The sequence below is a fragment of the Mastigoproctus giganteus genome, chromosome 10 (genome assembly GCF_048544385.1).
Source record: "Mastigoproctus giganteus isolate SK-2022 chromosome 10, ASM4854438v1, whole genome shotgun sequence".
In the NCBI taxonomy this organism is placed as follows: Eukaryota; Metazoa; Arthropoda; class Arachnida; order Uropygi; family Thelyphonidae; genus Mastigoproctus; species Mastigoproctus giganteus.
The window spans coordinates 223,223,970-223,368,148 of record NC_143584.1 but is presented as its reverse complement, the minus strand read 5'-3'; the positions used below and the strand labels follow the sequence as shown (position 1 = coordinate 223,368,148).

The 144,179-nt window shown below is 38.5% G+C and overlaps 1 protein-coding gene across 1 annotated transcript; it reads left to right on the top strand.

Annotated features, from left to right (window-relative positions):
- The first annotated feature begins 29,700 nt into the window (after positions 1 to 29,700).
- On the top strand, positions 29,701 to 134,131 carry LOC150079973 (uncharacterized). The gene is made up of 12 exons (XM_090383299.1): positions 29,701 to 29,923; positions 39,647 to 39,805; positions 50,961 to 51,020; positions 58,010 to 58,105; positions 61,061 to 61,341; positions 66,233 to 66,333; positions 78,727 to 79,184; positions 116,426 to 116,551; positions 123,802 to 123,852; positions 125,059 to 125,154; positions 132,947 to 133,284; positions 134,014 to 134,131. Exons 1-12 carry the CDS (start codon positions 29,771 to 29,773, stop codon positions 134,129 to 134,131), a joined length of 2,037 nt encoding a protein of 678 aa, XP_090239425.1. The 5' UTR covers positions 29,701 to 29,770.
- Positions 134,132 to 144,179: the final 10,048 nt, after the last annotated feature.

The following is a 144,179-nucleotide window of genomic DNA, read 5'->3' as shown; positions in this document are numbered from 1 at the left end:
TAACCAAATATCAGCGGAGTGATTTCTGGATGTTAATGGTGGTTCTGTGTCTATATACACACACGCACACACTTGGAACGACGAATTTATTTACGTTGAAAAAAATTCATCGACTAAGTCCTATCGCATAAGGCATTATCGCATCCTAGTCCTATCTGAAAAGGAATTCTATACCTCTTATACCTGTTAAAAAAGGTTATTAGTTTTCAGCCATTCGTGGATCATAGACCAATGGAGAGCTGTGCTTTGGAGTGACGAATCAAGGTCCATGACTACCAGTCTGTTGGTCGTGTCTGGGTGTGGCGGACACCCCTAAAAAGCTACCTGCCGGACTATGTTCTCTCGATAATGAAGTTTGGGGTGATAGTCTTTGGGCTGCTTTTCATGGTTTTTCCCGGGACCATTGGTTGTTTTAGCAGACATCAACAATCAAAACTATGATCGTTGATGTCTGTCCAGACGTAGTGGATAATAATTATTGCGTTACCTACGTTGTGGAAGCACGGCGTGGAAGGCCCATAACCTCTCATCAGAGAACCTTCCATGTTATACCACTCGCGCTGTGATGGAGAACGATTCGATCGATAGCAGGACTGCGCCACTCAAAATGAAATTTTGGAATCGTACGTCATTTATTCCAAACCAGATAAATCACCATTAATCGACCGAGCATATCAACATTTGAAAGGAAGAGTGACAAGAAATGATCAAGACACATTTATTTAATGAGGGTACCGAAGTTGACAGGCTTGGGATAAGTGTAGAACCAACAAAAACACCTCACAGAACGAGTTACCATCATTGCAGCTACTCGCCATCTCCCCGCCCCTGAGTTTATCGGTGTAGATTTAGGCCGTGAGGACCCCGTGGTACAAAATCAATATATGGGTAAGATCACAAGCATTTTCCCAATGGAAACCTCTTAGAATCATTTCTTGGATTTAACCTTTAATGGCGAACTACCGAACTTCGCTGCTAATGGAGTACATTTTGGACGAAGCCTTTCTTTGCACATACGCTACACTCAGGTGCTTCCATCTGATGTAATTAAATCCCCATGAGCTTTAACTGCTTAAGATGCAAGCAACTGAGCGTGTGCTCATGAACATTAATTACTTCACTTAAACGATACTAAAAATGTTTTTTCTAACCAGATTTTTTTTCATTTAATGCCTATCATTTTAAAGTAACTGATTACATAATTTAAAATTGTTATTATATTTCTTTCTTCTAGAACCACGTTGAGTTCTGTGGGCACGATATAGTTAAAAATCCAGAGTGCAAGATAATCAAAAAGGAGGACGATGAGCACCTAATGAAGTGTAGCATGAAGCACATGAAATGTCCACATTGTACTCTCCCCTTCCCTAGGAAGGAAATTGTGGTAAGTTGTAAGTAGATCTAGTTCATCATTGCTGTCAGTTTACGGTGACAACCACACAGTGATGTTCTTTCAACCAGTTCGCGCCAGTTCTGCCGAAGCCATTGGTAAAAGTGCTCTAAATTTCCCTTATAACGAACGATTTTTTTGAATTCTTGCATGTCAGGATTTTCGTCGACATTGTATCTTCCACCATTATTGGTCAAGTACAGTGTGCAAGAACTGTAGATATATTGCTATGACCCAGGAACAAAGTCCAGTCCTCTCAGTGGAAGACGTCATGATTCCCCGTTCCTCCAAAAAACCAAGACAATCCTGATCAAAGGGGAAGTCATACATATGCATCGTATTTCTTGACTCAGAGTACTGCTGAACCAGGAACTAGTTCAGCAGTACTCTACTACCAAACAGTTCTAGCGACTGTGCGATGCTGTTCAATGAATTGGCGCTTGCATCATGACATCTCCCATTCCCACTCGGCGCTTTCAATTAAAGAAAACTTTAAAAATCGCCTTTGTTTTTTAATTTCATACGCTTCATGGTGGATATCATTTGGTTAACTGTATTATCAAACTACTCTATGTTAGGTTCGGCACAATGATATTCGGTACCCTTCTAGTAAATTTTGATAAGCTCATGTAGGAGTGAAATCTTTTTATTTTAATAAAACTTTCTCTCCATAATTTTTTTTACATAAATATTATCAGTCCTATCCATTTCTCCTTTCATTAAGGTTACTTTTCATATTTTTACTTAAATATTAGGTAACTTCATCTTTCTTCAGAATTTGTGATGCCCTCAAAGGTTGGCTCTCTGGGTGGTCGCGTAGTTTATCCAACCCTTGCTGTATGCAAATTAGCTGTAGCCTCTTCGCTTTTCACCTAATGAATTTGGCATTTTAGATACTAGAGAAATCTGGCTTAAATTTTTAAAGAACTATAATTTACTGGGGACTGAATTGGATGGTAGATATTTCGAGATGATTGGATAAAAAGACACTATGATGTATGTTAATCCTACTAGTTTTTTGAATTTTTCTTGCCATAACCATAAGCTTCAGCTGGTCAGAGAATGAAAACAAGTAGTCGCAAGATCAGTTTTAAAAGGGTTTTAAATCTTCAAGTGCTTTTAGATCTTCCATTCCAGTATAATGGAGTCACCACTCGTTTGAAGAATTCGAATTATACCAAAGCTGAAAGAATTCTTAAAGGCCTCTTCAATTGCGGCTGTAGTTAGCCAATGAAGTAGGGCATTTCACCTCGCGAATCCTAAAAACACGTGTACAGACGTGTTTTTAATAGCGGTAATAATAAAAATCATACAAAATGATGTATTATTCGAAGATAATACAAGATGTTGTACTATCTGAACAACAATTCAGAAGCTTAGACGGTGTACTCACAGATCATATATCTTGCATTGATTTTCTTTTTATCCCGAAAACTGGGACCAAATAAACTAACCATACATGACATCGAGGCAACTAAGTTATTAGTTGCCTCGATACAAAATCTATGCAACTGTAGCCTCTGCTATTGGATTGCCGAGTGGTTTCTAAACTTGTATTACGTTTCATCCATGATTGCGCTTTTTGATTGAAGTATACTTTAAGATAATGGCATTTTTTCCAGTTACCATCATCAAAATTAACTTCAACCTGAAAATGGCATCTTTTCCAAAAGTTGGAGAAAACCCACAGTGAACTTCGTTTTATAATCGACAATAGAACGAAAAAAATTATGGAATAAGTTCATTTAAAACAGAAATACAAGCTACTGGAGAAAACGAGTAGACATCAGGAGGTTTTTGTTGGGTCGTGATGTTCTCGACAAGTTGAAAAAATGTTTTCCTTGGTACAGAAGATTGATAGTTTGGTGAATTTTTTAGGAGCAGATGGCTTGGTACCTCCTAGCCTGGTATGGATCTCACTGTTCCTCTCCCCCCCCCTCCTTCTGGAATTTGTATCCATGTGTCAATTGGCCTTTGCTAATACGATGCATAATTACTTTTTAATGTTAAAGCTTTTAAAAATAATAATAAAATTACCTATTATTTACTCAAATTGCAGAAATTTCTGATAATTATAAAATTTTAGGGGCAACTGTTTTTTTTCCCCCTTCAAATAAAAGTTAGAAAACATGCTTCGTTTTTCAATCTCTTTGTAGTCTTTCTTCAGGAAACACTACAAAGTCGGACATTCTAAACAACCTCTGTGCAAAAATTAATGTTGGGTTGTTTGGAGCTTCTGGCCGCGACTTTGGAACCCACCTATTCAGTCGTGAGGAGAGGTCAGAAATACATTGTACTCGCTGCATCCTTCTTTGAATTGGACCTGACTTCTGTAATGCGATTACCAAGAAATATTTTTGAAAAGTGCAAAAAATATGGCGAGTGTGTGTGTGTGTGTGTTTTCTTGGAAGCTATTTAATACGATTGCGTAAAACTTTCTTCTTTCGTTTCCCAACAGAATCATGTAGGAATATGTGGCCACGTGCTCATCAAGTGTCCAGAATGTCATATTGAAGTGAAACGCATGAATCTGGATGTCCACGAAGCCTCCGGATGTAATGTGAGGAAAGATGCCAAGGACGATATGCTGGTAAGGGTTTTAGGTTTCACGACTCTGCATGCTTGTTAAAAATCTAACTTTTAATGTCCCACCCGTTGCTCGCTGCTACATTGCAGCTTTCCTTCCTGACCTTCCTCTGTAATGTTCCTCAGTCCCCTTAACTACACTGAAATGACAGAATTCATTAGATACCTGGTTCCTGGGCAACGCGACACTGTCGCCCCCTCTCCTTAGTGGACGAACCCACCGCTTGCCAGGTATATAGTTACACTGCATTCACATAGACGGTTATTCGATGATAGTAGGTGCCCAATGCATGGGTCACTCTATTGCGGAGGTGGTACAAAAATTGCACTATCCCCGTTTGACAGTATCAAGAGTGTATCAGAAATACGCCATTTCCGGAATAACATCTCATCATGGACAGCGCTGTGGGCGGAGAAAGGTGGTGGATGAACGTGGCCGTCGACGTCTGTCTCGCATCGTTTCAGCCAACCGGAGAGTGACAGTGGCACAAATCGCCAATTTCAGCAAGGGAAGTGCCAGAAACGTCTCCACCAAGACCATCAGGTGATCATAAACCGCAATAGGTTATGGGAGCCACCGACCCGCCAGAATCCCATTGCTAACACCATGACACAGGGTTCTGCGCCTCAACTAGGCGAAAGAACATCGCCACTGGACCTTGGATGATTGGAGGTGGGACTCCTGGTCCGATGAGTTCCGTTTCCAGTTATTTCGAGCGGACGGGAGGGTGTGTATCTGGCGGAAACCGCACGAAAGCTATGCACCAGTCATGTCAACAAGGAACTGTTCAAGTAGGTGGATGGTCGGTAATAGTATGGAGCGTTTTCAACTGGCTCACGTTGGAACCTCTGGTACTTCAAACGCATCTCTCAATGGTCCAGGTTGCGTGTCTATCCTTACAGACCATCTGCATCCCTTCATGGTCACATGTACCACAGGGCAATGAACTTTTCCAGCAGGACAATGCGCCTCCCCACAGAACCGTGGTGACTAGGACATGGTTCGAAGAACATTCCGCAGATTTTACCAACGTGGAATGGCCTCCCTGTTCACCGGACCTGAATTCGGTGCAGCATCTTTGGGAGGCACCACATCTTTAGATCCTCCACCCAGGAATGCGACGGAATTATGGACAGCGGTGCAGCAAGCATGGATGTAAATACCTATGGAACGCTTTCGTGAACTAGTGGACTCAATTCCTCGCCGTGTGACTGCCCTTATCCGGGCGAAAGGTGGGCCTACCCGTTACTAGTAGGTATTCCATGGTTTCTGTCCACTTTACGTTCTTTCACACAGTCGATCAGATGAAAGCCTCTGGTAACGGATGTTGGATTTTTTTTTTTTTTTTGACTAATTCTATTTAATATTGTCACCATAGTGTGTCTACCAAATATGAACGCTTTGGATCCATTAGTTTTATTTGGAGATGCATTGGCACCGGAAAATCTTGCTATTGTCACAATTTCTAAACATCATAAAACTTATATATTGCTTAAAATAAAAATGAATAAATTAAAGGCATATTTTAATTTTATCCCATTTTCAGGTAGCAGAAGAAATTGAACAGCTGAAAAGTAAACTGAGCAACGCCAAAGATGCCGTAGAGGTTCGTTCATTTTTAACTAATATCAGGATAGTCTTTCAGAATATCCCGACTTGGTGTTCATTTAAGCATAATCGTATAGAACTCTAAATGTTCATAATAGTTGATAAGATCGGTTTCGTAGTTGTATATAATATGGAATAAGTTTACTTTCTTAATCCCTTAAACATTTTGCTTTTCTCTCAAGTTAATAGTTAATACTCTGATTAATGTATTCACTTTTGAGGGATGATGCTGTATTTTACGGGAGCAGTTATAGTTAAGCAGCTCTCACTTTTTTGAAGGCCTGTAGACAGAACACGGCTCGAAAACGTATAATGGAAAATAGTCATGCAGAACTTAATTGGCCATATTATACTCTAATGACGTGTACCTGGAAGCTAAAATTAAGGTAACCTGAATGGACACAAATTAACATATAACTTCTATTGAAGGATCGTGTTTTGTTGATTAAGTTCTATGACCAAAACAATCCTTGCAGGCAGCAGCACACCGGGTACGCTCTGAGTCCTTCCACACCATGTGAAAAGGCCAAGATGGGAGAAATTATGGGCTTTATTCATCCATTGCCGAGTATTCAGGGGAGGGTTGACGGTTCCCTTCTGGAAACTCGAGGAAATCATCAACCCTGCTGGATTTAAAAAAATACAATTAACGAGTTTTTCATCTAGTAAAAGAGGCCAACCTACCGAAAAATACAGGCAGTTAACAAAATACGCTGACACCTTAGTTTCTTTGGTGTCAAAAACTGAGAATAACAACAGTAATTCCTAATCTGCCATAGAACTCTTTGAGACGCGAGTCTTTGTCACAAAATGGACTATGCAATATGATACAGGAGTTTGAGGAGTCGGGTAGTTTATCTGCAACGACAGGAAAACATACTACAAAACATCCATTCGATGTTTTGTAGTATGTTTATTTGCAATTAATCTTGCGTTGAAGTTGTGAGATTGATTGCAAATTACAACGAAGTTGTAAGGTTAATTGCAAATCAGATTGCAGTTGAATTGCAATTCGGTGATTCTACGTTTCTATCATATTTTTTATTTCAGTATGCATCGCAATGAACAGTTTGATGAACATTAATTTTCGATCTGAAGAAACTGTGTTGGGCAGCTGTTCACAGCTTCACATTGGTGGATATAGCTTATCGGAACTTGGATTGTTGTTGTAACTAGATGGACTCTTTATTTTGGTAATTGTCGAAGATAAACTCAAGCTCCAATAACAGTATAGACGGCCACAGGGGAATAGATGGCATCCACCCGTTTCTTCCTCATCTCCAGTGACTCCTTACAGAACTCTTTTTTTTTTCGTGCATTCGCATTTCCAAACCGCCTTCAAATTTAGCTGTGCCATTAGCGAATTTCAGCCTACACGCTTACCACATTACGCAGTTTAATTATACCCATCCTGTACAAAGATGCATCTTTTTCTTTACTTAAAAATGACTTTATTAGTTACTTTCTCCAAAATACTGCTTGAGGAGTTTTGTGGTACTTATTTATAGAAATTCTGTTTAATTTTAGAAACTACAAATGGAGAATGAAAGTTTAAAGAGCGAAACTGAAGCCAATGAAAGCAAGATCCAAAATTCGTTGAGCAACATTGCAGCCTATCTTCAGGTAAGTTTTTCGCGCTGATTGGAAATGGCGTTTTCATGAATATTTATTTGAGTGGTAAAGTTGGAATATTAGTATAATGGAAAAGACCTCTTAATTTATATGGACAAACTTTTGGAGCGAATGGATGGATGAAATGGGAAGTTTTTTTTTTTTTTTGGCTGATGCTGTATAAGCTTGTTTTCTTGCATCATATGCCTCTGCTAATGCTAATATCTCTACAGTTTAAAAAAAAAAAAGAAGTAAAAACAGGCTTGCGATTCCCGGCTTACCCGAGCCTCACCTTGCGTAGAACTTTGAATTATCCTGTACCCTTCGTTCTTATTTCTCCGAAATTATTAGGGCAATCCGAGGATGTAGAAGAAACTACTTCTAAACATAGTAATATAATCTCGCTTCGTGGAGTTCAGTTACTGTTACTCCTACTCCAATAACCATCTTTTTCACCTCTCTATCGCCTTAGTTTTGCTTGAAACTTAAATATAACTAAATAATTTGCTATTTATTGGCTTTTTAACACATATTTACCACGTCCAAACACACAGGGCTACACACTATCATTTCATTTTTGAATACAGTATGGGCTACACGTGGTTCGCCTGCTTGGATAAAATAAATATGCTTTATTCTTACTCTTTATTACAGTAGACTTTCGAAATAACGGCACCTTCGGTTATTTCGATTTTTCCGTGATATCCGTGATTATGCCGTTATTTCGATTTTTCCGTGATATCGACTAAAATATTCTCCACTGATGAAGTGTTAATTATTCAAGGCAGTACAATACCATGGCAACTCGTTGTGAAGGCATTCACAATATGAGATATAACCAAAACGATGCCAATTAATTTAACTACTTTGGTAGATGGCTACGTTAAAATGATGCTTTTGCACTAATCTATATGTTCGATTTTTTCGTTATCTAGAAAGTTTTATTTTTAATGTATTTAATGCAGAAATAATGAGGCCAAATAAGAAATAGAGAGATTAAGATGCAATTTTATGAACTGCACATAAAAAAAAACAAACGTGTTGACGATCCAGTGTTATATTCTGCCATTAATAGTCATGGTATGATAATCATATCTAATATGATTATAAAATGATTAATAATATGATTATCATACTACGACCTTCCTCACAATATATTAATACAATATATATATATATATCTATAGCATTAGATAGTATGAATCAGAGCTGTAATACTCAATATGTTCTACGTTGATAATAATATTAGTAAATTAATAAGAGGAGTTTACCTCAATATAGTACGTGGAACACTTCCGTATGATACCCTCCAGAAATTAAAACGGAAAAAACGAAAAAATCGACAACTTACCGGTACATTAAAGTAAAATATAAATAATTAAAGTAAAATATAATAATTAAATAATCAATTAACACAATTCAAAATCAATTCAAAACAATTTAAAATTCAAATTAACGCAATTAGAAGAATCTAACGAAATATTCAAAACGATTTTCCTTCCTTACTTAAAGGAAGGAAAATCGTTTTGAATATTTTCGTTAGATTCTTCTAATTGCGTTAATTTGAATTTTAATTGTTTTGAATTGATTTTGAATTGTGTTAAATTGATTATTTAATTATTTATATTTTACTTTAATTATTTATATTTTACTTAATGTACCGGTAAGTTGTCGATTTTTTCGTTTTTTCCGTTTTAATTTCTGGAGGGTATCATACGGAAGTGTTCCACGTACTATATTGAGGTAAACTCCTCTTATTAATTTACTAATATCTATAGCATGTATATATAGACAAACGCTGACGAAACCGGAAGTCGAAACTGTGGAAAAATCCGTAGATACCTGAAAAATAAAAATAATACATTGAAAGAATACTTTGTGCTGCAAATCCGATGATTTTTAGCGTCTTCTTCAAGAGTCAACTATCAAAACCAATGGAAAGAGCAAGAAGTAAGGCCTATGTTTCTGAGATGAAATATACGTAGTAACAATGAAAACACGTTGAAATTTGAATTAGGAACATACAGAAGCCGGGTGAAAAGTAGAGGTAAGTAAGTGAAATTTTGACATATATTTCATGACTGACCCGACAGAAGCGGAGACAGAAAAAAGAAAGGAAAAGGAATTATAAGCAAGAGGAAAATAAAAATAGAATGAAATGAAATAAAAAGCAAGAAGGAATTACAAGGACAAAGAAGCAACTTGCTGTAGTACCAAGCAGGAGTCAGCGTGTGCCTTGGGGAGAGACCCATCCTGCTGCAGTGCAACAGGGTAAAAGGCTAGCCTGATGTCATCTAGGAATATTTAAAGTATGTCATAGTGACCCCAAGCGTTGGACAGAGGAGGCAGTAAGTCGGTAGAAATTAAGATTACTAGGTGTGATGGGGAGATCGGCATTAAACAAATGAAGTAGTAGTAAATCCCAGGATAGAGGAGAAATGAAAGGCTGTCAAAGTAGCGTAAAGTAATCGCTGAACTTTGTGTGCAAGGCGAAAAAAAGTGAGTTATAGTTAAAAAAAATATATCATCTCAATATTGCGTTCGGTAAACTAATGGCTCACGAGAAATAAAAATGTAAGGTACTAGGACAGTGGAAAGAGATCGGAAGTAGAGGGGAAAATAGGTGTGCTAAGGCAGTCCAGGGTTGCGACTCCCATTCTTATAGGACCCTGAACATAGCTCTGGGAATGTACTTCATGTTTTAAAGCCAGTAATGTTAAAATACATTAAAGATAAATTAAAAAGAAATAGAAATAAAATAATTCTAATATCCCCTTGGTAGCCAATCGGTGGGCACAAGTTTTCCAGACTGTGATACACCAAAGAAGCTAGGGGGCATTATCTGTACAATATATACAAGCCTGAAAGAAGAGGATATCAGCTGGCTATTATACTGTTAATATTAGTTCGGTTGTTAAGCATTTTTTATGTTTGATGATATGGAGTGCTTTATTGAAATGATAATAAAGGTATGCTGGAGAACACTTTTATCCAGAAGTTATTGTAGAGATTTTGATATTGTGCATAATCAAACTATTGCTGTTGCATATGGTGGCTATCCTGAGCATTGAGAAAGAATGATAGGAGATGAACCTTTTTTGAAATTTCGCGTGAAAGTGTGTGAAGTTAACTATGTTAAAGTTAAAGACATCTCGTTTGTTGCATATATTTATAGTAGTATGCGAGCTATTGATATCAATGTCCAAATCCAAGTAATTGACAGTAAGGTTATTGCTGTTAGTTCTTTCAATTGGTGCAAAAAAAAAAAACTATTATATTTCAGCCACCCGAATAATTAAATTCATCTGCCGTGCTGTGTCCTATGTCTGTTAATTGTGTGTGTTCTATGGTCGATTTGTCTGTTTGCTGGACGAAAAACCTCCAGTTTCTGGGGAAAAACCTTTGCTATCTACTCCTCAGACCGACTAACTCAGCCCCGGAGTGAAAAAAGCCATTAAAGTTCCTCGCGTCATTGATGGGATTCGAACCCGGACCTTTTCCACCCAGTGTGAGGAGAACGGTGACGATACCACTGTGCTACCCCGCGCAGACTCAATTAGTGCTCTCAGTTCATTACAAAACTTGTAAAAGGTTGCCCCAACGTATTGAATTATGACCGCCTACCTAATACCGCGCTGGGCCACTGTTCGCATGGATAACAGTCACAATTTGCGTAGGCATTGACTCAACTACATGTCTGAAAAGCTCCGTAGGGATCTGCAGCCATTCTATCTATAAGGTTTCCCATAGTGTCAGAATAGATAGCGGTTTCGTGTCCATACGCTTCGCTTCCCATTCCAAAACATTTCATAGATGTTCAATTAGATTGAATTAAGGCAAATTTGGAGGCAAATCAAGATGGGTTGCCCTCGTGGCTAGTACAGTTGGTAGATCACCGTCTTCTGCACACCGGGTGGAAAAGACTTGAGTTTGAGTCCCGTCGATGACGTGTGGAATTTTTATGGGCTTTCTCACAACGTGGCTGAGTTTAAACCATGCTACCTCTCAGGCGAGGTAGCATGGTTTTACCTCCCCAAAAACTCGGGTTTTTCGTCCAGCAAACAGAAAATCGACCTCAGAACACACGCAATGTACAGACAATACACATGGAGCAATATGAATTTAGTCACTGATGCTCCTAAAACCCTACAACAACAACAACAACAACAAGAAGATGGGTTTTATCTTGAATGTGTTTCTTGAACCACTCATGCACAAAGCAGCTCAATGACACGGTGCATTATCGTCTTGGAAGATTATTTTTTGGAAAAAAAATGCAACATGGCAGAGTGCAATGTTGTCCTAAGAGCTGCCGGTGGACCTCATCAGTGCAATGTTGGTTCATACGCACCAGGGGTCCTAGTTCTTGCCAGCAAAACATGCACCATATTAAGCAAACAGCGCCACATGTCCAACCAGCTTGTTGTTGATACCACGGTATTCGCAAAACTGGAAGAATATGCGAACCTGGCCTTGGAGCTACTGCAGAACTGGGCAAAACAGAATCACCTGAGAATATCAGAAAAAAACAACTCAGCCTTGCTGAAAGAGAACATGGACCTACGACGGCCTCCTCAAATTAAGATAAACCAGACGACAATAATTCTCCAAACAACTCAAGTAACTAGGGGTCATCCTAGACCACAACCTATCCTTCAAAGACCACCTACAAAACATCCGAACCAAGGCCTGTATTTCTAGATTCAATTTAGATCGAATTTTACCTTAGACAGTATTCTCAATATTGAAGCAAAGAGTATACAAAATATTAACATCATAGCCTTCTATTTTCTCACTTCCATCGTCTTTAGTCTCATGTCCACAGGCGGCATGAACGTTTCTGTGACAGTTTCTGCACGTATGGGCACCACTGGTTTCCTTCAAACAGACGCAGCAGGTAGCAGAACCAGAAGCCTCTTCGGTAGATATGTATTCATCACCACTTTCGTTTCTTCCATCGTTGATTACAGTCTTGTCCGTGTTTTGTGCAATGGACTCTTTCTCTTGGATAGGGTGATCTGTTTCTTCTTGTATTGTTTGAACGTTTTCCATCATTTTTTTCAGTTGCTCCTCAGTCTGTATGTCTTGTAAAACACCTTGGGGTAAGGAAGACGTTGTGAGACCCACTTTAGCTTTGCAGCCAAAGAGAGCGTCATATGGTGTTCTCTTAATCCCAGAATGAAATGCCCTGTTCTTCATAAGTTGCACGAAACGTAGTCCCTCACTCCATCGGTCAATTTTTTCATCTTGCATCATCGTACACGGCATATTTTCAATGTCCTGATTTGCTCTTTCGACACTTCCTTGGCTTTGTGAGTGGCGAGGCTTGCCATGGACGATCTTGAAAGTCGACCAGTACTCCTTTAGACTTCTCACCACATTATTAGCAAATTCTCTGCTATTGTCGGATTCGATGGTGTAGAATCGATGGTGCTCCAAGCAACGTGAATATGTCCACGAGGTTATGTGCCACTACTTCCACTGTCTTTGATGTCAGAGCCTTGAGAACCACAAACTTAGTGAGATGATCTTGGTATATCATTATAAACTTGTATTCCCTACTACTAAAAAAGAAACCACGTGGCTATTAAAAAGAAACCACGTGACTTTTGGCTGCTGAATCGCTATGATGTGATGGTCGTAAAAAACAAAAGTCGATTTATCCTATTAAAGAAGGCGTCAATGAAATCCAGTTTTACGTCACAGATTCTGAGTTATTTAATGTACTTCATGAAGCTCATTTGGCCATTGGCCATGGAGGACGTGACAGAATGTTGAAAGAAATCTCACACAAGTACAAGAACATTACTCGTCATGACATTGAACTGTACATTCACCATTGTGAGCCGTGCCAGAAAAAAACAAAAAGGTGTTAAAAAGGATGTTGTAGTGAAGCCTATGATTTTTTCTTGAGTTCAATTCCCGTTGTCGGATCGATCTCATCGATTTTCAGTCACATCCTGACAAGGAATACAAGTTTATAATGGTATACCAAGATCATCTCACTAAGTTTGTGGTTTTCAAGGCTCCGATATCAAAGACAGCGGAAGAAGTGGCATATAACCTCGTGGACATATTTACGTTGCTTGGAGCACCATCGATTCTACAATCCGAGAATGGCAGAGAATTTGCTAATAATGTGGTGAGAAGTCTAAAGGAGTACTGGTCGACTTTCAAGATCGTCCATGGCAAGCCTCGCCACTCACAAAGCCAAGGAAGTGTCGAAAGAGCTAATCAGGACATTGAAAATATGCTGTGTATGATGATGCAAGATGAAAAAACTGACCGATGGAAGTTTCCCAGATATTGAACTTCTCAATATCTGGGAAATGAAAACCCTCCATAATAAGACAATCTGATTTACTGGCCCACTATTTATCTGTTCAGTTGTTCTCTATACTCATCAGAGTCATTATAGCACATTATAGGCCTATAGCACACTCCTACTCTCAATTTAGCTTTCCCGGTGTTTATGTCACACCAAACTGACTCAACACTGCATTGTCCACTCATGTTGACTGGCTGCACTTCCTTATGTTTCTTAACTAAAAGCGTAACCTCTCCTCCCTTCCTGTCCTCTCTATCCTTTCTGTACACATTGTACTCCACAATTTCCAATTCTGCATTCCTCATATCTGTGTGACTCCACTTCTCTGATATCCCAGTAATATCTGCCAACACCTCAAATTCATAAAATTTATTTATTTTTTAGCATTGGTGTACATGCAGGTATACATGCACCTGTTCTTGTTCTAACACAGCCCATGTATTTACTTGTTCCATGATGACTCCCAGTAGCTCTTGAAATCTCCAGCAACTTGCTCTCTAGGCTGCTGCGCATTCCGATAGAAGCAGTACAAGAATCACTTTCACCTCTGCCAGCGGCTGCTGTTAATCTATTAGTCTGTATGTTCCCTCCAAGCCAGCGATTTTCCGTCCAACCTAATACTGGTTCGATAGCATCAGCAAATATTCTTGCACCCTTTCTATTTAAGTGTATCCCATCCCTGTAAAAGCAGTCTCTCTTGTCAACAAGCACAGAACAGGCTGAAAAAAATTCTACCCCTTCAGCCTTGCACAATCTCTCGAGGGCCGAATTGATTGACAAGGCTCTTATCGTATACTCTCTCCTATCGTGTCTGGGCGGAATTGCAGCCACTTTCAAATTCAACCCTAACTCGCGGCTTTTTTTTTCAACAATATATTCCTGGCGAGCAGTGGATCCGTCCTCTAGCGTTGCGCTGCCCAGGAACCAGCTATCCCATAAATTCTGTCCTTTCAGTGTACTATGTGCTCCAGAATTTCAACGCATATATTAACCATCTTGTTTAAGAATTAGCTTTCACAACATGTAAGGTATTTGAAACGAAATGCCACAGAAAACTTTTTTTTTTTTTGGTCACAAGATTTTCCAGGATATTTAGTTACTGCATCCCACCCAGAAAAAACAGTTACACTGACCTTTAAAACGCGCAATTTATGAACATAATATAGAGAGGCATGGCGGACTTTGACAACTCACTGCCCTTTTTGTATTTCCAGAAACAAGGATTCCTGCCCAATGAACCAGATGCATCTAAATCTCTGTTAGCCTTCCTGCAAGAGCGAAGATTTCCGTCGCAGGCATTGGTTCAGGTTCGCAGCAGCTGTCAGCATCTGAGACCTACGGCCAACAGAGCACCAGTAGGTGGATATCCACTTCATTTGTGTCGAAGGATCAGAAACCTACTAACCCACATAAGTGCCTGTAATGTTGGTAAGACCTGTCGAGTCCCTCATTGCTCATCGTACCATGAAATGGTTGTTCACTGGAACAACTGTACCATCACCAACTGTGTAATGTGCAGCAAGAGATATTTGAAACCCCCCGAGTTTGAGAAAATCTGCATGCCCCTCCGAGATCTGTCTATATGAGTCATCTTTTATGAACGTGGCATTGAGATAACAAACTATGGTTTGGTATCTCAAAAATTATTGATATTTCAATAATTTTTATTGGTTTTACTTTGAACACAGATCAGTGTCTCCAAAGGCATCCTATGTAATATTTAACCATTTAACCTTTAAGAGTATAACTGTAGTTAACTTTCTTATTTTATTTGTTTTCATTTACGTTTTAAGTTCATATTAAAGCACATTTTAACTTGCAAAATATTAGAAACTGCAGTGAGGTGCTTGTTTTTTTTTTGTTTGTTTGTTTATAAAAATAAACTGATTATAATTTTATCTGGAGTTGCTTCACATCAAAGCTCAGGCTCAACTTTCCCAATTTAAAAAAAATAATAAAAATAAGAACAACTTGTTTTTAAATAAATGCATTTTCTTAAGTTTTATATCCATTATTTTAACGCTGTGTTTTATTATATCCTAACGAATTTTCTTTCATATATATTATAAATTGTTTAGGTTTCCAAGCTGCCTTCTGTATTATTTGTTTTTAAATAAATATATTTTAAACTGCCTCTTAAATTTTTAATAAAGACTTGAGAACTGTATTTCTGAAAGCTTAAATGGTAGTAGTAGTAGTAATGGCAATGACGCAAGAAAGCAAGCTTATATAGCATTAACCAAAAAAAAAAAAAAAATCTACACAATTCACCCAAACGTAGCCTCCAAGAATTTGTCTAGTTCTTCCTTGAATTTATTCAACCCATCTACTTCCACAACAACGAATGGAAGCCTGTTCCAACTATCAACGACCCTCTAGCTGAAGGCAAACTTGCAACCATCCTTCCTCAACTTTAATTTACGCCCCCTCATGTGTGTAATCTCAACAAGTGGAAGAATACCATTGACATTCGGCTACTGGATCCACTGAAGGCTTTAAACACCCACCTCAATCAAATCTCCCCTAATCTCAAGACGCTGCAATTTGCAGAACTGAAGCTTTCTAGGTAAGAGCACCTTTACCTAGAAATGCTTCACATGTTCCCTTCTCTGTACCTTCCAGCAGATCTACATCCTTCCTGAAGTGATTCCTGACCTCTGTACAGGACTCAAGACGTAGCTTAACCATGGCCTTATACAAAGGGATAATCTCGCCCTATCCCTGCTAGCAAAGTTGGTGTATATCATTGACAGAACCCCCATAAGCTGCCCTGGCAGCATGTCTCCACTGCTCAGAGAATTTAATGCCTTACTGCACAGATACCCCCAGGTCTCTTTCATTGTCCACTAACCTGAGTGTACTATCACACTGTTAATAAGTTACTCCGAGATTACTGCTACCCATGTGCAGTGCCTTGCATTTGTCAATGTTAAATTTCAACTGCTATTTCTCATCCCCATCAACCCAATTTTCCTTGATCCTGTTGCAGTAGCTCTACTCTAGTCCAGAACACTTCTTGTTCCTCATATATTAAATTTATTTGGCTGATGGAGAAATGCAGAAAGGAAATGGATAAATTCAGCTGGCCTCACATTATCCTACCAAAAGTCACATTAATATAATTTTTATGGCCAAAAAAAAATTATTTATGAGGGTCACCCGTAAATTGATCACATCTACCAATGTGTTTTTATATCTGTAAATTGCGTGTGTTCTCTGATCGATTTGCCTGTTTTGCTGGTCGAAAAACTCCAGTTTTTTTTTTTCTGGGGAAAAACCTTGCTATCTACGCCTGAGACCGACTAACTCAGCACGGAGTAAAAAAAGCCCATTAAAGTTCCTCGTGTCATCGACGGGATTCGAACCCGGGCCTTTTCCATACGGTGTTTGGAGGACGGTGACGATACCACTGTTGCATACGTAGACAATTTTTATGGCCATAGTGGCATAGTGTTTTGTGAAAGGCGCCACCTGTGGTTTCCCACATCTGCACCATGGTACTTTGTGAAGAAGTACAGAATCTCTGTAAAAGCCAGAAAAAGTGTAACGTCTGGTTTCTGTCAGAGTAGTGTTATGTTTTGTTGTTGTGTCTCTGGCTGCTTGGCCACAGAGCCCCTAGTGGGACCCCACGTTGCCCGCTACCACCACTGGGAAGTGAGCCAGGCTGCCCATTATACTCTGGCTGGCCTTTGCCAGGGTTGCCTAAGCTTCCTGACAAAGGTCAAGTGAAAAAAAAAAAATAATAAATAAATAATAATAATAATAAATAAATAAATAAAAAAAATTTTAAAAAAATAATAATAATAAAAAAAAAGTGGGTGGGGGGGGGAGAAAACAGAGCAGGAGTACGAGTTAGAAGGAACAGAAAGAGGGAAAGGAGGACGGACTGAAGTTAAGGAGCAGTCCACTCTTTGTGATGTGAAAATAGGGGTCTGGGGGTGGGAGGTAAAGTAGCAGGGGAAAGGTGCCCCTGCATGATCACCAGAGGCCAATGGGCTCTGTATCCAGCACTCAGAAGTTCTCCAGAGTGCCACCAATCCCGCACCAGAACGGTGCCGGCTGATCCTACCCTATAAGGGGTTTGCAGCAGTATCCCGCACTCGATGAGTGCCAGCAGTCCCGCTCCAGAATGGTACCAGCAGTGTTCCTACCCTTAAAGGATTAGCAAGTTGTCAAGGCAGTGTCCTCTAGCGGAGAAGGAGCTAACCCACGCCAGTCTGATTCAGGCCTTGGGCAGCATGATCCAATGTTGTTCTCATTTCAGCAATCTTGGCTAGCCTCAGTGCGAAGATTTCCTGCGCATACACAGTTTGTGCCCTGTATGTGTTTTCATCGAGCAGCAGCGAGGACTCTTGGTTTCGTGGATTCCTTTGAATTGCGGTAGCAAACTTGATTCTACTGTTGTCATAGGCAGGGCACTCGTACATGAGATGCCCCCAGGACTCTTCTTCTCCACAATGGCACCGCGGGTCTCTTTCAATCCCCATAGCTGTGAGTTTCTGACGGAAGGGGCCGTGTCCAGTGATAATAAACGTCATGTGCAGACCAAGCGAGAACCAGGGAGGGGGCTCTGGATGAGTATGGTTTATAGTTGGGAGGAATCGCCTCGTGATGTCTCCTTTCTGCGTGGTTTCCCAGCTCTGTTGCCATATCGCTTGTAGGTGTTGGGTGATTCTCCTCTTCTCTATCCTGGGGTCATTTGCAAGATCCAGCTGGAGATTTACTATTTCAGCTGATGTTCCTTTCCTAAAGTGGTAATATAGGCCTCGCCTGACTACTAGGTAGAGTGGCTGACAACATGTTAGAACTTGCAAGGCAGGGGTGCTAACAGTGACGCACACCCTACTAATTGATAGCAGCTGAACCTTTGAATTGTATCCAGCTTCTGTTTGTTTTTTGTTAGTGGAGCTTGTCTATACCAGGTGGAGGCACCATAGCAAACAATCGGGACATATACTGCTTTGTATATGAGGGTCAGAGCTTTGTGCTTCAGGCCCCAGTCTGCTCTGCTCACCCTCCTGATCATGGCGGCATACTTCCGGATTTTGGTGGCTAGATATTTCAGGTGGTTATGGAAAGTAAGACCCGAGTCAATGTAAATACCTAAGTATTTAACCTCTGTGTACAGTCGGATGGGGGTGAAGTTTAATTTCATCGTAGGTGGTCTTCTAATTTGTAGTCTGCCCTTGAGGAGAATGGATTTTGTTTTTTCTGCCGAGATGGTAAGGTTGTGCAAAGCTGCCCAGTTCTGGAGCTTCACAAATTTTTATGGCCAGCTGAAATTGTCTATTTTCTATGAACAAATCAAATAAGAAAATATGTTGGCCCATCTTTGGCTGTAAGGACTACTTCAGTATGTCGCAGAAGTATTTCTGCTAATTTTTGAAAGAAAGCTGATTTACTGTGCTCCACTTCTCTTTAGGCATTCGTGAACTCTATAAATGTAAAGACTCGTCTTCGTCTTTTCCTAATTCTGTGCTACGGTTCATTACAAAGATATTCAATTGGGTTTAGGTCTGCACTCTATGCTGACGAGTGTAATGTTCCAGTGTCATTGTCTTCAAACCACTTGCCCACAATCTATATTACAACATGGGGCATTGTCATAACGGAAGTTTTAAGGACTGCTTTCATAAAAATTTTAAGAATGTGGGGTACACAGAAATAATCAGAATGTCAACGCAGGACAACACTCACAGTTATACGTGGTCTAGTCTATGCTATATGGATCACCTACAGACTATGGTACCCCCGAACTCCGGTCTACAACTGGGGCACACTCAGGCAGTAAGCATTATCCAGGTATCCGGCGGTACATAGTTTGGAAAAGCTGGTTTTTCCACTCGTTTGGAAAAGCTGGGCCCGCTTCCTTCCGACAACTGAAAGAATATCTAAAGCCCTCGTCATTCGACTGTAATATGCTAGGTACAGGAGTCAGAAAGCGACTGATCTGATGTTCGTCAATTCCTGGCCACTAAGACGCCAGTTGCTGGTCGTCAACACATGCAACTCTGCCCGCAAACACATACAACAATACACTTACGATTAAGAGCGCACGTTCGGGTGGTTAACACCAATGCCATTCTCCAGGCATCCTCCACAGCCAAACATGTTTAACAGACTGGAAGAGTACATATGTAGCCGACTTTTTGCTCCGAAAGACTCATTTCTCGTTTGGCTTGCCTATCATGATGCCAATTGGATACCCGTGCATTTGTTTTTTGTTATCTGTGGCTTGTGGACTGCAGCATTTTCTTTATAATTAATAACATGGAGCATCGTACATGAGGTGGAAACACAGGTTTGACTATCGCCACTCACAGCCCCAAATTCATATTCTAGAGGGCTTGATGGTGAGAAGATGTAGGCAGGCTTCTGAAGGTGTATCCACTTTTGCTAGTATGTTACGTTTACGTGGTGCTTACGCGGTTGATTGTCACCTTTGGATTCAATTTACTTAACACATTGCTGTCTAAGTTTGATAACTGTAATAGTTTTAAATCCAATTAAATAACTAATCTAATTTTTAAAGCGGAAAGAAGTTCCAGTTTTGCTCTTCCTTTACTTTATACATGGGACTTTATTTTTTTAAATGTTTTCTTACACTGTGCTGCCACTTTATTAGTACTAGCTTTATTAGTATTAGCTACTACTACCTACCTAGTAGCGTGTTGAGCCTCCTTTAGCCTTCAAAGCAGCCCGAATTCTTTTAGGGATGAATTGAACAAGATGCTGAAAACATTGTAGGAATGGAGTGCCATGCAGAAATGAGTGTGTCACGCAGTTCCTTGAGATTCGACGGAGGTGTAGGCCTGCAGCGAATAGCCCTTTCCAGCTCATCCCAAAGATGTTCAATAGGATTCAGATCCAGGGAACTGAGCGGGCCACTGCAGCAAAGAAAAGTCATTGTCATGTTCCTGGAACCATTCCATAGTGATTCGGGCTTTGTGCACCGGCGAATTATCCTGCTGGAAGTTACCATCTGACTGAGGATAAACTCAACATGAACGGATGCATTTGGTCAACAACGATAGGTACAATGTGGCATTCACACGTGAATCTATGGGTATCAATGGACCCAACGTGTGCCAAGAAAACATTCCTCACACCATAACACTGTCCCCACCACTTTGCAAGATAGTCGTCAGACATGACGGGTCCATGGATTCATGTTGTTTTCGCCAAATTCTGAGCCTTCCATCAACATGATGCACCAGGAACTTCGACTAGTCAGACCAAGCAATTGTTTTCCAATCCTCGATAGTCCAGTGCTAGTGTTGCTGTGCCCACAAGAGGCGTGCTCTCTTGTTCTTCATTGATAACAAAGGTACGCGATGTGGCCGTCGGCTAGTGGTCCGTTGTGATATTTTGTTCTGCGGGCCAAGGTTGTATTCTGACGTGATATGCGGCATTGTGGCCCGTCTGTTTGCTTGCACAATTCTAGCCATCCTCCTCTGACCTCTCTCATCAACAAGCGATTTTCTTCCACAGGAGTGCCGTTGAGAGGATGTTTTCTGTTCGTTGCACCATTCTCGATACACCCTTGAAACTGTGGTGCGTGAAAAGTTCAAGAGAACTTGCTGTTTCAGAGATGCTTTGTCCAGCTTGTCTTGCACCTACTACCATGCCACGTTCGAAGTCCGTTAGAGCACTCCTTTTTCCCCATTCTTGCTACGATTTGTACGCTTAACTGATACTAGAAAGGTTGTTCTGCTGCATTTATAGCCACAACTGTGGTCATGTGACTTGCAACGTTGTGGGACAAACCATTTTTGTGCACAGCAGGGGTGTACCTAATAAAGTGGCAGCATAGTATATTTCCTTAAGTCAAATTGGGTAATATAGTGTCTCGGTTGACTTTTTCATGCGTTATTTCCAGTCAGCGAGATAGCAAGAATATCACGTTTTAGTACTGCATACAGGTCTGCAGGCCTCATTTTGCACAAGGAAAAATATAGAAAAAATATTGCGCACAACCAATTTTTTTTTACTGTCACATTTTTATGTAATTATCAGAGCGGCTCATAAGTTCATCAAAAAGTACTAAATAAAAAGGAGAGGGTATAAAAAAACTGAATTGATACTTTCTCAGACATGAATCGGTGAATACCACTTAAATTAACATGTGAAATTAGTGAATCCGGTGAGAAAGAAAGGGGACCTTCTCATGTTCATCGTGCACTTACACAAATTTACGTCACAGACATTCTCTCAGTTATGTCAAGCTTTACTTGCTACATGGGAGTCTAAAACGCTGTTAGAACTGATATTCAGGTGGTGCTCAAATCAAGTGGACCGAGTTTCGGCGAAGTCCAACCAGATACTCTGCTTACATCATGATGGCAGGACTGTTAGCAACCCTGTATATAACCCTCATGTGCAAGTCCTGAAATACAACAGACTATAATGAATATTTTCCTTATTGAGAAATCGCCATTTAAATAGCGTTTGTTATAACTGTATTTCTTCTAATATTACAAATAGCAATGTTCTTTATAAGTACCGTTCATAATCATTTAATCACACATGAAAGAAATATACTGAGTGGACAGAAATCATGGGATACCTACCAAGTACTGGTAGGCCCACCTTTTGCCCAGAAAAGAGCAGTCACACTGCGACTCATTGAGTCCGCTAGTTCACGAAAGCGTTCCACAGATATTTCCATACATCCATGCTTGCTGCACCGCTGTCCCTAATTCCGTCGCATTCCTGGGTGGAGGATCCAAAGCTCGAACGGACCTTTCCACAGCATCCGAAAGATTCTCCACAGGGTTCATCTCCGGTGAACAGGGAGGCCATTCCATGGTGGTAAAATCTGCGGAATGCTCTTCCAACCATGTTCTAGTCACAAAGGCTCTGGGCGAAAGTGCATTGTCCTGCTGCAAGAGTCAATTGCCCTGTGGGTGCACGATGACCATGAAGGGATGCAGATGGTCTGCAAGGTTAAACACATAACCTGGATCGTTCAGAGATGCGTTTAGACGTACCAGAGGTCCCAACGTGTGCCAGTTGAACACACCCCACACCATCACCGGCCGTCCATATGCCTGAACAGTTCCTTGTTGACATGACAGGTGCATAGCTTCGTGCGGTTTCCGCCAGATACGCATCCTCCCGAAATAACTGGAAACGGGACTCATCGTCTCCAATCATCCAAGGTCCAGTGCCAATGTTCTTTCACCCAGTTGAGGCTTAGAGTCCTGTGTCGTGGCGTTAGCAATGTGACTGGTGCGTCGGCGGCTCCCATAACCTATTGCGGCTAACGATCGCCTGATGGTCTTGGTAGAGACGTTTCTGGCACCTCCCTCGTTGAAGTCGGCGGTGATCTGTGCCACTGTCGCTCTCCGGTTGGCTGAAACAATGCGAGACAGACGTCGACGGTCACGTTCATCGATCACCCTTCTCCGCCCACAGCGCTGTCCGCAATGAAATGTTATTCCGGAAATGGCGTATTCCCGATGCACTCTTGATACTGTCGAACGGGGACAGTGCAATTTCTGTACCGCCTCCAAGATAGAGTAACCCGTGCGTTGGGCACCCACTATCATACACCTTTCACGACGTTTATCCATAGTGACATCGAATTACCGTCTACGTAAATGCAGTGTACCTATATACCTGGCAAGCGGTGGGTTCATCCACTAGCGAGAGGGGTGACAGCGTCGCTTTGCCAAGGAACCAGGTATCCGATGAATTCTATCCTTTCAGTGTCCATATACTACCCTGCACATTAAATAAATAAAGTGGAAAGCATATACTGTTCTTCATTATGTAGGACATGAAACCAAAACCTGGAGTTATGTTTATAGGTGTGGATGTGACATTGCACTTACTGATGTTATATGTGTACTTGATTATCACCTGATGAATTATTGCTCTTGCCATGTTTACTGATGTTAGACTTATACTTGGGAGACTTTGATTAAGTAAGTGAGCCACTCCTTATTATCTATTTATTATTGTACTGCACATTTCTGGTGAAGATGAAAAAGTTTTTATTTTAAAAGATGAGCAGAAATGTATATTTGCTTTAAAATACAGTATATGCAATGAATTGTTAATAAGTTTGTAAATATATTGCTATTAGCTCGTGTATTTATTACATAAATATTATCACAATATAATAAAGTTTTTATCTCATAAAAATTATTTTATTAAAACATCATTTGGTAATTTGTAATTGTGACAGGATTGACTGTTTTTGTTTTAGCCCATGTTTAATCGTTAGAAACCTGCTCTTAATCTCTTGAAGCTTGGGCCGTTACGCAGTTTGAACTTTATAATATTTATATGGCTAAAAATTCTCTCTACGTCAACATTTGAATGAGGAAAAATTAAAACTGTTATTGTTAATTGTGATAGATCTTGGAAAGGATTTTTTCCGGTGTCATCCCTATAAGATGCAATTTCAGTCCAAAGGGAAATTTTGTCTGAAACCTGAGTCCACTGTATATTATGAAGATTTTTCTATTGGAAATCAATGCGGGTCAGGCATTTATCCTTTATAAATATTTCTGCAAGTTCTAAAATGTCTGATTTTATTGGCTTTAGGCATTAATCTCCGCTAAAATAGTTTACTGATTGCAGCACGGAAATTATCTGGTGGACGCTGCCTCATTTGCTTATAAACTAAACAACAAAATTTGCAGCATACTCTGTCTTTCTCTTCAGGTGCAAAGTAATTGCTTTCTGATACATCTTTTTCAAATTCATAACCCTTAGGATTTATATAATCTTGAACTGAATCACTTTAATAAGCTTTTTTCCTGATATTAGAATGATTAAACTGAATGAATCAACAAGAGTAGATCATTCAATAACCTTAGTAGGGTCTTGCATTTCTGCCTCAAATTTCTTGTTTACTCTTTGCACATCACCAAGAATGTGCTTTAAAAATATTACAAAAACACGTGATTTTTCAGGTCATAAAACATTGAATAAGGAATTTCGGCTGTGTAGCATCTTTCTTCATTCCTTGCTACGTCAAAATGCATTTTTAACTCAATCCACTGCTATAGAATTCTTTTTTTTTACAACAAATTCAATTGACATCCATCTTGTGTTCACCTGTAGAAACTTCAAAGGAAGATTTTCTTCATTTATCCCAGCAAAAAATTCACTATATATCAAATCTTGACTAAAATATAGTCCAAGAACATTAATAATAATTGCACTACACATTGATCGTTTCAATTTCTGATTTTTCGATGCTTTGCTGTTGGCAAAGTAGTATTTACATAATTCGCTTAAAATTAAATGATCCACTACTCTTAATGAGCAGTGCTGAGCTATGAACATTAACAATCTTCGGTTTGTTTTACACTTAGGTCGTTGCTTACAAATGGCGACTGTGTTTGTCTCTGACTGATAAATGGTTCTTCGGCTTTTTTGTGGTTAATAGTATCATTATGTTGCTCTATATCACTTAATCTACATTTAACCTGAGTATAATCCAACTAGGTGGTACTACACTCAGCGTAGTGGAGAAGGAAAAGGACCTGGGGATAAGTGTGCAGTCAGATCTGAGCTGTGCAGACAGGCTGCAACAGTAGCTCATGGTACCTTGTCAATGATATACAGGAATTTTGCTAGCAGGGATAAGGAGGTGACTGTGCCCTTGTATAAGGCCATGGTCAGGCCACACCTTGAGTATTGCATACAAGTCTGGAGACCTCATTTTAGGAAGGATGTAGAGTTGCTGGAACGAGTACGGAGAAGTGCAACGAGATTGGTAGGTGAAACGAAGGGTGTAACTCACATCCTTCTTCTAGCCAATGGCTGTCCCAGGGGGTTATCCTCAACAGATAAAAAAATTGATAATAAGAATAACAAAGGTTTTCCGTTATCAAAAAGGCTTAAGTGCTGCAAATTGCAGCGTCTGGAGACTAGGCACCTGCGAGGTGATGTAATTGAAGTGTATAAGGCCTTGAATGGTTGGAGCAAGCTCAATGCTGATGGCATTCTTCCTCTTGCTCAGATTGCTCACCTGAAGGAACATAAATTCAAATTGAGGAAAAAATTGTAGATTAGATGTGCGCAGATTTGCCTTTAGCCAGCTGGTGGTTGATAGTTGGAACAAACTTCCATCTGTTGTAGTGAGTGGAGGTCAACAACTTAAATATTTAAGTTGTTGACTAGACAAACATTTGGAGTTAATGGATGCGTAAAAAGGGAAAGTCTTTCTTTTTTTTTTTTTTTTTTGGCTAATGCTATATAAGCTTGCTTTCTTGCATAATATGCCTCTACTAATGCTAATGCTAATCTAGCAACTAGAGAAGAGAACATTTGCAGTAAATACAAAAACATTTTGCATCATCTACTCTCCTAAGCCATTCACTTCTAAAATGATGAGTATATTTTTTTGCCCATTATTAACACTAAAAAGGGCAAAAATAACTGAAATCAAACTGTGAGCACGAAAACAGCAATGTTTACGATTCTTGATAAGTAAGAAACAACATGAGTCAGGACTGTTAGTAGTGTTGAATCCAGAGTTGTTGCACCAGTGGGGGGAGAATGTAAACTTCGGGGAGTACATGTAGTATATGTGTATATTTTTTATTATTATTTAATATTTACAACATCTGTATATGGCACAAAAAAAACATCTGTATATTTATAAATGTTATAATAAGAGAATATGAGAAAACAAGGGGGTAAGGGATGTGCAAGCAGAATACATGAACCCACCAACGGGTTCACCGAGCCTCTCCATCCCGATACCACTCTCACCTCCACGTGATGGCCCCTGGGACCCGAGCAACCTAGAGGAAGGTGGGGTTTCAACCCCAGCGGGAATCTAGGTCAGGTGCAGACAAGAGAAAGAAGGATATGCAGGGTTTTCCATTCAACATGCTATGAAGACAGGCCTACATATCTGGTTGCCAGTAGGTAGGCTGGTAATCCGAGTTTTGGTGGCTGAGTAACCTAAACAAGTCAACGGCAGCAAACGCAGCTTCAGTTGGAGGAAGCTACTACAAACAGGGAAAGCAACGGGAAACTACCATGTAAAATAAACATATCCCAAGAAATCCAGTGATGAGCGAGCAAGAGAAGACTGAACGAACTGGAAAATACACAGGTGGAGACAGCTGGTAATCCTTTTGAGGAAGTGACCAGTTCACAAGACTCAATTACTGGATGATGATGATGAGAAAACAAAATAGGAAGCAAAAGTAAATATTTATTATTTAACATCTAAATACTAATAGCGAGTTCACAAAAACCACATTACTGAAAATAATCACAGTTTAATAATATGAAAATCACCGATTAAAATTCTCAAAAAAAAAATCATACAAAAAATCATACATCAAACATGCAAGTATTATAACAATCTTATTATTCTTTACTTTTTCTTTGCACATGCATCAATCACTTCATTTATTAATTTTTTATATTACTCATTCGGGCCTTCTAAGCTTATCTTCATGCAATCTTACAATATTACAGTACAGATACATATATAATAAAAATATATATATATATTGTGTGTGCCGAGCACGCATACCAGAAGTTAAGTGAAACTTCTTTAGAATCTTTTGAAACGTTTACTAAAGGTTTATTATTTAAAAACCAAAATATTTCTTTCGTCATTCTCTACCGAACTTCATAAAAAAATTGGACGGAAAAAAATTTATAATGCAACATGCCGAAGACTAATAGTGAGCGTTGTAAGGCATATAGCTTCAGCATTAGCATTAGTAGAGGCATATGATGTAAGAAAGCAAGCTTATGCAGCATCAGCCAAAAAAAAAAAAAAAAAAAAAACACACTCCCATTTCACCCCTCCGTTCGTTCAAAATACCTGTCCACCTGAGCGTTAAATTTATTTAGGCTATTAACTTCCACAACAAAGGATGAAAGTCTGTTCCACCAACCAACAACCCGCTGGCTAAAGGCAAATTTCCGCACGTCTATCTTACATCGGTCTTTCCTCAATTTGAATTTGTGCCCTCTCAGGTGATTATTCTGAGTAAGAGGAACAATCCCATCAGCACTGAGCATGCTCAAACCATTCAAGGCTTTATACACCTCTATCAGATCACCTCGCCCGTGCCTAGTCTCCAGACACTGTAATTTGCAAAACTTAAGCTTTTCTTCGTAAGAGCAACGCTTTGTTCCATTCACTAATCTTGTTGCTCTTCTCTGTACTGGTTCCAGCAGCTCTACATCCTTCTTGAAATTAGGCCTCCAGACATGTATTCAGTACTCAAGGTGTGGCCTGACCATTGCCTTATACAAGGGAATAATCACCTCCTTATCCCTAGTAGAAAAATTCCTGTATATCATTGATAAGACACCATGAGCTACTCTTGCAGCCCGTCTGCATTGCTCAGAGAACTTCATATCTGCCTGCACAATTACCCCCAGGTCCTTTTCATTCTCTACCACTGTCAGTGTAGTACCACTGAGTTGATACGTTTCTCTGGGGTTACTGTTTCCCATATGTAGTACTTTACATTTGTTAATGTTTAACTTCATTTGCCACCTCTCAGCCCATCTGCTCAACCTTTCCAGATGCTGTTGCAGCAGCATAGCGTCAGTAGTGTCCTGAACAACCTTTGTATCGTATGCAAACTTGGACATTGAGCTTGATATACCATCATCAATATCATTTATAAATACTGAAAACAACAATGGACCCAACACTGAACCCTGAAGAACTCCACTAATAACATTAGTCCACGATGAGCAGTGTCCATTGATTACTACTCTGGCTTCTCCCCCTCAACCATCCCTTTATCCATAGCAGCAATTTGCCTCCAATGCCACACTGCTCCAATTTGTGCAGCAGTCTTCGATGTGCAACAGTATCAAAAGCCTTTCTAAGCTCCAAATATATAATATCAAAGTTATTTCCTGCATCCAGTTCTTTTGTGACTGCATCATAGTATCAAATCAATTGGTCGGGCAAGACTTTCCCTTAACAAAACCGTGCTGTTTCCGAGCTATAGCTGAAGTCTTGTCTAGATGATCCTGCAGTGCTTCTTTAACCAGTGCCTCCATTAATTTTCCTGGAACAGAAGTTAAACTCACAGGTCTATAATTACTTGTGTCAGCCTTTGATCCTTCTTTGTGAATTGGGATTACATTTGCACATCTCCAGTCTATGGGTACCTCCCCTGAGTCCAAAGAAGCTCTCATAATTATGGCTAAGGGTTCGCTTACTTCCTTTGCTGCCTCCTTTAATATAACTGGATAGATTCCATCCACCCCGGGTGCATTTTTTATTTTTATCCTCAACAATTTCTCCTCCACTTTCCCCTCAGCTATTACAAAATCATCTAGCTCACTGCCAGAGTTTACTTCGCCTAAATGTGTTGTGTTTATTTGACCTAAATTTATTGAATTCGTGTTTTATAATTATAACATTGTGTAAACTGATAATATGGCCCCTAAAGAGGTCAGTAAGAAGAAAATTTCAATTACAATTAAGCAAAAAATGTGGCGAAAATTTAACGCGTAGGTCTTTGAACTCATATTAAAATAAAAATATTTTTCCCCTGGGGAGGAATCTTATTCCACTGGTCACCCCCCAACTGGATTCAACACTGATTGTGGTTTTAGGTACCAACGTGGTTATGAAGTTATTATTATTATTATAATTAGTGTATGGTGAAAGGAAGCTGAGGCTTTTGCTGCACTGGCCAAAAAAAAAATAATAATAATTTCTGAGTTACCCCTGAGAGAGAGAGAAACAGAAGGGAATCACCAAGAAAGAGAAGAATGATGATATCCAGCTCAAGACTCTGGGTGTGCCAAGCCCATACTCACCAGATGTGAGCCCCTGGGGGTAAAGTAACAAAGTTGAGTTACTCTTGCTTTGAAATTCTTGGAAAAAAAATCTAAATTCTGATTTGCCCAGCGTTCACAGCTAAAGATATTGGTTCGCAATTTCAGGTTTGTACTCATTATGCTAAATTTTTATTCATTATATTTTTGTTGTTGTTACTTGTCAGTTTTTATATTTGCTGTATATTTAAAAAAAAAAGCATTAAATAAAGCCAAAAACAACAAAATAACGCCACGGCGTAATGCACAAAATGTATGCCCTGAAAACTATAAAAAACAACTAAACCACATGGCCACTTGATGGATTTGAAATAACTTTTTTAGAATAGAGGGCGCTGTGTTCTCGCATAGTTACCATGAGTTGTGAGTTATGTTCTCGCAGTATGTTTTGACATGTTAACTTTTCGTAATCACCAGGTGTCTTGTTCAATTCTTTTTCATTTTGACAATGATTTCGTATACCAAACAACAATTGCTAGCACTTAGAAGCAATGTTTTTCCACCACTACGAGTTCTGTGTGCTGTAAAAGTTATTGACATTATTTTGGATCGTGTCGAGGGCGGAGGCCTAGTGAAAAGAAGGCAGTGGCAACGTTTACTGGTAATCGAAATGTAGTATCTAAAATTATTTTAAATATTTAGTTTGCAGGTTAATCTGTGCAACATGCACAACGGTTACAAGTAGATGATTATTTATAATTTAACCCCACATCGAATTCTTGCTGATTAAGGAAACGTGGCAGTTTGCTTGAACAGGCTTCTGAGACATAATCCCAATTATCTTGTTAACTAGATTCATTATCTATTTCTGAAGACCTTTCTTTGGCAGGTTGATTATGAATTGCAGGTCTTTGTTTGGCACTTGAGCAATAGAAGATAGGCTTTGTACTGCAAAACTTGGCCACCAACTTGTTATGCTTCACTTGCTTTGGATCTATATAATCCTCACAAAAATAGCAGAATGACTCTAGATCAGGGTGTCCCTTCAGCTATAGAAAAAAGGAGTCCCCCCCCCCCCCAACGACACACACACAGGTTCAACATTCCCAGTTAATTTGACAGCTGATCATTCAGATTTGGGGCTGAACTCTGGCTAGCTAGGTGACAGTATTATCCATAGTGCAAGGGAGCCATATATTTTTACTGTGGAAGACCAGCAGCTGGCCTGGTGAAGTTGGCAAAAGGGCATTCTTCTGAGGAAAGATTTCGATTACATGAGCTACTGCTTTCTTGCATCGTATGCCTCTGCTAATGTTTTTGGGCCTTATAAAGAATTTTGTTGTCTTTTTGTAGGTGTGGCCTCTATTCCAAATGTGCTCTGTGCTCTCACAGAGCACATTTGAAATAGAGGAAGAAAGTGATTTGGGAGTTGCAGTATGAATAGATATGAAATTCTCCTCCAAGTGCAGACAAGTGTCAAGGAAGGCTCATGGTTTCCTATTGGATATTTATTGAACATTTGCTTGTAAAGATGGGGAGATCATAATTTTATTGTATATGCAATTATGAGTTCATTTGGCATGCTGTGTTCAAGTATAGAAATTGCTCCAAAAAAAATTAAAAAAAAAAAGATATTGAGCTATTGAAAGGTTCCAAAGACCAGCAGCTGGCCTGGTGAGGTTGGCAAAAGGGCATTCTTCTGAGGAAAGACTTCGATTACATGAGCTACAGCCGACCGGGCTAGCTGGGTGGGTAAAGTGCCTGCCTAGCAACCCAAAGGTCGCGGGTTCGATTCCCGCCTCGGGCTTGGATCAATGTACTGCAAAAACCTTGAGAGGTGCATTATGGCCACAGAATCCTATGCGCCAACAACTACAAAAAAAAAAAAAAAAAAAAACATGAGCTACAGAGCTTAGTAACTGGCACCTTAAAGACATTTTCGAAGTGTATAATTTCACACATATTCATTTTATTTTCTCCTCTTAGAGGAGAAAATAAAATGAATATGTGTGAAATTTTCAGTTATGAATGATTCCAGAACTAGGGATCATAAATTCAAATTATGAAGGGGGTCAAGTTTAGACTGGACTGCAGGAAGTTTTTGTTTAGCCAGCATGCAAATTACTGGAGCATAGATATTTTATATTTATTTATTTTTATTTTTTGGCTTCTTTGCACCATTCCTTACACATAATTATATTCTCCCTATCAATACAAGCAATTGCTGAATAAATCAGTGATGGGACACTATGGATCCTTGTTGCCTGTCTGCACAGCACATCTTGAATTGTTTGACTTCATTTTCCTGAAACTAGGGTTTATACACTGCTTGCTGTATGGAGTGGAGCATTATTGTCCTGGAAGGATCCATTTTCCATAGAAACTGGAGGGTGGGTAAAAGTAAACTGCAACCATTATCAATGGAAAGCCTCCTCAACAATTCATGTTGAGGGAAATGGACCATAATCTGCCATACTGGTCCAGTGTGGGTTGGCAGATCAACCATATTTAGCATTCAGAGGCGTGAACCCTGGTCTACTCAAAGTGTGTGTGTGTGCTACTTTATTTTATTTTCTCTAACTTACAATATTTGGTATTACATCTTTACATTAGCATTAGTTGAGGCATATGATGCAAGAAATCAAGCTTATAGAGCATCAGCCAAAAAAAAAACACTTCCCATTTCACCCATCGGGTAACTCCAAATATTTGTCTAGTTCAGCCTTAAAAAATAAATTTAAGGCTGAACTAGACAAACATTTAGACAACAACAACAGATGGAAGGCTGTTCCAGCAGTCAACTACCTGCTGGCTAAAGGCAAATTTCCGCACATCTATTCTACAACTATCTTTCCTCGATTTGAATCTGTGCCCCCTCAGGTTCTTAATCTCAGTAAGGGGAAGTATCCCATCAGCATTGAGCCTGCTCAAACCATTCAAGGCTTTGTACACCTCAATCAGATCACCTCGCAGGTGCTCAGTCTCCAGATGCTGCAGCTGACAGAATTTATCTATCTAACTTTTCTAGATCCTGTTGCGGTAGCATATTGTCTTTACTATCATTAACAACCCTGGAAATAGTGACAAATGGGCCTGGAGTACTGGGGTCCATAGTTTAACAAATAGATATTTATTTAAAGTATACCCAGTATAAAATAAAATAAAATAAAATATTTCAGTAGCTTTCGGAACTCGTGTCCCTTAGTTGACGAAGGGACACGAGTTCCGAAAGCTACTGAAATATTTTATTTTATTTTATTTTATACTGGGTATACTTTAAATAAATATCTATTTGTTAAACCCTGGAAATTGTATCATCTGCAAACTTGGACATTAAGCCTGCTCCTATCATGCACTTGGAAAATGGCAGAGCACTATAAAATTTGTTGAACATTACAGTGATCATTTCCATTCTTGGCATTTTTCTTGTATTTCTGTTCCCATATGTTACCTTCCAAAATGTCCACTTTTGGGTCCTTTAAATATTGATGCATTTGTCGGTTTTCACATGGTCATTTATGTAAGTTCATTTGAAACTGAAAGCAGTGAAAGTCAAATGTGTTGCACACAGTTACAATATAATGTTGATAAAATCATTTCTAGTAAAATAATAAAATTAATAATTACAATAGTTTTGGGTACAAATTACATTTCATTTACAAGGTGAGCTATTTTTTAGCATTATATTATAACAGTCTTTAATATTTATTGCCCAAAAAAATTTACGGACATAAAAAAAATGTCAGTAAATTTTGAATAAAGTCTCAATTTTTAAAATTTCTTTTCTGAAATTGATCTAATTTTATTATGCCAAAATGAATTCTCTACTATTCTCTACAGATCAGCAAATGCTTTGTCAGAATATCCCCCTCCCAAAAGTGCATACAACTTTGTATACCTGCAATTTAAATATCTGATATGTGGTGTGAACCAGTGGCAGATTTCCGCACAGGCGCATGCCTGGGGCCTCTTAAATAGAGGGGGGGCCTCAAATCTCATGTCTCAAAAAAAAAATAAAATTGTTTCATTTTTAATTTTTACACTCATCATTATTACCATTACTGAATAAAACTATAATTTAATATGAGAAGTTAGTAAACTCTTAAACAAATATCCCTACATATTATACGAAATATCTATGCGAACTAAGTGAATCTGAAGTAGAATACGTATTATCATTAATGCTTAGTTGTGCCATTTTTTTTCATTTAAACATTAGTTAAAATATGTATGAAAGAATTGTGCAACCAAAATGATTAAAACTGCAACACCAAATCTAGAGAGCGTGCTATAGTAAAAATGTGCGCGTAGAATGCACACTGTAGTGGTACCGAAAATATTTAGGGGGGGGCCTCAAAATTGAATTGCTGGGCCTCTCAAGTGCTAAATCTGCCACTGTGGTGAACCTCAATATTTATTTTAAGATATTCTTCAGTGGTGGCTTGTGGTATAAGAAAGTGGTAGTTACAACTTTAGTTTAAATTTAAAACTAAACTGTATTCATGAAGCTGCTATAATCATATAATTTTGCACTTGTCTTCTCCATGTGTAGGCACAACAGGATGCAAATATGTCTGACAAAGCATTTGCTGATCTAGAGTTGCAAGCATTCCGCAACCTAATGAAACTGTGTTCCTCTAGGGCAGGGGTGGCCAACGAGTGGATTGTGGATTTAATTTCAGTCGATCACGACGAATTTTAAATATACAGTCATCCCTCGATTTGTGCACCTTGTGCAATGAAATTTTTGAGATGGTAGATCACGGCACATTTTGAAGGAAAAAAGTAGATCACAACACAAATTAAGTTGGCCACTCATGCTCTAGGGCATCATGTGATGCAACCTCTTGCATGTACATGAAAATACCATTGAGCATGTTTCATTATATATGATATGATAAAAATCTCAATGTGTACTCTCATAACTTTAAGTGTATTATGTTTGTGGGCCAGTTTGCATGTTGTGAGGCTGAAAACTCAGAATGTCTTATGGAGAAAACCCTACACCCTCTGTTTGAGATAGGCTAATTATGGCATCAATGGAAATCCCTCCAGTTGCTGATGGGAATTAAACCCTGACTTTCCCAAATTTGGCTGACATCAATCTCGCAATATCATACCAATTAGCATTAGTAGAGGCATATGATGCAAGAAAGCAAGCTTATGCAGCATCAGCCAAAAAAAAAAAAAAAAAACCGCTCCCATTTCACCCCTCCCTTTCGTTCGAAATACCTGTCCAGCTGAGCCTTAAATTTATTTAGGCTATCAACTTCCACAACAAGGGATGGAAGTCTGTTCCACCAACCAACCAACTACCTGCTGGCTAAAGGCAAATTTCTGCACATCTATCCTACATCTGTCTTTCCTCGATTTGAATTTATGCCCTCTCAGGTGATTCTTCTGAGCAAGAGGAAGAATCCCATCGGCATTGAGCATGCTCAAACCATTCAAGGCTTTATACACCTCTATCAGATCACCTCGCCGGTGCCTAGTCTCCAGACATTGTAATTTGCAAAACTTAAGCCTTTCTTCGTAAGAGCAACCCTTTGTTCCATTCACTAATCTTGTTGCCCTTCTCTGTACTCGTTCCAGCAGCTCTATATCCTTCTTGAAATTAGGCCTCCAGACCTGTATACAGTACTCAAGGTGTGGCCTGACCATTGCCTTATACAAGGGATAATAACCTCCTTATCCCTGCTAGAAAATTTCCTGTATACCATTGCAAGACACCATGAGCTACTCTTGCAGCCCGTCTGCACTGCTCAGAGAATTTCATATCTGCCTGCACAATTACCCCCAGGTCCTTGTCATTCTCTACCACTGTCATTGTAGTACCACAGAGTTGATACGTTGCTCTGCATTTACTGTTTCCCATATGTAGTACTTTACATTTGTCAATGTTAAACTTCATTTGCCACCTCTCAGCCCATCTGCTCAACCTTTCCAGATCCTGTTGCAGCAGCATAATGTCAGTAGTGTCCTTAACAACCCTGCCAACCTTTGTATCGTCTGCAAATTTGGACATTGAGCTTGATATACCATCATCAATATCATTTATAAATACAGAAAACAACAATGGACCCAACACTAAACCCTTTTTTTTTTTTTTATGTAAACCCCAAACACGAGAGGTGTCAGAACCTATAGTACTTAGTACCGTGCTTGGGTTGGAGGTTGAGAAGACAAAAGAAAATATTTGTTGACATTCGACTTGAACTTCTGTAGACTAATTTTCAGGAAATACGTATGAAGGAAGGTTGTTCCAGAAAACAGCAGTTGAATGAATAAACGAGGAAGATGAAAAGTTGGTTCTGTGAGTTTGAAGTTGGACAGTAAATGGATGTTGGCTGGTGGCGGCGCGTGTTCGGACTGGTTTGAAAGAGAGAGCAGGAATTATAGAAGCTAATTCAGAAGAACAGTGCCCATGGAAGTATCTGTAGAAGAGGTATGCAGCAGAAACAGTACGTCTATGAGACAGGATAGACGTGCGGAAATTTGCCTTTAGCCAGCGGGTGGTTGGTTGGTGGAACAGACTTCCATCCCTTGTAGTGGAGGTTGATAGCCTAAATAAGTTTAAGGCTCAGCTGGACAGGTATTTTGAACGAACAGAGGGGTGAAGTGGAAGTGGGTTTTTTTTTTTTTTTTTTTTTGGCTGATGCTGCATAAGCTTGCTTTCTTGCATCAAATGCCTCTACTAATGCTAATGCTAACAGCGAATGCAGAGACTCTGTTAGAGATGAATCATTAATTAACCTAACTGCCCTCTTCTGAATGGAATCAAGAAGCCTGAGAGAGGTTTTGGGGGCACCACCCCAGATGTGAGAACAATATTCCATGGCAGGGTGGATTTGCGATTTATACAGAGTGAGCAGCTGTTTGGAAGAAAAGTAACGCCGAGAGTGAAAGAGAAAACCAAGTTTTTTAGATGCAGAAGAAGGAATATTTCTAATGTGCTTGTGCCAAGAGAGATTAGAAGTCAGGGTAATCCCCAAAAGAGATATATCATTTTGCCTAGAAATTGGAGTGTCACTAAAGATAAGCATAGAAGCAGAAGAATCCTTTTTGCCAGATATAAGACAAGACTGAGTTTTAGAAGGGTCGAAATCAACTAAGTTTTCTTTGCCCCACTGGAGAATTACCTGAAGATCCGCATTTAAGGAATTGGTAGCAGATCTTCGAGAAGTTGAAGCTGATTGAGCAGGACAAGGTTTCTCAAAATGGAAAGTGGAATGCAATGTGCTATCATCGGCAAAACTATGGATAGGATTTCCAGTCAATGGAAGAAGGTCATTAATGTACAAGAGGAAAAGAGTGGGGGAAAGAACTGAACCTTGTGGGACACCGGCATTAGTGGTGAAGTTAGAAGACAGAGAGCCATCTACCATCACCCTCAGTGAGCGGTCAGAGAGAAAACTGGATAACCAATTACTTAAAACAGTTGGCAAACCATAAGATGGAAGCCTTTGAGATGTCAAGAGCAACTACTTGTGTTTAACTGAACCCTTCCATTGAATTAGTTCATAAATGGGCGGGCGCCTCCATAGCCAGATGGGAAGGAGCAGCAGTGCGTAGCACACGCTTCTTGATTAGACCGGGGTTCGAGCCCGTCACCACCAAATACAGAGGAAGCGGAAAGGTCAGGGAATGACCACCGCATATCCAGGAGCAATATGGCCTTAGTTGCCAATGCTCCTAAAAAAAACCAAATAACAAACATAAATGGGTAACATAAGCCAGAATATCACCAGTGGATCGAACATGCACCTGTTCCTATTCTTAGCTACCCTAACACAACCCATGTGTTTACTTGTACTGCAATGACTCCCAGCAGTCTCTGAAATATCCTTCATCTTGTTTTCCTGGCTGCTGCTCATTCCAATAGAAGCAGTTCAAGAATCACTTTCACCTCTGCCAGTGGCTACTGTTAATCTGTTAGTCCTTGTATCCCCCCCCCCAAGCTAGCAGTTTTCCGACCCCCTAACACTGCCTCAATAGCATCAGTAAATATTCTTGCACCCTTTCTGTTTAAGTGTATCCCATCCCTGTAGAAGCAGTCTCTCCCATTAACAAGTACAGACTAGGCTGAAAAAATTCTACCCCTTGAGCCTTGCACAATCTTTCCAGGGCCGAATTGATCGTCTCTCTCTCTCTCTCTCTCTCTCTCTCTCTCTCTCTCTCTCTCTCTCTCTCTCTCTCTCTCTCTCTCTCTCTCTCTCTCTCTCTCTCTCTCAGGATAACACGGGAAATTTTTTTTTGGCAGGTGCAGCATAAGCCTCAGGCTTCCTTGCACCATATAGTTAATAATAATAACAACACAAATCAGGAAATTGTATATGTCCATCATGACCACATTGTAATTATGCGTAGGAGTAAATAATATTGCTTTATAGCAAATTTTAGTATAGTGCCAATTAGGTAAAATAATTTATAGTTAATAATTATATACACTGAGTGGACAGAAATCATGGGATACGTACCTAGTAATGTTGCGCCCACCTTTCGCCTGGATAAGGGCAGTCACACGGCAAGGCATTAAGTCCACTAGTTCAGAAAAGTATTCCATCCATTCTTAATTCTGTCGCATTCCTGGGTGGAAGATCCAAAGCTTGAATAGACCTTTCCACATCATCCCAAAGATTCCCCACAGGGTTCATATCAGGTAAAATCTGCAGAATGCTCTTTGAATGTTCTAGTCACCATGGCTCTGTGGGGAGGTACGTTGTCCTGCTGGAAGTGTCCATTGCCCTGTAGGTGAATGATGACCACTAAGGGATGCAGATGGTCTGCAAGGATGGACACGTAACCTGGACCATTGAGAGATGCGTCTAGATGTACCAGAGGTCCCAACATGTCCCAGTTGAACCATGCCCCAGACCATTACTGACCTTCCACCTGCCTGAACAGTTCCCTGTTGACATGACAAGTGCATAGCTTCATGTGGTTTCTGCCAGATACGCACCCTCCCGTCCACTCGAAATAACTGGGAACTGTACTCATCGAACCAGGAGACCCGTATCCAGTCATTCAAGGTCCAGTTCAGATGTTCTTTTGCCCAGTTGAGGCATAGAGTCCTGTGTTATGGTGTTAGCAATGGGACTCTGGTGGGTCAGCAGCAGCTCTCATAACCTATTGTGCTTAATGATCACCTGATGGTCTTGTTGGAGATGTTTGTGGCACCTCCCTCATTGAAGTCGCCGGTGATTTGTGCCACTGTCGCTCTCCGGTTTGCTGAAACAATGTTAGACAGGCTTTGACAGCAACATTCATCCACCACCTTTCTATACCCACAACGCTGTCCACAATGAAATGTTATTCTTGAAATGGCATATTCCCAATACACTCTTGATACTGTCAAATGGGTAGAGTGCAATTTCTGTACCACCTCTGCGATTGACCCTTTTGTCAGGCAACCACTATCATCCCTTTTTCAAAGTCTGTTAACACACGACGTTTATCCATACTGATATCAAATTACCATCTACGTGAGTGCAGTGGTACAGGGTACTTATATACCTGCTGCCAATCAGTGTGGTCGACCACTAGCGAGAGGGGTGACAGCGTCGTGTTGCCTAGGAACCAGGTACCCCATTAATTCTGTCCTTTCAGTGTACAAATTTCATTAATTTTAAAAAAACCTCTTTGTTGTGCAGCTGTTTTTTTTTTATATATATATTTTTTATTTTATATCATATGATATAAAAAATATATATATGATGCTAAAGTTACATGTGCATCATAGCACTCATTTTATTTGTTTTTTTTTTTTTTTTTTTTTGCACAATTATTGTATTGTACAAATAATCACCTAGAAAATCACCTATTCACCTAAAAAAATCCAGAGGGTATACAGTGTATACCTCCTTATACCCTCCACCACAGCTCTAGATATGTAGGTCACTCCGTAGCCAGGTGGGAAGGAGCAACAGTGCGTAGCACACGCTTCTTGATTAGACCGGGGTTCAAGCCCGTCACCACCAAATATGGAGGATGCGGAAAGGTCAGGGAATGACCACCGCATATCCCGGAGCAATATGGCCTTAGTTGCTAATGCTCCTAAAAACCAAATAACAAACAAACAATCTAGATATGTAGTATTGAATTTTAAATAATGTGTGAGCATGGACTTGGTCTAAATCTCATCCTGGGGACCTTTTCATATCACAAGACTCTTCTTTCTTTCTATTTTTTGCATGGACTCATAAGTGTGCAGGTAATTTCAAGTATTTAACAGAGATTTTTTAGACATGCATAGAATCTTTCATGTACAGAATTTTTTCTTTATAATGCTATTAATGTTAATGAATAAAATTTAATTAATTTCAAAAATATTTTAGTTAATCCAGTTGTTAATATTAACAAATAAATAAAAGTACTTATTTCATAGGAACATTGGAGGAACCTTGATTTAGCAGAAGTACGTTGTCCATACTGTAACGAATGGCTCTATCATCAAAACATGGAGTGTCACATACGTGATTGGTGTCTAGAAGCAAAAGTCAAGTGTTCTGCCTGTAACAAATCATTTCTGCGAAAGGAAATCCGAGTGAGTTTTTGCTTAAATAAACTGGTCATATAATTTGATGCTTGCATATTAAAATTTTCTGTATATTTTCCATTTTAATAACTGAATGCCATGCTAGTCATGTGATATTAATCCCACAGCTGTGTTGATATTTTTGTTCCTAATTCTTGCTTTTGTTATTAATTGCTACTGATCTGCAATTCACATAAAAAAAAAGCCTGGATTCAATTTCCCATTTGAATGGGAGAAACTTAGAGGCTTTTGACAATGTGATAAAGTTAGTTGGTCACAGGTAAAGGTTGTCTAGTTTTTTACTCACTGAAATTCTGGTTTATAATTCTTCATACAAGTAAACTGATCACTTAATACATGTACATGCCTGTCAAATTTTTCAAGTCTCCTGGAAATTTCTGAAAAAGTATCTTTTATGGGTTTATAAAAAATTGACTTTCTACTATATTTCAGCTAAGTTCATGTTTCTCAAATACATGCCTACAGAATTTATTAGTAAGGTTTAAGACCATTTTTAGGAGCTCTGCACATCTTTAGCACAAAAATGTGGTATATTTTAGGAACATGATCTACTATGTGATCTACTACTTTATCTTTTGTAGTCTGTAGAGCAGTGTCTTTCATGTTTATTGTGATTTGTGCCCTTAGGTATTTCTCTGATTTTCCTAAATTTTTTAGCTTAAATACCTCATTAGCAGAGGCATACGATGCGAGAAAGCAAGCTTATACAGTATCAGCCAAAAAAAAAAAAAAAACCGTCCTATTTCAAACATCCATTCATTTTAAATGCTTGTCTAATTCTGCCTTTAAATTATTTCCACAACGATAGATGGAAGTTTGTTGCAGCAATCCCAGGGGCTCACATCTGGTGATCTCTCTCTCTCTCTCTCTCTCTCTCTCTCTCTCTCTCTCTCTCTCTCTCTCTGGGTCCTAGGGTAAATCATTTTTTTTTTTTTTTTTTTTTTTGGCTGGTGCAGCATAAGCCTCAGGCTTCCTACCACCATATGGCTAATAATAATAATAAACTAGCCACGGGCTAAAGGAAAATTTCTGCACATCTATTCGACAACTGTCTTTCCTCAGTTTCAGTTTATGCCCCTCAGGTTTCTAATCTGAGCAAGAGGATGAATCTTATCAACATTGAGCCTGCTCAATCCATTCAAGGCCTTATACACCTCAATCAAATTGCCTTGCAGGCAGCCTAGTCTCCATATGCTGCAAGTTGCAGAACTGGAGCCTTTCTTCATAAGAGCATACCTTTGTTTTCCTCACCAGTCTTGTTGTCCTGGTCTGTATCAGGTCTTTGCATCAATATTGCCCTGGTCTTTGCATCAAAGGGAATCTTTTATTAGCATTAGCATTAGTAGAGGCATTTGATGCAAGAAAGCAAGCTTATGCAGCATCAGCCAAAAAAAAAAAAAAAAAAAAACCCACTTCCACTTCACCCCTCTGTTCATTCAAAATACCTGTCCAGCTGAGCCTTAAACTTATTTAGGCTATCAACCTCCACTACAAGGGATGGAAGTCTGTTCCACCAACCAACCACCCGCTGGCTAAAGGCAAATTTATGCACGTCTATCCTACATCTGTCTTTCCTCAATTTGAATTTATGCCCTCTCGGGTGATTATTCTGAGCTAGAGGAAGAATCCCATCAGCATTGAGCATGCTCAAACCATTCAAGGCTTTATACACCTCTATCAGATCACCTCGCTGGTGCCTAGTCTCCAGACACTGTAATTTGCAAAACTTAAGCCTTTCTTCGTAAGAGCACCCCTTTGTTCCATTCACTAATCTTGCTTGTTGCCCTTCTCTGTACTCGTTCCAGCAGCTCTACATCCTTCTTGAAATGAGGCCTCCAGACCTGTATACAGTACTCTAGGTGTGGCCTGACCATTGCCTTATACAAGGGAATAATCATCTCCTTATCCCTGCTGGAAAAATTCCTGTATATCATTGACAATACTCCATGAGCTACTCTTGCAGCCCGTCTGCACTGCTCAGAGAACTTCATATCTGCCTGCACAACCACCCCCAGGTCCCTTTCATTCTCTACCACTGTCAGTGTAGTACCACAGAGTTGATACATTGCTCTGGGGTTGCTGTTTCCCATGTGTAGTACTTTACATTTGTCAATGTTAAACTTCATTTGCCACCTCTCAGCCCATCTGCTCAACCTTTCCAGATCCTGTTGCAGCAGCATAGTGTCAGTAGTGTCCTTGACAACCCTGCCAACCTTTGTATCGTCTGCAAACTTGGACATTAAGCTTGATATACCATCATCAATATCATTTATAAATACAGAAAACAATAATGGACCCAACACTGAGCCCTGAGGGACTCCACTAATAACATTAGTCCACGATGAGCAGTGTCCATTGATTACCACTCTCTGTCTTCTCCCCCTCAACCACCCCTTTATCCATAGCAGCAATTTGCCTCCAATGTCACACTGCTCCAATTTGTGTAGCAGTCTTCCATGTGCAACAGTATCAAAAGCCTTTCTAAGATCCAAGTATATAATATCAAAGCTATTCCCTGCATCCAGTTCTTTTGTGACTGCATCATAGTATCCAATCAAATTGGTCAGGCAAGACTTCCCCTTAACAAAACCATGCTGTGTCCGAGCTATAACTGAAGTCTTGTCTAAATGATCCTGCAGTGCTTCTTTAACCAGTGCCTCCATTAATTTTCCTGGAACAGAAGTTAAGCTCACAGGTCTATAATTACTTGTGTCAGCCTTTGATCCGCCGTTGCTCCAACGATCAATATCGTTGCTCGTTCTAGCAACTCTACATCATTTCTAAAATGAGGCTTCCAGACCTGTACGCAGTACTCAAGATGTGGCCTGACCATTGCCTTATACAAGGACTAATCACCTTATCTCTTCTCAAAATTCCTGTATATCATTGTTAAAACCCCATGACCTACTCTGGAAGCCTGTCTGCACTGTTCAGAAAACTTCATATCTGACTGCACAATTACCCAAAGGTCTATTTCATTCCCCACTACCAACTGGGTGTTGAGTGTAGCACCACCCAGTTGGTATGTTACTCTAGTGTTACTGCTATCCATATGCCGTACTTTACATTTGTCAATGTTAAACTTCAGTTGACACCTCTCAGCCCATCTGCTCAACTTTTTCAGATCCTGTTGCAGTAGCGCACTATCATTACTGTTATTAACAACCCTGCCAACCTTCTTATCATCTGCAAACTTAGCCCTGATATATCTTCATCAATATCATTGATAAATATACAAAACAACAATGGGCCCAACACTGAACCCTGGGGTACACCACTAATAACATTAGTCCATGAAGAGCTGTGTCCATTGATTACCACTCTCTGTCTTCTCCCACTCAACCATCCTGTTATCTGTTGTAGCAACTTTCATTTAATGCCATACTGCTCTAGTTCGTACAGTAGGCTTCCATGTGCAACAGTATCAAAAGCTTTCCTGAAATCCAAGTATATGATATCAAAACTATTTCTTGCATCCAGTTCCTTTGTGACCATGTCATAGTATCCAATCAGATTGGTTAGACAAGACTTCCCCTCAACAAACCTCCTGTGTCTTGAATTATTACTGCAGTCTTGTCTAGATTAACTTGCAATGCTTCTTTAACCAGTGACTCCATTATTTTCCCTGGAACAGAAGTCAAACTAACAGGTCTGTAATTATTCATATCACCCTTTGATCTGCATTTGTGAATTGGAGATACATTTGCACATATCCAGTCCTTGGGGGACTTCCCCTGAGTCCAAGTATGCTCTAATGGTTTGCTTACTTCCTTTGGCACTTCCTTTAATATAACTGGATAGATCCCCTCCACCCCAGATACCTTTCTTATGTTTAACTTCAGCAATTTCTCCTCCACTTTGCTCTCAGTTATTACAAAATTTAACTCCCTGTTAGAGTTTGATAAACATCTGGCCTGCTCCTCCTTGAATAACTCCTCATGTGTGAATGTAGGTGCAGAATACTCATTTAATTTGTCATCTGTTTGAGAATGATCATCTACAGTCAAACCATTGATATCAAGTGGACCAATCTCATTCATCCCCTTCCTTTTATAGTTTATATAAGTAAAGAAATCTTTGCTGTTTTTCTTTGCATCCTTTGCCAAAGAATTCTCAAAATTTGCCTTCGCTTGCTTGTTATTTGTTTGTTATTTGGTTTTTAGGAGCATTAGCAACTAAGGCCATATTGCTCCGGGGATATGCGTTGGTCATTCCCTGACCTTTCCGCATCCTCCGTATTTGGTGGTCACGGGCTCAAACCCTGGTCTAATCAAGAAGTGTGTGCTACGCACTGCTGCTCCTGCCCACCTGGCTACGGAGGCGCCACCTTCGCTTGCCTAACCTCCTTTGTGACTTGATTACAGACTAGCTTATAACTACCAAAGGCTTCTGTGTCACCTGATAATTTATATGCATCCCATGCATTTTTCTTCTCTGCCATGAGTCTCATTAGTTCATCTGACATCCATTTGGGCCTAAACCTAGAACAGTATTTCTTAGTTGGAACAAAAAGCCTAGTAGCTTCCAAGATTACTTCCTTGAATGCTTCCCATTTAGAATTTGCTGTTGTTAACATCATCAGTTGGTCCCACTGTACAGAATTTAAAAAATCTCTGAGATCACTGTAGTTAGCTATAGTTAGCTGCATATTGTTCCTTCCCCCCCCCCACTGTAACAACAATCATGAAAAATCCTGTTAAAATTCAAAAAAATGGAACCTGCAAGAAGGAAAACTGCTACAACTCTTAGATACTTGTGTGGTCCTGCGATTGGAAAAATAGAACAGTTACTCTCATTGTGGGTCGATGAGTTAAACTAAAGAAACATTTCTCTCACACAGTCTTATTGTGATAAAGCTAAGAGTTTATTTGATGAGTTAAAAGAAAAGGAAGGCAGCGATGGATCTTTCATAGCAAGTTTATTAATTTCAAGCAACGAACTTAAATTTACAATATAGAACTAACAGGTGAGACTGCCAGTGTTGGTGAAGAAGAAGCAAGGGTGTATTCTAAACACTTCAAATGACTTGTAGAAGAAGGTAAATACCCACCTGATCTTGTTTTCAGTGTGGATGAGACTGGCTTTTATTGGAAGAAGATGCATTAACATATGATGCAAGAAAGCAAGCTTATACAGCATCAGCCAAAAAAAAAAAAAAAACCTTCCCATTCCACCCATCCATTTGCTCCAGAAGTTTGTGCAGTTTTTCCTTGAATTTATTTAAGCTATCAACTATGCTGGCTAAAGGCAAATTTCCACACATCTGTTCTACAACTTTCTATTTTAAAAGTTCTTGATGCCTTCAACAACTTTCCTCTTCCATGAAGAGAAACATGCTCCTGGATTTAAACCTGTCTAGGACCGTTTAACTTTTCTTCTGTGTGGAAATGCTTCAGAAACTGTAAAACTGAAGCCATTGCTCTTATATCACTCAGAAACACTAATGGTAATGAAGAGACTCACTAAATTAAATTTACCAATCATTTGTATTTTAAACAGAAGGTCAAATGATTGATAAAAAATTGTAATAAAAGATATCTTCACAAACTGATATATAAATAAATTTTATGCAACAATACATTGCTACTGTGACGAAAATAATTATCTAAGGAGGAAACTGCTGCTGTTTTTGGACACTGCTCCAGGACATCCACCAAACATTAGAGAAATAAGGACAACTGTGGATATAAAGGTTGAATATCTTTTGCCAGATAACACTTCCCTTTTACAACCAATGGATCAGGACATCATAGCAAATTTTAAAGCCTACTACCTTCAGCAGATATTTAGGGAGATGTTACGGGAAATGGACAACATGTCTGTCAAAGAATATTGGAGGTCCTATAATATCCTGAAGGGCATTAATAACATTAATGCTGCTTTGAAAGAGGTCACATCAACTTGAATGGAGTATGCTGGAAAGTGTGCCTAAGTGTGTACTAGATGATTTCCAGGGTATTTGAGGAAGTGCAACAGATTGCAAATGAAATCACTGCAATTGCTCAGGAGGTATGGCTTGACAACATTGAGCCTGGTGATGTGACTGAGATGTTGGAGAGCCATTCTCGGCCTCCTACAAATGAGGAACTCTAAGATTTGGCTGCACAGTTGACAGCAACAGCAAATGAGAAGAGCCAGTTTTACAATCTATAAAAACCCATGACTTGCAGAAAATTCTTGCTGGGATTAATAAGTACCTGCGGAGTTTAGGCGACACTAATCCTGACTGTAAATGAAGCGGTTCTATTAGAAGAGGAATCAATTTAGTATTGCAGCCTTACTATCATGTTCTGCAGGAGAGGAGGCATCAAGCAATGTGAAAAACTCTCCTTTCTTATTTTAAAAATAAATCTGAAGAACCTTCAACTGATTTAAGGATGGCAGAAGATGATCCAGTTGGACCTGATGATCCACAACCAGGGCCTTACTCTCGTCAGTAATACCTACTTATTTATGTTTTATTATGGAATAAATATGATTTAAATGCATGTATATAATGTTTATGCTAAATTAAATATTAAATTTTTGTATTATTTTACGAAAGAGAGTCTCAATTTATGTACAGCTGGAATGCATCCCATTGAAATACAGTGGATTCTGGTTAATCGGGGCAGCCATTTATTTGGGGAAAACCTTAAAAAAAACAGAAACCAATCGAGAAAATAGCCAGGGTTTACTTCGCTTAAATGGGACAGCATGCCATTTAATCGGGGCAGGAGACCGCAGCACTGGAGATTACCCTACGATTGTCTCCGATGGTACCATGTGGTTCGGTCGAAATTTTGTAGGTCACAACCATAAAACAATTAGCAGTCACCTGTTTATTGGGCTTTGCGTGTATCGTGTTACTTGCAATTTGTGTGTGCCGTGTTCTTTGTTATTGATTGCTTATCTTTTTACTGTTTTAAATTTTAACCCCCACCCACAAATGTCAGTGAACAGAAATGTCAACTAGTTCGTACGTACTTATTACAGTCAGAGGCGGATTTAACGGCTGGCGCACCGGGCGCGCGCCCTGGGCCCCGACTTCTGAAGGGCCCACGCAAAACCCCAACAAATTAGTTGAACATATTAGTTCAACTAATAGTTAAGCTAATATGTTTTAATTTCCCAGATATTGACTGGAATTTGGGGGCTGGTCACTCACACACTAGCAGGGCTTTTGTGGATTTATTGGATGATTGTTTTCTACATCAGCATGTTCGGGAGGCAACTAGAGGGAGTAATACTCTTGATTTGATTATCAGCAGTGATTCTTCATGCATTAAGAATCTGCAGATAAATGAACCACTAGGTGGCAGTGATCACAGTGTGCTGAAGCGGGATTTACTCAAAGAGGTAACTACCATTAGGGGTAAAGGGAAGGGTTATTGCTTTCGTAAAGGCGACTACGATGGACTGAGACAGTATTTAAATTCTATACAGTGGGACCAACTGATGATGTTACCAACAGCAAATTCAAAATGGGGAGCATTCAAAGAACTTATCTTGGAAGCTACTAGGCTTTACATACCAACTAAGAAATATTGTTCAAGGTTTAGGCCAAAATGGATGTTAGATGAACTAATGAGGCATATGGCAGAGAAGAAAAATGCATGGGATACTTACAAATTAACACATGACACAGAAACCTATGATAGATACAAGTTGATATGCAACCAAGTTACAAGGGAGGTTAGGCAGGCGAAGGCAGATTACGAGAAATCCTTGGCAAGGAATGCAAAGAAAAACAGCAAAGAGTTCTTTACTTATGTAAACTCTAGAAGGAAGGGGATGAATCAGATTGGTCCACTTGATATTGATGGGTCAACTGTTGATGATCCTGCCCAGGTAGCTAACAAACTAAATGAATATTTTGCATCGACATTCTCACATGAGGAGTGATTCAGCGAGGGGAATGCCAGAGGTGTTTTCAACTCTAGCAGTAAGCTACAGAATCTTGAAATAACTGAGAGTAAAGTGGAGGAGAAATTGTTGAAGATAAACACAAGAAAGGCACCTGGGGTGCATGGAATCTATCCAGTTATATTAAAGGAGGCAGCAAAGGAAGTAAGCAAACCCTTAGCCATAATTATTAGAGCTTCCTTGGACTCAGGGGAGGTACCCATAGACTGGAAATGTGCAAATGTGACCCCAATTCACAAAGGAGGATCAAAGGCTGACACAAGTAATTATAGACCTGTGAGCTTAACTACTGTTCCAGGAAAATTAATGGAGGCACGGGTTAAAGAAGCACTGCAGGATCATTTAGACAAGACTTCAGTTATAGCTCGGACACAGCATGGTTTTGTTAAGGGGACGTCTTGCCTGACCAATTTGATTGGATACTATGATGCAGTTACAAAAGAACTGGATGCAGGGAATAGCTTTGATATCATATACTTGGATCTTAGAAAGACTTTTGATACTGTTGCACATGGAAGACTGCTACACAAATTGGAGCAGTGTGACATTGGAGGCAAATTGCTGCTATGGATAAAAGGGTGGTTGAGGGGGAGAAGACAGAGAGTGGTAATCAATGGACCCTGCTGATCGTGGACTAATGTTATTAGTGGAGTTCCTCAGGGCTCAGTGTTGGGTCCATTATTGTTTTCTGTATTTATAAATGATATTGATGATGGTATATCAAGCTTAATGTCCAAGTTTGCAGACGATTCAAAGGTTGGCAGGGTTGTCAAGGACACTACTGACACTATGCTGCTGCAACAGGATCTGGAAAGGTTGAGCAGATGGGCTGAGAGGTGGAAAATGAAGTTTAACATTGACAAATGTAAAGTACTACACATGGGAAACAGCAACCCCAGAGCAACGTATCAACTCTGTGGTACTACACTGACAGTGGTAGAGAATGAAAGGGACTTGGGGGTGGTTGTGCAGGCAGATATGAAGTTCTCTGAGCAGTGCAGACGGGCTGCAAGAGTAGCTCATGGAGTATTGTCAATGATATACAGGAATTTTTCCAGCAGGGATAAGGAGGTGATTATTCCCGTGTATAAGGCAATGGTCAGGCCACACCTAGAGTACTGTATACAGGTCTGGAGGCCTCATTTCAAGAAGGATGTAGAGCTGCTGGAACGAGTACAGAGAAGAGCAACAAGATTAGTGAATGGAACAAAGGGGTGCTCTTACGAAGAAAGGCTTAAGTTTTGCAAATTACAGTGTCTGGAGACTAGGCACCAGCGAGGTGATCTGATAGAGGTGTATAAAGCCTTGAATGGTTTGAGCATGCTCAATGCTGATGGGATTCTTCCTCTAGCTCAGAATAATCACCTGAGAGGGCATAAATTCAAATTGAGGAAAGACAGATGTAGGATAGACGTGCGGAAATTTGCCTTTAGCCAGCGGGTGGTTGGTTGGTGGAACAGACTTCCATCCCTTGTAGTGGAGGTTGATAGCCTAAATAAGTTTAAGGCTCAGCTGGACAGGTATTTTGAACGAACAGAGGGGTGAAGTGGAAGTAGGGTTTTTTTTTTTTTTTTTGGCTGATGCTGCATGAGCTTGCTTTCTTGCATCAAATGCCTCTACTAATGCTAATGCTCAACTATTAGTTCAAAACTTTGTGATTATTATTATGCTATTATTAATTATATTATACATATATTATATTCAAATTTTATTGGAAATAAAACATTAATAGTACATAATATTTTTTACTTATTTAAAAAAAATGGTTAACATGTATTTTTATTTTCCCTGTCACTCTTTTTTTTAAGGGGCCCAATATTTTCTTCTGCGCCCGGGGCCTCAACCGACGTTAATCCGCTCCTGATTACAGTACGTATTTATTAATTATTCCGATTATCACGTATATTCTTCCAATTTTCACGTATCATTTCATTTTTTAATTGGTAAGGTAATAAAGGGTAAATTTGTGCTTAATATATCTTTACTTTTATAGCTTGTGGATAATATTCCTCCTATTTTCACTAATTAGAATCTCTGTTTAATAGAATTAAAATTCAATTCGCAAATGTGATCACAATGACCGGCGCTTACTGCACATCGTATAGTGAACGGTACTTTAGTATGCTACCTATCAAATCACGTTACGATGGTGACTCCATCGTAACGTGATTTGATCGTCCAGTGAACCAATTGCAAAGAGGGCGGGGGTACGTTGTATTTTTAACTATTTGCATGAAACTTCGGATAATTGGGGCAGCCGCTTAATCGGGCCAAAATGCACTAGTCCCGATGTGTCCCAAATAACCGGAATGGACTGTACATTATAATTTGGGTTTCATTTATGTCAATTCAATATATGCCAGCACCTCCAGGAATCCGACCCTGGCCTAAATCAATGGCTCCCTGTATATATATTCATTTGATTGATAACAAAACTGCTGTTACTCAACATATTAATTATTTGTTCATACTATCCTATATGTGTCAGAAGAAAGAATAAAATTTAAAAGTGCATCTTTTTAAACTGTTTGTTGCCTTTTTTCCTTAAATACGGATTAGTGACAAGTGCCCTCTATTGTCAATAAATGAATAGCTGAAAGAACAGGGTGCTTGTCACTGGTAATATTAGTTTCCAATTGTGAGAGGGAAAATTAATGTTCACATCCTTGAAAATAAATTGATTTGATGCAGGAATAAATCTGTCACTTGTTTTGATTGGCAAGCTGAAGTAATTAGCAGGCACCTTAAAAGACACACTACCTTAGAATGCCCAGGATATAAGGACCTGTGTCCTAACTGCAATAATAAATTTTCCAAATTGGAAATTGAGGCAAGTTAGATTTACTGAAAAATAAAACAATTCAGGTAATAAAGCTATTCAGATAATAGTACCTTTTTATTATTATATGGGATGTTAAACTTTCATTTGGTATTGTGTAAAGGATAGTTCGAATAAATTTAAAGGTAGATTAGACAATTTATTAGAAGTGATGTACATGTGAAGTGGATAGTATTTTTTTTTATTTTATATAAGATTGCTTCTTTCTATCATTTTGCCATTACTAATACTCTTCAGGTGCAATGTTATTCAGTGGATTGTAAGTGCTCTGTTTTACCTTCTTATTGTTATAATTGACTTTCTATCATTTTTTTTTTTTTTCACATTATATTTTACAGGTATAAAACAACATAAATTGTATTAATATGTGTGAATGGTAATGATTTGTGTACCCTCTAGGATCATATTGCTTCCTGTATTGAGTCAGTTGACTGTAAGCAAAGAAATACCAAGACAGCTGTAAGTTTGAAAAAATTTTATTCTATCCATACTTAAAATTATAGCAGTGAAGTTACTGATTGTTTCTCTAAAGCAGCATTACCCAACCTTTTTCGACCTAACGCCCCTTACAAAATCTTTTTCTGCCCAAGGCCCCCCCCCCTCAGATTAAGTATATGCCATTGTTTCCTATTCTTCCCTTAAAATATGAGTAATACATAAAAGGTATTTTCAGTGATTATTACGGATTGTTTTTATCATGCCTTTTTAGATTACACTTAGATTACACATTGAATTCTTAGTATGATTTATTAATATACGTACATAGTTATAGAAGAGTAAATAAAATGAGATTTATTATAAAATACTAGTGTGATCCTTGATCTTGATAAATTTTGGCTAATGTCACAATATCTGTAGTATACTTGGATAGTAATAGCCTTAAGTCACCACGACTAACAATGTCCAGTTTCGATTCTTCACTAGTATGCGATTCACTGCACTAAATCCTCATTTTACAAGATAAGATGATGGAAAGGCAATATAAAGTTTTGCTTTTCTCCATAGAGCAGGAAATTTCACATGATGTCCTCTGCTGTTGAAGATTTGCTTCGATTCTCCATCATTTTGAAGCTCAACAATTTCTTCTTGCAAACTAAGTTCTTGGTCTTCTGCTTTGCAAATGAATGGATTTGTTACCCAGACAGATATTTCCAAATCAATCAAATCTTTAAAGTAATTCTCAAAGTCACTTTTCACTGACTGCAGATGTGATGCCTTCCTATTTAGATTGCAAGTTGGACCACCAGTCCAACTTGCAATCTAAATAGGATGTTTTTATGCTGCTCATGGTAGGAAACTGTAAAAAAACTTTTCTGCCAATATTATGTTTAAACAACACCAACTTCATGATGAAAGTAGATATAGCAGTTTTTGCCTTAACTAAATTGAAATTATTATTCTGAAGCTGCATATTCAACATATTCGTTTTGTCATAAATTTTGGCCAAATATGCCACATCTCCATGCAAAATTTTTAACTTTCTCACATAATTCATGGTCAACAGACAGCAGAAATTCTGTAACGGTGTCAAATGAATTACAGAAATGCTTCAAGCATCAGCCTCTGGAGTGCCAGCGCACTTCAGTATGAAGAAGGCATTCAAACTCCTCATTGTTGTCTTCACATAACTGATGGAACAATTTGCTGTTTAATGAATGTGCTTTAATCTTATTCATCGCTGATATTACAATGGCCATAGTTGAATGAAACTGTTGGCTTAGCTTTTTGGCGACAAAATGTTGAGGATGAATAACATAGTGTATAGAAAATAGATTTGGAATTTCTTTTCTTAAAAATTCAACTAAACCTATGTGGCAACCTAGCATTGAAGAGCTTTGTAGCTCTTCAAACATTGACTCTCCCTTTGTGTTGGTCGTCATTGATTTGCAGAACAGCATTTCTTCCTATCCTTCTTCGTTTTTGATAAATCGTATGTAAGCCATTAGCAGTTCTTCATTGTCTTGCACCATTGTTTCATCCAATTGTATCCCAAATCAAATTCATAGTTGCACAGATGACTTTTGATGTCTTTGCTCATTTCCTCAATACAGCCCGATACAGTGTTGTTACTGGGAGGGATGGATTTCGAAATATTTGTTCCATTCATCTCGAGAACAGTAGCTAGAACTTCAGATATAAATGGCAGAACTAATGTTTCACCTACTGTGTTAGATAGTCCACATTTTGCTGTTATTTTGGAAATATTGTAAGAAGCCACCAGTCCATTATTGATATCGGTATTAGGTTTTTTTTGAAGGATGAAAGAACACAATGCTTTTTCAATGCTTCCTTCAGCTTATGAAAGACAGCCCGATGTCTCTTATGAAGATGATTTTGCAGTCTCAAAGGTTTCAAGGCCTCATTAGACAGTATTGATTCACAAATTGCACAAAATGGATGACGCTGATCTGTTGGTAGTAGAATGAAGTCATACTGCAGGTAACTTACATTATACTGTCTTACTTTCTCCTGTCTTGGTTTTTTTAGCAGAAATGGAAGTAGAGGGTTCACTGCCATCAGGCACTTCAGTATTACCCTTTAAGTATTTATCCATTGCTGAAATTAGGGAAATATAAGTTTAGATTTTTCTGTTAGAAATAATATAAATAAAGAAAATGTCAAAATATATGCTTATGATCCTGTTATCAATAATAATATGTCAATAGTAATAATAACTGAACTTTATAAGTTGTGCACTTACCTTTAACGTTCCAGGTAGGTCGATAAATCCATTAAATACATGCAAGAAACAAATTGCAAATATAGGAGTTGTTGCTTATTCCACAAATCCTAAAAACATAAGCAAAAACTAATTAAGTATGAACCAATAGAATACACTGTGTTGCTTAACAACAAACTCATCCAGTTTACCGGCTTTGTTTCGTTAAACAAGTTCATTTAAACATCACAGAAATAACAGGTAGCAGGTGTGTCCCATTCCTGAAGAAAACTAGCAAATAAATGACTGTCTGTGTCACCTGTTTGCACATGGTACTCATCCGTTGGAAGAATGCACCCTCCACCAATACACCGAACTTATCAAACACTCTCATGATTGATTCCAACTTCCCTCAAGATAGCATTGGAACATTACCTAGTGCTAGGGTGTGGCTGATATCCCCATTCCTTGATATGACACTGGCCACTATCAGAATTTCTTTACTAAAGAGCACACTATTTATAGTGTTATTTCCATGAATTGAGACTGTTAAATACATTCTAAATGGGGACAAATAGTTTAAAAATTAATGATTTGTATATTGTTATTTTATTTTATTTTTTTTTAGGAGCATTAGCAACTAAGGCCATATTGCTCCGGGGATATGCGGCGGCCTTATATGGTTCAACTGTCGCATGAAACCACCAAATGTCAATATACCCCCCCTCCCTAGAGGCGTGCTACTGCCCACGTTGGGAATCGAAGTTGAAGCTGATTGAGCAGGGCAAGGTTTCTCAAAATGGAAAGTGGAATGCAATGTGCTATCATCGGCAAAACTATGGATAGGATTTACAATCAATGGAAGCAGATCATTAATATACAAGAAGGAAAAGAGTGGGGAAAAGAACTGAACCTTGGGGGACACCAGCATAAGTGGAGAAATTAGAAGACAAGAGAGCTACCTGCCATCACCCTCAGTGAGCAATCAGAGAGAAAACTGGATAACCAATTACAAAAAACAGTTGGTAAACCATAAGATGGAAGCTTGTTTAGAAGACCTTTATGCCAAACACAATCAAAAGCCTTTGAGACGTCAAGAGCAACTGCTTGTGTTTCACCGAACTTTTTCGTGGAATTTGTCCATAAATGGGTAACATAACCCAGAATATCACCAGTGGATCGTCACTGATGGAATCCATACTGGTGATCATTGATCAGATGGAAAGCTTCTAAGTAGTTTAAGAGTTGGTGGTTAATTGATCTCTCCATTACTTTAGAAAGAGTAGAAGTAATTGCAATGGGACAATAATTGTATGGAAGGGATTTGTCACCCTTTTTAGGAACTGGCTGGATATGAGCAAATTTCCAAGCAGAAGGAAAAACACCTTTCGAATAAGAAAGTGAAAAAGGCGGCAAAGAACAGGAGTAGGTTCAGGTGTGCAGGTTTTGAGAACAAGTGGAGAAATACCATCAGGACCTGGATCTTTCTTAGCATCAAGATTCATCAAAATCCTTCTGACATCCTTTTGATGGAAGACCACAGGAAGCATTGAATGGAGCGTGTTGGGAATGGTGGGAGGTGTTTTACCAAGATCATTAATACATGAGTTGGAAGAGAAATGGGATGCTAGCAGGTCAGCTTTATCCTTGGCTGAAGTGACAACAGAACCATATGGTTTTGACAGAGGTGGGAGCAGAGATGGGCAAAAGTTGCAGCCAACAGCTTTGGCGAGAGACCAGAATGCTCAACTACGATTAGAGCAAGAAGCATGTTTTCTATTCTTAGCTTGTCAAAATCTAGTTTGGACTGATTAATGACTGATTTACAATTGTTGCGATCTTTGGTGTAGGCAGAAAATGAAACTGAAGAATTGGAAACAAGCCAATTATAATATGCAACATTCTTCTCTTGAACAGCCTTGACACATTTATTGGAAAACCAAGGTTTAGATAAAGGACGAGATTTTAATGAGGAGTGTAGAATAAAGGATTCCATTCCTACAAGAATAATTTCACTGACACGATCTAAGTAAACGATGACATCATCAGTTTTGAAACAGTAATCCAACCCAAGGAAAAGAAAAGAAATATCTCAGGTCATCCCCTTTTGCATTCTTGTAATGCCAAACAACACGAGGTTAGGAATAGCCATGAGATAAAGACTCCATTGGAGAAGAGACAGCCACTAAGTTGTGATCTAAGGTGCCTAAAGGACCACTCACTTTGACCTTGTACTTAGGATTGTTTGTGAAAAAAAGATCAAGTGTGTTGGCTGTATGGTTAGGATTGTCCTGTATTCTTTTGGTTAAATGATCAATCTGTGCAAGGTCATTAGTAATTGCAAAAACCTGAGCATCTTGACCTGCTGGGTCGGTGTGACTAGAAAACGGAAGCCAACTGGAGTTGTGAACATTAAAATCACCAAGGAAAATTACCTCACTGTTAGGAAAGTAGGACTGTAGAAAGTCAAATTGCATAGAAAGGAACTCAAAGAGAGCCAAGTGATTAGTTCAGTTGGGAGAACAATAGAGACAACAGATGAATTTCACAGAATGAGGTAGAGAGATTTTAAGCCAGAGAAGATCGAAAAGAGGAGATTTCAAAACAAAGTCTCTGACAGGGAATATCGGAATGGAGATATGCACAAGTACCACCTTTGAGGCGAAAGGAATCGTACAGTGAATAATTTGGGCAACTGAGATGAGTAGTAGTTGAATCAACTGATAACTGACATTCTCTCAGAAAAAGTACATGTGGTTTAGCAGACTGCAAGTGGAAATGGACATTGTTGAGATTAGAATTATCACGTATATTTATGAAATGAACTAGGAAGTGTTTGAGAGGTTTATATCTTTTTGCAGATAAGCTTACTCTATTACTTTGACAATTCGTGGTGTATTCAATAGTAAGAAAAATTGGAGGGGACATGCTGTATGAAGTAATGAAATTTTTAGATAGGGCCTACACATGATAAGAATATACCCAGATCCTTGACATAACATGGCCTGATGCTTCCGTGTGCAGGAGCAGGAGTGCGTAGCACACACTTCTTGATTAGACCAGGGTTCGAGCCCATGACCACCAAATACGGAGGATGCGGAAAGGTCAGGGAATGACCACTGAATATTCCCGGAGCAATATGGCCTTAGTTGCTAATGCTCCTAAAAACCAAATAACAACATAACGTGCCCTCGACAATGTTCCCCGCATACACACTACTCGGTCTCCCTCCAATCACTACCTGGCAGAGTAGAAGTAGCAAGATTATACAGGGTGTCTCAAAAATATTGGTACAAACGTTTAGGGGAGGTGGGTAACATCTAAAGGAATGTGAATCACATAGGAACCCATAACCGGAAACGCCACAGGAAAGTAGTAGCAGAGGCACAAGAAACAGAAATGACACAAGACAGTAATTAGTGGCAAACATTTATTTGACATAATATTAACAATGGAGTACGAGATGGATGCATTTCATGATGTTACAACAGATGCTCGAAAGTTCCACCCTGAGACGCGATGCATGCATGACACCGATGCAGCATGAATTGGCGGACACAGTCAAACACACCTGGAGTTTCTTTGACAGTAGCAGCAGCACAGACGATTCTCGCCACGAGATCCATTTCAGTCTCCACAGGCGATTCATACACGATAGATTTGAGGGCCCCCACAGAAAGAAATCAAGGCTCGATAAATCAGGTGAACGTGGGGGGTCAGGCAACAGGTCCACCACAGCCAATCCATCGACGCCCAAAATGCCTGTTCAAATGGTCGTGAACACACCTTCGATAATGGGCAGGCACCCCGTCATGTTGAAACCAAATGTTGCATCTCACATTTTCTGAAACATCGTCAAGTAACCCTGGTAGAACTTGTTCAAGAAAGATCCGATATTTAGTGGAGTTCATGCTGAATGGTAACAGGTATGGGCTGACTAAGCAGTCACTGACCATACCTGCCCACACATTTATTGCGAACCGACGTTGTGCCGCATGGACGACCGTGTGGGTTGTCATGAGCCCACATATGAGCATTGTGCTGATTGAATAAGCCTTGGAGATGGTAGGGGTGTGAGGAATCGTGGTGCCAGACACGCTGTACACAGCAACGAGACACTCCTAAGGCAGAGGCAACGGCACTTGTGCTGGTAGTAGGATTATTCTGGACGGCATTCAACACACTTTCTTCCATGGCGGGAGTTCGCGTCGAATGTGGTCTGCCTGCACTACTCCTGTTACCTCTAAATGACCTATAATTGCACAAATTTTGATGCACATGCGCAAACAAACGTGGTCCGGTACATGTCTGTCTGGGAAGCATTCTCCATAAATTCGTTGAGCGGCTTGTCCATTGCCCTCTGCTAATCCTTACATGTGGTGCATGTCTGCCAGCTTACAGTTTGTATATCAATGCATGCTCTTCGTGCGGCGACTACTGCTTGAATGAGTAAACTAGAAATTTTCCCTCTCGGGAACTGATAACAGCCAGTCTACCAACTTATGGTGACGTTTCCAGTTATGGGTTCCTATGCGATTCACATTCCTGTAGATGTTACCTACCTCCCCTAAACTTTTGTATCAATATTTTTGAGACACCCTGTCTAAATGTCCAGTTATGCTTGGGTTTACATTCTTTTTTTTAAATTAAAGATGATCTTGAAATGATTTGGTAGCATTATTCTCATATGCACTATTAATATATTTTTATTTTGTTATTAAAGTAGATCTGATGTGGATTTTGTTAAGAGAAAATGATTTTCTCATTTAATATTTTTGTTCTTTTCTAGGATCTACAAAAGGAAAATGAAAAACTGAAAAATGAACTGAAGCTTGCTAAAAACCGACTTAAGGGTGTTCTGCAGGATATCTCATTATATTTAGAGGTACACAGATCCCTTTATTTTATATAGAGCCGACCGGGCCAGTCAGGTGGGTAAAGTGCCTGCCCGGCAACCCACAGTCGCGGGTTCAGATCAAAGTACTGCAAAAACCTTGGGAGGTGCACTATGGCCACAGAAGCCGATGCACCAACAACTACCAGAAAAAAAAAAAAAAAAAAAATTTATATAGAATTTGAAAGTCAGGTGCAAAGCTGCTAGGGTTATTAAACAGAAATTCTCCATTGTTAATTTCTTTCTAACTTCATCCCAAGTCCCTCCTGGTAATATTAGAGATCAGTTTATGGCTAGATATCTGCAAAGTTAAAATTGCACATTGCAAGAAAGCAAGCTTATGTAGCATCAACCAGAAAAAAAAAAAACACCCTTTTCTTTTCGCCCATCCACTCGCTCCAAATGTTTATCTAGTTCTGCCTTGAATCTGTTTAAGCTATCAACTTCTACAGCGACAGATGGAAGTTTGTTTCAGCAATCAACCACACGCTGGCTAAAGGCAAACTTCCACACATCTATCCTACAACTGTCTTTCCTCAATTTGAATTTATGCCCTCTCAGATGATTATTCTGAGCAAGAGGAAGAATCCCATCAGCATTGAGCATGCTCAAACCATTCAAGACTTTATACAGCTCAATCAGATCACCTCTCAGGTGCCTAGTCTCCAAACGCTGTAATTTGCAAAACTGAAGCCTTTCTTTGTAAGAGCAACCCTTTGTTCCATTCACTAATCTTTTTACCCTTCTCTGTACTTGTTCCAACAGCTCTACGTCCTTCTTAAAATGAGGCCTCCAGACCTGTATACAGTACAATGTTAAACTTCACTTGACACCTCTCAGCCCATCTGCTCAACTTTTCTAGATCCTGTTGCATAAGCGTACTGTCATTAGCGTCATTAAAACTTTGCCGACCTTCGTATCATCTGCAAACTTGGACATTAAGTCTACTATACCATCATCAATATCGTTAGTGAATACAGAAACCAACAATGGACCCATCACTGAACCCTAGGGGACTCCACTAATAACATTACTCCACAGAGAGCAGTGATCGTTGATTATTCAACCATCCCTTTATCCATAGCAGCAATTTGCCTCCAATGCCATGCTGCTCCAATTTGTGCAGCAGTCTTCCATGTGCAACAGTATCAAAAGCTTTTCTAAGATCCAAAAGTATGATATCAAAATTATTCTTTGCATCGAGTTCCTTTGTGACTACATCATAGTATCCAATCAAATCAGTTAGACAAGACTTCCCCTTAACAAACCCATGCTGTGTCCCAGCTATAACTGACATTTTGTCTATATGATCTTGCAATGCTTCTTTAACCAGTGCCTCCATTAATTTTCTTGGAACAGAAGTCAAACTAACAGGTCCATAATTACCTGTGTCTCCCTTTGATCCTCCTTTATGGATTGGGGTCACATTTGCACATCTCCAGTCCATGGGTACCTCCCCTGAGTCCAAGGAAGCTCTCATAATTATGGCTAAGGGTTTGCTTACTTCCTTTTCTGCCTCCTTTAATGTAACTGGATAGATTCCATCCACCCCAGGTGCCTTTCTTATGTTTATCTTCAACAATTTCTCCTCCACTTTACTCTCAGTTATTACAAGATTATCTAGCTTACTACCAGAGTTTAATACACCTGTGGCATTCCCCTTCCTGAATAACTCCTCATTTGTTAAAGTAGATGCAAAATATTCATTTAGATTCTAGCTCCTAACACCATTCGTGTGTGTGTAGGAAATACTCTAAATGAGTCATTCAATAAATTTTATAAAAATCACGATTTCCAACTATTTTACAGCTGCTCTGATCTTTATGTATATCTAATTTTTCTACTAACTAATTGTCATGAGGATGAACTTATAGTGCCATATGGATATCTCTTTTTGATACTAAAAAGTTGCATTGAGCAGATGCTGTGATTATTTTTTACAGTTTCCTATAATTAATATATTAATTCTAGTTCATTCACACTAGACCTAGAATGGACATCTGCCCAAGGATCATTGCCCATCCATAGCTTTTTAGAGTTGCATTTAGTTTGTTATGCATTAATGAACATTGGTTCTTAAAACTAAAATAATTAGTTTTATAAACAAGTCTTTAGTATTCTGGCACAAGAATGTTTTATTTAATCACTATTTGCATTAAGAAAAATCACTTGTACCATTGCTTCACTCACCATCATATAGCCGTGGATAACTAGGGTTTCTGGACCTTTAATATATTCAAATTAGAAATTATTTTTCCTGACAAACATCAGGGTGTCAACCTGTGGACTAAAACAGCTAAAATGCTGAAGGTCTTGATTTATGTTGATTATTTTACTATGTAGTGGGCCACAAGAATGGTTTACCACTAATTATGCTATTTTTTAAAAATAAGAATTAATTTCTGTTGATCAGTGTTTATATTCACAGTTTAATAGTTTAATTTTTTATATTTAATAATTAAATACAAAAATCCAGTGCTATTATTACATGGCTTGTTAACATTTTTATTACACAGTCTTAAATAATATTGTTAAACGTTGAAGAAAATATCATAAGAAAGCAGTACAGAAAAATCTAATATTACTAAAAGCAGATATTTTCAAAAGTCAGCTTGGAGCTATATTTTATGATACGGTAGTTTTAAGATCAGGGATGAAGGAGAGCCATAACGCTTGGAGTTGCCTGCATGGCAACTGGCTAGACAAGGGCTGTGGGTTGGATGTGCCTGTTTTATGTTATTATGTATTGAAAAAATTAATTTTCAAATAAATTATGAAATGCTTTCTTATAAACAGCATTGAAGAATAGTTTTTATCTAAAATGCTGGTTAATTTCTCTCTCTCTTCCTCGATTTAAAAATATATAATGATAAAAGATTATGTAGCGAATTCATTACATGGCATTTACATTTTATTTCTTTATTTCTGTTAACTGCTTTTCTAAAGAGAGAAAATCAGATCAACTCTCAGCTGCCTATTTTACTACATGTTCACCAGTGCCAACAACTGCAGAAACCAGCAAACGACAAAAACCATTGCTGTCCTATACCTTTATGTCAAAGAATGAAAAATGTACTTAATCATGTGAGTTCCTGTAAAGCTGGAAGGACTTGTGCTGTTCCACATCATCTGTCTTCCTTTGAAATCATTAATCACTGGAATACTTGCACCAATGATGATTGTTTGGTGTGTAAAACAGGCTCATCTTTAGCTCAAGAGAAAGTCAGGTAATTGAAATAAGAATATATGCTGACATCCCAAAAAATTAGAGCAATCCTTTTTAATTTGGTCTAACCATAATGCTGCTGATAGCTCCAATATCTGAGATCCCATCTGTTGGATACTGACTGACTGGGCTAGTATTCTCCTGTGTGAAAAGCAGGTTGCAGTAATGTGATTCTGAAATGGTACGTTTTCTCTGAGACTCAGATTAAGATTGTGTTGATCTGTCTGTATCCTTATAAGATATGTCTAGTGCTCCTCTGTAGCTGCTACAACTCTAAAAAATATTGAAATATGATTTAACTGACAAGACCTTGTCTGCTTTCTAAATCTTCCATTCATGGCACCACTGTGCAGTAATATCCATAATAGAATTTGCAGTTGCTATTAAATGCTATTAACTTATGATGAAATAATGACTAATTTTACAGCTGAAAGCTTTGCTAAGAATCTTAACTTATTATGAAATCTAATTGCATATGCTTTACCTTGAGTTTTTTGCATAAAGTGTTTGGGCCAGATAACAGCCAGTATTGAATTTTGAACTAAGATGCTGCAGAGTAGAATTTTTTCTTGTATTCATTAATATTTGGCAGTTGTTTGCATCCAGAATTGTACTTATTTCTGGATGCTTCCACTCTTTCAGCTATTACCTAAATCCTACAAGTGACTTATATTGCCACATCGTTTGGTTTTATTGTTGACCCAAGAGTTGTATGCATGGTGTCTTTTATCACGTCACTGAAAACTGAACAAAATCTCAACTATGCGAAAAGCTGTCAACTCTTTTGTGAGCCTGAAGACTAACTTTCATAAGTATGTCTGTTTACTCTAATTTTTTGGGAAAGTTCACATAAAACAATAAACAATTTATTAATTGAATAAAATGAATTTATTTTAATTTATCTTCCTTTAAACTGCATTTTATATCCACTTCATAATAGGGAAACATTTCTGCATTTACTGAAGAAAATGATAGGAATATACTCTTGTTAGAACACTAAAAACAGACTGATTTTGTGGAATAATATTTTTAATGTTAACACATCATTGTGAATGGCCACTAACTGCATTCACCTAGCTTGTTGATGCTGGTTTATCATTAGTATTTAACAAAATGCTTTTTCTTGTTTCACTGCAGTAGCAGAAGAGAATATCTTTTTGCACCTCTTAATCTAAACAAACTACCAGTAAGAAAGCACACTATACTGTTATCTCAATAATTTCTTCATGGAAATGCCTGGCTTCCCCTACTGAAGTGTTAATTACCAAAGCAGCTGTCTGGAAAGTTGCTGAAATTTCAATAATCTGGTTAGTAGCCTTCTTTCAATAACCCGCATAGTTACTTGCTGTTCCTCTTGAATATTAAGAGGTTTCGAATATTTAGTTGTTAATCCATGTTCTTAAATAAAAACTGAAAATAATTATCATGGCACTCACTCGGTTTTAGGGCTGGAATCGAAAGTGTGCTCATCCACAGTGATTGTGTAGAGGTTTTTTTTTTTTTTTTGTAGTGCTTTAATGGTTAATTTAATCAAAGCTATAAAAATACCGCTTATAGTATACAGTCAAAGTTCCTTATAGTGATTCCCTCAAGAGAATGACAGAAATGGCTGTTGTATTAAGAGGTTTCATAAAATCAGAAAAAGAACAGAAAAGTTTGTAATTCTACTAATACACTATAGTATAATCTAATTCAGAATATGTACTGCGGTATCAAACAAGAAAATGAAGGTTGTACATTTTGCATATATCAAGGCCTAACCATAGACAGAGGTATAGCTTTCAGACTTTAAAATAATCTGTCAAAATGTGCTGTTTCAGTGGCAGAGCATCTTTTTAAAAAGAATTATGAAAGTACATGATATAGTTAATTCACTTTTGCAGTTTATAATCCTTGATAAGCTTCCTTCAACAAAACTTCTTGCTCAACCACAGTAGGTTCCTCATCTTCATCATTGCAAATTTCAGGTTCAGTTTGTACAATGCAATGAGTTTCTCTTTACAGTATTTGTGCATAGTGTTCAAAACACATTTCCTTCTAAGTTTAAGCAGTGATATACATCCTCAGAAATTTCTTTGGACTGCTCTTCATGATTAATAGAAATTGAAGACTCGTGAAGTTCATTTGTTGTCATTTAAGGCAGCATCCAGCATGCTTGAAGCAGTTTGTGATCACTTTTTTGTTAACCTTGTCCCATGCCAAAACATAAAAACATTGCATATGGCAGAGTGGTAAAGGTTGTAAACATTCCACCAAAGACTGGTAAAATTTAGCAAACTACATTCAAATTAAAAATTGTAAGATTAAATGTATAAGAGAAGATTTAAGAATTTTTTAATGTAATTGTTAATATAATTGATAGACTTCAATATCAATCAGGAACCTGCTAATAAGTCATCTGACTTAGAAGGACGAAAATGGACGTTCATTTATTATGTTTTGTAAGGATTTTTATTTCTCTTATTTTGAAAATTTTTTTTTTTTATTTATTTCTATTTGTATTGTATAATTGGAATTGAAGTTCAGCTAATTCAACTTCCTTAAGTATTTAATAAACCTATCTCAAAAAATACTTTATTCAATTAAATTTCATCAATACATGTCATAGAGGGTTTTGATCATATCAAAACTTCATTTGAGATTTAAGACAAGAAATAATTGGTTAATAATGTTTCAATAAAGTATATAAGCAATCTCTTTAAATTAAAAAAAAAAAAAGTTTCTACCATTCAATATGTTCTATCAAACTTATTGTATTGCTGTGTGCAAAGACACAGCAATACTGCTTACATCTTATGCTGCACCAGCCAATAAAAATAAATAAACAAAATAATAATAATAAGAAGAAAATTTTAAAAAAATAAATTACTAAGAGAAAAGGAAGTAGACAACCGATGCATTTCCCTCCTCCTGTGGGAAATTATCCAACTGACCTTTGAATTTTCCCAAACTGTCAGCCTCTACCACCCATGTAGGTAACTTATTCCAATAATTTATAACTCGCTGGCTAAAATAAAACTTTCTGCAATCCAGTCTAAACATTCCCTCCCCCCATAACTTTAAATTATGGCCACTAGTTCTAGAATCATTTATAACTGAAAATTTCATCCTCATTTGTTTTACTTATGCCTCTCAGAGCTTTAAAACACCTCAATCAAGTCTCCTCTAAGGTGCCTAGTTTCAATGCTCTGTAACCCACATATTCAAAGTCTTTCCTCATATGGGTGCCCTTGTGCCAATCTCACCAGGCGAGTTACCCGTCTTTGGACCCTTTCAAGAAGTACAATGTCTTTCTTTAGATGCAGGCTCCATACTCGAACACAGTATTCCAAGTGTGGTCTAACAATAGCCTTATATAATGGGGTTATGTCCTTATCTCTACTAGCAATTGTACGATAGTACACCATGAGCCTTCCTTGCAACCTGGATGTTGATTTCTTACTTAACATAAAAATAATTTATCTAGAAATTTTTCAACTTCAATGATGTGTATGCTAGCAGGGGCATCAAAACATAAAAATGAATTATTTAGACTTAATCTTTTATGTCAAATGTACTGTCGAAATTAAATATTTTTTATGCTTACTTAATCCAAGTCAAATTCCTTATGTCTGCAACAATTTCTTTTTCACTCTGATGGTTAAATATTTTCATGAAAGGTTGAAAATAACAATATGTAATTCTTGCCCACTTTTAGAAAGGATGTTTATCAAATATAACATCTAATATTAGTTGTTTGAATAGATCGCCATAAAACACTATTAATTTGCATCATAAAAAAAGCACAATACAAAACTGTGAAGTGTTCCTTCTGTAACAAATAAGACGAGTAGTAGAGGGTATGCAAAATACATTTTCTGTGACTGGTGATGAAAAAAAGTTATGGACAATAACCTCGAAAGTAAACATCACACTACAAAAATGCCTTTTTAATTATCGTGCCTGGCTAAGTGGCAAAAACAAACTGTTTTTAAAATAGATATGAACAAATAAAATGTTTGTAAAAAAATTTATCATTTAAAAATGTTGCCCCATCCTCTGAAATGCCAAGAAAAAAATGGTCACTTTACACTAAAGAGAGACAATTTTTGTGATAGGGCAGTTTTCTAGGATTCATTCACACTTGGGGGCAAGGGCACTCTGTCGTCATACAGCAAGAAAAGGGGTGAGGAAAATTACCTGAATACTACATGTTCATAAAAATTCAAGAGTTGGGGGCTTGCAAATACTGCAATAAAATGGCAAGAAATGAGAAAAGGGTGAAGGGCCATAGGACCTTTCTACATTTTGTTTTAAAGTACAGGACTTCAAGCGTCATAGAGCTTTACTTAAACTTTTCACAGGGTGTTGTAGACTGGACCGGCAAGTAATAGACCACGAACCAGAAGTTGAGAAACACTGGCATATAGCACATCAGTTTCACATTTTTTTTTGCTTTCAAGACACAGGACAAGTTTGTTGAATGGTTATATGGCTGTTAAAGATCATGGGGGCACTCAGCAAGCTAGCAAGGGGAAATCAACATTTATAGTTTTGCTACTGTGCCAGAACCTTTTATATAGTTGAGGTGGAGTGAGGAATTTCTTGTTTGCATTCTGCATCTCATTATAAATAAGCGATATTATACTTCTCTTTGAGGATGTGTAACTTTATTTGTAGAATAGCATTGAAGCAGGTAACTGTAATAGCCTCACAACTTGAGTGATCACTACCATACAAAAAGTGACAGAAAATCTTTTTGCTTTATCTTGTCTATAAGTGCACAAAAGTTATTAATTACTATGCCATGGAGGCTCCTTTCTTTACCACAAGAAGCCAACTGAATTTAAATATTTACAGTGTATTTATTGATTACATAATCAATTAAATGAGTTATATTGATCTACTTTCAGGTGTCCATTAATCTTCAGCAAAAGGTCTGGTGGGATTCTCAAAAAATCTGTCAAGTTAAATGCTCCGTGCCTTTTAACAAGTTTTCGAGGAAGAATTCAGTGTTAAGACAAGTGAATGGAAGGATTAAACCAGTCTTTGTGCAATCACTTTTGACATTGTTTTGAGATGAATATTTGTTATTATCTCTGTATATTACACATCGCTTGCATTTCAACCTGCCATACTTGTAACAAGGAACTCATTGAGCATTATAGATATTTTAAAGTTTTATACACTCCCTTGAACATTGTAAATAGCTCTGTCTAAACAAAATTATACAGTCTTTCAAGTGTAGATTGAGGTAAGTGAACTATTAGGTGTTTAGGGATCTCAATTTCCACCTTAACGTTGAAGATCGTGGAACTGGTGATGAGCTTGATGTTGCTTTTTAAGAACAGTTACTTGCTATCAGTTTATGATGTATGATAGCAAAGAAAAGGGTTGTTTTTAAATAAATGGTCTTATTTATTCTATGTGATAACATTACAAAAAGCAATGTTGAGACTAGAAGTTTTGCTGGAGCAAAATTGGCACAAATATCTTTCAACCCATACAAAAAGAACTCTTAAAGTGTTGTTATATGTGTATATATTGGTTATTGCTGTGTTAGCATGAAAACTAGTGTGAGAGAGGCACATTATTTGCTCAGTCTATAGTGAGCAATTGCCAATCAACAGATAAAAGTTCATGACTGTATAGGCATGGTTACCAGGCTGCCACACAACAGTCATTTAAAACTGGTAACTGGCTTATCAGTTTAGTCTATATTTGAATTACTGAGAAAGGAGCTGAGAAATTTGAAATGTATGTTTTAGTTTCTAAATTCAGCTGGAACACAAATATTTTTCAGTTATTGAAATTTCTTTTACATTTTTTATAAAAATATTATTATTATTCCTAAGAAGTAGGTACCATTTCCCCTCCCTCCCCCCGAACCCCAAGCATATATATAATGATTGTACTGCCAACTATAGTTGACTAGAAGTACAATACTGCGGCAAACGTGGCTATTTACAATAATTTGTTAACCTCTCAGTCCAAAATTGAAGTGCACTGAATTTCACTCTCTTTGTACATGGTGGTTGATCCTCATCATATTGCTTTCCTGGAGGAAACATTCATTGACATCGTGCAGACAACACTGGATATATAGAAAACGTGTCACTCTTTTACATGTAGTATGTGACAAGGAATTTCCATCAGTTTATAAACAGTAAATATGCCATGTATTCCAGCAGAATTTATCTCATCCACTGTCAATGCATTAGAATTCTGTAATTTTTAATGATCATTGAACTTTTATCACAAATTTTTAACTTTTATATTCTTGATTTGCTGTAATGTATGTTATACCTCATTTTGTAATATATTTTTGTATTTCATATAATTCATGCAATATTTTCAAAGCTTTATGAACTTCGCGAAATAAAAATAATTTTTTGTTAAAGATTTTTGATAGTGCATTCCTTAACAGTGCGTAATATTAGGACACAAATCACAATTTGAAGAAATATATACTCAAGTTTTCAGAACTTGGCGCTTTCTGCTTTGTCGATTTATGGAAGAGCCCCCCTTCTTTCATCCATGAGGCAGGCATATTAAAATTATATATAAAATACCATGACCCATGTCAAAATTAGCCTATCAAAACACACAAAGATGCAACTAGCTGTAGTGTGGGAAAATTTGGTGCATATATGTGTACATTGTAAATAGTGATGAGCATTAGCAGAGGCATACGATGCAAGAAAGCAAGCTTATGCAGCATCAGCCAAAAAAAAAAAAAACCTCCCATTTCACCCCTCCATTCGTTCCAAATGCCTCTCCAGCTCAGCCTTAAATTTATTTAGGCTATTAACTTCCACAACAAAAGATGGAAGTCTGTCTGTTCCACCAATCAACTACCGCTGGCTAAAGGCAAATTTCCGCACATCTATTCTACAGCTGTCTTTCCTCAATTTCAATCTGGTTCTTAATCTGTCCCCGGGTGCCAAGCAATTGTGATCGAGCGTTTTCTCTGTGCTTAAAGAGATTATCTAAAAGTGATTTAAAGTTATATTAAGTTCCTGTCCTTAAGAAATTTATTTTTTAATATCAGCTACTGTCACAAAAAGTACTTGTACAGAGCAACAAAGAAAAGTTACCTTTCTTTATTTTTCATATTTCCTTTACTAACACTTACTACTCTACGCTTGGTCACACCGGGCACTGCTCCTGCCTCCCCGTGGCAGGGCTGGAAATCTTGACAGAAAAGCTAATCTGCCAAGGACTAAAAGGAGCAAACATGGATCAACATGCCTTTCTGCATCTCGAGCCGACAAGCTCTCGGCCAGAGTTAGACAATGAGCATAACACGTCGCAACTCAAGAGGTTGAAAACCACTTCCTCAGCTACAAATTGTCCTGCATTTCTAATATTGCACTCTCTTGGAGATCAGCCTCTCAGTAAGCTCTCCATCTGTTATCCAAAAATACCTGGAAAGTGGCAGGATCTAAGACAGTCAAGAGACTGCAATCAGGCAACCTACTAGTGGAAACAATAAACCATGGACATTCGCAGAAACTACTAAATCTTGCCAGCTTTGCTGGAATTCCAGTAAAGGTTTCACCCCATGCAACCCTAAATACATCCAAAGGGGTTATATCCAGCTGGGATCTTGAATGTCACGGAGGAGGAGATAATGCAAGAACTTCAAGACCAAAATGTCATTGCAGTCAAAAGGATTATGACTAAAAAAGACAATACACTTACACCTACAAGGAACATTATTCTCACTTTCAATATTCTAAATCTACCAACATCGATTAAAGCAGGCTATCTACTTTGTCGCATTAGGCCCTACATTCCTAATCCATTGAGATGTTTTAAGTGCCAAAAGTATGGCCACTCAAACGGCATGCAGAGGAAATCAAGTTTGCCCCAATTGTGGGTCCTCTGAACACACTCAAAGTGATTGCTCAGCAAAAGAAATGGCCTGCCCCAACTGTAAAGGCAACCATCCTGCTTATTCCAGGTCATGCGAAAAATGGAAAACAAAAGAAAATTGTGACATATAAGATTGAAAATAAAGCAAGTTTTCAAGAAGCAAGGAAAGTAATTGCTCCCAGTATGACTAAGCGTACATACACCAGTATTGCGCAAAAGTATCAATCAGTGGGCACCCAAACCGATGTTACAGTACCTTCAAACACTTCAATCTCTGACTGGGCTCGGGCTGTTCTCTCCCAGCAACAGTCCAATACCCTAAGCAGTTGAACCAGGCAAATAATACTGCAATTACAGTACCAGCAACATCTCCTCCTCCCTCAGTGATTGCTTCTACATCGAATAATCGGAGCTTTAGCATTAGCATTAGCAGAGGCATATGATGCAAGAAAGCAAGCTTATTCAGCATCAGCCAAAAAAAAAAAAAAAAAAACCCACTCCGATTTCACCCCTCCGTTCGTTCGAAATACCTGTCCAGTTGAGCTTTAAATTTGTTTAGGCTATCAACTTCAAAAACAAGTGATGGAAGTCGGTTCCACCAACCAACCACCCGCTGGCCAAAGGCAAATTTCCGCACATCTATCCGACATCCGTCCTTCCTCAATTTGAATTTATGCCCTCTGAGGTGATTATTCTGAGAAAGATGAAGAAACCCATTGGCATTGAGCATGCTCAAACCATTCAAAGCCTTATACACCTCTATCAGATCACCTCGCCGGTGCCTAGTCTCCAAACTCTGTAATTTGCAAAACTTAAGCCTTTCTTCGTAAGAGCAACCCTTTGTTCCATTTACTAATCTTGTTGCCCTTCTCTGTACCCGTTCCAGCAGCTCTACATCCTTCTTCAAATGAGGCCTCCAGACCTGAATACAGTACTCAAGATGTGGCCTTACCATTGCCTTATACAAGGGAATAATCACCTCCTTATCCCTGCTAGAAAAATTCCTGTATATCATTGACAAGACACCATGAGCTACTCTTGCAGCTCGTCTGCACTGCTCAGAGAACTTCATATCTGCCTGCACAATTACCCCCAGGTCCTTTTCATTCTCCACCACTGTCAGTGTAGTACAGCAGAGTTGATACGTTGCTCTGGGGTTACTGTTTCCCATATGCAGCACTTTACATTTGTCGATGTTAAACCTCATTTGCCACCTCTCAGCCCATCTGTTCAACCTTTCCAGATCCTGTTGCAGCAGCATAGCGTCAGTATTGTCCTTAACGACCCTGCCAACCTTTGTATCATCTGCAAACTTGGACATTAAACTTGATATCCCATCATCAATATCATTCATAAACACCGAAAACAACAACGGACCCAACACTGAACCTTGAGGAACTCCACTAATAACATTAGTCCACGTTGAGCAGTGTCCATTGATTACCACTCTGTGTCTTCTGCCACTCAACCATCCCCTTATCCACAGCAGCAATTTGCCTCCAATGCCACACTGCTCCAATTTGTGCAGCAGTCTTCCATGTGCAACAGTATCAAAAGCCTTTCTAAGATCCAAATATATAATATCAAAGTTATTCCCTGCATCCAGTTCTTTTGTGACTACATCATAGTATCCAATCAAATTGGTCAGGCAAGACCTGCCCTTAACAAAACCATGCTGCGTCTGAGCTATAACTGAATTCTTGTCTAGATGATCCTGCAGTGCTTCTTTAACCAGTGCCTCCATTAATTTACCTGGAACAGAAGTTAAACTAACAGGTCTATAATTACTTGTGTCAGCCTTTGATCCTCCTTTGTGAATTGGGGTTACATTTGCACATCTCCAGTCTATGAGTACCTCCCCTGAGTCCAAAGAAGCTCTCATAATTATGGCTAGGGGTTTGCATACTTCCTTTGCTGCCTCCTTTAATATAACTGGATAGATCCCATCCACCCCAGGTGCCTTTTTTATGTTTATCCTCAACAATCTCTCCTCCACTTTCCTCTCAGTTATTACAAAATCATCCAGCTCACTGCCAATGTTTACTTTACCTACATAATTCTCCTTCCTGAATAACTCCTCATGCGTGAATGTAGATGCAAAATACTCGTTTAGATTGTTAGCCACCTGAGCAGGATCCTCAACTGTTGAACCATCAATATCCAGTGGACCAATCTGATTCATCCCTTTCCTTTTCGAGTTCAAGTATGTAAAGAACTCTTTTCTGTTTTTCTTTGCATCCTTTGCCAAGGATTTTTCATAGTCTGCCTTTGCCTGCCTAATCTCCTTTGTGACTTGGTTACAGACCAACTTATATCTATCATAGGCTTCCATGTCACCCATTAATTTGTATGTATCCCATGCATTTTTCTTCTCTGCCACATGTCTCATTAGTTCATCTGACAACCATTTAGGCCTAAACCTTGAACAATATTTCTTAGTTGGTATGTAAAGCCTGGTAGCCTCCAAGATTAGTTCCTTGAATGCTTCCCATTTTGAGTTTGCTGTTGGTAACATCATCAGTTGGTCCCACTGTATAGAATTTAAATACTGTCTCAGACCATCATAGTCGCCTTTACGAAAACAAAAACCCTTCCCTTTACCTCTGATGGTAGTTACCTCCTTGAGTAAATCCCACTTCAACACACTGTGATTACTGCCACCTAGTGGTTCATTTATCTGCAGGTTCTTAATGCATGAAGAATCACTACTGATAATCAGATCAAGAGTATTGCTCCCTCTTGTTGCCTCACGAACATGCTGATGTAGAAAACAATCATCCAATAAATCCACAAAAGTCTTGCTAGTGTGCGAGTGACCAACCCACAAACTCCAGTCAATATCTGGGAAATTAAAGTCCCCCATTATAAGACTCTCTGATTTACTGGCCCACTCTATTTCCCTGTACAATATCTTATTATACTCATCAGAGTCATTAGGCCTATAGCACACTCCTACTCTCAATTTTGATTTCCCTATGCTTATGTCACACCAAACTGACTCGACACTGCCCTGTCCATCGATGTCGACTGGCTTCACTTCCTTGGACTTTATGTGTTTCTTAATTAATAGCATAACCCCTCCTCCCCTCCTGTCCTGTCTATCCTTTCTATACACATTGTATTCCCCAAATTCCAGTTCCGCATTACTTATATCTGTGTGACACCACGTCTCTGATATCCCAACAATATCTGCCTTTGATGTTTTGAGCAATACCTCAAATTCATCAAATTTATTTACCAAACTCCTAGCATTGGTGTACACGTAGGTATACATGCACCTGTTTCTATTCTTAGCTACTCTAACACAACCCATGTGTTTACTTGTACCGCAATGACTACCAGCAGTCTCTGAAATATCCTGCATCTTGTTTTTCAGACTTCTGCTCATTTCAATAGAAGAAGTGCAAGAATCACTTCCACCTCTGCCACTGGCTACTGTTAATCTATTAGTCCTTGTATCCCCCCCCAACTAGCAGTTTTCCGACCCACCTAACACTGCCTCGACAGCATCAGCAAAAATTCTTGCACCCTTTCTATTTAAGTGTATCCCATCCCTGTAGAAGCAATCTCTCCTGTTAACAAGTACAGTCCAGGCTGAAAAAAATTCTACCCCTTGAGCCTTGCACAATCCCTCCAGGGCCGAATTGATCGACAAGGCTCTCATCATATACTCCCTCCTATCGTGTCTGGGCAGAATTGCAGACACTTTCAAGTTCAACCCTAATTCACGGCTTTTTTTCAACAGTGACCTGTACTTGCTAAGTAATTTCGCCGGTCTCCGTCTCCTAGCTCACATTTAAAAAAGAATATCCAAGAAACATCTATGGATACATTCGACTCATCTAGACAAGAACCTATCTTAGAAATACCTGCGGAAGAAGAAATGGACACCGGGCGACCATTCTTCTCCAAAAAAGACAAACCAAAGCCTGAACGTCACAAGCCAGCCACATTAAAAAAACAGATACAGCTTCTACTAAACGCCAGTAATGCTTTATATTCTACAATGGAATTGCAGAGGATTTCGTAGCAACCTTAATGATATTCAAGTCCTAATTAACCGCTACTCTCCAGTTGGTTTCTGTCTACAGGAAACCTATCTAACTCCACAAATTTCCACTAACATAAAGAACTATGCCATCTATCGACAAGATCGTAATACTTCAAATGCTGCCTGTGGAGGTGTGGCCATCTTCATCAGCTCAAAGATCCCGTCCAAACAAATCGTTTTGCAAACTGATATTGAAGTTGTTGCCGTACGTTTGATAACCCAGATTGCGTTAACACTAGCATCAGTCTATCTCCCACCAAGTCACACCTTCTCTTACCAAGATCTTGAAAACCTGTTAATGCAATTACCTCTCCCTGTCTGTCTGTTGGGTGATTTCAATAGCCACAATCCCTTATGGGGATCAACAAAAGTAGATATACATGGCCGCCTAATTGAAACTTTTCTAGACAAGCAAAACCTTACTGTTCTTAATGCTGGTGCACCTACTCGCATACAATTACCAACTGGACAAACTTCTGCAATTGATCTATCAATATGTTCCCCGATTCTGTTTCCAATCATAGAATGGTCTGTTTTAGATGACCCCCTTGGGCAGCGATTATTTGTGATCTGCTCACTGCACAACCACCATTAGTCAAACCCTGCAGGAAATGGAAGTTCTCTCAAGCCAACTGGATCAAATTTCAATCTTTTGTCACCCTGGATGAGCAATATATACGTACACAGTCGACAGATGAATCCACAGATTATATCACTTCACACCTACTATCTGCAGCTAAGTGTTCAATTCCATTGTCAAAATCCTCGGTTCCGACGGCACCTTAATTATTGGTTGAATGAAGACCGCACAAAAGCAAAGAAGTTAAAAAATAAAGCATGGAATTTATTTCGTAGATCACCAACCACGGCTAATCTTATCAATTACAAGAAGCTAAGAGCGAAAGCACGTCTCATTCAAAGGCAAGCCAAGAAGAATTCTTAGATTCGTTTTGCATCTACCATAAACAGAAACACTAACTCCAGGTTAATATGGAAGAAAATCAGACAGATTTCTGGAAAATTCCCTACAACCCCTTCACCAGTTCTTTCATGGAATGGGCAGGAACTCTCTGCTCCTGAGGACATAGCAAATGCTTTGGGCAAAACGTTTGCTAAAGTTTCAGCGGCCTCAACATATTCTGCGGATTTTCAGAAAATAAAGACCAAGACCGAAGAACGAGCCATAAACTTTCGAACCTCAGTTTTCCTTCCGTATAACCAGCCTCTTCAATATCACGAACTTCTACATGCCATGAAAACGACACACAAAGGTGCCGCTGGGCCAGATGGAATATCTTATATCATGTTACAAAACCTTGGTGACAAAAATTTACAAATACTACTGGTGTACTATAACAGAATATTTATGGAAAACATTTATCCCAGCTCTTGGCATCATGCCACAGTTCTTGCCTTTTTGAAACCTGGAAAATACCCTACAAGGCCATACAATTACCGACCAATTTCCCTCTCCAGTTGCCTCGGTAAATTACTTGAAAAAATTATTCATGATTGACTTGTTTGGACCATCGAAACACAACACCTAATGAGTAATAATCAGCATGGCTTTCGAAAGAAAAGGTCCTTCTTAGATCTCATGATCAAGGCAGAGTCTGCAATTCGCAATGCCTTCGTAAAAAATGAACATCTCGTTTTTGTTTCCATAGACATAGAGAAGGCATTTGACACTACCTGGCATCATGGCATTCTCAGTGACCTCCATGCCCTTGGTCTACGAGGCAACCTTCCTATATTCATGAAACTTTCTCCAGATTACTTTCTCCAGAACGTTCGTTCCAAGTTCGATACCACAACTCACTTTCTATGACATTTTTACAGGAAGAAGGAGTGCCACAAGGTTCTGTATTGAGTGCAACCCTCTTTGCCCTTAAAATTGATTCTATAACAAAAGAACTTCCAAATACAGTTGAGACCTATCTTTATGCGGATGATCTCTCCATTTCTTGCCATTCTCAGAATATGAGATCCATTGAACGGCAACTGCAGTTATCCTTGAATAAGGTCCAAAGGTGAGCAGGACTCAATGGCTATCGTCTATCTCAGCAGAAAACTGTTGCAATCCACTTTTGTAATCAACGAAAAATGCATACAGATCCTGAACTTCAGATGTCAAATTTTACCATTCCAGTGACCAACAATATCAGATTCTTGGGATTAATCCTTGACAGAAAATTAAATTTTTTTAAGCACATTAAATTGTTGCGAGTAGGGAAGGTTGGGGTTCTAACCGAGTACGGCTCTATGAATTTTGGCGTCAATTTTCGTGCGTGGTGCCGCCTCGGTCGTTTGTTTTGCCGTTTCGGTTTTGAGCGTGCTCCGGTGAGGCGAGCCGAGGTTTAGGTTTAGCTGTTGCGCCGAGGCTTAGTTGCCGATTCGGAGGAAAAATATTTTTTAGTTCTTATTCCGCCCGCTAGATGGCGCCACTTATTTTCGACATTAAATTAAATTTTTTTTTTTAATTTACCCAGCCTCGAACCCAAGTCATTGCTACTGATGGTCCGGTGCTTATCCCCACGGCTACCCTTTCAGTTATAAGAATATGTGTAAATGTAGCTGTTATAGTTAAGAGTGGTGTGAGTGTGACGTAGGAAGTTGTATTTCGCCTTGTTCTGATTGGAGGGGGATACGAACCGATGTTCTGATTGGTCTGGGGGGGTATAAACCGACTACGTCTGTGACTTTGCCTGTGATTTCTGGCCGGTTGATGCCGTAGAAGTCGTCTGTTTTACCGCGTTGGTTTTCAAGCTACCGTGTTCGCAATGAATTGTGGGTTCGCGCACACACACACACACACAAGCCCGAGCTCTCCCGCTAGCGCGCGCACGCACACACACACACACACACGGAGATTGCCACGACATCGTAACTACCAGGAAACTGTGTCGCCATCTAGCGTGTCATTCTGAAAGCTGAAATTAATGATTTTATTTAAGATGTTTAAATAAATATATATTTTTTCCCCACATACTTGGGGACCACAACAGTTTGTGCACTGAGATTACCACGACAAAGTAAGACCTAGAAAACTGTGTCTTCTGAAAGCTGAAATTAATGATTTTTATTTAAGATGTTTAAATATATATTTTTTTTTCTCACATACTTCTTGAACGGAGATTGCCACGACATCGTAACTACCAAGAAACGGTGTCGCCATCTCTGGAAGCATTCTGAAAGCTGAAATTAAAGATTTTATTTAAGATGTTTAAATATATATATATATTTTTTTTTTCCCCACATACTTGGGGACCACAACAGTTTGTGCCCGGAGATTGCCATGACAATGGAAGACCTAGAACACTGTGGCTCCCTCTAGTGAATAATTCTGAAAGCTGAAAAATCTGAAATTAAGGAATTTATTTCATTTTATGTCCTTTTTATGGTTAAATTTATATGTATATATTTTTTTTTACCCATAACTATTTGTGATGGTTCCTCTGGAATTTGTATTCTACTGTTTACCATCTATGGGAAAAAAAACTTAAGTTGCTTTTGATATTTACCAAAAAAGAAACTTTGGCTCCATCTAGTGAATAATTCTGAAAGCTGAAAAATCTGAAATTAAGGAATTTATTTCATTTTATATCCTTTTTATGGTTAAATTTATATGTATATATTTTTACCCATAATTATTTATGATGTTTCCATTTTTTCTCTGCAAGTTGAATTTGTATTCTGATGTGTAGAGTCTTTCTAAACAGGGAAAAAAAAAAAAAACCTGAAAAGTAAAATGTGTTTATATTTATTTACCACCTTCGTGAAGCACTGGCGCCATCTTCTGTTTCTGTCTGCAAGTTCGATTTTTTTTTTTTTTTTTTTTTAATATATATATATATATATATATTTGAAATCATTTTCTTTCCTAAAAAAGGTTATTGATTAATGGAAAATTAAAACTTATTTTCTTCTTTCTTTTTTTAATATATATTTGAAATCATTTTCTTTTCTAAAAGAAACTTCTCAATTTTAAAAAGGTTATTGATTAATGGAAACTTATTTTCTACTTTCTAAGAAAAAAGACAGACAATATCTTTTTCAAATAGACATACTTTTATTTGTAAGTTTTACAGATGTAGTTACTAATCACAAAATCAACACTTACATATATACATAATAAAAAATAAAAATTACAACTTAGTGGGGTTTACAACTTAGTGGGGTCATTAGCATCCAAAGCATCCATATAAGATGCCAAGAAACATGGGTCGTTCCATAAGTGTTCCTGGTTTTCGTAGAACTCCGTCTGGAAAAAAAAAAAGAAATGTTAGAAGATTACAACGATCCGCGCGTCGTTGGGAGTTTTAGTGGTATTAATGCATTACAAAAGCATACAAAATTACCCCGGCGTATCGTGAAAGAGTATTTGTCATCTCAGCCTGCTTATGTCAGACACAAACCTCAAAGAGTTAATTTTCCTAGAAACCAAATAATAGTTCCTGGATTACACCATACGTTTCAGTGTGACTTAGCAGAGGTTTCCAATCTGTCTGATGCTAATGGCAGAGTGCGTTATTTACTTGTCTGTATAGACGCTTTTTCTAGATACGCCTGGGTGAGAACACTTAGAAATAAAACATCGAAGCAGATGGTAAAAGCATTCAAATCAATTTTCAAGCAAGAAACGCCATTCAGTCTTAACAGCGACAGAGGCAGAGAGTTTATCAACAAAGATGTGAGGGCTCTATTTAAATCTCTCAACATTAATTTTTATACTACTAGATCAGAGAAAAAGGCTGCAATCGCTGAACGTTTTATTCGAACTCTGAAAGAAAAAATATTTAAATGGATAACTTATTCTGAAAGTAAGAAATATGTGCATGTTCTTCCCGACATTGTAGCTACTTATAATCGAACCCCACATCGAGCCATAGGAATGCCACCTGCCGATGTCACTTTGCATAATGAAGAAGACGTCTACAGGAAATTGTACTTGAAAAAAACCAAAGAACAGATTCCTAAATTTAAACTGGGGGATCGTGTCGTTCTAAGTACAGGTTCACATCTATTCCGCAAAGGATTCTGGGGCAATTGGACGCGTGAGATTTTTACTATATCTCAAGTATTGAAACGAAGAAAACCAGTTGTGTACAGAGTACAAGACAAAACAGGCGATACGATCGAAGGTACCTTTTACGAACAACAGCTTCAGCTTGTTAATATTCACGACTCGTTACCAATCGACGTGTATCTTATTGAAAAAGTACTTAAGGAGCGACGTGTGGGTGGAGAGCGTCAATTCCGTGTTAAGTGGCTAGGATATCCAGCTTCCTACAACAGTTGGGTTTCGGCTAAAGATGTTCTTCCTAACCCTACCTAGTAATGCCTGTATGGCTTTCCATCCCCAGAATACGCAATCTAATTTTACCATCGTCTTACCCGACACTATATCGCTGAAAGGCAAATGGGAGGTAGCACTTGCCGAAATACACGTACCTAAGTCCTGGGACAATATTTCCGAAGGTTGGGCCGAGTTTGCAATTCTACAGAAAGAACCGACAATTAGGAACCCCGAGGTTTACATGTTGCACGACGAGTACGAAAATTCGACTAAATTGATTGAGCATATGTATGGTCTTAATGCCAATTTAGAGTTTAAAGTAGAAGAGACAGAATTCAAAGAGAGATTCACAATTCGTGTTAAAAATGGTTGTGAGTTGCGTATGCCTTTACGAACAGCTCGAATTCTAGGACTAGCCCACAAGGTAGCAGTGAGGGGTGATATTGTTGACAAATATAGAAATTTCAAAGGAGAGCACATCGGAAAGTGGATAGCTAAAGGTAAAATAGTGATACCATCAATAAAAACTGACAGTGAGTCTGTTGACAGGAAGCTTGTGTTCGTACAACCACCGACTCGTGATGTTCGCGAGCATAAAATTCCTTATGGTCGTTACAATAGTGTCTCCGAAATTCTAAAGGTTATGACTTTTATAGCCCCCGAAATTAAAGGTTCTGTTAATGCACATGGTTTTGTTTCTTTCGAAAGAGAAAGTAGTGTGCGTCTTCGCTTCCCTGAGACTGGACTCGGCGATTTACTCGGTTTTGAACGTATGCCCAATGGTTTCGAAGGAACGGTGAGATCGAAATTTCCGGGTGATATAAATAGAGGGGTCGGGTCTTATTTCGTTTATAGTGCCTTGATTGAGGACCAGTTTGTAGGCGATACTAGAGCGCCTCTGTTGCGAGTAGTACCGTTCGGAAGCAGTGGTGAATTCTTACATTTGGATTATTACCCTGTGCTTCTCTCAAGCATTCAGTCCGTTTCTATTCAAATTCGCACAGACACCGGTCAGTTATTTCCTTTCAGAGGTGGTAAAACTCTAATTAAGTTGCATTTTCGGCCTCAATGAACGCGTATGTCGAATACTACAAAGTGCAGGCGGGGGGAAATCCCTACTTTGCAGGAGCAGCGATCCAGAGGGGCCAGGGTTTAGGCAGTATATTCCGATCAGCATTTACATTTCTTTCTCCACTTTTGAAACCCGCTGCCAAGTTCATAGGTCGCCAAGTGTTGTCGGCAGGTCGTAATATGATCGATGATGTCATTTCGGGGGCACCCGTGAAACGATCATTTATAAATCGAGCTTCTGAAGTAGGACAGGCCATTAAGCAAAAAGTCCGTAGTCAGAGTGGAGGCAAGCTTCGAAAAAAAAAAAAATATCAGGACATCTTTCAATGATGGGCGAGGTTATGATGTCAGAATTAGACCTGTTTGCACAGCCTGCTACGAATCTATGCATCGAACGATCTTCATACGTTACATTCTTGCCTTTAGCATCCGTGGATACGCAGGGGCCAATAGAATTTTCCATACCCGGAACATCGGAAGAATATCTGGACCTGGGAAAAACTTATTTGCGACTCAAAGTACAGTTAACTCAAAGCGATGGAAAAGAACTAACATCGAGTGTCGGCGTTGTCAATAACTTTTTTCACTCCATGTTTAAACATGTGGATCTTTTCGTTCAAGACAAATTAATTAATTCAAGCAGCGACACATATCCGTATAGAGCTTATTTAGAAACGCTTTTGAATTTTGACAGAGGAGCAAAAAAATCCCAGCTCACTACAGAACTGTTCGTAAAAGACAATGTTCCCGATGTTCCGCAAATGTTTTCTCAGGCCGACAGCGGTATGAATCAACGTATGAAGTTTTTTTCGAAAACCAAAACTGTGGAACTTTTGGGTCGTCTCAGACTAGATTTGTGTCATCAGGCCAAATATATTATTAACAGCGTATCGATCCGTCTTAGAATGGTTCGCAGTTCGCCCGAGTTCTGTCTGCTGTCTCTCGACAATACTGCTAAAATTCATATACGCGAGGCGTGTCTTTTTGTGCGTAAAGTTAAACTTAACCCCAGCATACAGTTAGCGCACATGAGTGTTCTTGAAAAACATCCCCTTGTATATCCCGTTAACAGAGTTGATGTAAGTTACTATTCAATTCCAAAAGGCATGTCAGACTGTACTAGAGAAAATATATATCTACGCCAGATCCCCGCTCGTTTAATAGTCGGTATTGTGTCCAGTGATAGTTTCAACGGCTCCCTCAAAACCAACCCATTCAATTTTGGTCACTACAACCTGTGTTATTTACTTCTGACTGCTGATGGTGTGCAGTACCCTTCCATTCCGCTAACACCCGATTATAAGAATGGACATTATACGCGGTCCTACCTATCACTGTTTACATCGCTAAATAAATGGAATTCCGACTGCGGTAACGACATATCAATCTTGGATTATACAGAAGGGAACGTGCTTTATGCTTTTGATCTAACTCCAGACAGTAATGCGGTGGGCGCACATATTAGTTCTTTACGACGAGGTGGAGTTCGGCTCGAACTGAAATTCGCAGAACCTCTACCCGAAAACGTTACAGTGATCTTGTATGCCGAATTCGAAAACATTCTTTCTGTGACTAAAGACCGTTCGATAATCGTAAATTATGAACACTAGAGATATATTAAAGGTTTTAGAAGCAGACAGTGAATCGAGAAAACATCTGATAGGTGTCTGTGCCAGGGACGAGTTACCGTCAAGAATACAGAGAAAACCAGCATTGTTAGTCATCAATACGGACTTTTCATATATGCCAGGCACTCACTGGATTTGCATCTTCCTGGGAAAAAACAGCAGTCAATATTTCGACAGCTTTGCAAGACCGCCGACACAGGACATTGCAGAGTTCCTTAACCAAAACAGCAAGAAATGGACTTATAACAAAGTGGTGATTCAACATCCAGAATCTATAGCTTGTGGACTACACTGTATTTTTTTCCTAATACATAGGTGTAGAAATATTTCTATGTCAAAGATTGTAAACAAATATTATTGTAAAGATTTGTGGGCAAATGATGTTAGAGCTACATTACATGTACTTCAACATTTACTTGCAAAATAAAATTATTTTATTTTAAAAGTGTCTGTTTTATTGAAAAAAAAACTTACCACAACGATATCCAAGTGTGTTTTCTTCTCAAACGACGCGGTGATATCAGAGCAGTATATCGGCTTTTGACATGCTTACGGGATTTTTTTTTCACTCCGCCCTCGGGCTGTTGTTGCTGCGCTTCAGAATCGGGAATTCTGGGTATTGAGACGGCGGCGGCGGCGGTACCCTTGATGTCATTCGATGCCGTCGGAGACGGCTGTTTTGCGGCATTATTTTTCAGACCTAAATATGTTTGCAGTATCTGAAGGTACATTTTAACTTTTGACTCTGGCGGTAAATCCTGCCTTTTTAAGATTTCAGACATTTGCTCGTCTAAAGAAAGCATCTGTTTTTGTTCTGGCGGTGCAGCTACAAGCAAGAATTTGCGGAAAGACTCGTTCATCTTCGAATCAAGCTTGCAATTAGTGGGGCTACGATGCTGGCCAATAATGGGAACAGAGCACCTCCTTGTTGAATTATTAACTTCCGTCTGGTTTTAAATGCCACTTTTTTATCTGCTAGTGTTCTGAGCAGACGTTTTTTGCGCTGTAACTTGTTTTTCACTCTGTCAGGCAAAGGAATACAGCCTTTGATTATATTTTTGCAGATTTCACAGAGCGAATTTATTTGTGTGGGGTCTGAGCTCTTTAGCAGAGTGGATGCTTGTTTTGGTCGAGCTTCCGCCAGATACTTTATGAAATTAGCGTTGTTTTTCAGACGCTTAGCCATGAGGGTACATAGATTATAGTAGATCCTTCGCTTGGCAATACGTGTGAGCGCAGCCTTAGTATATCTGCAGTTTCCTGACGAAAATCAAACAGCAAATATGAATGCGGATCGCGTGTGGCATCTTTATATATGTCGACTAAAACTCGTGTCCTTCCGGGAAACACTTGGCTAGCTAGATGTGAGATTTGTCGCGAGTCGCGAGGGTTTTTAAAAACAATCAAGTAGTGTGAATTCAAGCTAATTGTACGGAACTGTGTACCTTGGGAGAACAAATTTTGCGTTAATAATATTACACTCAGATTTCTGTGATGCGATCCTTTAATAAATATCTCTGACTCAACAATACTATCTTTTACTTGGCTGATAAGATCATCTAAAACAAGTAAATTGTTTACTTTTGGATCGAATTCGGGGATGTTTAAACCATCCACGAACTCGATTTGCGGGTAACACTGAAACTTATCTTGAAGTTCTGAATAGCAATAGACGATTCTTTGAGGTGGTGGCGAAATTAAATGTTCACTATTTTCTAATAGAGACAACACAAATGTTGTCTTGCCGCTCTGTGTCGCTCCCGAGACTATCGCTGTGAAGGGATGATGAAACATTATGTAAATGATCGCGCGCAAGTCTGGACCATGTATTTATGTGTGTTCGCGCGCCGATGCGAGAGGCAGGACTAGTAACGGTAAAAGACAGAAGGTGACGTCTCCAGAAAAAACGAAACATTGTCCCCTTTTTTTTTAAAAAAAAACTGTGAGTTATGAAAAAAGGTGTTCCCCTTCATCTAAGCGAGCCCGTCACTTCGTGACGGGAGGGAGGGGTGCCGCGATCCCCCCGTGCGCGCGCCCATCACAACGTGATGGGTGGGAGGGGTGCCGCGATTCCCCCCACGCCCCGGCGCCCTGCGATTCCCATCCGAGTGCCATCACGAATGTGACGTCGGTGGGAATAGGATGGGGAAGACGTGCCCGATCAACTTCGCCGACATCCTGAAAAAAAAAAGGAGACGTCACCAGAGGTAGCCATTGAAAAACTGCTTAGTGTCAAAAACATGGGGATTTCACTGGGTTTTTTTCTAATGTTGAAAGTATGATGATTAGGTGGTTAGCTTTCGCTATGTGTCTTGGAAATATCCATAAGGGTAAGTGCGTGTGTCGTCTCCTACCACACGTTTAGCGAAAGTAAATCCAAACCTTTTTGTTACTGAGGGCTCAAGGAGACGAGAAGTACATTTGTCTCTCCGGACAGAAAACGGTACCTCGACAGAAAAAAAAAAAAAGAGACACAGATAAAAGTTACAAAATAATATTCTATTTTATTCTTAAAACTAAAGAAAGATACAAAATACTTACTACTAAAGATTCCCTAATCTAGATAACCATGCTGCTGTAGCCATCATCTGTTGTCAAGCCATCGTTACTTTGATCGGTCCAGATGATGGGCACGGTGGAAGCACCGGACGTCGAAAAACCGCTCTCGTCAGCGGCATAGGGATTCCAAGGACCAACATCATTGTCTTCTTCTTCTTCATACTCTCCGACGACGATTATATCCGGTGACCGAGCCTCACGATCAACGTTTGCCGATCCTGTTGACAGTTGTGATGTCGATCGTGAGGAGTTGGATGCTGATATGTCGCCGTCGTATGAAGGATGCCAACTTGCAGAATAAAGGCTATCATCCAGTGATAGAGATGAACTGTTGTAATTGCAAAAGGACTGCTCCGTACTAATAGGAGTTGAACTCCGTATTTTCGTAAAATATTTTGGTTCGTTACAGTCAAAGGACTCACAACCGTCAGCAACTTCCCAAAGGTCTATATCACTGTCGGAAACCCAAGGGTTACAACACTCTGAACTTTTATCAGAAGTGACAACTGACCCTGAACACAAGCATAAACTGTACGTACACGACATTGTATGGAAAAAAAAAAACGTGAGAGTAGCATGAAGAAATAAACACAAAACTAGCCCTTTTAAACTCAAACAAGTTCAAATGTTAATCTAATACAACCAATCAGATTGGTATGGAAAGGTGAAAATTTAACCAATGAGATGCGCGATCGACATCTTTTTGCTTTTTTTTGTCACTCTACATTTGAACAAAGCCTAGGGAACGGTAGTACAGGCACATGTCGTACAAAGGCTTTGGGGACGATACCAACGTTAGTTATGGGGGATTATATGTCCTTTGTACGACATGTCACAAACAACAACAACAGCAACATTTGAAAGGTGAGTTATCTTTTTGTTGTATGACATGTCACAAAACAGACACATTTGAAAGTAAGCTATCTTTTTTTTCCCCATCCACTCAGGAATGCTATAGAATTGTGAACATCTGTGCAGCATGCATTGAAGGAAATACCCGTGGAATGCTTTCGTGAACTAGCGGACTCAATGTCTCCCAAACAGGCACATTTGAAGATAAGTTATCTTTTTTTTGCTTTTTTTTTTTTTTTCATACCAAATTTGAACAAAGGCTTTTGGGAACGATACCAACGTTAGTTAAGGGAGATTATATGTCCTTTGTACGACATGTCACAAACAACAACAACATTGGAAGATGAGTTATCTTTTTTTTTTCCTTTGTACGACATGTCACAAACAGCCGCATTTTGAAGATGAGTTATCTTTTGCTTTTGTCAAACCAAAATTGAACAAAGCCTGGGACCGGCGTCTCCTTCACGACATGTACCTACTTGCTCCTGACACGTCACGAGTTTATGAGCCAATAACAAGGCTAGTAGATTCTAAGCATCTGATGTTATAATCCAATAGACCACATTTGCAGTTTGGAACTTTCTCAGTGCGGTTGTGATTTTTTTCCACTGCTGTTTTCCCACAAAAATGGCACGGCACGAAATGTTTGACGAAATAAGAAAGCCAATCGTAACTTTCTACAGACGCCTGAGTCACAGTAGCACAGTTCGTGCTTATTGTCACGAATTCGAGCCACATATTACGATCGAGACATCTAATACGCACATGATGCTGTCGAGAAACCAGTGGGAAGAATTCAAAAGCAAAATGACTGATATCTTGCTTTCCGTAAGAGCCAGATCTAAAGATGAAATCCATCTACCGGGGATCCGAATCAATACAGATGGTGGTGTTTGTGATTTCTATTGGAAACAATTCTCGCTATCAGGAGAACGACGAATGACTCTCCACCTTTCTGAACTTGAAGCTATATCTAATAGAATCATAGACATAGATTCTTTTCTTCAACGTCTAGAAGACGAAAAACCCGCATTTCTGTTAATGCAGTCAGTTATATTGGAACATCTTGATTGTGTTAGAGAACGTATAAAGAACGACGTGTTTACTGGTTCTATCGATGTTTCCTTTAACGACGTCTATGCATATTACGTAAGAAACGCTGAACCATCTACAAGTGTTAAAATTTTTATTGCTAAGTGTTCGAAAGAAGGGGTAGTTACTGAGTTCAACGCTTATGCTTTGTACAATGCTGTAGTTTCGATGATCGAAGAACTTCAAACTGCTTACACGACGAAATATACGAAGTATCCGTTCTGATCAAAGCAATGTATATATGTAAGTGTTGATTTTGTGATTAGTAACTACATCTGTAAAACTTACAAATAAAAGTATGTCTATTTGAAAAAGATATTGTCTGTCTTTTTTCTTAGAAAGTAGAAAAATAAGTTTTAATTTTCCATTAATCAATAACCTTTTTTAGGAAAGAAAATGATTTCAAATATATATATATATTAAAAAAAAAAAAAATCGAACTTGCAGACAGAAACAGAAGATGGCGCCAGTGCTTCACGAAGACGGTAAATAATTATAAACACATTTTACTTTTCAGGTTTTTTTTTTTTTTTTCCTGTTTAGAATACAAATTCAACTTGCAGAGGAAAAAATGGAGACATCATAAATAATTATGGGTAAAAATATATACATATAAATTTAACCATAAAAAGGATATAAAATGAAATAAATTCCTTAATTTCAGATTTTTCAGCTTTCAGAATTATTCACTAGATGGAGCCAAAGTTTCTTGGTTGTCTCCGTGTTTTTAGGTAAATATCAAAAGCAACTTAAGTTTTTTTTTTTCCCATAGATAGTAAACAGTAGAATACAAATTCCAGAGGAACCATCACAAATAGTTATGGGTAAAAAAATATATACATATAAATTTAACCATAAAAAAGGACATAAAATGAAATAAATTCCTTAATTTCAGATTTTTCAGCTTTCAGAATTATTCACTAGATGGAGCCACAGTGTTCTAGGTCTTCCATTGTCATGACAATCTCCGGGTACAAACTGTTGTGGTCCCCAAGTATGTGGGAAAAAAATATATATATATATATTTAAACATCTTAAATAAAATCTTTAATTTCAGCTTTCAGAATGCTTCCAGAGATGGCGACACCGTTTCTTGGTAGTTACGATGTCGTGGCAATCTCCGTTCAAGAAGTATGTGAGAAAAAAAAATATATATTTAAACATCTTAAATAAAAATCATTAATTTCAGCTTTCAGAAGACACAGTTTTCTAGGTCTTACTTTGTCGTGGTAATCTCAGTGCACAAACTGTTGTGGTCCCCAAGTATGTGGGGAAAAAATATATATTTATTTAAACATCTTAAATAAAATCATTAATTTCAGCTTTCAGAATGACACGCTAGATGGCGACACAGTTTCCTGGTAGTTACGTCGTGGCAATCTCCGTGTGTGTGTGTGTGTGTGTGTGTGTGCGTGCGCTAGCGGGAGAGCTCGGGCTTGTGTGTGTGTGTGTGTGTGTGCGCGAACCCACAATTCATTGCGAACACGGTAGCTTGAAAACCAACGCGGTAAAACAGACGACTTCTACGGCATCAACCGGCCAGAAATCACAGGCAAAGTCACAGACGTAGTCGGTTTATACCCCCCCAGACCAATCGGAACATCGGTTCGTATCCCCCTCCAATCAGAACAAGGCGAAATACAACTTCCTACGTCACACTCACACCACTCTTAACTATAACAGCTACATTTACACATATTCTTATAACTGAAAGGGTAGCCGTGGGGATAAGCACCGGACCATCAGTAGCAATGACTTGGGCTTGAGCCTGGGTAAAGTAAAAAAATAATTTTAATTTAATGTCGAAAATAAGTGGCGCCATCTAGCGGGCGAAATAAGAACTAAAATATATTTTCCCTCCGAATCGGCAACTAAGCCTCAGCGCAACAGCTAAACCTAAACCTCGGCTCGCCTCACTGGGGCACGCTCAAAACCGAAACGGCAAAACAAACGACCGAGGCGGCACCACGCACGAAAATTGACGCCAAAATTCATAGAGCCGTACTCGGCTAGAACCCCAACCTTCCCTACTGTTGCGTACTTCCTGCCTCAAAAAACTGAACATACTCAGAGCTTTATCCGCAAAGTTTTGGGGAGCAGACCGTACATCTTTGCTTCTGTTATATAGAACATTGATCAGATCCCGTTTGGATTATGGTGCTCCAATCTACGATTCTGCCCGAAAGAGTACACTACGCTGGTTGGACCCTATACAGCATAGTGCATTGCGGATTGCCCTTGGCGCATTCAGGACATCTCCTACCCATAATTTATATATTGAAGCACATGTGCCCCCTCTTTGTCTCCGCAGGAAAACATTACTTCTTAAGAATGCAGCTCGAATACAAAGTTGCTGTCAGCATCCTATTGGGCCATATCTCTTTAATCCACCACTGCAAAACCTTTATAGAAATAAATCCAGTAAAATAAGACAGGCAGGCTTACGCCTAATTGAAATAACACAGAGTTGGAATATTCCTAATGTCAACAGGCTAGACGTAGTGAAATGCTCTCGCCCACCTTGGACACCTCCTCCACAATTAACTTGTGATACTTATCTTCAAAAATGGGGAAAGAATCTTCTACTGTCACTCAACGTGAAACAACTCCATTCAAGCCATATTCAGAAATATGCTAGTTTATTGCCAATATATACTGATGGCTCCACATTCAGCCGTTGGAGCAGCAGCAGTATTTCCCTCTACAATCATTTCTGCTTCCCTTCCACCTGAGTATAGCAGCTTCTCTGCAGAACTTCATGCAATAAAGTTAGCTTTAGAAAACCTGAATCTCTACCCATCTCTAAAATATATTGTATACACTGACTCTCTAAGCTCAATTATAGCAATACAAAACTTTTCTTACAAGGTTCATCCTATTTTAAACCAAATCGGAAACCTCTTATTAAAAATTGAGGAACGTCATCAATCAGTGACCTTTTGCTGGATCCCAGCCCATTCGGGGATAAAAAGGAATGAACTGGCTGACAAAACTGCCAAAAATCCATCAACTTATGATTTAACGCTTGCTCCTATTCCAATCTATGACTATAATCATATCATACAAACAACGTATCTTGCACTGTGGAAAGAGTTATGGCACACCAAACCAATAATAAACTTTATCAGTTGAAACAGGATCCACAGCTTTGGCGCTCTAGCACCAAAACAGTACGAAGAGAAGAAGTAGTGCTTGCACGCGCACGGATAGGACCTACATATCTGACTCACCTTCATCTACTTACAGGAGAGGATCCTCCTCAATGTCCACGCTGTTCCTCGCAGTTATCAGTCAAACACATTCTCGTTGACTGCCCTCACTATGATCAGGACAGGATATCCATCCTCCTTTCCCTAAAAAATCTTCCAGAACCGAAGACATTAAAACATATTATTGGTGACGACGCAAACATCAATGAATTCTTCTCTTTTTTGAAAAAAATTGGAATGTATCATAAATTCTAAAACATCACTCTTTATAAAACATAAATTGATTATATCTGATATTTGATTTTTATCATTTTCCTGTGAATAGGCGCACTAAAGCCCCAGCAGCTCGTGCGCCATTCCCATCACTCACTCACTCGGTTCTTAATCTGAGGAAGAATCCCATCAGCATTCAGCTTGCTCAACCCATTCAAGGCCTTATACACCTCAATCAGATCACCTCGCATCTGCCTCCTCTCCAGGCCCTGAAATTTGCAGAACTTAAGCCTTTCTTTTCTTGGCAAGAGCCCTTTGTTCTCCTCACCAATCTTGTTGCCCTTCTTTGTACTCGTTCTAGCAACTCTACATCCTTCCTAAAATGAGGCCTCCAGACCTATACACAGTACTTAGGTGTGACCTGACCATTGAATTTGAGGAAGAATGATTGCAGAATAGATGTGAAGTTTGCCCTCGGCTAGCAGGTGGTTGATTATTTGAATAGGTTTCCATTTGTCATGGAAGCAGATAGGTTGAATAAATTCAAGAAAGAACTAGACTGGAAATTATAGGTAAAATAGGTTGTTTTTTTTTGGCTGATATATAAGCTTGCTTTCTTGCATCATTTGCCATTATTACTACTACTACTATGTTCATTTTAGATCAAGTAGACAATTCTGCATAATTAGTATTGTACTTCATTAGTAATTAACTAGAACTAATCACCATAAATCTAAAAATGCCATTTCTAGACAAGGGTGTGACTTTTATCCCTGTTCAAAGTCACTCAAACAGGCATTTTAATTACAAGAAATAATGCTACTCCGTGTTGTCTTATTGTCATGACTGCTCACTTGTGCACAGCCGGGAAGCAAGGCTCCCTCCCTCCCGTGAGAATAAGCATAACATCCTATCATCTCTATAATGTTCCAGAAATCAGGTCCTTAAGAAACTACACACTAACATTCTACTATCAAACCCTTGGACATCTTGGGCCTTGCTGAAACGTTAGAGCCTAATCAAACAGATATCAGCTACTCCATTTCAGCAGGCTTTTGTGTACTGGCTGTCTTTTGTTATAACTGTTGAGGAGGTAGAGTTGCTATAATCTTCAATATGGCAAAGTTTACCATCATCCACTCTGCCTCAAGATGTTGAAGCCTTGATAACTCTGAAACAAAGATACCACTATAGACATCGCATCCCTGTACCTTCCTCCAATGCCAACTTTGATGGCCTTCGACGAATCCACCAACTAGTTAATAAATAAAATACATCCAGCAGCTACTCGTGGCATGTGGAGACTCCAATCTTCTGCTGTCTATCCAACACCTCAAAAGTCGACTCACAGAATCCCTCCAACTCCAAAACTTCCAAGTTTACTACCAGTCAATGAGAGAATAAACCTACTGTACATAATCTATTCTTTGGCAATACGTCAACTCAAAGAAACCACAGGCAACATGTTTCAATCAGACCACCAGCTAATCATTTTTACAGTTCCCCTACCCAAAAAAACTTCAATATCCCCTAAACCAAATCTGTGCATAAGGTTACTGCCCCACAATTTCTTCATCCAGTGCACTGCATTGAAGTTGCATCTACTGTCCAGGGAACATCTTAAATGGATGTGAACTGAGCCTCGCAATTGATCTAATGACCAGATGTATCAATACTACCACCCTTCATGCCACTACCAAGACAGCCCACCTTCACCCCGTGCTCCAGAGCATGGTGAACTCCCAACGATCACTACATGGCAAATAGAAAGTCTCTGGCAATGTCCAAGATTGCATTGCATTCTCCAGAGCTAGGGCCGAATTGAACAGACACTGATCAGCGGCAATTTAGGAGCACCTTGAAAGAACCCTAAAAAAGGAGGAACTGTTCTACAAAACAGGCTAGTCCTCGCAGTAACATTGGCCCAATTGAGTGGCTCAGCTACTAGTTGGAACAGTTCCAAGTGTTCAAACTCAAAGATCTGGGGGTCGTTTTCGACTCGAAGCTGTTCTTTATCGATCACGATAATCATATAAATTCGAGGCTGACTTCACTACGCTGAGGCGGCAAGCAACAGCTGCTCCCCCACTAACGACCCACATGATAAAAGGCTTCATCAAATTTATACCCGACAGTTACTATATGCTCCAGACGTGGTCCTCGGCTGCTGCTTTTCACAATCAAGATGGCCACGGGTAAAATTACAGAGCCGAGTTTCTGAGATCACTGCTCTTGCCGCATCCCCCCACCTTATCTCCAGACTTCAGCACAGCTGCTAGCAGCCATAACTGGCTAGTGCTTGCCAACAGATTCCTGCCAAAGCAAATGTCCCCGGGGGCTCACATCTAATGAGTATGGGCTTGGCACACCCAGGGTCCTGTTCTGGATATCATTATTCTTCTCTTTCTTGGTGATTCCTTTCTCTCTGGGTAACTTTGAAATTTTTTTTTTTTTTTTGGCTGGTGCAGCGTAAGCCTCAGTCTTCCTTGGGCTATATGGCTAATAATAATAATGCCCTCACTGCAAGCGATCAACGGTGACCTTCAAGAAGTGGTCAACAACAAAAGATACAGGAAGGCAATCCTTGCTGAACCGAAAATTTAGAACTGCTTTTGCCTTCCAGTAGTCTGGATTGTATGTTATTTATCATATCCATCGATTACTCAGTTCTAAAAACTCGACGCCGACATTCACAAGTTTGCATTCGTCAAGCGCTACGAAAAGCAAGTATTATCCTCGTAATGTCTTGTCTTTTTTTTTTCAGGACTCGCAAACCTCGCTGGATTACAGTTATTACAATATGAAGATGCTTCCTGTAGCTCTGTGTTGATGGCGACGATGTGACAAGCTCTTAAGTATATACTTTGTTAAACAGATGAGTGCATTTCAACCTGAAGAGGTCTACAACCTTTTTCATTCATTGCTTGTTTTTTAGTCCCCTTGGTTCTAGTTAAATATTAGCCGCTTTGTACACTGGTGTGCAAAACTTAAGGACCAACACTATTTCTAATGGTTACAACCACAAAATCAAATGAAACAGCCTGTGGCGATTTGTATAACTGTGGCCGTTCACTAGAAAGCTGGTGCAAATGCAAAAATTTGAATCATGATGAGAGGTCTCACATAAACATAAAACTAGTAGTTATGTACAAATTACCAAATGGTGAGCACGATTGTTACAGACGTTCAATTGGTTTCATACAGTGCTACAGACAACGAAATGGCCAGTAGACAACATCTGGATGACTTTATCCGGGATCGAATAATTGGGAAGCTCGAAGTGCGAGGAGTGTGGCTGCAGAGTTCGGTATCGCCCATAGCATCGTCTCACATGCGTGGTCGGCCTTCAGAGCGAAGGTACAGCTGTTCAAAGGACCAGTGGTGATCGTCCTGGAAAATCAATATCCAATGATGACCGCTATATACGCCTACAGACCAAGAGGAACCGACACAAGACAGCGAGATTCATCGCAAACCAGCTGCACAGGACGCAGGATATCGCGGTTTACTCTGGCCAGGCTACTCCACAAAGGTGGACTGTTTGCCCAACAGCGAGTACGCTGTGTCCCTTTAACACCTGCCCATCGGAGACACTGTTTACAGTGGTGCATCGAACACAAGGACTGGACGGCAGTGCAATGTGGTAAGGTACTCTTTGCTGATGAGAGTAGATTCAGTATCAGCAGCGATTCTGGACGTCAGCTGATATGGCGAGAGGTCGGCACACAGTATCACCCCGCAAACATCACTGAAAGGGATCGATATGGCGGTCAAGGTGTTCTCGTCTGGGGAGGCGTTATCTTGGATGGACGTACACAACTGGAAGGCGGTACTGTAACCGGTGCTCGCTACTGTACTGAGGTAATCCTTCCCCATGTGCATCTGTTCCGAGGTGCCAAATTCGTGTTTATGGGTGATAACGCCACACCCCATTGCACTGCAGCTGTTGATATGCTTTTGAAAAGCGAGGACATAGTTCGTATGGATTGGCCTGCCCGTTTCTGCCGGGCAGGCCAATCCATACGAACAGGCTTTGTAATCTCCCACATCTTGCTTTCCAGGTTGCCATGTTTCAAAGTCATTACAAGTGTCAATTCTGACATTTTTTTTTTTTTTTGGTTGCAAATTAAACTGTCTTTGTATCCCCCTTAATATTATTAGTACCATTTTGTAGAATTTGAATAATATATTTAAAGGGAACATAAATTTGTATTTCAAAACAATGGTTTCAGGGCAGATTTGTGAAAATTTGCTTTCCAGCCAGAGCGATTGATCGCAGGAACTACCATCTAGTGGATAGGAGTGAGTAGTTTGAATAAATTTAAGGAGGAATTAGGCAAATTGTTAGAAAATATGTACAGGTAAGACAGTAGGATTTTTTTTTATATGGCTAATTCCATGTAAGTTTGCATCAATTGCCAGTACCTGTAATAAACTATCAGTTTTTCACCCCATCTAGCATTGCCTCAATAGCATCAGCAAATATTCTGTCACATCCTCTATTTAAGTGTTATATATATATATATATATATATATTTGGCTTAAAATCTCTCTACCCCATTCTGACAAATTCATTTGTTACCTCTATTGTTCACCCAACACCACTAATCACTTGGAACTCTGACTTCCTCTCTTTGAAACTTAATTTCCAGTCCAGCTTTCCTAACCGAGATAATTTTCCTTGGTGATTTTGATGTTCACAGCTCCAGCTGGCTTCCATTTTCTAGTCACATGGACCCAGCTAGTGACATGCTGGGGCTTTTACAATTACTAAGGACATTGCACAGATTTTTCATTAGCCTACAGAATACCAGACAATCTTAACCACACAGCCAACACTAGATCTTTTTCTCATAAACAACACTTCCAAATACACAGCCGAGGTGGGTGGTTCTCTAGATACCTCAAATCACAAAATGTTGATGGTCTCTTCTCCTGTGGAGCCTTTCTCTCATGGCCATTTCTCAACCCTTTGTGTGTTTTTTGGCATTATAGGAATAAAAACTAGGATGATCTGCGAGATTTCTTTTCTGTTCCTTGGTTGGATTACTGTTTTCAATCTGACTTCAACATTTTCTCAGAGTGTGTCAGTGAAATCATTCTTGTAGGGATAAAATCCTTTACTCCACACTGCACCTTAAATCTCCTCCTTTACTAAATTTTGGTATTCCAATAAATGTGTTAAAGCTGCTCAAGAGAAGAATATTGTAATTGTCTTGCTTTCTGCCTACAGCAAAGTTAACAACAGTTGTAAAGCAGTTATTAATCAGTGAAAAATAGATTTTAAACAGACAGGCTAAGAGTAGAAATATGCTTCTTGTCCAAATGGTAGTCAGACATTTGGGTTTCTTGCCAACTCTATTGGCCACAACTTTTGCCCATCTCAGTTTCCACCTCTGTTAAAACCGGATGGTTCTATTGACACCTCAGTTAAAGATAACTGAGTAGGATGCTAGCATGTCTTTCATCAGACCTGTTACTGGTACTGGTATATGTTACCCCTCTGTGAAAAAATTCAAGTAAAAAAATTGATGAAACTCAACAACCTACATTTTTTTCTATCTTGTGTATTTATGATCTTGGTAAACCACCTCCTACCATTTCCAGTACACTCCAATGCCTCCTATGGTCTGCTGTCAAAAAGGATAGAAGAATTTTGAACAGTCTTGATGCCAAAAAAGCTCAGGTCCTGATGGTATTTCACTTGTTCTCAATATCTCTGCTTCTGAGCATATCCCTATTCTGTGCCACCTTTTTTACGCTTTCTTATTTCACCGGTATTTTCCCTTCTGCTTGGAAATTTGCTCATATCCAGCCAGTTCCTAAAACAGGTGGCATTCCTTCCATCCGATTATTATCCCATTGCACTTAATTCTACTCTTTCTAAAGTAACGGAGAAACAATTAATTGCCAACTCCTAAACCATCTAGAAATCTTACATCTGATCAGTGATCGCCAGTATGGATTCCGTTATTGTTGATCCATTGGGGGTATAGGTACTGGTATATGTTACCCCTCTGTGAACAAATTCAAGTGAAAAAATTGATGAAACTCAAGCACTTGCTCTTGATGTTTTTGGCATAACATAAACGTCTAAATAAACTTCTATCTTATGGTTTTCCGACTGTTTTTTGTAATTGAGTATTCAGTTTTTCTCTGACTACTTACTGCAGGTGATGGTAGATGGCTCTCTGCGTTCTAACTTCTCCGCTAATGTTTTGGCATAACAGAGACGTCTATATAAACTTCCATCTTATGTTAATATTCCCCAAGGTTCAGATCTTTCTCCCACTTCTTGTATATTAACGACCTGCCATTGACTGGAGATCCAATCTGCAGTTTTACTGATGATAGCACATTGCACCTTCCACTTTGAGAAACCTTGCATGCACAAACAGCTTCAGCTTCTCGAATATCCACTACCAATTCCTTAAATGCTGTTCTGTAGGTAATTTTTCAGTGGGGCAAAGATCTTAGTTGATTTCAATCCTGAAACTCAGTCCTGCCTTATATCTTTTAAAATGGGTTCTTCTGTTCCTATGCTTATCTTCGATAACACTCAGATTTCTAGACAAGATCGCATATCTCTATTAGGGAAAACTCTAACTTCTAATCTCTGTTGGAACATTAACTTGAATTTATGGCTCCTATTTCTAGAATCATTTATAACCGTGAAAATTTCCTCATGCTCGAAGTCTTTCCTCATATGGGCACCCTTTTGCCGATCTCACCAGGCGATTTACCTGTCTTTGGACCCTTTCAAGAAGCTCGATGTCCTTTTTTTAGGTGTGGTCTCCATTCCTGAACCGAGTATTCCAAGTGTTGTCTAACAAAAGCCTCATATAATGGGATTATGACGTCCTTACCTCTACTAGCAAATGTTCGATAAATCGTCGATAGGACACCATGGCCCTTGCTTCTAAACCCTGTCTGCAATGCTTGGCGAACTTTTTCTATAGAAAGTTTTCTCCTTGTTGTGTCGATTTCAGGCTCAGGAGAATTTATCCTATCTCCAAATTAAAATTCCTAATAAGAAAATTTTTGATACTCGATGATACAGCAGATTAGAATTGCTATGCAAATAAATTACTATCTCTGTTTGCAGTGTGGAATGTACTATGTGTTGTGATTTCGTTATCTTTTCTGTTAGATAACAAATTTGTATGGAAAACTGCTGTATATGAAGAATTACAACTTGATGTCAAGAAATTTACTTTTCTTAAGAAGTTCATTTATTGTAAACAAATTCTTTTGATGAAAATAAATTGTATTGTATTATTATTGCGCTTATATTATTTCTCCCTGATTGAGGGTTCCACCTCGTGACGGGTATTGCTATCAAGTACACAGGGTAGTTGTTGTTATATCTGGTGTTACTGTTGGTCGAGGAACTCTCTGACTGTCCTACAGGTGTTCAGGATTGCTACTTTCTGGGGTTCCTTGTAGGTGTTTGATGGGAGACCTAATGCTGCTAGGCTGTTATGTAGGATATTTGGCACCATACCGGTGGTTGACACGACGATCGGGATGGTCGTTACATGTTGCATATGCCACATCTCTTTGATCTGGTTTTGTTAAGGGCAGGTCTTGCCTGACCAATTTGATTGGATACTATGATGTAGTCACAAAAGAACTGGATGCAGGGAATAACTTTGATATTATATATTTGGATCTTAGAAAGGCTTTTGATACTGTTGCACATGGAAGACTGCTGCACAAATTGGAGCAGTGTGGCATTGGAGGCAAATTGCTGCTATGGATAAGGGGATGGTTGAGCGGCAGAAGACAGAGAGTGGTAATCAATGGACACTGCTCAACGTGGACTAATGTTATTAGTGGAGTTCCTCAAGGTTCAGTGTTGGGTCCATTGTTGTTTTCGGTGTTTATGAATGATATTGATGATGGGATATCAAGTTTAATGTCTAAGTTTGCAGATGATACAAAGGTTGGCAGGGTCGTTAAGGACACTACTGACGCTATGCTGCTGCAACAGGATCTGGAAAGGTTGAACAGATGGGCTGAGAGGTGGCAAATGAAGTTTAACATTGACAAATGTAAAGTACTACATATGGGTAACAGTAACCCCAGAGCAATGTATCAACTCTGCGGTACTACACTGACAGTGGTGGAGAATGAAAAGGACCTGGGGGTAATTGTGCAGGCAGATATGAAGTTCTCTGAGCAGTGCAGACGAGCTGCAAGAGTAGCTCATGGTGTCTTGTCAATGATATACAGGAATTTTTCTAGCAGGGATAAGGAGGTGTTTATTCCCTTGTATAAGGCAATGGTTAGGCCACATCTTGAGTACTGTATACAGGTCTGGAGGCCTCATTTCAAGAAGGATGTAGAGCTGCTGGAACGGGTACAGAGAAGGGCAACAAGATTAGTAAATGGAACAAAGGGTTGCTCTTACGAAGAAAGGCTTAAGTTTTGCAAATTACAGAGTCTGGAGACTAGGCACCGGCGAGGTGATCTGATAGAGGTGTATAAGGCTTTGAATGGTTTGAGCATGCTCAATGCCAATGGGATTCTTCATCTTTCTCAGAATAATCACCTCAGAGGGCATAAATTCAAATTGAGGAAGGACGGATGTCGGATAGATGTGCGGAAATTTGCCTTTGGCCAGCGGGTGGTTGGTTGGTGGAACCGACTTCCATCACTTGTTGTTGAAGTTGATAGCCTAAACAAATTTAAAGCTCAACTGGACAGGTATTTCGAACGAACGGAGGGGTGAAATGGGAGAGGGTTTTTTTTTTTTTTTTTTGGCTGATGCTGAATAAGCTTGCTTTCTTGCATCATATGCCTCTACTAATGCTAATGCTAATCTTCTGTCTTAGGTTCGTGTACTTCCTGATTTTTTCCCCATGGGTTTTCTGCAGGTTGCCAGTGTTGGGTACCGCTATGTCAATCAGATAGGTAGCCTTTTTCTTCTTGTCCACAAGGGTTACGTCTGGTCTGTTGTCGGGATTATCCTCTCCGTTATTATGGCGCGGAACAAGTACAGCTTGTGGGTTGGGTCTCTAGTACTGCCTGGGGTTCGTACTTGTATTATGGTACACTTTCTTCGATCAACTGGTATTTCCTAACTACCTTCTGATGTATTATCCTGGCTATCTGGTCGTGTCTATGAGTGTACTCATCACCTTGCATCCCGCGGTGATGTGTTGGATCGTTTATGACGCCAGGTGGCATCGTCGACATGTGTCATCGAACACTCCGGGCTCCTTGGCGATGTATTTTGTATAGTTCCTGGTGTTGATTACTTGGTCTTGGATGGCGACCATTATTATTATTAGCTATATGGTGCAAGGAAACCTGAGGCTTATGCTGCACTAGCCAAAAATTTTTCAATTTCCCTGAGAGAGAGAGAGAGAGAGAGAGAGAGAGAGAGAGAGAGAGAGAGAGAGAGAGAGAGAGAGAGAGAGAGAGAGGAGGGAATCACCAAGAAGGAGAAGAATGATGATATCCAGCTCAACTGGGTTTGCCAAGCCCATGCTCACCAGATGTGAAGCCCCTGGGGTTTATACTTGAACTTCTGTAGACTGTAATTTTCGGGAAGGTTAGCATTAGGGAAGACATATGATGCAAGAAAGCAAGCTAATACAACGTCAACAAAAAAAACACCCTTCTCATTTCATTCATCCATTCGCTCCAAATTTTTGTCTAGTTCTGCCTTGAATCTGCTTAAGCTGTTAACTTCTACAACGATAGATGGAAGTTTGTTCCAGCAATCAACCACCCGCTGGCTAAAGACAAACTTCCGGACATCAATTCTATAACTTTCTTTCCTCAATTTGAATTTATTTCTGAGAATAATCGCCCTCTCAGGCGATTATTCTGAGCAAGAGGAAGAATCCCATCAGCATTGAGCATGCTGAAACCATTCAAGGCCTTATACACCTCAATCAAATCGAGGTGATTTGATTGAGGTGCATAAGGCCTTTGCAAATTACAGTGTCTGGAGACTAGACGCCTCGCAGGTGCCTAGTGTCCAGACACTGTAATTTGCAAAACTTAAACCTTTCATCATAAGAGCAATTTTTCGTTCCATTCACTAATCTTGTTGCCCTTCTCTGTACTCGTTCCAGCAGCTCTACATCCTTCTTGAAATGAGGCCTCCAGACCTGTATACAGTACGTATAGTACTCAAGGTGTGGCCTGACCATTGCCTTATACAAGGGGATAATCACCTCCCTGTCCCTGCTAGAAGAATTCCTGTATATCATTTACAATACACCATGAGCTACTCTTGCAGACCGTCGTCTGCACTGCTCAGAAAACTGCATATCTGACTGCACAATTACCCCCAGGTCCTTTTCGGTCTCTACCACCGTCAGTGTAGTACCACACAGTTGATACGTTACTCTGGGGTTACTGTTTCCCATATGCAGTACTTTACATTTATCAATGTTAAACTTCAGTTGCCACCTCTCAGCCCATCTACTCAACTTTTGTAGATCATGTTGCAGTAGCGTACTGTCATTGGTGTCATTAACAACCCTACCAAACATTCGTATCGTCTGCAAACTTAGACATTAAGGCGATATACCATCATCAATATCATTCATAAATATAGAAAACAACAATGAACCCAACACTGAACTCTGGGGGACTCCACTAATAACATTAATCCACGAAGAGTAGTGCCGATTGATCACCACTCTCTGTCTTCTCCCACTCAACCATCCCTTTATGCATAGCAGCAATTTGCCTCCAATGCCACACTGCTCGAATTTGTGCAGCAGTCTTCCATGTGCAACAGTATCAAAAGCCTTTCGAAGATCCAAGTATATGATATGAAAATTATTCTTTGCATCAGTTCCTTTGTGACCACATCATAGTATCCAATCAAATTGGTCAGACAAGACTTCCCCTTAACAAACCCATGTTTCAGTTAGTAGTGATGTGATCCAGCTGTTTGTTGAAAAATATAGCAAACTTACAATTTCTTTTCGTAAAATCATGAAAAGTCCTTTGAATATATGGATAAGGTTGCTTCGCATCAGCTTTCCATTTTTAATTTCTTCTTTCTTCTACTTTTCATTTCTTGCATTTTATCATTTGTATCCCACTGAATCGCAAACTACACGTATAATGTGTATCTTGACTGGAATAGTTTCCATACACTTTTGCAGGTGGATTGCGCAGCTGAAATGTAAGAATGTTCTTCGCTTTAGTATCTTCCTCTGAAGAAGACTGATACGAAAGTGTAAGTTTTCATCTTGGAAGTTTTAGCTTCTGAAGATAATCTTTTCTCGCCATTTTTTATCTAGATTTAGAACAGACTCTTCCAAGCCACAGATTTCATCATCAGGAAGTCATCCCATATGCGCGCCGGGTACCAGCAACAATCGCCTGATCTGACATAGTAAGTGATTGAACACTCTTACGTTCATGTGCACCCTCTCCCAGCAATCTGAGCACGCACTGCTTATTTAGTTTATTCCATCCCTAACGTTTTATGTTATGTTTACTTGCTGAAGAAGGGGTTCGTTACCCCGAAAGCTCCTTTACCTTAAAATTAATTTAGTTACCGTATTCACTGTGTTCTTCTTTTGCAAACTATGTGCCACAGGTCCATTCTCTTTTGAAAAATAAATATTTTTTGAAAACCGAAATGGTTCAACTGAACACAAATTGTTTTTTCACTCATTTTTGAATGCCAATTGTCAAAACGATGTCATTACGCTTTCCAGTGTTTCCTATTCTTCCCGTAAGCATTCTTTGGCCTCCCTGAATTTTTTCCCACCCTTATCACGTTCGTTCTTTGACCTTTTGATCTTTGCACGATGTCAGCTGCGGTTGACTTTCGAATATTGCAATAACAAGCAATGGCAAATGACTAATACGATACCTAACCAGGAGGACCAATCAAGTCTGTTTGCTAATAATTGTGGTGTTCTGTTGATATTTTCAAACAGCCGATCAAACTTGTATCACCAGAGTTGGAGGCACGTCTGGTTATTTGGAGAGAGTGGTATGTTCAACGATTTTTGCAATTTGTGTTTTGGCATGTATATTTTCAAATATTCTTCTTTTTCTTTGTCATCTCAATACCGTATTTATCATTCTTGAGATAACATCATTTAATTGTGCAATTGTATATTCTGTTTTTTTGTGAAATTGTACTCTCTCTCTCTATTCCCTCCCCCCCAACCTTGGAGTGATTTGGTAGCGGTCAGATGCCAATACTGAGGTGTAAAAATGTGTCATAAATATCTCAAGGAGCACATAAATTATGAATGTCCAGAGATGGAGATCAAGTGTCTTGCTTGTGGAAAGCTATTCCAATGGAACGAAAGGGAAGTAAGTATAGAAATTATCTTATTCATAAAGGTACGTTTTCAGCTTGATGGATTTTTTTCCTGTACAAATGAGTACTTTGGATTTTGGATGCGCACGTTAGTGGCAGACCATCGTCGGCCTTGGACAAGCTGATCTAACCTCGACATCATAGTCAAATATACAAAATAAATATGACATCATAAATTAATTAGTAAAATTTCTAATTAAAATTCTGTCTACCTTGCGGTTCATTCAATGCCGGACTACGATATTTCGGCACCCCGTTCAGAATGATTTTCAGGCGCCCTTTACTAAGAATATACACTGGTGTGCAAAACTTATACCAACACTATTTCTAAAGGTTACAGCCACAAAATCTTTACTTGAGGTACTCTTTACTGATGAGAGTAGATTCAGTCTCAGCAGCGATTCTGGACGTCAGCTAATCTGGCGAGAGGTTGGCACACGGTATCACCCCGCAAACATCACTGAAAGGGATCGATATGGCGGTCCAGGTGTTTTCGTCTGGGGAGGCGTTATCATGGATGGACGTACACAACTCCAGATACTGGAAGACGGTACTGTAACCGGTGCACGCTACTGTACCGAGGTAATCCTTCCCCATGTGTGTCTGTTCCGAGGTGCCATTTACCCGGAGTTCATGTTTATAGATGATAACGCCACATCTCATCGCACTGCAGCTGTTGATATGCTTTTGGAAAGTGAGGACATTGTTCGTAAGGATTGGCCTGCTCGTTCCAGCGATCTAAATCCCATCGAACACATATGGGACGCTCTGGGGAGACGCCTAGCGGCACATTCATATCCACCAGACAATGCTCACCAGCTGAAGTTGGTACTGACAGAGGAATGGATGATGTTACTGCAAGAACTTATCAACAACATTGTTCTAAGTATGGACAGGCGGTGCAAAGCCTGCATCGACATTAGGGGTGGCCATATCTCCTACTAAAGACCACCTCTTCCCTTTTTTCCAGCAGGGATAAGGAGGTGATTATTCCATTGTATAAGGCAATGGTCAGGCCACACCTAGAGTACTGTATACAGGTCTGGAGGCCTCATTTCAAGAAGGATGTAGAGCTGCTGGAACGAGTACAGAGAAGGGCAACAAGATTAGTGAATGGAACAAAGGGGTGCTCTTACGAAGAAAGGCTTAAGTTTTGCAAATTACAGTGTCTGGAGACTAGGCACCAGCGAGGTGATCTGATAGAGGTGTATAAAGCCTTGAATGGTTTAAGCATGCTCAATGCTGATGGGATTCTTCCTCTAGCTCAGAAAAATCACCTGAGAGGGCATAAATTCAAATTGAGGAAAGACAGATGTAGGATAGACGTGCGGAAATTTGCCTTTAGCCAGCGGGTGGTTGGTTGGTGGAACAGACTGCCATCCCTTGTGGTGGAGGTTGATAGCCTAAATAAGTTTAAGGCTCAGCTGGACAGGTATTTTGAACGAACAGAGGGGTGAAGTGGAAGTGGGTTTTTTTTTTTTTTTTGGCTGATGCTGAATAAGCTTGCTTTCTTGCATCAAATGCCTCTACTAATGCTAATGCTAATGCTAATGCTTTGTTCCATCTGTGGGTGATGCATCTGTATCATGGCAGCCAGTGCTATGTTGCCATTTTTGAATAAAATCCCTCTTTGAATAAAGTACCGTTTTGTTTCCGTTGTTGTGTCGGTGTTGTTTTCTTCATAATTTCTGTATCTCACGATGTTTCTTTGGTTCCATATCCAGGCCACTCCTATGAGAAACTGTAGGTGGAAACCTGACTGGTCCTTAAATTTTTCACACCAGTGGATTTTTTTTTTTTTTTTTTTTTGCCTCATTGTTCTTTTGTTTTTGGCGCCCCATAAAGAATAGCGCCCCGAGCAAGGACCTTGCTAGCCCGTACCTTAATCCGGCACTGGGTTAATTTAACTTGATCGCTAAATATGACAATGAAGCCTATATAGCCATCTTGGAATATAAACATAAGATATTTACTATATTTTATACCAGACATGTAAAACTGGCGACCCCTACAAACATTATCAGCTTTCACAGATTAAAAGGATTAATTAAACCTATATGAAAAAAAAAAAAAATGATACACGATAATTTATTTATTTTTTATTTTTCCACCTTACAGGTCCATGCCCTTTTACAGAATACAACTTATTTACATATCAGTATGGTACACTAAAATATATAATCTAGTTATGTCGCATATATAATAAACTCCCTGATATAACATTGAAAACTTACAGAGTGGACATAAATCAGGGTATACCTACCTAGTAACGAGTAGGCCCACCTTTCGCCCGGATAAGGGCAGTCAAACAGCGAGGCATTGAGTCCACCAGTTCACGAAAGTGTTCCACAGCATCCCAAAGATGTCGTGGAAAGATCCGTTGGCTCCCATGGACTGATTTTCGTGAAATTTTATATTTGATTCATATAAAAAGATTTGTGGAACCATCTCAAATTTCATTAAAATCGAGCAGATCGAAATCCTGCAATTATTGTTCCTTTATTTCCTACATTTTTTTTTTTTATGGAAAAAGGAATTCATAGATATAAATGTAATTTTAATGCAGTATTTTTAACTTTAGGCAGTCCATCTACCTTCCCATGTATTTATTTGATTCGTCACTGTGGTAGAGCTTGCGAAGGATACATAAATAAATATATATATATATATAGAGAGAGAGAGAGTGAGAGAGAAAAAAAAGTACACGGGAAAAAAGAAATAAATATTATACAGTTGTAATTAAACTGAACGGCTAAGTTTAGAGAACGCAACACTATAGAGTTTATTAAGTGTTATTTAAAGTAATCTTAGTAATTAATTGATAAGAAGATAATGTTGCAAAGCGCTTATCACCGCCTGTCAACTGGCGCCAACTTTTTTTTTAAAATTATAATACCGAACTTCATTGCGTTAGTAACTTTTTATATATATTTTATTTTGATTTGAATTACGTTAATTAATCTTCTTTTCTAGTTACCAATATCGGTATCAGAAGAGTAACCAATATCATTGTTACACTGCAATACGCGTAACAATGAAACGAAATTCCTTTGTTACGCGTATTGCAGCGTATGATTCTATCATTGTTCTCATGAATCGAAGTTATAAGAAACGTTATATAAGGAAAGTTACATAAGAGAAATTACATTATGTCTTTTGTTTTTGCGCAGTATTTTCGTGTGGACAACTGCCCTTGAAAGAATCATTAAGCGACTTCAAGACTTATAAACAAACCTATGTCGTAACGATATTCAGTAATTATCTGTAATTATGAACACATCAGCAATTATAGTATTGCGTTATACTATTTCGAAGACTCTTAAAAAAATGCAAGGTTACCCAAGTAATTATTCTTCTTTAAGAATTATTCGTCTTCGCAGCGAACCGGATGCTGAATTAACATAAAAACACACAAGATCATGAGGAGCAGAGCAGTTGCTATAGACAAGAAATAGCTCCACCTACCACTCCACCTACTGTTGTGCAGGCGTTCAGTAAGGACTGGAGAGAGAAATAGTTTTTTTGTATACATACTTATTCTAGAAATACAGATTCTGTACTAGCATGTGAAACGTCTGAATACGGGAAAGCTATCGTCGCACTCAGGCTGCTTCTGATAAGAAGCATTACCCCACCACCCCTTCTATCTACCCTATCCTTCCTAAATACATTATACAAGCCGTACTTAAACTCATCATCCCCAATTTCCAGGTGGCACCACGTCTCCGTTAAGCCCTATTATGTCCGCGTTACTTCTTTTAACCAGCAGTTCGAATTCGCTCATTTTATTGACGACACTTCTAACATTACTATATAAACAATTAAGACACTGTTATTGTATATTTAACAACCCTTGAAGTTTTTTAGGCTCTCTCCCCTTTCATTAGCTACCCGCTCACTTGAAACGTTTTGCCCCCAGAACATCTAGATAATATGTCCACTTGGGGTAACTGATGAACTCTTGAGGTATGTGCAAGAGTTACTTGGACCAATATTATCCGATAAACGCGTGTCAGTATTACCCACATCCCCTCCCTAACTAGCAGTTTCCCTGAACCTTTAAAGTATCCTCAATAATACTGGCAAAAACTTTTGCACCACCTTTGTTTAAGGTATCCCGTCTCTACAAAACAAATTCCATCCTACAAGTGTGGGCCATGCTGATAGAAATTCCCCCCCCTAAAGCCTTGCAGAGTCCTTCAAGTCTTGAGTTAATCCACAAGGCTCTTAACATATAATCCCTCCTATCGTGTCTGGGCAGAATTGCAGACACATAGACATTGTGGCCTAGCTCGCGGCATTTCCTCAGCATGGGCCTGTATTTTTCCAACAAATCGTCAGATCGTGAAAGTTTAATGTCATTAGTCCCTACATGAATAATAATATTTTCTTTACCCCCTTAAAATCTGACAATCTGTTGGTGACATCATTAATAGTTGCTCCCGACGGACATACCCTGGTTCTACTCCACCTATCCTTATTACAAAAAATATTCCCCGTTTCCCTGACAATGGAGTCTCCTAATAAAACAATGTCCTTTTTAACCAGAGTAGTTTGCACTTGGGTTTTCTGTTTTGTGGCCCGAATCGAGTGTGCGTCACTTGGCATCATAGGGTGTGCATCATAAGCTTCAGCAACAACAACAAACATCACAAAATCCAGAAAAACAACATTTTTATTAATTAACCACCTCTATAATACTTTTCTCCTACATTTTTTGGTTGCACACTCTTTGATGGCCTCTCCATATGACAATGATTTTCTCATTTTCTCCATAGCGAGAATAGAGAGGTAATTTAGTCTTTCCTCTAGTATGGTTGGTCGAAATTTGTTTTTTATTATTGATAACAGAAAATTTTCTTTGAACTTCACAACTCGTCATTGGTAATGTCATGTAATTTTTTTTTAGGATTGTTGTCAAATTTGGGGGAAACCTCTACCAATGGGAAACCTCTTTCATATATGAGCTGTAAGATTTCAGGACATTTCAAGTTTTCTTGGGCAGTGACTAAAAAGGCGAGAAATATCCTTGAAACCATTGCGATTTGCAGCCATGAAGCTGAGCAAGCTTTCAGCGTAATGAATAATATTATAACAATAAAAAGAATTTGTTATATTTCGTTCTATATTCTAGAATGTTTTGCGATAGTTTTTTATGCTATTTGTGATATGTGAAATAGTTCGTGTTATTTTTTATTCGCAATATTAAAATTTTATTATGAAAAAAATGTATGTATTATATTTTCTCAGTTGTTAAAAAAAGGAGAATAATAAATCGGCAAAACTTCGATCCCATTGTTAAAAGTATGGGCTTGGCATACCCAGGGTCCTGAGCTGGATATCATCATTCTTCTCTTTCTTGTAAATCCCTTCTATATCTGACTCTCTCTCTCTCTCTCTCTCTCTCTCTCTCTCTCTCTCTCAGGGTAATTCAAAAAAATTTTTTGGCTAGTGCAGCAAAAGCCTCAGGTTTTCTTGCACCATATGGCTAATAATAATAATATTCACAGCTCACCACTGCGTGTCCCCCCCAGACCTAAATCCTCATTGGGTGGGAATGCGATCTCAGAAAACTGGCGATTTTCATCCCCTTACCTTTTTTTTGGGCAGGAGAATACACTGTCCTATCATTAATATCCGGACACTCCCCTTTAGACAGAAAAGGAGCTTTTATTGTGTCATTTAATATTTTGGGCTGGAACCAATCTTCGCGGCATACTCTCAACCAGCAGCTTTTTATAAATATCAGGTGATATGTTCCTCCACTCGGTCTTTAAAGCAGCCACTAGTTCGGCTTTGTTCTTTGGGCGATGTCGTCGTGCACGTACCCTAAGATCCAATACATCCCACAGATGCTCGATAGGGTTCAAATAAAGACCACGGTGTAACTGGCACTGTGTCGCGTTTACGTTTCAAATCGCTATATCTCAACTTCTAGCAGTCCGATTTTGAAAATTTAAAAAACAAAATATTTCTTTCTTCATTCTCAACCATATTTCATAAAAATTTCGACGAAAAAAAAATTTATAATTCAACATGCCGAAGACTAATAGTAAGAGTTGTAAGGCGTATGGAGCACGTATATGTGCAATGCGACCGTCGAAACCACCTCCATTGAGTATAAAGGAACGATCTAAGCCTGTAAAAAGATATCTAAACTTCTAAAACAATCGTAAATTATTAAAACAATGTAACATTAAATAATAAACGTTTCAAAAGATTCTAAAGAAGTTTAATTTAACTTCCACACAAATATATTGTGTGCATGCCGAGTACACATACACAATGTATATTTTTCTTCTTCATACACCCAATTCAATTGTAGGCACAATATACTATTGCACACACACACACACACACACACACACACACACACACACACACACACACACACACACACGGGATACTGCATAGCGTATGATGTTTGTTGATGATGTGGTATTGATTGATCACTCAAGAGAAGGGATGATGATTGTTGTCATTGGGTTTAAAAGGCACATCAGCAACTTAGGTGATGAATGAGAGACTATAGACCATCCCAGTAGCTTAGCTACCCTTAATGAAAATTGCCAAAACAGGAGACAGCCAAAGACGCCGGGCCCCTAAAGGGCCCGGAGGAAATTGCCTTGCCTGCCTACATGGTAGCTACGCCACTGGACTCTCTACCTATATGCCCTCTTTGGTAGCACAATTGGTAGAATCGCCGTCTTACCCACACCGGGTTGGAAAGACGAGCTCGAGTACCGTCTCGAGCAACGTGGGTAAATTAGTCTGTCTTAGGCGAGGGTAGCATGGTTTATTTTCTCTCTGAAACTCGGGTTTTTCGTCCAGCAAACGCAAAATCGACCACAGAACACTTGTAATTTACAGATAGTATATCCGAAGCAATATGCTCTTAGTTGCTGATGCTCCTAAAATCCTATTACAACAACAACCTCGCTGTTCACGTCTGAGACCGACTAACTTAGCCGCGGAGCAATAAAAAGTTAATTGACGGGATTTGAACTCGACCGTTTTCTACCCAGTGTGGGAAAGTGAATATAACCACTGTGCTATCCGCGCGGTGGGTTAGAAGGAAGAAGGAAGAAGGATTTGTCCCAAGATAAAAAGCAAACGTGTTGAATGACTTTAAAAAAAGCTGATCCACAAAAAAAAAAAAAAAAACAAATATATATATATATACAGGGTGTTTCAGTTAAACGTTTCAGAACTTCTAAGAGGGGTAGGGTACATCCTGACAACTCGAAATCATATAGCAATGTGGGGTCGGAAATGCTTTCCTGAAGCGGTGTTGTACACAGAAGCACCATAAAGAAAAGAGACCGTAAGTGAGAAATCGTTTTAATAATACATGAAAAGAAGCAAAAGGTACATGGATTAAAGTAAGTGTTCGAAGTTTCTTCCACGGGCTACAATGCACGCCTCACATCTCCGACGCATGGACATCCGAACATTCTGGAATACTCCAGGCGAATTTCGAATTTCTTCGGCAGCTACTGCGATTCTTGCAACCAGCTCCTCAGCATTGTCAACAGGGGTGTCATAAACTAGCGATTTCATATGACCCCAGAAATAAAAATCAAGACATGATAGGTCGGGTGACCGAGCAGGCCAACGCACGGGACCACCACGTCCGATCCACTGTTGACCAAATGTGACATCCAGGTAGTTACGAACATCTCCGCTATAATGGGCAGGGGCTCCATCGTGTTGGAACCACATTGTCTGTTGCGTCGATGCAGAAATCTGTTCATCTCTCAAAAGTTGTGGCAATACTTGCTGCAGAAAGATCAAGTAGATAGGTCCGGTTAGACGACACGGTAACAGGTAAGGTCCGATGAGGTGATCTCCCATAATACCGGCCCATACATTGACCGAAAATCGAATCTGTGCTGCCCGACGTCGTATTGCATGCGGGTTCTCGACCGCCCAGATATGGTCGTTATGCGTGTTGAAAATTCCTTCCCTTGTGAAGGATGTCTCATCGGAAAACAACACTTCAGCAGGAAAAAAGGGATTTGTAGCACATTTTCCAAGGTACCACTGTGCGAAAGCAATACGAGGTGCATAATCCTCCGGTTGCTGTGTCTGGACACGCTGCTCGTGAAACGGATGCATGTCTTGTTGTCGGAGAATCCTCCAGACGCTGCAATGGGAAACCCCGACTGCGTTTGCTAGACTTCGTGTACTCGTTCTTGGATTCCCCTGTACATGCTGCAGCACATTCTGTTCGATGGCTGGAGTCCGTGCTGTTCTTACCCTGTCCCTGTCAGCTCTTTCAAATGAACCTCTCTCAGCTAATCTCTGGTGCAGTCTTGCAAAGAAATTATGACTGGGAATACGCCTCGTCGGATATCGTTCCGCGTACAAACGCTGTGCGGCTGGCCCACTACAATTTGCAGCTCCGTACGCCAAATGCATATCGGCTAACTCTGCGTTCGTGTAATCATCCATCCTACTAACTTGGCGTTCTTGTTCAAGAAATTCGAAATTCGCCTGGAGTATTCCAAAATGTTCGGATGTCCATGCGTCGGAGATGTGAGGCGTGCATTGTAGCCCGTGGAAGAAACTTCGACCACTTACTTTAATCCATGTACCTTTTGCTTCTTTTCATGTATTATTAAAACGATTTCTCACTTACGGTCTCTTTTCTTTATGGTGCTTCTGTGTACAACACCGCTTCAGGAAAGCATTTCCGACCCCACATTGCTATATGATTTCGAGTTGTCAGGATGTACCCTACCCCTCTTAGAAGTTCTGAAACGTTTAACTGAAACACCCTGTATATATATATATATATATATATATATATATATATATATATATATAATCTTTATTGTATACAAATGTGGTATATACAATAGACCCTTCACAGCAGCAATGCCAGGGATTTTACATTGGCTGGTGGACAATAGCCTTGGGGAGATGGGGCCCACATCGAAGTTCGGGCTCATCCCCCAGAGCCAACAATAAAATAGAATCCGTGTCAGATTATTTACAGGATATATGCTTTTGACAGTATTTACAACGAAATAATAAAGATATTCATATTTACATTATGTTATATTAATATTTATATTCATAAAGGTATTCTTGACTTTATTTACAACACATTCATAAAGACATCGTGCTTTGAACATTATTTACAATATATTGGGCATTATTATGCTGCCCTTATCAATGTGTACTTTGCCTGGCCAAGGTTAGGCTCTTAAGGATCTCTCTTCGGTACCTCCGATCCTTCACAAACCTACAGAGGTCGCCGTCAATTGAAAGGATTGTGGGGAGCATCTCCCTGTGGAAAAAGCGGTCACTGAGCGCTAGTCTGTTATAGTGAGCTATGAGCTGACCTCAGTTCGGGTAGAGGGATCCTCCAGCCACACAGTTCCCAGATGCTTGGCTCCGAGACCATTCCGGTTGTCATCTTGACAGTGAGAACAAGGCGTTTTTCAAATACAAGATCTGGAATCGCAGTTGTCCTTTGCTGGGGTGGACGACTATGTTTTTGCGTGATCCAACGAAGGAGCCAGTATTCGGCGGAGTACACGCGCTTGATGTTGGTAGGGGCCGCGGACCCCCAAATTTCCGAGGCATACAGTACGACGGAGTATACTGAAGTGTATATGTATCGACGAGTCACATCCAGATCCCTAACGTGGAGCAGTTGTTGGTTTGTGGTCCAGCGCATTTGACAGAATTTTGCTATGAGCTTGTCAATGTGGGGGTTGAAGCTCAGTTTATAGTCGAAGACGACTCCCACGTTTGTATGCATCTTGACAATTGGGAAGGGAATGCCGTCTAGAGAAGCTTGGATTTCAGTGGGTTGGTGCTTCAGAGAAAAGACAATTTGGGCTGATTTGGCAGGGTTAATGAGGAGGCCAAATTGATAAAGATAGGATCCTAAGTTGTGTAAGTTTTCACAGATCTTTTTATTGATGTTTGAGAGATGTTCGCCGGAATTAATCTGAGTATATATCTTAATATCATCGGCATAGCAGAGTATGTCTTCTCTCTGTTGCACAAACGGAATAATAACTGCAGTGAATAATGCTCCGGAGAGGACTCCACCTTGGGGAACTCCCGCAGTGATCTTTCTCCAGATTGTGTGTTGATCCGCTTTAAGAAGAATGGTTCTGTCAGAGAGCAGGGCTGTGATAAACCACAAAGTGTCACCTTTTATGTAGAGTAGTTTTCTAGGAGGTGAACAAGTGAGGGGATGGAGTCGAAGGCAGCTTCTGCGTGGATGTAGGTGACAGAAAGCTCTGCTTTAGCTTCTAGTGCACTGAGAATGGTGTTGGTCATGGATGTTAAATTGGTGACTATGGATCTTCCTGAAATGGCATAGTGAATCTGTGGGGGTTTGTGAGGCATGATTTGATTAGTGATGGAGGAAAGTAATGTCTTCTCCATGAGCTTCAAGAGGCTGGAAGAATGAGAGATTGGCCTGAACTGTTTAATGAGGGTTGCAGATTGGCATTTAGGGTGTGGCCTCACAGCATATCTGTTCCAGAGAGGGGGAAAGTAGTGCTGCGTTAACACACGGTTAAAAATTGATAGTAAAGGATCGATGATAAACGAGCTAAGACATTTAATCATGAATTGTAACATAAGATCGGGGCCTGCAGTTGCAGTGGGTGGGAATCCATTTATAGCAGTTATAAGCTGCTTCCTGGTGATGCAAACGGTGGCGCGCATATCAGTAGGGATGTTGTTGATGGGTAAGTTGCCTAGGTGCATCGGGGCCACAGTGTTTGAGAACCGTGCAATGTAGTCCATCCACAGTTCAAGGTCCAGTGTTTTAGGAATTCCTGTGTGCTGAGAGTCATTAAACGATTTGCCTTTTCGTAGGGTTGCATTTAAATGCTTTTTAATTGCAACTATTTTCTGACGGTTGAAAACTGCGCCGGCTCTGGAGAAGGCAATACGATCTTGTATAGCGCCTGATTCTTTCCATCTCTTATGCTGATTTGTTTTTCTTGAAAGCTGTTGTTCAGTGCTGGTGTCCACCAAGCTCTCGAACGGGGAGTGAAGCAAACAGTCTTTGTAGCACCATAACTTGCAATGGTTCGAATCCATCTGGTCATGAGGTCCACAGCTAGCTCGAAATCACAATTATTAAGAGCCTCCCAAGGTATCGAGGATGCAGCTTCGAGACATCGTGGTGGATCAATGAATTTGGGTGCCCTCATGTCTTTTTTATTTTTTGGGCCTTGGATACCAAAGTTGGGTGCGGCTAAGTGCAGGAGAATGGCAATGGGTTCGTGATCGGATTGAAATAGGTTGTGTGGACTGTCTTCGAGGTCGCATGGTGCTGACGAGAATATTAGATCCTCTCGTGGGGTGGCAATTAAGTAGGCCGATACCCAATGAATCCATACTGCTAATGAGTTTCCTACTCAGATGTGTGAGAGTAGGTGGAAGATTAAAATTTCCACAAATAATATGCTTAGCAGAGGCATAGAGGTAATTTACCAGCCAGTGGATCACATCATCAATGATGTCACTGTTTGGGCTTGGTGGGATGTATACTGTTGCTGTGTCTATCAAGTTGGCATTGAGCTTGAGCAGCTTCAAATGCAAGGGACTGGGTTACCACAGAATGTGCAAATGAGAAGAAGTGGTATTATAGAATATTGCGACTCCCCACCCTACGATCCTCTCTGGAAAAACCGAGCATCTGGTATCCAGCCTGAGGAGCACAGGCAAGGGAGTCCCGCCCATTCCCAAGCCACGTTTCGGCAATGCAGAGAATATCAAAGTTTTAGAGAGGAGAAGCTGTTCGACAGTGTCTAGCTTGTTACAAATACTCCTTGCATTTTGATAGACAATTCGAATCGAACGGTGGTAGCCATAGTAACTGGAGTTCGTACAGGTGGCAAGTCTCTTTTTAAGGTTCGCACTGCTGGGATATTCTTCACAGGTCTGCAGCCCTGGGGATTGTCATTATAATCTGCTGGGAGTTGTATTGAATGATATGTGGACAGTTTGTTTCCTATGGTAAGTTTGTTCACAGTGAAGTTATCTGATTTCTCAGATAACGCATCTTTTCTGGGTGGCAGGTAAGGATGAAAGAGGTGTAGGTTGGATACCTGGTTCTTCTCTGTCTCACATCAATATTCATCCCATGTACTTCTGTAAACATGGCCTTAATGCTGTCTGGTTTAGTAGTCGATTCCAGTCGAGATATAAAGATTCGACCACGAGTCTGAACTGCTGTGATGTACGAATTAGAACGAATCCCCTTCGAGGAAAGTTCTGTGGCATCTCTATTGCCCTGTTGTCTTCCATGTTCCATTTTCTGGTATGTTGAATATGTCATCCGGGTTTCTTTTGAGTGAACATGTTGGTCGGTGAGAGATTCCAGGGAGTAGAGGCTGCCTATGAGCCCTGCTGGCGGGATCTTTTGGTTATTCTCAGCATCTTTTCTGCCGGTGACTACTTCTGCAAATGTGGGTCTTGATGCACCCTTTCTAGTATGGATTGTCTCCTTTCACCTTTTAGATTTAGTAGTATTTTGGGTTGGTATTGTGGAGAGGGCCACCTGAGAGGTCTTTGAGTGGCTACCCCTAGTGTTGTTAGATGCAGGTTTGGGTGAGTTACAGTCATTCAGTCCTGCATCTCTGCTATTAAGCTGATTCTTATCTCCTTGTGTTACGGCTATCATTGGGCTAAGGGTGACAGGCATATGAGGCATTTCATTAAACATAAATTGGGGAGTATAATTCCTTTTAGCGTTGGAATCATGTATCAATTCTATTTCTTGTGGCTTGTTTTCCGAGGTTTCCTGAGCCACGTTGAGTGGGACGTTGTTGGATATACTGGTTTCATTGGGCATAAATAAGGTTGCTAGTTGACGCACTTGATTGGTTAGGAGACCTATTTCTTGTTTCATGTCATTATTCTATACACGAAACTGTCGATTCTCTTCAGATAAATTCTGCAAACTGTCAGAGATTGATGTGAGTTTCCACACAATGTTTCCCAGAAATTCTGTAGTTTGCATGTGGAACAATTTCATTGTGTTCTGTACAGATGCCATCAATGTTTTTCAGTAACCTGTTTTGCTCATCATTAAGGAGGGCACTTTCCCCTTGGCTTTCTTTCCTGCATTCCACAGAATTTTCATCTGTCGCGATGATTGGTTGTTGATTGCAGACCTCTGAGTCCATTTCACACTCCGGGTTAACCGCGACTGAGTCAGTTTGATTTGCAGCGTAAGTCGATGGGATTAAGCTATGAAAGAAAAAGATGTTTGGGCATTCTCACTTAAGAATGTTCTGCAGGTATTAGTTGATTTGAATTAGCTAATTTGAATTAGCTAATATAGGAATAAAAATTTTGGATTTGACTATTTATATTTTCATCCTCTTAGTTTCATCCGTGCAAATACTGTAGTCGGCAGTAAAGAGAAAAGTTTCTCCATAAAAGCATTTCTTATAGGAATTTATTAATTGACTTTGATTATTGTCACGCACTGGTAGGGAAATGCTTTTTAAAACTGCTTAACTTAATACTTTCTAAAAAATGAAAAAAAAATTCCACCTTTTTTGCAGCATTTCACCTTTTCACAATTTTACTGGTGTACAACAATTATTATAATTTATTTATTTTTATTTAAAATAGAAAAATAAAAGTTTTTTTTCTTCAAAACCTTGTCTTTTTGTATTTTGACTCTGAAAAATTTTGAAGTGACTCCTGAGATTGGAGAAAAAGCTTTTAAATCTGGAATTCCTGATATAATATTCACAGCTCATTAATTATCACTTTAGATACGCCCACAGTTGGTAGGATCGTCGTCCTCCTCACACCGAGTGGAAAAGACCTGAGTTCGAACTTTTATGAGTCTTTTTTACAACGTGGCTCAGTTAGTCGGTCTCAGTCAGGCGAGGGTATCAAGGTTTTTTCTCCCGGAAACTAGGGTTTTTCGTCCAGAAAACAGAAAATCGATTACAGAACACGCGCACTTTACAGACAATAGACACGGACAACATAGCCTTAGTTACCGATACTCCTAAAAAGCAACAACAACTTTAGATCCAGATTACTGGTTCCTCAACTTTCCAGTTTATGGACTAGTAAAATTACAACGGAAATTAGCGGCGTATAACAGCCAGTTAATGATATATGGATTTTCGGATTAACTGGTTGTTAATCAGACAATCCTGTGTTAATCTTATATTTACGTGATTTATTTTATTTTATTATTATTATTTTTTTTTTTTTGGTGACTGAATCCAGTTCATGAACAATACCAAAGTTGTTGATGAAATTTCTAGCATGTTTAAATGTACAGATTGTACCGCCCTCTAGCTATGAATCATAATTTGATATTGATAAGTGGAAGTTATATTACAGCAGGTTGGTGTAATTTAAATACCGGTTATTTTTATTTTAAAAGCGTAATGGTGAAAGGATGTGAGATATGAGTATCCACAAGGATAAAAATGTGAAGTTTCCAGTGCCGATACTTTTGTTTTTTTATTTGTTTTTTTTTAAGCATAAATTTTTATTTAAATAACTTGTTTTTCCGTTAAAAGGAGATTCCAGAACGAACTTAGGTTACTTCGTCATAGGATATTTTCTCGTTTCATTTATAATCACTGTCAGAATTACACAAAATAAATAATCTTCAGTTAAAAACTGCCGACTTCTGTTTTTTTTTTTTTTTTTTGTGTTATGTAAATTCGTTAGTGTGTTGAATAACACACGTGGAACTAACTGCAAAGCTTAACACACAACTGTGATACTTTGCATTCCAACACGCGTTGACCAGTGTTTAGAATTTCTTGTTTTAAGCCTATAATATATTAGTAATGCAGTGGTTTTGTGACTTGAGAATATCGCAAAAAGTAAGGATTTAAAACTATCTTTAAACATATTTTATACGAAACAAGATTGGATCATTTTAAGGAATACTGTATTATACTGTTCTAATCTCACGTAGGACCACCACAAATCCTGTAGCAGTTTCAACGTTCTGATTAACGCAATGCATTCTGAAGTGCATTATGAGCGGCTTGGGCAAGGAGACATGGAGCTCGAAAAGGAATTTTCCAGAGAAGAAAATGCGGTAAGTGTGAGGAAATTTAATGAACTTAACGCACACTATTATAGTCAGCAAAGTTGTAACTGCGCTGCGCATACCAATGGCGGCTCTACCACCCCCTGCGGAGAAGGGTCGTTTTGTTTGACTGTAAATTCACGGTCCGATTTGGGGGGGGAACCTGAATTTATAGTTTTTCCTGCACAAACCTAAGAAATTATGGCTGTACTTTGAAGAATACATAAAGTATTCTTCACAATGCACTCTAAACTTTGAAGAATACATAAAGTATTTTATTTATGTAGTCTTCAAAGTTCAGAGTGCATTGTGAAGAATACTTTATGTATTCTTCATATCTCCTTCATTCATTCTTCAAAGTTCAGAGTGCATTATGAGCGGCTTGGGCAAGGAGATATGCAGCTCGAAAAGGAATTGCGGTAAATGTGAGGAAATTTGGTGAACTTAACGCACACTATTATAGTCAGCAAAGTTGTAACTGCGCTGCGCATACCAATGGCGGCTCTGCCACCCCCTGCGGAGAAGTCCTTTTGTTTGACTGTAAATTCGCGGTCCGTCTGAATTTATAGTTTTTCCTGCACAAACCTAAGAAATTATGGCTGTACTTTGAAGAATACATAAAGCGAACATTGAAATAATAAGACTTTGTGGCTCTATATTGAACTGAGCAAACTTACAGACACGTTTCTTGGAGGGAGAAGGGTGATTTTTGCTGCATTTGGACATGCACCTATTAACAGTTATCATCTTAGTGTAATTTGGCGTTTAGTTAAAAGTCCAGATCTTGGGTACTAATCATTTTTCGACAAACGGACAGGAACAAAGCAGTGATTGGCAGGTGCCACTCACTGCTTTGTTCCTGTCCGTTTAAAAACACAGGTTTTGCCAATGTGGCCCCAGTTACCTTCTATATTTACTCCTGCAAGATGATTTGTTAACTTATCTATTTCTTGTTGGATTTTCTTCCTAATTTAGGGAGCTTACTTTATATATACGTTCTTGAGATGGTTGTTCCCTTTTATGTCTCAGCCGTGGAGAAGGGAATCTCAGGGTAGTCACAGTTAAGAAGTCGTCTGATTCAATTTCTTATCCTCTAAAAACTTGTCGAGTATGAATTTTCCTACTTTGCTGTTTGCCAAGGACAAAATCTATAATAGATTTTGTTCCTCTTGCAGACCATGTTTAAATATTGCGTTCATTATTTTTAAATTATTATAGATCGAGAAATCACGTATCTTTGGCCATTTCTATTTTTGGTTGTTTCTCCAAAGCTACGTGATTTTGGATTTTTATGTTTCCTACTAGATCTAGCATTCATGTCTCCCAGCAGGAGCAGCATGTCGTTCTTGTTTACCTTTTCTATCATCCTTTGAAGTTGGCTGTAAAATTCAGAACGGTCTTCCTCTCTACCTACTTCCGGTGCATAACGCATAACTCCTATTATTGTTAGATACCCTCTTTCTATTTTTAGAGGTATTTGTATTATTCTTTCGCTCCAATAGATATAATTATGTATTCTATCTTTAAGTGATTTATGAATCATAATTGATACTCCTGCTCGTTCTCCTTTTTAACACTACTGCAGATATGGATGTAGTTGTTGGTTTCTCTTGTTCCCTGAAGTTTCTTTTTTGTCTCTGTCAAAACACTATTTTAATTTTCTTTTGCATCAGAATATCGCCAATTTGATCTTTCTTGTGAGTGAAGGAACTTGTAGATTGGTTACTAACCAAAACACAAGGTGTCCAATGACAGGGTTGCTGTCTGAGACTGTTGGACCAACCCAGTTGGCATTTCCTCCAACTAAAGACGTGCTTTTCCCGGCAGTAATCGGTCGTCAGAGTCCCGTCAGTTTAAACGGGCCACACCAACGGAGAAGGTGGGGTTGACGGGGAGAGATCAAAGGTTTGACCATTTACAAAGAGACATACAGTATTTTGAAGTTATACCACAGACCTGGTATTCAAATGATACGTGTCTTCTATGCTGCCTTTACTATCGTAACTCGTATCTCCCCGTAACTCGGCCGACAAACGCGCGCGTTTGTTGGCCCGGTAGCAACGCCTCGTTTGCGTTAGGCGTACTGTAGTTTCGCTTTCCGTTGCTGTGAAGTGTACTGCTAAGATTAAGTAAGATATAAAAAGAAAGAAAAATATACAAAACCCACTTTTCTATAAAATGATTACGTAGGTTATCTACAGTGAAGATTTAAGAATGATTTTTCATAATTCTGCCCCACGGGAGTTATTCATAGGGTTTCCAACAGTGATTTTATTTCCACTATTGAATCGATTCCAGGAGTTGATTCAGCAACGGCAAGTCGGTTCTTTGTAATAAAAGAACTGAACCATTTAAGACGGGCCTCGAAAATTCGACTTCCATGGACACAACTATCGATATACGATTCTTTTTTAGTTAGAGGTGGAAATTGTTGTTTTATCTGCTATCAGTAGCATTCTGATGTCAATAGATTTTAGAAGAAATTGATCCCAAGAGTCGATTCAGTAGTGGTAAATAACTGTTATTTCGTTACATGTTATATCTAAATAACTTACTTGGTAACAGTAGTAGTAGTAGTGGCAAGTGATGCAAGAAAGCAAGTGTATGAACTTATGCAGCATCAGCCAAAAAAAAAAAAAAAAAAAATGACACCATTCCCTCCAAATTATTATTATTAGCTATATGGTGCAAGGAAGCCTGGGGCTTATGCTGCACCAGCCAAAAAAAATAAATTTCAGGACCCTGGGTGTGCCAAGCCCATACTCACCAGATGTGAGCCCCTGGGGTTAATGCCTGTCTTGCAAAAGTAATTGCAGTAATAGGTATAGTAGAGCATCAATAATTCGAAACTTCAATAATCCGAATTAGCCAGCATTTTTTTTATTCTGGTGCCATAAAATAATTACAGTAAGTGCTGGTTATTGTGATTATGTTTACGAATTGAATTTTAATTCTGTTAACGGGCAATTCTAATAAGCGTAAGTAAATCGGAGGAATATTATCCACAGGCTATAAAAATGAAAATATAAAGTACAAATTTACCCTTCCCCTACCTTGCCAATTAACAAAATTAAATGATACTTGAAAATTGGAAGAATATTATCCACAGGTTAGTAAAATAAAAATAAATTTAGGCTTACATACATAACTTTATTAATATTTATATACAGTACTAACTAAACATAACTTTTTGTTCACTGACATTTTGATGGGGGGGTGTAAAAGCTAAAACAGTAAAAAAAAAAACAGTCCATCTATAAAAGAACATGGTACGTAGAAATTGCAACTAACACGATAGATACATGCAAGTGAAATATGGAGTAAAAAGATTCTGAACAGAGTTTTAATTTTCTTCATCTTTTAAAAAGAAGCAGAACTTTTTAAGTGAATCAAAGATTGAGATTTTAAACAGACTGTCAAAGGGAGAAAGCGGCTCTTCCTAGCAAAATTTTATGAGGTTGGAAAGTCAACCATAATAAATATTAAAAACAACAAGGAAAAAATTTTAAAGTTCACATTGAAACTTGATTAAAAAAAAAAAAAAAAAACTATGAAAACAGCTAATAACCCAGTCCTCGAAGATGCCGTTTATTTGTGGTTCACACAGAGAAAGTTTAGGAGAACCTGTATCTGTACCTTTGTTGTGTGAAAAGGTGCTGGATTTTATCAAAATGTTGTGTTGTCCTGCTGATTTTCAGGCCACTGTTTTTAATTTCTAAACTTACTAAACTTTTTTTTTTTTTTTTTTAGTCTCCAGAACAGTATTTTTGATAAGTTCAAAAATCCAAACAAATCGGAAGTCTGAACTTTTCCAGATCCCAATTAGTATGGATTATCAATGCTCTACTGTATTTCTGTCTTTCTTACTGGTACAGGTTAGAAATGAGAAATTGCTACTTTATCTTGTGTTAGTAACAGTCTGTTCCTAAAAAAAAAAAAAAAAAAAAAAAAAATTCTGTTATTGTGGAACATGTTCCTAGCTTAGCATAACATTATCGAAATAACAAAAACTGATCACACTTAAATAACTTTATTGCTCAACATTCCACAGTATACAATATCACATGATGATGTAGTTGTCATAAAAATAAACAATTTAAAGCAAAACCTTTTAGATATATTTTTACTGAAAATAATTGCATTGGATTACTTATGCATGTCCTGCAAAGATTCAAACATTAAAGTAAAAAAAAATAAAGCCCAGGGTAATTAAATCATTAATTAATATTTTCAGTTATTTTCAAACATGTTTCTGGTCTGTTAAAAATATAACTGGTTAAATAACAAAAGCAGATCATATTTACAAATCATATTTATGTTTAAAAACATAATCAGACCTACTTATTTTGGTCATAGCCTGTTTTTGTTTTCATTTAATGGAATTCTGGTTTTAGAAAACAGTTACTCACGTGGAATGCTGCTCTTCTAAAATTTTTCACGTGTTGCTGAACTTCCACTTTCATAGTATTTCATTAACTTTTTAGAAGAAGTATATAAGATTATATGCTTCTTATAAGTTTATTACAGTGTTGTGGATGAGATTTACTAGATTGTAGAATAGATGTGCGGAAATTTGCCTTTAACCAGTGGGTGGTTGATAGCTGGAACAAACTTCCATCTGTTATATTGGAGGTTAGCAACTTAAATATGTTCAAGGCAGAACTAGACAAACATTTAGAGTGAATGGATGAGTGAAATGAGAAAGGTGTGTTTTTTTTTTTTTTTTGGCTGATGCTATATAAGCTTGCTTTCTTGCATCATATGCCCTACTAATGCTAATGATTTTGAAAAAAAAAAAAAAAAAAGCAAGAAAGCTATAATTGTAATATGGATGTTTCCCCAAACCCAAGCAGTTTTGCTTTGCAAAAAAAATAGTAAAATTTATTATTTTATCCCAACAAATTAGGTGTTACTGATTAAAAATAAAAAGATTGACAATTGCCTTTTAAAACTTTTTACAAAAGACTTTCAACTAGTGCACATAGTTGAAAATGAAGGATTTAAATAATTTGTTAAGATGCTAAATCATTCCTTACAGTTAGTCAGATTTTTGTAATTTCAAACTTGCTAATCCAAGCAGTGTAAAAAAAAAATGATCCTGCAGGATTAGTGAATTAATAAAGAATGTGGAAAAGCATGTTTTACAACACTGTTGGACAAAATAATGAAGGCATCTTAGCTATGTCATTTTATTAATAAATATTTTACATTAAAGTCAATACCCTTTGAGTGTTTACACAGTAGAAGGCAGCAGTGAAAACTTAGCTGAAAGATTATAAATTTGGAGAAATAGTAATGCAAGGTGTATCTGACAATGCTAGCAATATTAAGCATGCCATTTAAGATCTGTTGAAATTAAAATACTTTCTTCGCACATTCATTAAATTTAGTGGTAAAATTTTCGATGAAAATTATTTCTGGTTTGTTGGAAAAAATAATGAAGACTATAGTCACATAGGGAAATTGTACGAAAAAATAGTAGAGAGAAGAGTATGAGAAAAAGTTGAAATTAGGATGAGGGAAGAGCAGAGTGACTTCAGAAAAGGTAGATCAACTATATCTAATTTTTGCTGTGAGACAAATGATGGAAAAATGTTGAGTATGGAAACAATCTGTGCATGGCTTTTTTGTATATTAAAAAGGCGCATGATAGCATAGAGAGAAGAAAGGTGTGGGAAGCATTGAGCAAACAGGAAGTAAGAACGTCATTGATAGACAGTATTAAAAATCTATAGAGAGGGATTAAATTCTGTATGAAAAACAATGGTTGGAAACACGGGCTAGTTTGAAATTATTAATGGACAGAGACCAAGTATTGCACTCTCACCTCTGCTGTTCATACTAGTAATAGATGGGAGACAGACAAAGATTGGGGCAGTGAAAAATGAAACATTTCCTGATGATTTGTTGATGCTAAGAGTAACACAATGAGAATGACAAGGAAGGAGAGAGGGAGAGGAGATGGGATTAACATCTTTATTGAGAGAAAGAAGATAAAGTGGATAGTTTAGATATTTAGGGAGTACAGTAGATAAAGAAGAGAGGATTGATAGGGAGATATGTAGAAGACCAGACTAAGGAAGAATGTTTTATAACTGTGTAAAAGATATAGTATGAGAAAGGAGGCACCTGCGAAGTGCAAGATGGTATTCTATAGAGCTTATTATATACCTAAGGATCAAAATCATGATCATGGGTAATGTGGGGGAGAGAGAGAGAGAGAGAGAGCACGAGAGAGAGTGCCATTCAGGAGAAAGTGGGAGAAGAGAGATTACAAAAATGATTGAAACAGACAGATGGTTTGACCATGTAAAGAGAATAACAAACTGCCAAAGAAGATGTTAGAAATAAAAATGCAGAGTAAAAGACCAAGAGGAAGATGGCAAGAAGACCAATGTGAAGAGAAGAGACATTTGCTGGGAGGAGCTGGAGGGAAAGAAATGGTGGAAAGATAAGTGGGAAAGACTGATTTCCTCAGCAACTCGGCATGAAGTAGGGAAAAAAAAATGGACAAGCAGCAAGTCGCATTCTTTAAGAGATATACCGTGTATCTGAAATCATTTACTAGACTGTCAACACAATCCCAGTCAAGAACTCATGAAGCTTTTGCAAGATACCATTTGTGCTCTAGTACAGTGTTTCCCAACCTTTTTTTTTAAATTCAGAACTCATTTATACTTGAGATGGAAGCCACAGACAACTTTTATATTTGAGACAGACCATGGACCACAAAAAATATTAAACTATACATGCAAATCTATTAGCATTAGCAGTGAAAAATGATCCAAGAAAGTAAACTTATAACAGCATCAGCCAAAAAAACTTCCCATTTCACCTATCCATTCCTCCAATGGTTTGTCTAGTTTTACATCTATTCTGCAACCATCTTTCCTCAATTTTCTAAGCAAGAGGAAGAATCCCATCAGCATTGGGTTTGCTCAATCCATTCAAAACCTTAAACACCTCAATCAGGTTACTTCAAAGGTGCCTTGTGTCCAGATGCTGCAATTTGCAGTGTCTGGAGACTAAGCACCTGGATCACATGCTCTTGGATCTTTAAACAGTTAGTTATTTTTCACTTTAAAATTTAAAAAATTGGCATTTTGTACATCATTGTTAGTACTATTGATATATCTTTTGTTTCAGGAGTTATATCAGAATAAAAATAAAGGTCTTGTCAAATACCCTGTTTACTTTCTCTTTCACATCTCTTGTCTGATTCATCCAAAGAAACTAAATTTGCACTACTTCTTTTTCAGATGTTGAGGAAAGAAAATGAAGAATTAAAAGCAATAGTGAAGACACTTGAGGTTCGTGGACATTAAATATATTCATATTGAATATTAATTATAGACCAATAGTAGTTTTGAGGCCTCTTTTAATTTATGTGTACTAACTCCAAAAATTACATCCATTTTTCTTCATAAGATATAGATTTTTCACAAAATGTTGCAAATATATTTTTACAATAAAATGTGCAAAAATACTTTTTTTTCATTACAATATTATTACAAGGCTGGAAACCATTGGTTAACAATTTTTCTAGTATCATTGCAAACAGGATCTTACAGAAGTGCAAATATACAGCACGAGCTATATTATAAGTATATAAGTGGACAGCAAACTGTTTTGAAGCCTCATTCTCTGCACTGTTTTAGTTTATAAGAACAGTCCAGGTAAAACATGGGTGCCTCCGTAGCCAGGTGGGAAGGAGCAGCAGTGCGTAGCACACGCTTCTTGATTAGACCAGGGTTCGAGCCCGTGACCACCAAATACGGAGGATTCGGAAAGGTCAGGGAATGACCACTGCGTATTCCCAGAGCAATATGGCCTTAGTTGCTAATTCTCCTAAAAACAAACAACAAAAAAAACAAACCAGGTAAAACAATATATCTGCATGTTGAGTTTTATGATGCAGTTATGGCAACAAGATGCTGCATAGCCAAATCTTACATATTTTGTTAACACTGTGGACTGTTCTTATGAACTTTGTTATAAAAAGTGAAGGAAAACCTTAGAATTAGTTGAAAAATGTATTGAACTTATTTTAGGATGAAACTTGAGGACCAAGATAAACCTTGGGCTCTATACAAAGTTTTATGAACTTGAAATCAAGGTAATAAAGAGTGTGCTTTTTTGTTATTCTCATGGTCTGGTATGAACAGAGAATCTATGAGAGATGATTGCTGTTTTTGCAAGACTATAACACTAAAAGTAAAAAGGACATTTCATAACCAAATATATAATTTATTATCCACCTATTCCTTCTCCACCATAAACTCTCAATACAATTTAATTATCAGATTCTGAATGTAATGATGATAGTGACTGTTCCTTGAAAAGTGTTAAGATTTGCTTAGTAGTTTGCAATAAAACAAGCTGAATAATTTGGTGAGAGACTTTGGTCTTCCAAAATGTTAGATTTGTTTTTTTTTTTTAATTCATATTTTTCTCTAACCCATCATAATATTTTCTAATTTAATTAATGATCTTCTTAATATTCCATCTTATTCTAGGATGTGCATAAACAAAACGAAGGGCTGAAAAATGAGTTACAGTCAACCAAGGACAGACTTAATAGTTTGCTGCATGATATCTCCAGCTATCTTGAAGTAAGTCTAGAAAATATGTTTTGGGAAGTATTTGTCACTAGGATAGAACTTGCTAATTTGGTTAGTTCATGCTTATTTTTGCTTAGTTCATGCACTACAATCCAGAGGATGCGGAAAGGTCAGGGAATGACTGAGCATATGCCGGAGCAATATGGCCTTAGTTGCTAATGCTCCTGAAAACCAAAATAACAACAACAATAGCTTAGTTCATCTTCTGTTGTAAGAGCTAAACTCTTACAATAATTGAAATTAGCTGTTTAATTATTTCAGACAAATTTGAAGAAATACTTCATTCGTAACACTAACACTGTTAGTGTTATGAATTATTAAATATGAAGTATTTAATTTCCGAGTGGCATTTTTAAAAAGAGAAACACTATTCTGCTTGAAGTTATGATTGTTGCTTTTTGTGTTGTTACCAGTTCAGGGTACTGATATGTTAACAGTCAGAAAAATGTGTACAATTTGGAATACAAGACATGATACATTGAACAGATAAAGTGAGAAAGGTAATAATTAGTATTTTGTTGCATGTCATAGCATATAACAAAACATAAAACATTAAAAATAAATTAGTATCCACATGCAAGAATATCATCATAACAACTTGGGATATTGTACTAAATCTTGCAGTAGTAGCAGATAACCTGATGGGTTATCCTCTAAAATAACATTCCCTCATTAACTATTAGTCAATGATTAAAACTTTACATGTGATTTTTTTTTTTTAGGTTTCCTTCTATAGATTACACACAAGAAAACACTGCCTTTTGCATCTCTTTGGAATTTTGTTTGAAAAATAGCATAATACTGGACAAGTACCAATGCTATGTTTGTTTAAAATCTCAGGTTACTTGTTTTTCTTCTCGCACTAGTTCATTGAAATCTACAGGAAACCTGATATTCTCTAAAGTTGTATATCCCACAGTGTAGCAAGGCTCTAAATACTCTTCTTACACTGCGGGAAGCAAGATACTTAGTTTCAAATGTCACACACTGTGAAATGCACCAAATTTTAAATAAACCTGAAAGTGGAAGTAACTAATAGTATTGAATACATATATAGAAATATATATATATGCACATGCAAACACCTGAAATTTTTCACAATTTTAAATCATTGAGGTTGTCACAGACATTCTCTCAGATAGTCTAAAGTGTTGATGGAACTGTTTCGGGTGACACTCAAGTCAAGTGGACCCAATTTTGGCAAAGTCCAAACAGTCTGACAGCAAAATCTTCTGCTTGCACCTTCATGATGGTGGGACTATTAGTAATCCTGGGTATAACCTCCATGCACACAGTGGGTGACCACCCAGGTGTGAACCAACGTAAGCAGGGGTCGAGGTGTGACACCCACACCACATGGAGGAATGCCACCCCTCTGTGTTATCAAGCAGTACTAGGTGGCAGATGACTCTCATCAACCGGTGAAATACCACCACTTTACTTATTGGAGGCTTGAAGTGGTGGAACCCATGTTTAGTCTCTAGAGCTAAGTTCCGGTCAACCCTTCCCCATCTCTTCCATCATGCAGTATGATTGATGACTTTTGAGGTTATGATCAAGAACCAATCTTCCTTACATTTCGAGGGTACAGCTCTAAAATGGTGTTCGCAGGCCGGCCGCTAGTTAGTACACTGGACCAAACCTATTGGTAACTCTCTAGGAGGCTTCCGGATCAGCTAGTGTATAATCTTGCTACCTCTACTTTGCCAGATAGTGACTGGAGGGAGTCCGAGTAATGTGTATGCGGGGGGGGGGGGGCATTGTCGAGGCCACGTTATGTCAAGGATGTGGGTATATTCTTACCATGTGTATGCCATATCCAAAAATATCATTACTTCATACAGCATGTCACACCCATTTTTTCTTACTATTGAATACACCAGGAATTGTCAAACTAATAGAGCAAGCTTATCTGCGAAAAGATCTAAACCTCCCAAACGCTTCCTAATTCGTTTCACAAATATACGTGGTCTCAATTCTAATCTCAACGATGTCCACTTGCAGTCTGCCAAACCCCATGTACTTTTTCTGACAGAATCTCAGTTATCTGTTGATTCAACTACTGCTCATCTCAGTTGCCCAAATTATTCACTGTATGATTCCTTTCACCTCAAAGGTGGTACTTGTGCATATGTCCGTTCCGATATTCCCTGTCAGAGACTTGGTAATTTGGAATCCTCGTTTCGATTTTCTCTGGCTTAAAATCTCTCTACCTCATTGTGCCAAATTCATCTGTTGTCTCTACCGTTCTCCCAACTCCACTAATCACTTGGAGCTCTTTGACTTCCTCTCTTTGCAACTTGACTTTCTCCAGTCCAACTTTCCTAACAGTAAGGCAGAACGAACTTTTCATTTTCCTTGTTTATTCATTCAACTGCCATTTTCTGGAACAACCTTCCTTCATACGTATTTCCTGAAAATAAGTCTACAGAAGTTCAAGTCCAATGTCAGCAAATATCTTCTTTCATCTTCTCAACCTCCAACCCAAGCACGGTACTATAAGTTCTAAAACCTCCTCACGTTTGAGGTTTACATAAAAATAATTTTAAAAAAAGTCTTTTAAAATTGCAAAATGGAAACGTATAAGAGAATGACATTGCTATTTTGTCTAAAACATTACAACAGAATTAATTTTATTTATTTTTTTAAATAAAAGGAGTAAAACATGTAGCATGTTTTTAAATATAATTTTTTATTAAATTTTAAAAAGTACATACAATAAGTAGTGCAATGTATTAAGAAAAGATGAAATAGCCATACTGTTAAAACAGAAATCAAAAAAACCCAGAACATTTTAAAAAAATTAAAAAAAAAAAAGTTGGCACCCATCAGGCAACCTGATGAATTTTGTTTTTTACATTTTGATTGCCACCACCACCTGGTTAAACAAGTAGTATACTGCTTGGCAAGAAGTAAAAAAGAAAAAAAAAGCAAAATATTTGAAACTGGAAACTTTATTCTTATAGTAATTGAGATATACATGCACATTAAATGTGCATGTATATCTATGAAAGTAGTTGTTTTTGGCCTTGTTTGGCCTCAGGTTTTCTGCATCAAATCATTGCTCATTCAAATAAGAACTATTGCATATAAAACAGTTATGAATCTAGCAATATTAATGAAGAAGACACTAAAACTTAGAAAACAATTCTCTTTGATGCAGATGAGTAGCACTTATTTTGTAATTCTCTCTCTCTTTGACAAAACTTTTGCTTTCAAACAATCTCTCTCTCTCTCCCCATGATCACTGTAATTCTTGCTACTGCTGGGATGGTACAAAAGTTAAATTAAAATAACAATTTATTAAATTGGTAAAAAAAAATAAATTATAGAAACAAAAACAGGAAATAAAATATATACAATAAAAACAGAGTATCTTTCAAAACTGTGTTTATTTGTCAACTGTGAAAAAAAAACACAAATATCACACTTAATAAAAGCCAGATTATATTCAAGAGACAATTGGAACAAACCATGTTCATTAGAAAGAGGAGGGGGGATAATCAGTCTAGCACAGCATCATACCTAATTTTAATATGGATAATGGAATGCATCTAGACACCCTATTTTCGAACTCTGGTGCTACATTAAGCGGATAGTATTGTCAAAATTGGGTACTACCACGGCCTATCTTAACATGTTTCGTATGTTAATAGTTAGTTAGTTGTGGAGGAATATTCCTTCAGATAAGACTGTCTTTGTATGCTTTCGCAATATAGTATTTTTCCGTTCCTGTTTCCTCTCTATATCTCCATACCCACCTCTACCCTTCCTTTCATTCTTCACGCATCACCTTTCTGCACATCTGTTTCCATAGTTTTATGATATCTGCATCTATTCCTCTTAGCACAAGTGTTTCATAATGTTCCTAACAACTTTCCATCATTTTGAAGGTAAAAAAAAAACAATAGTTTATGCTTAAACAATGATTTATTTATCCAAAGAAAAGAAAACAGCCTTTAAAATCAAGCAAATTATAATAAAGAAATTATTTATATCACACAAATGTTAAAGAATGTTTATTCTTTGTTATCATTGACTAAATGCACACTCATTGATGGTTCTTCGCTTGTTGTTGGCTTGGCATTCATTGTTTGTTGGAAGCAGAAGGAATTGTCTTCTTCTTTGGAAAAGATTCAAGAGTTGTTTGTTTCCAAGACAGTCTTTTCTTTTTAAATTTCATGATTGCATGCATAAGCATTTTTTTTTAAATCTGCAACTTTTCTAGTGCGATTTGAATCTTGTGATTCAAAAATATCAGCTGCTTTTTCTGTGTTGAAAAAGCTTCGTCAAGTCCCTTGAGAGTGAAGGAACAAATAGGAATTTCAGCTGTTAAATCTTCTTCTTCCTCAGCTTCACATTTTGCCATTTCAAGGAGGTCTTCATTTGTGAGCTCTCCATTGTATGTTTGAGGCAGATCATGACGTCAGTTGTAGAAACCTCAAGCCGCAATTGGTTAGCAATATTAATGACTGCTTCTGTTCATTTTGTACGATCTCTGCTGGTTCTTGAAATCCTTCAAAATTATCAGTAAACTTTGATAATTCCAAACACTCCTCATGTTCTTCTCTGTAATTTTGTCCCAGGCTTGTTTTATTATTTTGATTGCATCTAAAATATAGAATTCTTCCAAAATTCTTTAAGAGATCTCTGCATAAACAAATAAACTCATGCACGGTGGTAATGTACTCTTTAGCTACACGAGTGGTTTGAAATGCTGTATTTATGAATGTTTAGCATTTATTTATTGCAATTAATGTTCATATTTTCAATTCTATTGATACTTGATATTTGGGGAAAAAACCTCTTAAAGCGGGGAAACTGCCTGTATATATACACACGAGAGTTTCAGTGACGCATTACCAAAGGCACACAATGCAAGAAAGCAAGCTTATATAGCATCAGCCAAAGAAAAAAAATCTTATTTCACCCATCCACTCGCTCCAAATGTTTGTCAAGTTCTGCCTTGAATCTGTTTAAGATATTAACTTCTACAACAACAGATGGAAGTTTGTTCCAGCAATCAACCACCCGCTAGCTAAAGGAAAACTTCCGCACATCTATCCTACAACTGTCTTTCCTCAATTTGAATTTATGCCCTCTCAGGTGATTATTCTGAGCAAGAGGAAGAATCCCATCCGCATTGAGCATGCTCAAACCATTCAAACCATACACCTCAATCAGATCACCTCGCAGGTGCCTAGTCTCCAGACACTGTAATTTGCAAAACTTAAGCCTTTCATCATAAGAGCAACCCTTTGTTCCATTCACTAATCTTGTTGCCCTTCTCTGTACTCATTCCAACAGCTCTATATTCTTCTTAAAATGAAGACTCCAGACCTGTATACAGTACTCAAGGATAATCATCTCCTTATCCCTGCTAGAAAAATTCCTGTATATCATTGACAAGACGCTATGAGCTACTCTTGCAGACCATCTTCACTGCTCAGAAAACTTGATATCTGCCTGCACAATTACTCCCAGGTCCTTTTCTCTCTACCACTGTCAGTGTGGTACCACAGAGTTGATACGTTACTCTGAGATTACTGCTTCCCATATGTAGTACTTTTCATTTGTCAATGTTAAACTTCATTTTCCACCTCTCAGCCCATCTGCTAAACTTTTCTAGATCCTGTTGCAGCAGTGTACTGTCATTAGTGTCATTAACAACCCTGCCAACCTTCGTATCGTCTGCAAACTTGGACATTAAGCCTGATATACCATCATCAGTATCATTTATAAATGCAGAAAACAACAATGAACCCAACAGTGAACCCTGAGGGACTCCACTAATAGCATTAGTCCACGAAGAGCAGTGTCCATTGATTACCACTCCCTGTCTTCTTCCACTCAACCATCCCTTTATCCATAGCAGCAATTTGCCTCCAGTGCCACACTGCTCCAATTTGTGCAGCAGTCTTCCATGTGCAACAGTATCAATGGCTTTTCTAAGTTCCAAATATATGATATCAAAGTTATTCATTGCATCCAGTTCCTTTGTGTCTACATCATAGTATCCAATCAAATTATTCAGACAAGACTTCTCCTTAACAAACCCATGCTGTGTCTGAGCTATAACTGAAGTCTTGTCTAGATGATCCTGCAATGGGTCTTTAACCAGTGCCTCCATTAATTTCCCTGGAACAGAAGTTAAACTAATAGGTCTGTAATTACCTGTGTCTCCCTTTGATCCCCCCCTTTGTGGATTTGGGTCACATTTGCACATCTCCAGTCCATAGGTACCTCCCCTGAGTCCAGGGAAGCTCTCATAATTATGGCTAAGGGTTTGCTTACTTCCTTTGCCGCCTCCTTTAATATAAGTGGATAGATTCCATCCACCCCAGGTGCCTTTCTTGTGTTTATCTTCAACAATTGCTCCTCCACTTTACTCTCTGTTATTACAAGATTATCTAGCTTACTGCCATAGTTGAATACATCTCTGGCATTTCCCTTCCCTGAATAACTGCTCACGTGTGAATGTCGATGCAAAATATTCTAGTGTGTTTCATTAGTCTTTTGTAAATGTGCACAATTTTAAAGTAAGTATTGAATTTTCACATTGTCATTGAAAAAATATTGTGAGTTACATTAGGTTGGCAGCAAAATTGTACATTAGAAACACTTGTGTCACTGAGAACCTACAAAATCCTTATGTACCTTCCTGTTCACTGAAGACTTGTTGGAATACATTTTTTTTTTGGTCAATGTAGTAAATGGAAATGAAAAAGTTTTTTTGGATAAAGATCTTTGTTATGCTTGGACTTCAAGTTTAGATTCCACCAGCAAGTTAATCCATGCAAATTAAGATATGCAGGTCATGTTGGCATACTAAATAGCATATTTTGCACGTCTCTGAGCCACGCATCGCTCTACAGTATATTTATCACCATGCTAAACTAGCCCTTATTTATACTGCAGAAATCCAGACATCAGTCCCACCTTCCCCAATGCACGCTATTGTTAAATCTGAATACTGGCTTCTTTTTTGATATATATAAAAAAAGCTATCCCCATCAGTCCTAAATTTAAATGCGATAAAATTTATTGTATTGAGAATCCTAAAAGAAAAAAGTAATCCTAAAAAAGTATAAAACTAATCAACAGGCTAATCTGTTTATTAGATTGCAAGCTATATGGCAATGTTTTGGTTTTAGCCATGAAATTCTTGGGACCAACATATTGATTGAACCACTTGGCATTCAGGAACTTTGGCTTATAGGCAGCAGAAACTATGGACTGGCTGTTTCCCTTCAAGTCATTGGTTCCAGATTGAGGAAACAGAATGGTGATTTTCAGTTAAGTGTATAACTTGATTATTCAGTCTATTATACAACATTAACCTGAATGAAGAAATATTTCCACTAAAAGTCATGAATTTGGCAAATAAATATTTGATGGGAAAAATCACCATTATAGTGATATCAAACCAAACAGGAATATATGTTCTGCTTTTGGTTAACATTGTATTTGTTTTATTTCTAGTCATACAAATTTTTTTTTATTTTTCATGCATCCTAAACAGATACCAAAGGATGCGTTTGATATTTCTGTGATGAGTTCTTTTGATTTTGGCAAAATATATAACTGTAATTTGCCTTTGAATGAAACCATGTGCAGGATACATAAATTATATTCATTTCTCTTAAGTTTTATATATTGTGAGATTTGAGAACTAAAACTCTTAATAGAAAAAATATTTGATTGAAACTCTTAAGAAAAAGCGGTTAATAGAGCAAAAAAAAAAAAAAAAGTTATTTATTATTATTATTTTTTTTTTTTGTAGAAACAGGAATTTGTCTCTAACCAGGGAAAATTTCTGACACCGTCACCACTGACTGCTGAGCCAGAGAAACAAAGGTTGAGCCACACACAACTTGATGCTTTGTTGCATGCATACCATTGTCGACAGACCCAAAGATCCACACAAAGGTGTTCTGTTCCACTCTGCCGACGAATGAGAAATTTACTCAACCATATGAGTTACTGTCAGGTTGGAGAAGCTTGTCCAGTTCCCCACTGTGTGTCTTCCTTTGAAGTTATTGGCCATTGGAACACTTGCACCAGTAATAACTGTCTGCTGTGTTCCTCCAGTTTGGATTCCAGACTCCCAAATGCAGTCAAGTAAGTGGATAGAAGTAGTTTGTGCATTGTTACTGATCATCATCAGAGTTTTTATTTGTGTAAATTCCAGTGTTATAGTTATTCGGTTATTTCACCATTAAGGAGAAATCAATTTAACCTGTTTGAAATGGCTATGGGTCTGTTAATTCTATTAATAGATCCATAGCCATTTGTATTAAATATCTAGATCACAAAAAATTTACATTATGAAAGTAGTTAATTGGATACTGTGCTATATGCATTATGGTATGTTGGACATTGTGCTGTGCCATAACGATTATATTCATTATGGCATAGCACTTGGTGTACCATTAAATGCTTAGGTGCAGCAAATGTGTTAAACTAATAATCGCATTTTTCTTGAAAAGTGCAAATGATCAAAGTAGCCCTCACACCAATAAACTCCGAACAACAGTATTACCATCAAAATAACACCACAACTCCATGTTTATTGTTTCTAGAATGCCCATAGTTGCTTTCAGAGACATCGACCCAATAGGGAAAAAAGCTCCAGTTTTGTGTTATGTTAAACTGCAAATTTTAATTAAGTAAACTATTGTAACAAATGGCATCTAATTGACAATTTATTTGCAACTTGGAGAAGATTTTAAATGACTATTTCAGTACAAATTAATCTAATGGAGATAAACATTTTCATTAAATATGTGTAGCTTAGTTGTGAACTGTTTGTTAGGTAAATAGTTATACAAATTTAATTTACTTTTTCAGGTTTCCAATAATGTTCCCTGTGAGAACATCAAGCAAAGAATCCATAAATGATACCAGGTTTGCTTCTTCTATGTTGGTAAAGGTCCAAGTGCAAGTAAAAGGTGGTCATTCACCTTAAGTTCAGTGAACTGTGATTAGGGTATCTAATGGCCTGAAAGTCCATTATACTATTTTCTTACTGAATATTTCTGTAAATAAATTCTGTTTTCTATTTTAATTGGCTTTCTGTTTATTTATATTGCTATGATAAGTATGAATTGTTAATGTTGTGCTGATCAGGCTTACTATAAAAAAAAAAAATAATCATCAGAATACAATATAAATTATCAATGCTGATAAAAACATGGGGAGGGAGCAGAAAAGAAGGTAGGATAAGTAACAATTTAAATAGATAGTATGAATCAGAGCTGTAATACTCAATACGTTCTGTGTTGATATTAATATTTGTAAAATGATAAGAGGAGTTTACCTCAATATAGTACGTAGAACACTTCCGTATGATACTCTCCAGAAATTAAAACGAAAAAATCAAAAACTTACATTAGAGTAAAAAATAAATAATTAAAAATCAATTTAATGCAATTAAAAATTACAAATTAAAAAGAATGTAACGAAAATATTCAAAAACGATTTTCCTTTGCTTCCCTCCTCACATAGGTAACTATCCAGTTGACCTTTGAATTTATTCAAACTGTCAGCCTCAACCACCTGCAAAGGCAACATGTTCCAGCAGTCAATGACTCACTGGCTAAAAGAAATCTTCCTACAATCTAGTCTAAACCTTCTTCCCCTATAATTTGAATTTATGCCCCTAAGTTTTAGAATTCTCTATAACAGTGAAAATTCTGCCTTCATTTATTTTACTAACCCTTCTCAGAGCCTTATAAACTTCAATCAGGTCACCACAAAGGTGCCTGGCTGCCAAGCTCTGTAGCCCACTTAATTTGGATCTTACCCCGTACGGTCCCCTTTTACCAATCTAGTCTAAACCACGTGTTGCCCGTCTTCAGCCTCTTTCAAGTAGCTCAATCTATTTTTTTTTTTTTTTTTTTCAGATATTCTTGAACACATATGTCTCCATACTTGAACACAGTTTTCCAAATGTGGTCTTAACTTCTCCTTATACAGTGGGACTACAACTTCCATATCTCTGCAGGATTAAAAAAGGTAAACTGCAGCCATTATCAACCCACTCCAGGATGGAAGCCTCTTCAACAATTCATGTTGAGGGATATAGACCATAATGTGCCACGCTGGTCCAGTGCAGATTCAGGTTGATAAATCATAATGGACACCATGGTCTTTCCTGGCTGCCTGTTTACACTGCTCAGAAAACTTCATATCTGCCCATATTATAACTCTTAGACCCCTTTTTTCCTCTGTTTTTAACTCAATCCTACCAAGTGTATAATTTTTTTGGGAGTGTTATTCCCCAAGTGTAAGACCTCGCATTTTGCTGCATTAAAACATAGCTGCCACTTTTCTGACTAGTCATCCTGAATGAACACTGCTTGGGTACTGATCATTAACTACTCTACCAATCTTTACTTCTGCAAAGTTTGACACCAAGCCTTCTGTCCCATCATTATTTATGAAAGTTAGAAGCAACGTGGGTCCAAGAACCAATCCTTGGGAACCCCACTTCTGACTTTACACCAGTTTGAAGAATATCCATTAATCGTGACCCTTAGCCTTCTGCCCAGCAGACACCCCACAATCCATCTTAGAACTTTTCCAGTAATTACAATGTGTTCCAGGTTATGCAGTAACCTCTCATGTACCGAGTCAAATGCCTTTATAAAATCCAAATAAACTGTGTTGAAATTGTTCCCTATATCCAGCTCATGAGTAACTGTATCATAATACCCTTTAGTTAAACATGATTTTCCCTTCACAAAACCATATTGTGTGTTATTCAGAATGCCACTGGATCACACCATTAAGCATTGCCTCTACCGACTTCGCTCTTAGAACCACCTTTAAGTATTGGTGATACGTTGGCACTTCTCCAATCCAAAGGAATCTGTCCAGAGTCCAAAGATGCCCTCATAATTAACTTTAATGGTTCAACATACACCCTGGCAGCTTCCCTCAAAATTACTGGGTAAAAAAAAAAAAGTAAAACTGCAGCCATTATTTACTCACTGCAGAAAGGAAGCCTCAACAATTCATGTTGAGGGAATTGGACCACAATCTGCCATGCTGGTCCAGTGTGGGTTGACAGATTGCCATATTTAGCAGTCAGGGGCTTGAACTCTTGGTCTATTCAAGGAATGTGTGCTACTGCATCCTGCTCCTGACCACTTGGCTACTGAGGCTTTAATTTCTGGGATATGCCATCAACTCCAGGAGCCTCACCATTATGCTCAAGTTTTTCTAATAAACAGTGATCTGTAATTTCAAAATCACTAATTTCAATTTCATATGACTCGGCCTCACTGGCAGTCTCTTCTCAGCATGAAGGGTCTTTCTTTAGTAAAGTCATACAAAGTACCTGTTCAATTCATCTGCAAGAGCAGCTGGGTTGTCTGACCTTCCCACACCTGGTGCATAATGATCCAATCTGATTTGCTTTTTTCTTCCTTGTATTGACATACATGAAAAATCCTAGTCTCCATTCTTTGCTTTCTTAACAAGTTCTTTCTCATATGCAGTGTTGGCCTCACTAATCTTATCTGTGGCGCTATTACAAATCAACTTATAGCTGTTGTAGGCTTTAGTGCTTTTCATTGCTCTGTAACTGTTTCATGCCATCTTTTTCTGCTGTTTGACCAACCACCTCCACATCAATTTCAGCATCCTTCTGCAATATTTTTATGTATGTGTTAATGGCTCCTCTGATTTTTACCCTATCTTATCCCGCTCATTTGAAATGTTATTGCCCTCAGAACACCTTGCCCACACTGGCTGTTATGGCAACAAAGAAGATAAATGCTGATCTATATTATCCTTCTCCCCCCCCCCCTAACTTGCAGTTTTCCTGAACCCTTAATGTATCCTTAATGATACTGCCAAAAATCTGTGCTCCATCTTTGTTCAAATCAATACTATCTCTACAAAATAGATTCCTTCCACCTATGAAATCAGGTCAAGCTGATAAAAAATTCCCCCCTTCCCCTTAGACTTGCAGATTCCTTCAAGTCAAGAGCTAATCCACAGGCTTTCAGCATATAATCCCACCTATCATGTCTGGGCAGGATTGCAGGCACATATTCTGACCTTTCAGCATGGTTCTATGTTCCTATATTTATCCAACATGGTCAGGTCATGTTCATTTAATATCAGCCCCACCTGAATAATAATACTTTTCACCCCTTCCCCTTAATATCTGACAATCTGTTGGTAATCTCATCAGTTGACTAGAACCAAGTTGTGCTTGCTGGGAGCAAGCACAACCTGGTTCTGGTCCACCTATCTTTATTACAAAAAATATTACTCATTTCCCTGATAATAGTCTCCCAATAAAACTAGATCACCTTCAGCCAGAGTGGTATGCACTCGACTATTCTTATCTGGAACCTGACATGAAGGGGTGGAGAGGTGCATAACATGACAGACCACAAGGTACTTGAGTCCCTGACTCAAGTTGCATTTGTTTCTAAGGCAAACGCTCTTTTCTTCAGTGACCCAGATTCTTCTTGTAATACACCAGTTTCTAAATATGAGATCTGTACAATCCTTACATCGGGTGCAAAGAAAAGAATTGTCGGTTGAGCTATGCTTGTGCACTAGACAAACCAGTGGCATATCCAGGATTTTTTGCCAGTAGGCACATTAAAAAAAAAAGTGCCAATGGCAAGTAACAAAAAAAAAACATCATTTGCTTTCTAAAAAATGTGCTACAATACCAGATTTTGGCTTCAGGGGGTACAATTACCTGCTGACCACCCTGGCTATGCCACCGAGACCAATCTTAGAATACTTGCCACAAGCTATACAAATAACCGCCTCGTGACTTACACTGAATATGTCTGCAGGCATTTCTGTCTGGGTGCGAGATCTTGGACTTTATATTTTAAGTGGATCTTGTAGCAACCGTTAAAGGTAAAATTTAACTTTAGAAACATTGCAAAATTTAAATTTACAATATATTACAGAATTTAAATTTCCAAAATATTTCAGAAATAAAATTATTGACAAAACTTGAAACCACTAGATAAGTTAAATTCAAGCTACCTAATGAAAGTTACAAAGTTCCAGCCAAAATATCAATAAAAGCCTTAAATTGACTTTAGATGGACTAGTGACAGAGAATCAAAATACATGGGATGTGTATAAATTACACTGGTCGGCATCAATTTCCTCCCTGAAATAATTTCGACAGATTCTTGTAGGAAATATATCAAAATACGTGTTTAAGAAGCTCTCATCGCCCTCAGTTTTCGAATATCATCGGTTAATCATGCAAGACTGTACTTGCACTTTTCGGGGCCTGAGGTTCTAAGCTCTTGTGGGCCCCCCTTTAAATATACCAGAGTCAAAAAAACAAAAAAACTTGCATACATAAATATAATCAGAAAAAAACCAATTATTTTTACCGATCTGTTTAAACACTAACATTGAAATACTGCAAAATAAAAAGAACAGTACTGAAATAAATTCTGTCTCGCAATGTTCGCACCTCTGGCCATTAGGCAATAGATCAGCTGCTGTAGAATGCACGAATTAAGAACTAAAGGGACATTCCACAATTTAGTTGTGTGAAAAAGTTGTGCTGGTCAACTGCTTCATGTGTTCATAGCCAATGGAAAAGATAAGGCATATTCCCAATGCCGATAATATGCTGTTGTCAACCTGTGTTCTACTGTTACACCCTATTAGAGAATTAAGAGAGTGATTTTCCTTTATTCTGGAAATTTTTTTATTATTTTTTTATTTATATATATATATATATATATATATTTTTTTTTTTTTTTGCAGAAATGAGTCATCCACACTTTTAGTAAATTTCACCTGTCTCTGTTTACAGGGTAAGTACAAGTGGGCCCTAATTTAGTTTAGATCAGGGCGTTAAAAGAAGAAATGGCTTTAAAAATTTGAGATAACAGAGGCCATACGTGAACCCCATCTATGGTGAGGGCCGAGGCTAGCTCCTCATATGCCTGTCCATAAGTTCGGCTCTGGGTTAATGACCGAAAACCAAGGCCTGTTGTTAAAGCTTCATTTCCTACATTCCCATTTAGGCTTTTGACCACGATATTTCTCAAATGGAAAAAAGATACCACGGAAAACGGAATCCAAATATGTAGGCAGCAGAAACTGCACTAACGCTTGTGGCGCCTAAGGCAAAACCTTGTCAGGCCCCTAATTCATATCGTATCGTAACACATATAGAATATATGCTACTGCATATATTATATGCAGTAGCATATAACGTACCCCTAGCACTAACCCTGGTTGGCAGACTACTGTTGGAATCTTGTAGGGGAGAACTAATGGACGATTATAAAGGCCAAACAGAACAGAAAAGTTTTGTTATCAGATAGACATTTTTATAAATAGAATAAGGCGAATAGGCCATTGTTCAATATTTAGTACTGTATATAACATTTTTCTTAAAATATACAAAATATTTTTTACTAGAAACATAGTTTTGACTTTAATTCTTTCTCCCTGGTGGGTGTTACAGCAAAATGGTTTCCATATTTCAATTCAGCAACGTCAAATGTACGAGAATCATCCTCAATTATAACAGGGAGCATTTTTTTTTTCCTTTTTTTTTTTTTTTCCTTTTTTTTTTTTTTTTTTTACTGACCAGTTATCAGGGGATACGGAAACCTACAATAAGTATAAACTAGTCGGTAATCAAGTTACGAAAGGGGCCAAAAGAAGTCTGGAAAATAATGCAGAGTCGGTATCAGTGGCGGGTTCAAGGGGACCACATGGAGAGTGTACTGTATACGTTTAAGCGCTCCTAGGTCGATCTAAAAAAAAACACTCAAAAACTTGGTCGTCATCCGCCCCTCCCCTTACGATGATACCTGGATACAATACTGAATGTTATCACTGTTAATTATTATTATTATTAGCCATATGGTGCAAGGAAGCCTGAGGCTTATGCTGCACCAGCCAAAAAAAAAAAAATTTCTGAATTACCCTGAGAGAAAGAGAAGGAAATCACCAAGAAAGAGAAAAATGATGATATCCAGCTCAGGATCCAGGGTGTGCCAAGCCCATACTCACCAGATGTGAGCCTCTGGGGGTTATCCTGTTCAAGTTGCTGACAAATTGGATAGATATTTTACATCACATCTACATTCACACTTAAAGAATTTTTTAGCGATGGGGATGCCAGAAGTGTGTCAAATTCTAACAGGTAGCTAAATGATTTTGTGATAACTGAAAGGAAAGTGGAGAAAAAATTGTTGTCGATGCTTAAAATAAATAACGAAACTGGGTGGAAGGATCACTTCAATTATATTAAGAGAGGTGGAAAAGGAGGTAAGCAAATCTTTAGCTGCAATTATGAACGCAACCTTGGATTGTGTAGTATTGCAAATGTATCCCCAATTCACAAATGGAAGATCAAAGGTGAAGTGAATAATTACAGACCTGAAAGTTTGACTTCTGTGAGTAATGCAGGATCATCTAGACCAAGGGTTCCCAACCTTTTTTTGCTTGTGGATCCCCTGAGTCCTAACTTTACGTATGTGGACCCCCATATACGCATATGTAATATTCCTAAATGAAATATTTATTTGTAAGTTAGTAAAAGCTAATAATTAAACAATTCCAATATAATATAAAAAATGTAAATTACAAATTTTGAAAATTTTAATTGATAAAACTGAAACATATTTTTACTGTAATGACAGAATTAGTAAAAAAAATTTTTTTAAATACTATTTCAAACAACATATATAAATTTATTCCTAAGGCTATTAAATAGGATCCCATTAAATAGGCCCTACTAATGAGATCCTTGTGGCTGATGTTTTGATATTAGCATTTTAATATCTGGCTCCAATTTTGTGAGAGTCAGACGAAGATCACCTCTTTTTACTATATCAAGTCGATTGCGATTTTTTGTTAACAACTGTGTTACACGACTAAAGCCAGATTCCACAAGATAAGATGATGGGAAAACAATGACATAATTTTAGCTTTCTCCCATAAAAGCGGATATTTACATGCAATGTCACTATTCTTCCATACATCATGCTTTCCTTTTTTGAATAGACTTTGGACTGTCTCATCAGACTGCAATTCAACAAGTTCCTCTTGTAAATCAATTTCAACATCAGCAACATTTACCTCAAATGGAATCAGCATCCAATCTGGGATGTTCAGTTCTAGTAGGTCCTTGAACCGAACTTGCATGTCTTCATAATTTTTTTTTAAATGATCAACATACACAACACAATCATCATCTTTTAAATCACTGCTAACTGAAGCAAGGTTTGGAAACTGGTCAAACGCACAGTGTGAGATATTAAGACTGTACAATTTGAGTTTTCCTAGGAATGCATTAATGGCTTCTTTGCTAGATATTAAATCACAATTATGTCCTTGCTGCAGCTTATTAAGAGAATTCAGTTTTTCAAACACATCTGAGAGGTAAAATATGTCTGTTTCATGGCAACCAACTGTTTTCTAATTTCCTTTTCGTTTAGAAATGATACAGTACTGTCCCAAAGGACGACGAAGCGACAAAGACAATTTCCTTTAGACAACCATCGCACCTCTGTATGCAGTACAAGACGGTCAAATCCTTCTTCATTTTCATCACAAAATTTGCGAAAGAGATGATCTTGAAGAGCATTAGCCTTAATGAGGTTGACAGCTTTTATTACAAGAGTTAAAGCTTCATGAATACGTCCACTCAATCTCTTCGCCACCAGATGTTGGCAGTGAATCACGCAATGTATGCAAAATACTTTTGGCAATGCATTTTTTAAATGAGTGATAAACCCTCTGTACCTACCGACCATGGAAGCAGCGCCATTAGTAGCAGCACAAGCCATTAAATTTTCGAGTGGAATATTTTTATCTCTAAAATAAGACTGGACTTCCTTAAATATTGTTTCACCATTAGTATCTGTTTTGAGGAATCTTGCAAAAAGCATTTCCTCTCCGAGTTGATTATCATCGATACATCTTATATATGCCAATAAAAGTACTTCATTGCCCATCAAAGTTGATTCATCGAGTTGCATTGCAAACTGTTTCACTCGTAATTGAGCAATAAGTTGATTTTCTACATCTTCAGACATTTCATCAATGCGTCTGGATATTGTGTTATTGCTCAAAGGAAGGTTATCGGTAATTTCACGTGCATTTTTGTTTAACATTGTCGAAATTACAACTGATATCGAAGGCAAGATGACAGTTTCACCAATGCTACCACAAACCTATCTATTGTTTCACCACAAGCAATAGATTTCACCACGACGATGCCGATTACTCACTATAGAATGAAATGACTGACTCTTTCTAGATTAGTCAGTGCTTAAATAATGTTTTCTTCTTCGAGAATTTTCTATGGAAAGAATTTTTTTTTTTTTTTTGCGTCAACTAAAGAAGATTCCAGAAAATACGAGTATCTTCTAACTGCGAATTTCTGGACTTTTCCATGACATTAGTTTATTTTATTATTATTTTTTTTATTTAACAAATTATTTTATTTATAATATTTTATCATGAACCCCTTAGCTCATATTATGGACCCCCGAAATACAATTTTTTTTTTCTTGTGGACCCCCTCAAAGCTCCTATGGACCCCGGTTGGGAAACGCTGATCTAGACAAAGCTGCAATTATACTTGACACAGTATGGGTTTATTAAAGGGTACACGGAAGAATTATTTACTTTATCATAGTTTTTTTTAGCTGCAGAAAACAATTTATTAAAATTTAATACAGTGGGTTCCGCTTATAGAAATTATTGTTTAACTTTATTGAACCACAACTTGAAAACTCGAACCCTTTATACGTTGCAGTGTATGAAACTTTTCTCTTGTTAGAATCACAATTTCAGTTTATTGAATCATAAAAGAAAGCTAAACCGTGATTTTTCTGGTTTCCTTTTTTTTCCCGTTCATCTAATGTTATTGGACTACACTTTTAAATGATCTGGTAAATGTGTATTTTTATTGGACTTTGTCTTAAATTATCTGGTATATGCATATTACCTCATTGTGTGTGCTGTTTACATGTAGTGACTGAATCAAGCAACTTTTACCTGATATCTCTGGAAAATAGTCACTTGATAATTATGCCGTTTGTTTACTGCTTGTTAACTCCCCTCTCTGCATTGAACTCTACTTTATTGTTTGTATGAATCGTAATTCGGTAAATCATAGAATGCCAGTGACAGTAGTCATTTCAAAAAGCCGGCTTTGTAATAACTAATCCGTTATTACTCAGAGATTATGACTAATCCGTTATTACTCAGTGATTATGACTAATCCGTTATTACTCAGTGAACGTTGTAAGTTATCGCGTAAAACGTTAAAAAAAGTGCTTAGTATGTAACAATTTAAACTGAATTTTAATACCAAAATTGTAAGTACAGTATTAAAATGTTCTTTCTTCACCAGATAACATGCGTACTTCAATTTTTGAGTGTTTGCAGAATGTTTGTTGAATTTATTATTACTTAAATTATTTTTATAGTATACACTGGTGGTCAAAAAAAGTGCATCATCCCTTAAAATTGTAATTTTCGTCCGAATAAGTATATGGCAATATTTTTTACAGATTGCATCAGATAAGATTGACACACGTAAGTGATGACGTAATATTGCATCACCTGTTACTTTCAACTATATAAGCACGCCCTGCAAGAGTTGCAGTCATTCCTTGCTTGTGTCAGGATGGCCAGTTACGTGCAGTTGACGCCACGAAGAAAGAGTGCTATCGTTGCTTTACGTGAGGAAGGATGTTCTTCCCGTCATGTTGCTTATAGAGTGTCTTGTAATCAGTCGACATTGAGTAGATCTCTTTCCAAAATCAAGAATACTGGTTTTGCTGATAGGAAAAAAGGAACCGGACGCAAAAGAGTCTCTCCGGCAAAACAGGACTGAGTTTTGAAGCGCTTATGCCTTAACTGTAAAGCTTCTTTGTCTGAGCTGAAAAGAATGGGAAGAACATACAGGAGTGGTAGCAAGTGCAGTAACTGTCAGAAGACGCCTCTTCAAAAATGGACTTGTTGTCCTAAGAAGCCCC

Excerpts from the sequence above, each read along its gene's own strand:
- LOC150079973 (XM_090383299.1), top strand. The coding sequence starts at position 29,771 with ATGATTTCGTATACCAAACAACAATTGCTAGCACTTAGAAGCAATGTT. Across the intron at positions 51,021-58,009 it reads AAAGAAATACCAAGACAGCT|GATCTACAAAAGGAAAATGA; the intron begins GTAAGTTTGAAA and ends GTTCTTTTCTAG. Across the intron at positions 79,185-116,425 it reads GTGTCTCCGAAATTCTAAAG|GACCACCACAAATCCTGTAG; the intron begins GTTATGACTTTT and ends AATCTCACGTAG.